Here is a 144,179-nt window from a genome sequence, read left to right on the forward strand (position 1 = left end):
AAGGAAACTGAGATTCAGGGAAACTCAGTACCAGCAAGGGAGGGAACTGATTGCTGGTTCTAAACCCAGGGATCTTTGCTACTGAATGCCTTTAAGTAAAGTAAATGTCTTCTTTGTGAAAAAGAAAAAATATTTCAATAAAAACTGATCGAGAAGCATTTAGAAGTGCTTGGGGAAGAGGAGATACCCGAGTTGTCAAGTATGACTTTCTACACAAGTGAAATCTGTCAGTTTATGGTTGATCTTGATTTTCACTTATTTCTTTAAACAGAATCCACTGCAAAGATTGACCAAAAATCATGGACGAGATCCAGCTATGTTTCATGGGCCATTAGAGATGGCAGAGACCCTAAAAATCACCTCTTGCGACATCTCTATTTTTAAGACAGGAAACTGAGGCCCAGAAAGGCCTGAAGACTGTCATACAGCTGACCAGAGGCAGGACTAGAACTTGAATCTACTACCTTTTCAACCCATTCACGCCTCGCTCATCTTCATGAATGACCCAGTGACTCATCACTCTTAGGTATCCCAGTTGACAAAGCAGGTACTCCAGTTGCTGTCTGACCTTGGCAAGATCCTCACTGGTTCAAAGTCCCCCAGACCAGCTTTGATGGAGCAAGAAGTCACTCATTTTAATCATGTCTTTCTGGAAACAGCCTTTGATATCATGTTATTTTCTATCAGAAAGACAGAAGGACCACCGCTAGCCCAGCTAGCATTTATTAACAAGTGGCTGTCCTACAGCCCTCACTGAGAGTAGGGTTTTTGATTACATTATCTTTTAACAATCCAGGAAGTAGATTATGATCTCCATTTTACAGCTAATAAATGATAGAACCAAAGGCTCAAATCCAGGTTTTTTTAAAAATATGCCCAGGTCATGTTCCCTGTGTGCTGCCTTCCATGTAGCAGGGGAGAAAAGAAAAGAAGAAGAAGAAGAAGAAGAAGAAGAAGAAGAAGAAGAAGAAGAAGAAACATTGGATATGGCCCAAAGACTGTAGCTTCTTTAGAAGCAAAACATGCTAATAAAATCTCTGCTTCCAGGAGGGAGTCAATGGAAATCAAATAAGAGTGCATTTCATTCTGTCATCTCCTGACCTATAAAAGTGAGTTAGAAGACGAGACTCCTGGAGAGTCATTGCCTCCAGGCTCTACAAGAGTCTCTGCTCATTTCTCAATGTTCCAGATTTCTGGGTTTTGTCTTCAGGCCAGCTTCCTGCTCTCTTCTAATCACAGCGGCACTCCATTCTGTGCTTGGACAGTCTGTGAAATCTGTGCTCCCTTGGAGCAGATGATAGGTCTCAGGCTTAAAAATCCCATAAATCCCATCCACTGAGGAGAGCTGAAAACAAAAATTAATGTGCTTCAGTTAAGTCTAAGGGTTACTCTACCATCCCCCCATCTCCTCCTTAATGTCTCCTGGTTCTGATGCGATCTACCAGTTAATGTAGTGGGAGAAAAAGGATGGTTTTGTGTGCACCAGCAGGTCCCATTAAAGTTCATGCTTCTATGGTACAACTCTTCGCAAAGCAGCATTTTCTAAGATAATGACCTGGAATGAATAAATCCCCTACTGCTGGTTCTTCTTTAATTATTTCCCTAAACAGAAAGGACTATGTCACTGAAAGTATAAAATGCACCTAAAAAAATATTCTTTGGTAAAACGCAACAGAATCAAGGTGTGACATCCCCAAGAACAGCCAAGTCACAAAAGAGCTAGTCATGCTAGAGGCCAAGTTAAATAACTCATAATTTCGGATCTCTGGGTCCTGCTAGCACTCTTGAGTGTAGGCTTATGAAATGCCTGAACAGGCAACACGGCCCCTGTTGAATCTTGCTTGACTTGGCCCTTGCATGGGTAACTCTTCTGTGATTTGGCTTTCCTCACACATCTCACACCTTCCCACAAGTGACCTTTTCACTCTGTGCTTGGCTTTTCTATGGTGGGTTAAGTGTCTGCACACATTTGCGTCATCAGGTTCGTGGTGTGAAGATGACGTGGTCATGCATGGTATTGCTCTCCAGATATGCAAGAGGGGTTGAAGTTCTGCTTTGGTTCCTGCAATCTTTTCTGGGATAATTATGGATTAAGAGGATATGACAAGATGATGTATGCCCTACGTTTTCTCCATGACACTGCCTCTTGTAGCTCTTTGAGCTGCCCAGCACTTTATATCAAAATGAACTTCCACATATCCAGTGGTGCCCACTCCCTTGGACTCTAAATCTTAGACCATGTGTTATTATTTTCTACCATTCCAGAGCCATTTCCTTTGATACGAAATTTCCCAGAATTCCACAGGCCTACTGCATCATGTGGCACTGGGCACTGCATTTCCTTGGAACATTACTGTAGGCCAACCTGATGACAATCACGGGTCCTCCACTTATCCTATGTCTATGCTAAGCACAAGAACTCTTACTTTTAGCCACCCATCATCATCTCCAAGAAGTCTTCCTCCAACTCTGGGCTGACCCAACTGCTTCTCTTTTGTGTTCCCATAGCATCCATGTTTATTTCTATCATAGCATTTCCTCACTACAACAACTGTTTCTGTTTATGGCCTGTCTCCATACTGGACTGTGAGCTCCTAAATTGTATGGGCTAGCTCTCATTTATCTGTGCATTACTAACACCTGGCACCATGTCCTGCACAAAATAGTTGTTCATGCTGATGAGCCATTATTGAAGGTTTGGTTGAATGAGTTTGGGTTAATATTATTTCCAGGCCTGTGAATTACTTCTATTTCAGAAAGTCGTTTTGTTGTCAGTATTAGTTTCCCATGGTATATGTCAAGTATGGCTTGCGCTGACATTCAAATAGGAGAACACACATCCAACTGAAGTTGTCACTACAGAAAGACTAATTCGTTTAGCACTCAAAGGGTAATTTGATTTATTAGGTCTTGTGGATGGGCCATGTTGACAGAGATGACTGACTTTCCCCATACTTTCACCTTGTAAGAGACAAGGAATTTAGCAGCCACTTTGGGTTGTCCTTTACTTTGGTGTACAGCTCAATATTCTCTGACAGTATCTTCTTTAAATCCTCCCTAAAGGCTCTGCTGATCTTCACAGACATTATCAAACCAAAATGCCTGATATGACTTATGAACCTCTAACCCTCTGTATCAACTTTCCAGCCACACTACTACCATAAAATCATGCTTCAGTCTTAGATACAGATTGGGAGCTGCCAAGATCATCTTTGCCGATCTCAGCAACTTCAGTTTGCTTGAGGATAGCTCTGTTCAGCTACATAATAAAGGATGTCCTTGAGTGTTTAAGTCTCAAGGAGTCTCACATCCTAAAGCTTTGAGTAGAAAAATGAGTCTTTCCAATTCTGGACTTACTGACTTTTGCCCTGATTATTTTACTAGGGCCTCAATCTTTCTAATTCTGAATGGTTAAGGAAGTCTTTCCCTGGCCATGTTTCAGGAGAATGAGCCCAATTTAAGGTGGGGCCTGGAGACCTTAATGAGAAGATGTATGTAACCCATATCGCAAAGAAACAAAACCAACATTTAGGAAAAAGGCTCCATTGATGGAGCATTAAATCCTCCACAGACAAGCAGACTCTGGTAATGGGATATGGAACCTGTGGCAGGTTGCCTAGGTGTTTCTGGGAACCATTTCTGGATGATGGGATTGCTAATCAAGTTCCCTGAAAAGAAGACTGACTGGCAAGGGGACAAGATGGTTGTTGGCTTGTTGTCCTGGGGGCCTCACTCTGTGAGTGTTCTGAGGGGCATCACTGGCAGCATTCTGAGGCCAAAATCTGGTGCTGTCACAGGGTTAGACAAAGCCTACTTCCAGAAACCCAGTTTGGGAGTCACATAGGAGGATTTTACTGGCTCTTTTGGGATTGCCTAGAACATTACATGACAAGGCTTTCCATGATCCTACTTTGGGGCAGAAATTGTCATCTGAAGACCTGCAAACCACAAGCTGAGTAGAAGATGATCCTGACACTCTAGAGATGGCTTACATATCCACGTTCATTTTGTGTTCGCCTCAGCCTATTGATAGTGATGCCTGGGGCATTCGCTTGAGTCCCTACTACTCTTACTGAACCCCCACAGATATCTCCCTGATTGACTGGAGCCAATTTTGTGGATGGACCAGCCCTTGTGGTTCTTCTTATGATTGCATGGTGCACCTCAGAAACAACCATCAGGGCACACTGAATAAACCTCCAGGTTCTGGAAGGTACATGGCATGCCAGAGCCCCACAGTGAGGTCATGGGAGACATGGACCTGACTTGGGGCTCCGCCTTTGCTGGGGCTGCAAGTGGAGTGCCTAGGGTTTCACAGGTTCACTCTTTCTTGGTGAATTTAAAACCTAAGAGCAGGAACTGGAACACCGGAAAAGAAAAGGGTCACTTGAGTGGGCTTTTCTAAAACGGGGAACTTTGTGGGCATGGGCGGGACGGCCTTTATTTTAGTCGTGTAGCTAGCAATACGTTTGGAGATGGATGTCTTTGAAATGGATGCCTCACTAATCAAAAGCTTACCACCTGGGCACTTACATTACAATAATAAAAAAAGCTAATTCTAAGGCACCTAACACCACAGTGTCATGCTTGAGATCTTTCTGGATGAAACACCGTAAGAACGGATTCCTTTTATACTTTAAGTTTTCTTAGGGCGGGGAATATGACTTACCAATAGCATTCTCAGCATTGCCCAAGTAAATAAATATAAAAACAAAACTCCTGCTGTAAATTAACTAACTTCTAGTAATTAATAGTGCAAACTCTGAATGGGACAGCCTGAGTATGACCTTGTGTAAGATTTTTAGCATCTGTAATTTTTCTCTCATCTATTATATTAGCATAATAATAATAATAATAATAATAATAATAATGCTGGCAGGTAATAATAAGCACTTGATAAATGTTTCTTGTTCTATAGTTATTACCACATGGGAGAAGCTCATTCTGCATTGCGTAAATCCTCAAGATGTTTTAAGAGAATGGGAAAGAACACCTACTGAAAGATACCTCTTACGGATAACTGACCTCTAGTGGGGTAAAGTCAACTGCTCCAAATAGTTTTGCCAAACATTCAAGAAGCTGGGACTAGAAGTTAGACTTACCTTTACCAGTCTGGGGTTACAGGAAGAGCAGATCTTCGAAAGTGAGTCTAGATCACTCAGGGGCTTACAGGCACTCCCTGATACCTACCAAATCCATTTCCTTGTCTTCCTAGGCTCTCAACTAGACTGTATTTCCCACCTTCTCCTGCAGGTACGTGTGGCCAAACTACACGTGAGTTCAAACTACAAAATCAGGAGGAAGTCATGGAGTCAGTTCCAGGCCTGATTTATAAACATCTTCCATGTTCAAGTTTCCATTCTTTCTCCATCTGCTACTTGAATGGAGAGGAACCAAGCTTGTGTGTTGAAGATAGTGGAGCCTGGAAGGAGCCTGGTTCCTGGAATCACTGCTTGGAAGAGAGCCACCTAATCAGGAAGCCCAGGTAGGATTGCAAGGTGAAGGAGAAATAAGCAATAATGTGTTGCTATTTGAGAGGTTGGCTATTACATCATCCAGAGACAACTGAGGAGAGGCTTTCCCTGCCCATGGGTGGAGGAAGGATGGGCAGTGTGGCAAGAAGGGAAAAACTTCACAAATCCTCTTCATGGAGTCCAGAAATTTCTCCTAGAATGAGAACTGCTGGAGGGTTGACCTGGCAGTCCTCTGGCAGTCCCCTTTGTCCACTTCAGCTTCACTGGGTGAAAATACTAAAAAGGACTCAAAACCTCTTTGGTTTTCTGTGCCTCTGCAGGGCCTGCAGTAAAGTCTCATAAAAGCAGCAAGTGTGAGTAGGAAGCATCTGAAGTGGGAAATGCTGTTAGGCTGGCCCATAAAAGATGAGTGCTATGAGCAGTAAAATGAGCTAAGAAGGAAAACATGATGAATGTTTTCTCGGCCTTAAACAGCAAGATCCCCTTTCACAGTCCCACGTGGCGCTGCATGGCTGGCTGTGGGATCAAGGGGCTCTGTGCAGAGCTCGACGCCGGGACTGTGGCAGTAAGCTTGGCCTAGGGGCCCTGGCGGGTTTCGGGGGGCTTGTAGCCTGACTCCTCTGTGGCCTCCCAGCCCCCACTGGTTCTTTCCAGGATAAAGACTCCCACTGAGACCCTGGAGGAAATCCTGAATTGCCCACGTTACAGTCAGGACAGCTCACATACAAAAAGGAAATCCAGACTCATGGTACCAGGAGCAGGAGGGAGAACATTTGACTTAAGACATTTGAGAGTTGACTTAAGAAGGTGAACATCCTCTCCCCACTGCCAACCGCCATAACTCATTGTCCCATATAGAAAATACTCGTCGTTAATGTGCCGCTTCCCACCCTCTCCTCAGTTTACACGGTTGCCCGTTCTGCAAACAATTCAAATTCCGCCTTCTCCGTGAACACTCCTCTCTTTACTACAGTCCCTTTGAATCTCATTCTCAGAAAAACATAGTGGTGGAAAGACCTGGGCTAGAGCCCTGTCTTTGTTACTTACAAGCTCTTGTGATTTTGTGCACACTGCTAACCTCTATGAGTTTTTATTTCCCCATCTATAAAATAGGGATTGAAATACAAATTCTGTAGAGTAGTTGCAAGGATTATAGGACAAACTTGCCCAATGTGTAACATGTAATAAAAACTCAATAAAAATGTGTTTCCTTCTAAACTTCTCTAGAATACATGGTCTTTACAACAAATGCAATACTTTCACTGTTCACTGTTTCACATGCATATTATCTTGACTCCTCAACTAAGCTGAAATCTTTGTGAAGGTAGACATTTTCTACATCTCCATATTACATAGAACAGTTCTGAGAAAATTATAGAATGCCAAGCCATATTTACTACTTTTTAATTATCTGTTATTCACCATTTACCTGACTGTTATTAATTAATTGATCCTTTGTTTAGTCATGAAAATAGGACATTACTGGGGCCATGTGGAAGATAGATTTAGATTTGAGGAGTTTCTAAATGGCCCCCATCCCAGGAGGCCAGCATCCAGGCTTCAGCAAATAAGGAATGATACTACAGAGCCCAGGGAAGAACGAAATACCCAGCCTCAGCTGACGGAAGACTAGCAGAGCACATCTTCCAGTAAGGATATGGCTGCCCTCGGTGTAAGTTGGAGAAGCAAATTCTGAGGCAACTTCCGCATTTGTACTTGCTCAAATGTCATCTCCTTAGAGCAGCCTTCGTAGAAAACCCTATTTAAAGGAGTCTCCATCCTCATTCTCCAATTACTCTCTAACATTCCTATTATTTGTAATTACCTCAAAATGATACTTGGAGCCTGGAATTACATTGTTCGTTTGCTAGCATATCCCATAGTAGTCTCTCACCAGACCACGAACTCCTCAATGGCAGGAACGTGTCCAATTGTTCACCTCTACACCCTCGTGTCCAGGGCAGTGCTTGACACAGAATAGGCATGAAATACATGCTTATTGAAATTGATCCAGATGAATGAATGAAGCTGTCACAGGCATAGCCCTCTCTGGAAATCAGATCTCCAATTGACAATCATAAACACAAAAGCTTTGTGAAAATTTATCTTTGTGGCTGGGTTTCCTTAGGAGGACAACTCTCCTTTAGTTTACTGAATGCAAATTGGTACAGCAGAGCTTCTCCGAAATCCTCCAAGTACTAAGCAATAAATCAAACGTTTAGCATCAGCCAAGAAACTGTGCCCTTTCATCTCAACCTTTATACCCCCACTAATGATAAAAGATTTCATAGAAGAGGGTATTAGTCTATAGGCTACAAGAAGGTTATGAATGTCTTGTTTTATTAAATTACTAAATTTGAATTGAGATGCTATCATTTTTCCTCCAGAAGTTACTTATTTTATTGACTTTTAAGTTATTTGATTCTTTTTCTTATATGTTTATTTATTTTTGACAGAGACAGAGCATGAGCGGGGGGGGGGGGTGCAGAGAGAGAGGGAGACACAGAATCCGAAGCAGACTCCAGGCTCTAAACTGTCAGCACAGAGCCCGATGTGGGGCTCGAAATCACAAACTGCGAGATTGTGACCTGAGCCTAAGTCTGACGCTCAACCAACTGAGCCACCCAGGCACCCCAAAGTTATTTGATTCTTAATCCATCATTCCTTCCATAAAAATTCTGAGCATCGTTCAAAGCTCAACCCGTGAAAACAGTTCCAATGTCACCTTCTTACACTGAGCATCTCCTCTGAATTTTTGGTCTTTTATATCATTTGCCCCACAAGGTGCATGACTGCCTCAATAGTGAACGCTTTGAAGAAAGAAACTATGACATGCCTTTTTTTCTTTTCAGCACTCCATTATGTACAGGGGATCCTGGCAGGCTAGTATCAAAATTAAATTTACATTAATCTGCCATGGAATACGAGATGAAGAATAAATCTTTGTTAATATGGGCCCATTCATTTGGCGTCAGTGCTAATTCAGCCATGCAACCATTTTGCACTGTCCTTGAAAAATGGGTTTGGTTGACAAATTCAGCAGTAAGAATGGCTATGTATTGGGGCGCCTGGGTGGCGCAGTCGGTTAAGCGTCCGACTTCAGCCAGGTCACGATCTCGCGGTCCGGGAGTTCGAGCCCCGCGTCGGGCTCTGGGCTGATGGCTCAGAGCCTGGAGCCTGTTTCCCATTCTGTGTCTCCCTCTCTCTCTGCCCCTCCCCTGTTCATGCTCTGTCTCTCTCTGTCCCAAAAATAAATAAAAAAACGTTGAAAAAAAAAAATTAAAAAAAAAAAAAAAAAAAAGAATGGCTATGTATTGAGATTCTATATTAGGTCACAAACTTTCCTGGGATGCAAAGAGGAACAAGACAGCCTTTCCTCCAGAAACATGAATGAGGGCAGAATAGCTTTCTAATACCTCTATGTATGTAATCAGTGTGCCAATTATAATGAATTCTCACCATTACTTAAAGAGAATGGGGTAAGGCATATTCTTGACAAATTCTTTATCCAGTTTGTTAAAATAAATGTTTTCATTACTTTCTCATTTATAGATAGAAACATATGCCATAATTGAGATGTAATTGATTTGGACCATTCTAATTAATACAAATTACAGGAATTTTTCTGTAATTAACACTCGTAAGTGATTATTGAAATTATTATTCTGTTCAATGAAAGTATGGAAATTTCTATGTAAAGTTTGCTTGTTAGCATATTAGGATTATCTGTTACCTAAAACCTCAAACACTATTAGGCCAGTGCATAATATTTGGTATGCTGTTAAATCAGAAAGAAATAACTGTAAGCTTTATATGTAGTTGTTTTCTATCTACCATCATGAAGCCAAGGATTGACTGCAAGATTTCCAAGTAAATAATGCCTGTTTAAATCTTGAGATATGTCATACCCACAATCCATTGAGATTGGGGATCTAGCCCAATGGAGATCCAGCCATTATCTCAGCTATTTTGGCAACCACGTGATAGCTAATGGAATTAACTTGGCATGCCAGTCTTTGAAGTTATTTATAAAACTGACGCAATGGGGGCGCCTGGGTGGCGCAGTCGGTTAAGCGTCCGACTTCAGCCAGGTCACGATCTCGCGGTCCGTGAGTTCGAGCCCTGCGTCAGGCTCTGGGCTGATGGCTCGGAGCCTGGAGCCTGTTTCCGATTCTGTGTCTCCCTCTCTCTCTGCCCCTCCCCCGTTCATGCTCTGTCTCTCTCTGTCCCAAAAATAAATAAACGTTGAAAAAAAAAATTAAAAAAAAAAAAAAACCTGACGCAATGATTGGAGAAGTTTTTACTCCCCCAAACCAAGCTCCATTTCCAGTGAATGGGTGTGCTCATGGACAACCTGACCCCTGAAATCGAGCCCCGATGAAATGGGTCAGTGGACTCCCAACGTCGCTGTCAACCGGAAATGATCCAGGATGGAGGGAGAGCAGGGGGCTCTGCTGTTTGGCTCTGCTGCTTCCCATCCATGTTGAATCACTGGCGGGTCACAACTTTAAGAATCCTCATCTTCCATTTGCAAAAACAATACTTCCCACCCTGTCCTTGGACACTGTGAGGCCCAAATGAGAGAATCCATGGGAGTGTTTATAAGTGAACAGCCTGAGGCACTTTATTAGTCTCTTATCAGTCATTTGGTGCATGAGAACTCAAAATCATGCCTCTGGTCTTGCGGTGGTGCGTTTAAGGGGGGGGGGTATAAATTTATGATTAAACAGCCTCAGAGTCACTCTCCCCTCACTCCCTTTGGATAGAATTTCTTTCCTGATTGCCCAAGTGCTTCATGGGACTGCAGGGGCCCTGAAGGACTCTGAGGTCAAATCGCCAGCTCAATCACTTGCTACCTGAGGGCCTTAATCAAGTACTGAAACTTTTTAAAGCTTGTTTCCAGATCTATGAAATGAGGATAAACTAATATCTCACAGAACAGTGGGAGGATGAGAGGAGATAGTCATAGAATGGTATCACGCCGGGCACATAGCCAGGGTAAGGATCGCTATTAGACTCACTGGCATCTGCAGCTAATGTGAGAGGCGAACATCCCACAGAGTGAGACCTGGTTTCAAGTCCTGGCTCCCTCTCTGACACTCTGTGATCCTGGATAATCCGCTCAACCTCTCTGGAGCGCAGTTACTAATCATAAAATGAGCATGGTAATATCTACTTCATGAGGTCTACACAGAGATCACGTAAAGTGGTATAGATGACCGTGCTGTGCTTATTACAAAGCATAATGGAAACGCATAGACTTTTTACTTTTTCCATACAAACACACAGGAAACAATTGCAAAGATTTTATTTAGCGGCTTTCTGTGCTTGGCACTTAGAAACAGTTCCGTGCATAAGGGCAAATTTTTTATACACCTTTACTTCATACATATTTTACATACCCTTTTTATTGCCCCCTTTTTTAATATTCATAATATTGGATTCCCCACTAGGCACATAAATACATTTATCTACAACACCTCAAAACCAAAAATCTTAATAATATCTGTATTACTTGGTATTATTTGCATTTCCACACCACTTAAAAAGTTTAGCTTGCACCAAACTTTACTTGTTTTCTTAACATTAAAGGATTTGAGGGGACAGGGAAAGATGAAGGAAAAAAAACCCAAACTTCAAAATGCAATAAACTATTTGATAAAAATGGAGACCTAAGGGCATGTGGAAGGATGCAGAAAGGCCCATCTGTAATTCCCTGGAACGTGACTGGATTTCTCCTGCCCCGGGGGCTGCGGGGCAGACAATCCAGGTCAGGTGTCTGGATCTGGCATGCAGACGGCCAGGCCTCGATTTGTCGCCTCTGCTCTTGGTATCATCTGTCGGGATTATAACACCCTTCCTTCTTCACACTCCTGTTCCCCCTCCCCTGCCAGGCTTCGCGCTCTGGAATGGGCACTTCCCAGGCCGCGCACCCCTCTTCTAGATCATGCTGGTCAGAGCTGTGGGATCCAAGTGCATTCCTTGCCCGGGTCCTCTCTCCAGTGCCCTGACTCTGCACAGTGTCCCAGAGAGGCTTACTCCTCGGTAACGCCATGATTCTATCACCTGTAGGGGGGAGGGGGAGAAACGACCCCAAACCAATCTCCTCGGTGCGTTGTCACTCTCACCATTGCTCACACTTCCTCTCTCAGTCTCGCTCTCCGCCTCTCTCTTGCCCACTACTCCTTCTCCTCTTTTCTCATTCGGCTACTCTTACTCCCTTTTCACAGGTACCACTGGGAACGTCAGCGATCGAACACAGAGTGAGGAGAGCCAAAGTTCAAAAGCCATCTTTTTCAGGAAGCCAAGTCCAGTTGTAGTGGTGGTGTCTGTCCACCCTTGTGGGTAGGAGGGGGTTCCAGGATACACGGTTCATTCCAGAAACGGGGTAAGCTGCAGGGGAGAAAGGTTGGCAGCTACTGCTGGCCCAGTCCATCTAGCGTTGTACATAGACCAATTCTTGGTGAAAGCACCCACCTGGGCCCCCCTCCACAGAGTTCGCCCAGTTCCAAGTCTGTGTGTGTGTGTGTGTGTGTGTGTATCGCTGTAGGTAAGTTTGTGTGCGAATATGTATGTGTGTGTGTGTGTGCATGCATGCACGCATGTATGTATGTATGTGTGTACGTATAGGTAGGTCTGTATTTGTGTGGGGGTAACTTTTTATGGCTGCTACATGCTAGCATCTCCCTTAACATTATTATAAAATGATAATTCAGTTTCTTCAAAGGCCACTCTAGAGTAGACAATGCTTTATAAAACTAAGGTTTGGGAAGGCAGGAGAATGGCCACTGAGTCGGAGATGATTCCACACGGTTAAGTATCCTTCAGTGGCTTAAAGGTCTTTTGTTCTTCTTCGGGATGTGCTTTCCTCCTCCAGAAAAAAAAAAAAAAAAGAAAAAAAAATACACAGTTCCCGTTTTTCAAAGGCGTTGGGCTCCCAAAGAGGAGGATCTGCCCGTGGAGACTCTGGGGCCCCGGCTCCGTGCTGTTCGGCCTGGCCATTAAACCATGTGCACGGACATCTGGGAGGAGGAGCCTGGGACCGCCCCGTACTGCCGGCCGTCACAGGTGTTAGTCGCCTGCTGGTTGTTGGGCGAAGGGCTAATCATGTGCATGCTGTGCTCCATCCCCGTGGGCAGGTACTGCCTCTCTCCAAAGGCCCCGTTGGAAGGAGAAGAACAGAGTAAAGTGCTTTGAGAGGCGCTCAGTTTTTCCGGGCTTGCGGCTAGCCTCGGAGAAGTGGGGAAATTGTATCCGTACAGATTGTAAGGGTTGTGGAGAGAGAAGGCGTTATAGGAGCTCTGCTGCATGTGGCTGCCCCCGAACATGTGTGGTGAGGAGGAGCTCGAGGCTGCATTGCCGGCCTGCATGACATACTGGAACTGGGAAGTGGGGAAGGACCCCAGCTGGCCACCGTAGGCTTCCATCTTGCTGTTGCTAGGCAACGAGGGAGGAGTCGGTATTCCTGAGATCAGGGATGGAGTCCTCTGAGGCATGAAGGTTTCGGAGGGCTGAGTGGCTGAAGCAGTGCCACTCTGGAGCCTGTTGTAGCCACTGTCACTCAGCCCCGGGTAGCTCTGCAAGGCAGCCATGTTGCTTCGGGCACATGGTGGATAATCAGAGAGGTTTAGATTGCACAGCTGGCTCTCTCGACAGCCCACGTTGAAAGTGTTGGGGGCCAGGTGAAATGTTGGAGGAGAACAGGATGGAGACAAAAGGTGAGAAGAAGCTGAAGGCGATGGTGTCCCAGTGCTGGAGGTGGTCGGGGAAGTGCCTGTGCTGCCCCCTGAAAAATAAAAGGTAAATGCCATTGAGACAGAGGCCCGTCCAGGCCAGAGGCAAGCCATGCAGGAGGTACCCTCAAATGTCCCAGACGGGCTGATTTTTACAGAACCACAGCCTTCTCTTGACTCAGCAGACCTAAGTGATTCTATCTGTGCACACATACATAGGCACACACACACACTCTCCAAAAAAGACAGAGATGACACAAAAGAACACTAAACTTTTGTTTGTGTGTAAATACCTTCAAAGTCTTCTTTAAAAAAAAAAAAAAAACCCTTCCAATATTCACTTTGCCATTTCTCACTTGAGGCACGAAGAAGAAACAAATTCACTTTCCAGTAAGACCTCTGGTACTCAGCATTAAAATCCCCCCACAAAACTTCTTCCGTTCTCAGTGGAAAGGCATGAAATATATGTTTTCACCAGGGACTGTTGCAGACTTTGCCATATTTAGTCTTCCAGGTAAAAACACAGCATACCAAATCTCAGGACCGTACCCATAGAGGAAATGGGGCACTAGGTCAAGGTTGAGGACTGAGAGGGGCCCAGGTAGTGGGAAGGGAGGCACTGGCCTGAAGTTCTGTCATATGAGAGGTATTATGAGAACAACCGGAAGAGCTAAGCAGAGCTAACCTGTAACTAAATCATCATAATCCAGAGGGTCTGCCAATCTCCCTCTGTAAGACCCTGTCCAGTCTCAGAGACTGGAACAAGGACTGTAAATGTAGTCTGTGGATTTGGGATATTTGTGAGGGCAGGGGTTCAGACAGTCACAAAGTCAGGAGACCTGCGCCCTCACAGCTCTGCCACATGAACCCCCCCCCCAGCTGACCCTGAGCACATCACTTATCTTCTCTGGGTTTGTTTCTTTATCCAGAAGATGAGAAATTGAATTGGATAAGTTAGGAGAAGCTACAAGCTTGAAGTGACAGGATCCCACCTCAGACCAACTAAACAGCAATCAAATGATTCTAATGTGCAGCCGGGGGTGAAAAGCAATGATAATACCCAAATTCCTTATTTCAAAGTACCCAGAATAGCAATCCTTAAACTTTAAGGGCCATGAGAATCACCTGGAAGCCTTGTTAAAATAGATTGCTGACTGTCCCCACCCACCACCCCGAGTTTCTGATTCTACACGTCCGGGGCAGGGCCTGAGAACGTGCATTTCTGAGATTGATGCTGTTTACTGGCATAGAGACCACACTTTGGGGTAGAGGAACTCCAGCTCCCTTTCATCTCCTAAAGTCCCCGTATCTGTGTTTGAAAGAGTTGCTTCTCTGACGTGTGGATATTAGAACTGGATTGGCCGCTGATGCACCAACAGGTCAAGGGCCAGTTCAACCCAACCTACTTCAAATGTGTTCTCAGAAGCCAAAAAAAAAAAAAAAAGGCTTTTCCAAGCTTCTCCTTTCCCAGGGCTAGGAAGCAGCAGGGTAGCAACCGCTTTTTGCCTCGCCCACTGGCAAAGACAGTGGGGACTGCTGGGGCCTCCGGACCTGTCGTCTGAATTCCGGAACGGGAGGCTGCTTTGTCCTCCACAGAGACCCTCCGATGATGGACTCCCTCCTTCAGGGCAAGGTTGGGAATTTCCCAGAGTTCTTTAAAAGCACAGCTTCCCCCCACCCCCACCCCACGAGCCTGGTTATCTTCAGGTCACCCACAACTCACGTGAGGAACCTGAGCTGCTATAAAAGGGTAAAGGGCATTTGAAGTGGAAAGGAACAGGAATAAGGTTTTTATCCGTGAGAGAAATGTGAAGAAAACCAGCAAGATTCCAGGGATATTGAGATACAGGGGAACCATCCACAGTGTGCCAGGGAGGAGGATCCAGATGTGCACACCGAGACGCAGATACCTCAAAGAGAAACCCAAAGTTAATTTTTAGCCTCAGCCTACGTGCACAGATATGGTAGTAGTATTGAAGTACAAACTGAGCCCCTGTCAACAGCTTTGTCAGAGTTAAATTTTTACAAAACCCAACCAGTATCACTTCTTCCTTGGTCACAAAAATTTCCCCCATGAAACTCCCAAGGTAGAACTACAAACAGGAGCTGATTTTAGTTAGAGTCATTTCAGGAAATTCTCCTTCTTTGTTTCTTCTTCATGCCTTAAATTCCTTTCAGAGGGTTCGCGAAAAGATTTTTATTCCACAAACTGAGAGAAGGCCAACATTGTCAACACCCCCTGGGAGAAGGAAGCCAGCAGCTGACGGTCATAGGAACAGCACCCAAATTCTAGGTCTGCCGGCCTCCACCCGGCTCATGACCACAGGCAACGTGTCCTGCCTCTTCATTCTCCTCATCTCTGAAAGACGGTCTCAAACTGATAAGGCTTCACTTTCTATCCTTGCAGAATTATATTTGCGTCTGAGGATGAAACTTACACAAAAGTGTGCATGGCCAACAAGGACTTTTCAAGGAATCCTTTTAATATAAAGGAGTTTGGGAAGGGGACAGCTGAGAAGGAGGAGGAAGAACATCTCCCACTTCTTGTTTTTGGACCACTGCGTGGCCTCGGCGACAGGGCCGGCCGGGGAAGGTCAGAGATTCGTTTTCTGCAAGTGGCATTCTGCGCACATCTTCCTCCTCTTCCACCCTAAACACTATGAGCTTCGGTGAAAGCAGCGCTGTGGCGCAAGTGGAGAAACTTGACTCCAGCTGTAAAGAGGTTTGTGTTTTATGGGATATGTATCTGGTCTCCTCTCTTTGAAGGTCCGTTCTTGCTCTCCCAGATCTGGTGTTTATGGGGTCCCCGAAGAGACCCCCTGTTCGGCACACTGTGCCGTCCTGTTGTGGGTTCGCTCTGTCAGGCACTGGCCCTCGCCCTGCAGCAGGAAGCGCAAGATGCAACAGATGACTTTTTACAACTCTAAATGGTTTTCTCAGATGGCCCGAGATGGAACGAATGGTACTGATTTAAGGCCTCAATTGGTTTCACTACAAAAAAATAAGAAGGGAGCTATTAACAAGTCACAGGGATTTCTGCTGAGCAGATGAGAGGTACATGTTAAAAAGTTTGTAGTCAGCTTGCTTTGGCTTTTAGATGACACTCCCTGGAAATGAGACTTGGTGGCCTGCTGAGTTTCAGGGGGCGGGAGCCCCCACATGAACCAGTGTTTGAAGCCGGGGAGCAAGCCTGTCCAAGAGAAGGTCACATTGCTTCCATTCACTTTGAAGAAGTTCTCTCGTGCACTTCAAGTACTCAATACAAACGACAGCTAGTTTTCAAAGTCCACGTAGAGAAGACTGTGGCACTCATTTTGCAGAGAAGCAAACGAGATACCGAGAAGTCTTTACCCTCGCATGATCTAACAGCTTGTCGGCTGTTAAACAAGATCGGAAGTGCCAGCCAAGCGCTAAATAAGCATAAGGAGGCAGGCTGCCCTCCCTGTGCATCTCAACACTCGGCTGCCTGAGGCCTCTCATCACAGAAGACCTAGGGCAGAGTGGAAAACCAGGCGACACTGATACAAAGGGGGCAGAGCTGCCTCTCAGAGAAAAGCACACCTCCCTTTCTTGTATAACATTCTCGCCTCACCCCTCTGCCACAGCCAGGTCCTGAATGCTCTCAGGGTCTTGATTGAAGCTTTATTAATAGATGAGTGTGGGCTGTAGCATTTGGATTGCCCAGCTGTCTTACTGATTACGGGACCTTGCAAGTTAGCCTCTCTCTATACAAATGGAATTTCGGGTATCTACCTTTGTAGGGATGTTCTGAGAAACAGATGAAATAACATATAATACAAAGTGCACAAAGGCATTAAATATGTATTTCCATTTCTTTTCCCTTCTGTCAGTGAAGAAGGAGTGAAAGAAGGAGAAAGGAATCACAGGGCATTTGAGTTCTGATGGGGAGACTCTCAGGTGTTGGCTTCTGTCCACGGAGCTGAGCATGTCTGGCCTCCCCGCACTCTGGTGAGCATATGTCACAGCTAGATGCCCGGATGTAACAGGCTGGAGGAGCCTCCATGGTTGCGAATGACAGAGCACTGGGCCCGTGACCACTAGGGGCCCACTAAGCCTGTACTCCCAAAGGCTAAACCAGCTCTGTTTCCTCTCTGAACGATCTTTCCCTCTCGCCTCACCCCTGCCTAGAATGGAAATTCCATGCTCTGTGTCTCTATTCTCAGATCAAGCAAGCGGAATTGAACACAAATAGGTAGGTTGGTGTCTTTCCCACTGTCCCCAGAGGCCTTAATCCATGTCTGAGAGGTGATTAAAATGTAATGCCCTAAGTAGCTGAAAACTCTCTGGTATTCCAGGACCAATCCCCCACCCGCCCCACCTCCCTGCATCTTGTTTTACCCATGGACCCAAGTGAGGAGATACTCATTGAAATTCATATTCAACATTAACTTGTTCCAATATTCAAGGCTCACAGCCAAAATAACCAAAAAGAATACATGTTTAGCAGTGATTCCATACGAGGACAATAACCTAGAATATACTTGTGTACCATGAAGACAAGTACAATGTGACCATGAAAATCCTGAATACCAAACCTGCTGACTTTTGCATCTTTAAATTGATCACTTCCAGATTGTAATATGGAGGCATTCACATACAGTTTCCTTTTGGGTCTATTTTGTTGTGCTTTCCCCCCCCCCAAAAAAATTGAAAAACAGTAAAAACAAGACCCCATCTGGGCTAGTAAAGAATAAATTTCCATATAATTACTTGGTTGCGTAAGCCAGACTCTTCTCTCATATAACTTGGTGGCATGTGTCCCTTGGAGAATGTGGGATCACTGTGTCCCTGAGTAGCCGCCTTTGAGGCGTTCAAACAGGGCAAAGGTAAGATCTCAGCACCCTGTGGACTGATCCCAGGGAATAAACCCAAAAGCCATAAAGTTAAGGATAACAACTCCATTCCTCCCTACTATGGAATTACCCTTAGTTGAAATGAGGGCCCTTCTTAGAATGCAAATGTGAAACATTATAGTGCTAATGAGAATTGTGTGGTTTCAATCTTAGAAAGACTCTTAATGCATCCTTCTCCATAAAGCTTAAAGATATACATAGATCCAGACCTCTTCCTTTTTTTTAAATGTTTATTTTTGAGAGAGAGAGAGAGAGAGAGGATCAGAAGCAGGGTCTGCGCTGACAGCAGAGAGCCCCATGTAAGTCTCTAACCCACAAACCGTGAGATCATGACCTGAGCCAAAGTCAGATGCTTACCTGGTGCCCCTAATCTAGCTTGTAATATATTCACCCAATTCTCATTTTTCACATTGGTCTTTTGGGTTCTGAGTCTCTCCGTTTCCTGAATGGCCCTGTTTCACACCTACCACCTTGCCTAGCTGGGCTGGCCCTGGTTTTTCACATTCCATGAACTGGTCTGTTTTCTCTGCTCCTTGTTTTACTGCCTTCCCTGCGGCCATGTACACACCAATTGTGATTGCCACTGAGGGCCGATCTGCCGGTCTCCTGGCCACAGTACCCAGCTTCCCACTGAGAACACCCCCATCCCCCACTCTCAGCTCTCCACCCCTACCTCCAGGGAAGGCATGTGACTAAGAGCTAGATGGTCCACGCATCATATTCCCCACCCCTGACCACAGTAATTGGTTCGGGGGTGACGCAATTTGAGTCAATGAGACTCAGAGATTTTGCTAGAAACCTTAAGAGGGGCACATGACCCTTTCCCTCAAATTGAAACTTAAGATGTAGGTCTACTGCTGCTCACAGCTATGTTACCATCATGGGGGGTCTGAGGATGAAGTCAGGTGGGAGCCTGGAGCAGGTGGTGGCAAGGGAGATTAGAGGTGTGGACGGATTCCAGAACTTGGAGATGGGGGCTACCTACGGTGGGGAAGAAGGCAGGGAAACACCCAGGATGATGCATATATATATAGTGGTGTTCTTCCCCCAGGAGAGGGCGCCAAGTCTGTAAGGTTAATAGTGTGCTAGATTTCTGGACACATCGAGCATCAGGGACTTTGGGACAAAACAAAATGTATGTTGCCACTGTTTTAGTGGACTGAGTTCAGACACCCTGTCAATCCCTGTCACGAGCTCCTCACAGCCATCCTTCCTCACCTCAGTGATACATGAGATCTGCGTAAGTAGCTATCTCGGAATCATTACAGAGTAATCCACAGTAATTCAAAGACAAGCTGTCCCTTGAACTGTCCCCTTTCCCTGTGTTTTACTGGTTGGAATTTCTCAGTTTCTGATCCCTTTCCAGGACCAACCTCTAATTGTTATAAATCAAGCTGATGAAAATCCCAGCACCAACAGAGATGCTCATATCCTTTTAACTGCCTGACAAACATTAAAAGACCCAATAGTGTTGAGGTCTTTTCTGGTGATGTCTGCTACCATTTGAGGAAGAGGGAGTGTTCCATAAATGGCAGGTCTCCTTATTTCCACAGATAGAGATGGACTGCCAGCTCTGGTGTCACTGGTCCAAGATGGTTCCTTCCTGGTACAAGAGTTGTCAGCCCCTTGGACATGGATGGTGCTCACACAAGCTCTTTCGGTTTGGGCCGTACAAACAGCTCCACTGTATATATCATCAGAACAACAGGACTGCACTTGGCCATAACTGACCTGGGCTCCTCTTTTTTCTTCTCTACCTGTGTTGCCTCAGTCAACGTCCCCAAGCATCACCTACTTGGTTAGTTCATTTTGTCCCTGCCACTAGCAGTGTTCAGGCAGAAGCCCCTCCTGAAATAGAATCCTATCTCCAGACTCTCCAAACATGTGAACTCCCTTGCTGATTCTAAATGAAGACATCTGAAGGTAAGACCATACACTTGACTTCATAAAAATAGAATATCGACCTATTTAGAATTAATGCTCAAGGTGTTGGCAAGGAAACATCAATTGGAAGTGTAAACTAAAAAACAACGTTGTGGACAATCAAAGCTCTAGTAAGAATGAAGAAATCAAATGCGGTCTAATGGGAAGGGAACTGCCCTGTCAAGATGGAGACGCACTTCGGAATCCTCAGCTCACTTCTTTCACCATTTACCTGCAGATATGTGAGCAGACTTTGCTCTGTGCCTCGGTTTCTCTTTGTGTAAAAGGCAGAGGATAAGGAATCCCATGCATGCTTCTCCATAGGAGAAAACAACTATATAGAATACCCATTCAATATATTTTTTTAAACAGAAGGATTTGGGTTTTTGCAAAACTGCGGCTAATTCAACTAAGGGCTTTCCTTGCAATGTTATCAACAAATGGGACTTCATGAAAGAGAAATAAAAATGACAGCAAGGACAGGATGAAAAAAGCATCTGTAACCTCGTTCAGACAGAAGAGTCTAGCTTCCAGCAACAGCAGCAGAAGCAGCAGTAGAAAACAGTCTTAGGGCCATGTATTTGACATGCCAGATATTCATGTGTCTGAAGCAGTGAGGTTATATGGACACTGGGTAAGTCAGTCATTATGTGGAGCTTAGGTTTCGTGTCAACACTGCCAATACTCTCTTCACCAAAAGGAAATTACTACAAGATCAGTCTGCCACCGAAGTTCCCTCTAGAAGGTCATCACTTTCTACTCCTTCTAAGACACGAGACAGTTCAACACAGGTGGCTATGTCTCTTTTCTTCGTTTCATGCGTGATACTGTCCAGAGCTACCGGAATTCTTAGTTCTTAAGGGAGGAGGGAGTGAATGTTGTTTCTTTTATGTCCTTTGTTAATGTGAAGAAACCAAGCCACATAGTTTTTAATAATGAGAATCTGGATCAAGTTCAATGTATAGTTCAAAAATGGATTCCAATTAAACAATTGAATAGAATTTTGGCTCTCCCTCCAGCCCCATCCCACTACCATATGTATCTAGTAATTCCAAGTTCATCCCCCACCAATAAAAAATGGACTCCCTAATTAAGTGTGACATTTTGCTTCAAAAGTCCAGTTTCTCTTAAACCATTGTTTCCCAAGTGTCAACAATAAATTTATCATTATGGATAAATTTTTGATAGAAACACCGTGAAACCGGCCATGTTACACACCTAAGCAACTCACGCCAGTTCCCTCTGCCTGTGCCTGCCTAACGGCCCCACGTGCTGCTGAAATACAGGTTGCCAACCCCAGTCATCACTCCACATCCACATCTACACACATATTAGGTAGTTGTGCTCCAAGCACATGTATCAGACAGTGACCCTGCCTACCTGAGCCACAGTGCCACCAAGTGACTTCACTTGGCATTGTTCATTAGGTACTTCTGGGGTGCCAGGCCCTGTGACAGTTCTTGAGAACACAGCAGTGAACACAATGTCCCCACCCATGCCTGCTTCTCAAGAACTGGCAATACCCCTGCCAACATTCTCACACCAGCCTCCATGATACAAACTCTTGCTTAGCTAGAGCTTGCAAAATCGACATAAAGCAAGGGCAAAGAAGCAAGGAGCCACCTCAGAAATAAACAGGATCAAGTAAGTATCTTTGCATGAGAATGACACATGTTCCTTTATGAAGCATGTTTACATAAATGATCTTGTAAAAAAAATTACCCCTCTTTGGTGGGTGAGGAAAACAGATTCACTAGAAGTACCTTGCCCAAGGTTATAGAGAGGTAGTGGCCATCCAAGATGGAGACCCAGATTTCCCAACTGTCAGAATACCTCTGCCTCCTAAGGGCCACAAGAGCCTAGAAGCAATAGCAACACCCTGAAGATGCATTGACCCTTCTTTTCTCACAGGATTATGAGAAGAAGGCTGCTTCATGCAGAGGGCTTCCATTTCTCCTCCATTTATTAAAAAAAAAAAAAAAAAAAAGAGAGAGAGAAATTCTGGATCACTTGCCTCACCAGATCCCTGTGAAGGTGAATGGTCTAATCATGTTTTAAATAACTAATCATCAGAAAGGCAGTATCTCTTGTCCCTGATGCATCTGCCTCTCAGGTATCCATGTACAGGAACAGAGAGGGACAGAGATGGTGGCGATGACGACCACCACCACCACCACCACGAGAGCTAGCATGTCGTGAGCGCTTCCCCTGTTTCCATTGTCTCATTTAATCCTCACAAAAATTCTCCATTTTGCACATGAGAAAACTAAGTATCAGAAAGGATTAGGGACTTGGTCAAGGTCCCAAAGCTAGGAAGAGCCTAACCCAAGCGGTCTGACTCCAGACCCTATGTTTTCAATCGCTTTATCTTACAATCTGAGAGAGCGCAATAATATAAGTTACAAAACCTAATTTAGCGTGCAAACCACCAGAAGCTCCCCTGGGAGGGGAATGTAATATAATGTATCATCAAGTGCTAGAAGGGTCTCCCATATGGCAGAGCCACAATTTCAAAACTCAGGGCTCTATTAACGGCAGCCATGTGACAGAACAGAATAAGCTTTGTCTGTAATTTTGGCCCGTGCCACTCTGGGACGGGAGGAGGTTGGAGAGGGAGGCTTATAAAGCATCTGACACTCTGGAAGCTTCCCCAGGTGAACGGGGGCTGTGCTGGGAAGAGCCACCGATGGGACTGAAGAAAGGAGTTGAGGTCAGCCCACGAATCACCTGTGAGCAGGCCACAGGCTTCCCGACCTGAGCTGCTAGAGAGGGCAGATCCTGGAAGAAAGGACAAAGCAGTGCAAGGAAAAAGTCCACCCAGCCCATCAACCTGAGGCACGTGTTGTTCCACGTAAACAAGAACAGGAGGGAACACAAGTCGCGAGACTCCGACGGGCTTGTGGCAGCCCCCCCCCCCCCACCTTGCTGTCAGACCTGAGCAATTCACTGCCGTTGTGCAGGCCGAGTTTGTTCTCATCTACAAAACTAGATTAAGAAAACTGATAAGGCTGGCATGAGGAATAAATGATGTTATTACGAAGATCTCTTCGAGTACCAAGGGCTATGTGAACGTTCAGGGGTAGAAGTAATAATTTCACCACCATCATAATCGTGAACTTAACCCTGCTTTTAGGAAGAGTGAAAGCGTGCTGCCTCTGGAAGTGGCTTGTTTGCGCAAGTGGTTATGCTTTGGTTATTTAGGGCGCTACCAAGTACTCTTCGTTCTAGAAGAACGGGTGTAACTCATGGCTTGGCTTGGGGCCAGATGTGCTATATTCAGTTCTGCTCCCACTCTCCTCGGCACTATCACCAGGCAGAGGCCGTGCCCCACAACTTTACCTTGCTGCTTTTGCATGGTGGTGAAATCCTCAAAGGTGAGTGTGCGCACAGGGGGTCTCCAGAACGCGTAAGTCTCCATGATGGCTTCCAGTCCGGTCCTGCCAAGGACAAAAGTCAGCAAAGGGAGTTGTAAATAACGCCAAGAAATGCACTGACATTTTAAAGATCTGTGGTGATTTGTCTGAGAAGTGGTATAGACATAGGCACTGAGAGATATCACCACTGGGGGCAATTCGTCTGGAAGAGCGCAAGGTATAGATGACACTGAAATGCAAAAGGAAGAAGAAATTAGCCCAATTCAGATTATTTGCGAGTAAGTTGTAACTATGATGGACTTTTCCTCTGAGCTTTCTTCAAAGGATGTCTGGTCTGCATGGAAAAAAAAAACCCACCTTAATTGTTAAAGGTCAAGGTCACTAATATCACGAATGGAGTTGAACAGAGAGTAGCGCTGCCGGTTTCTCTAGCACAGGACGATGTTGTCATCATTACCACAGTGACACAGACACAGACTGCCCCAGCTCTATCAGTGAATATGTGGAGTCAATGAAATTGTCAAATCGCTGTGGCTTTACAGGCTTCTTAAATCAACAGAGGCAAGCAGGGCAGATACACTTGAGTTTCCGTTGCCTTAAAAAACACCCACCTGAAGGCAAAGAAAGGGTTTGGTCCCAGAAACTATACCTCAAGCAAAAAGGCCAAGACCTTTCTGTAAATATTTACCTGTATTTTATCATCTAATAATCAAGCTGGTCGTTGAGGGTCACTTACTTGAGACAGTCAGACCACAGGAAACATCCAGGATTTTACGAATACATTAAGGCTTCTCTGTTTCATTGATACTGGAGGTTCCATTAATTGAAATATGCACACAGTGCCTACTTTACCCGTCAATAAATTCTCTCTCTGTCATATATATGAGGTGCTGATGGGCACAATTTCAACATAACTGTCCAAGTTATCTCAGACATATTCTTGCTGATATTCCAAGTCCTCGGAACACAGTCCTGGCTAGGGCTTCGTTTCAAGCTTTGAACATAGCTTCTGATTATTCACTTTTCTTTAAAATTAACTGCTTCACTTCTAAGTGGAGGGAAGGGAAGTTCAGGGACTACGGGGAAGGCAGGACAAGGAGGGTAGAGAAAACGAGGTGACATAGTCCTTTCATTGCAAAGTTACTGGAAGGTAACATGGCATCCCTTCCCAGAAAAGACAAGCTCTCCCTCCTGAGATGAAAACACGCTGCCTGTCCTGCTCCCTAGGCAATACATTTCCAGAGTTGTCATCAGTCCTGCAGACCAAGAACAAAGTGAGAAGTTTTAAGTGAGAACAAATATCCTTTCCTTATAAATGACTATAAGATCCCCTGAGGTTCTTCTCAGATGAGCTGCTGATACACTGATTGGCTCTTTATGTTGGAAAATCTCCTCTCTGAACAGCCCTTACTTGCACAGTTAACTTTCTAAAGTCTTCCCTGGAATCTTGGAGGCTTTAAATACACCAATGTTGGCAAATCGAACTCTGTATTTTTAGAAGAGGTTGAGAAGAGAGGGTGTTGCATGGTGTTTATTAGCTGTTAATCTGTTAAAAGTAGGAATAGAAGACGTGTCCACATACTCACCTACATCAATGCTGAATACAGTACAGGAAACTATTTGTGGAGAGAAAGAGTCCAGGCAATTAGGGAGTTCACAATAATAAGGGGATAGGCAGATAAAGGCATGCCGAGCTTTGATGATTGTAAGAAAGAGATAGGCCGGGCCTAGATCTCACTGCCTTGCTCTGGAATGCTGGCCACCCACCAGAACATCTTAGGATTCCCTTTAATGGCACGGCAGGCTCCCTGCAAATGGCAAGGCCTTTGTTGCTCCACCTCCGATTCCATTCTTCCCAGGAACATGTACTAACGAGGGGCAAAATATTAGCTCAAGGACAAAGAACAGTCCCTTCTCATTTCCTAATAAAGTGACAGAAGACTGAAGTAACAATAATACACTGTCATACTTGCCAATATTGTATTTATTAAAGAAATATAAAAAGCTTTGATTTCATTTTCACAACAGGCAAAAAGATTGTGGCAAAGGTATTCATGATTTTATTTAAGCAGTCAACTCTCTGTAGGATAGTGGCCATTTGCCCATCTGTCCAAGTCTAAAATCCAACTGAAAGACTGAGTCGTGGAATCAATAGGTTTAAAAATTGGGAAAGTTGGGGTGCCTGGGTGACTCAGTCGGTTAAGCATCTGACTTCAGCTCAGCTCATGATCTCGCAGTTTGTGACTTCGAGCCCCACGTCGGGCTCTGTGCTGACAGCTCAGAGCCTGGAGCCTTCTTTGGATTCTACGTCTCACTCTCTCTCTGCCCCTTCCCTGCTCGTGCTCTGTCTCTCTTTCTCTCTCAGAAATAAATAAACATTAAAAAAAATTTTTTTTAATAAAAAAACAAAAGGGAAATTCCTGGGTATCACCTACTTCTACTTCCTGTGATGCCAGCTTGGATGGTTATTCAGCCTTTGTTGGAGTATTTCCCAAGGAAAATACTCAGTTTTCTAACAGACGTTAGAAAGTTCTTTCTGACCTTGGGCTGAAATCTCTGATGTAACTTTTACCCTCTGGTTCCTTTACCAATGAGGAAATGGTGACAGTGCCAGACGGTTTCCACATCCCCTTCAGGCAGACTTTCCTTAGCCGTTAAGAATGTAATGTACGAGATTCCACATATGGACACAGCCATGGTCTATCCAGTCCAGGGGTCGGTCACAAGATTCATTTTGGTGGTGGGGTGGTGGGGGAGGGGTCACGACTACTGAAAAATGACTAAGACCACACATTCCTCACCACACTTGGCCGTGGCTCCATCCTTCACAGAATTATCCTGGATACTCCCTGAACCTATTTATATATGCAAAGCATGTCTCTTTTTAGAAAAATTAATCCTATTTGTTTACTATATGCCACATCTTATTTCTCCTCAAACTCCATTAAGCTTCACTGGATAGATCTAATTGTTAGAAAGTACTAGTTCTATGTATCAGGCTCGGGTGATGGGCCACGGCAAGATAAGTTCCAGGTAATCCAGCCCTCTCCATCACTAGCATGTCTGCTTTGGATCCCATGTTTCTCTGTGTCCCAGTGCTAAAGGTGATGCCTATTGCCTGGTAAGACTCAATTTACATGCACTTAATTCATTAAAAAGGAGTAAATTTTCACCCTGTGTTTTATTACTGAGCCATTGTTTCATGAACTGTAGCCAGCGTAAAACTTAAAAAAACAACTTGATGGAAAATCAGGACTCTGAAGACAAAAGGACTCCTTTGGTATTGGAGAAGTGGGACTTGTTTCCATAGCTGTTTGTGCCTTTCTTGACTCAGGTCTCAGAGGAGTTTCACTTTTCCTTTGGTTTCTTCTGTTCCAGTCACAGAATTTCTGACCTGCAAGTCTGAGTCCCCTATCAGAGGCCCGTCATTTCTACCCTCATCTTCTCTTACAAGAGTCTTTGCCAACTACCCATTAACATCTTCGGCCACTTGGACATCTATTCAAAGTTTATCGTGAGCAGCACATTGTTTACTTATTCATCACCATTGAACACTGGGTTTGTAAAATTTTATCTTAAGGTTCTTAAAAGTGAATTCATTGCCTAACAGATTAAAAAAAAAAAAAAGGCAGTCTTAGGTAACCTCACGTCATTAACATGTTCCACATGGTGGGCCTCTCTGGGTCCATTGCACACCAGAGACCTGATGTCACGTCTGAGGTTTCCAATCAGAGATGATCATATTGGCAAGTGCCTCCTTCTTGCTTACTTTTCCTTGTTTGCTCCAGTGACAAGAGAGGCCATATCTAACCCTTTTTGTTCAGTGCTTTGGCTGGAATCATCTCTCTGATTTCCAGGCCTCTTCTCTTTAGACTTTTCAGTCTGCTCACTGGCCAAACCAACAGAATGTGCTCAAGAGGAGGGAGAAAAGGAAGGAAAGGAAGCAAGCCAAAGATCTCTTTTACAAACTGATGATGCCTCAAGATCAACTGATTTGAAAAAAAAAAAAAAAAAAAGCCAGACTGCAAAGAATTATTCTTCCAAATTCTAATTAAAAATAAAATGTGGGATTGCCCCGCTTTGGAGTTCAGCAAATATTTGATAATTATAACAACAATTATAACTACATTCATGAATCTATTAGGTAGCACGTTGATGTATACTTTGTTTTTTTATTTGTGTTGAGAGACAGGGTTGCTTTTTATGATTCTTCTATTTATTTTCTCTGTAGTTCTGACTTTTAACTCTTCCCCAAGTTATTTGCTGGTGATTCTGGCAACAAAGGGAACCTATACTAGGGATTGATAAGGCCATCGGCCATCTGTCAATAACAGACAGTCAAGAAATACAGAGATGGGGTTTTGAAGTCACAAAGAAGTTTTCCAACCAGTAAATGTGCCGTGTTCAGGAGATTTAAAAACAAAAAAGAGCAGAGGGTCTTTACTGTAATTTGGGAGTGTTCTGTTTAACAAAAAGAGAAAAACGTGTAGGGGTGCCTGGGTGGCTCAGTTGGTTAAGCGTCCGACTCTTGATTTTGGCTCAGGTCATGAGCTCACGGTTCACGGTTCTAGCCTGACACTGGCAGCATGGAGCCTGTTTGGGATTCTCTCTCTCCCTCTCTCTGTCTGCCCCTTCCCTGCTTACACATACCATCTCAAAATAAATAAACAAACTTAGAAGAAAGAGAGAACAACATGTAAATGACTAATTCTGACCTGTGTGATCAGTGCTACACTGACGATACATAGAAGATGCTATGGAGCCCTGAACAAGAAGTACTTCCTACACCTGGGAAACCCCAGGATCACTCCATGATAGGCCAGTGACTTCAGCTTCATATTAAAGGTTACTCAGCAGTTTCCCACACAGACAAGAGGCAGAAAGACCTTTCCTAGGAGAGCTAACAGTGTGCGCAAAGCCTTGGAGGTATGGAAGGGAAGGCACGTTCTGGGAACTGAAAATAGTTCAGGGTGACTGGAGCTCCAGGTGCAAGATGAGATGATGGGGCAGATACTGTGGATATTTATGCCATGTTAGGTGCTTGGATTTTATCCCATGGGCGGTACTGCACCTCTGATCTTTCCTCTCTCTTCCTGTTCCAGCATTTGAAAAGACACAGAACCAGAATACACTGTTCTTTCAGATCTAATTACCATATCTCAACTTTCTAATCCTTTTTCTTAGACTGTCCTTCATCCACTGAGGTGAGGGCAAACCTTCCACACCTCCTTCTTTCCTGGAGCTGGAACTGGCTCCTACATATTTGTTGTCCAGGAATATTTTAAAAGGCCCCCCAACAGAGGTCTGCAAATTGGAAACAACACCAACAACAAGCCATCATTCAAAACGTGGCTTTAGATGGTACAACAAGTATATCTACACGCTGATTGGCTGTCACTGATGTGCCTTACAGTGGTTTGGAAGAACAGGTGTCCAATGGGCACATGCTTGGAGTTGAGTCAAAACTGTTCCTTCCCAAGGGATTCCCAGCTCGGGAACCCTGCCCCCCACCCCACATGGAGTCTGAATGGGTAGCAATGGGACTCTCGAAGGAGTTTTCATTGCCTCAGGAAGTACAGTAACAATCCCTGATGACACAAAGCAGGCTAACCAAAAGAGTAAGTTTCTTTGCATTTGCCTGGAATGGTCAAACTTTAATTTGGTAATCACACGAGATGCAGATTAGCATAGTGGTTAAGAAGGACCAAAAGCAGGGCCCTTGGGGGACTCAGTTGGTTGAGCGGCCAACTTCGGCTCAGGTCATGATCTCACGATCTGTGGGTTCGAGCCCCGCGTTGGGCTCTGTGCTGACAGCTCAGAGCCTGGAGCCTGCTTCAGATTCTGTGTCTCCCTCTCTCTCTGCCGCCTTCCCACTTGCACTCTGTCTCTCAAAAATGAATAAACGTTAAAAACAATTTTTTTTTTTAAAGAAGACCAAGAGCTTTGGAGCCAGACTGCCTGGGCCTAAACTGCAACCCGGCTGCTTATCATCGCAACCTTGACCAGGCCATACAACCTTCTCATGCCTCAGCCTCGCTCTCAATAAAACGGAAATAATGATACTACTCCCTCCTCATTGTTACTTAATAAATGCAGATTGATTAAAGACGAAATACATCCGAACAAGAGAAAAAAACATAATGAAAGCTTGAGGACCATCAGTCTAACTCAAGCAAACAAAATCCCACCGTCAGCTCAGGTTGTGACCTGTAACAGGAGAAAACACTCTTATTTCCCTGGAATTCAAAACTGTGTCAGCCCTCTGGTTCTGGATTGAATGTGGAGGGACCTGCATGTTACCTAATTCCATCTCTCATTCTCTCCTCAAGGAACTGAAAACGTGTCCCTCAAGCCTCTGTAGGCCTCATTATCTTGCAGATATTTCAGACTCCCAATATGTTAGCCATTAAAAAGACGTCACTCTGTTAGATGACACCATCCCTGGGCGAGAGCCATAGATAATAAAACAACTGCCAACTTTCCCTGGCAAACCAACGGAGCCAAGAGGACAATGGTGGAAAAGGTTCATGACAGAGGAGAGAGAACAAATAACAAGGCAGAGAAAAATGTTAAATACTGGCTGGAAGACCAAAAGCCAGGGGACGTGATAAACAGCCATGCCCAGGAAGAAGAGGGGGAGTCTGGCAGGACGCTGCCACCAGAGTCTAGTACAGGGCCAGCTACCTTGACCTGTAGATGCAGCAGTTCCCAAGAGGGAGTCTAGTGCCGATTACTTACTTTAGATCTGCTAAATGGCACCCGTGCCAGGGTTAACAAAAGAGTCTGAAAAATCTACAGGGGCTAGTAAGAGTGCCAGGAATGAGCAGGATGAGACTGGCTGGAAAAACACAGTCAATGGCTTTGGGGAGAACAAATAAAAATATAGAAATTGAAAGTGAGGGAGACACTTGGAAGTCATGCTGGTTGAAAGAAGGCAAGTGGTCAGTGCATTGGCTCTAAGTTTGCTATGTGAGCCTTCATGAGTGACAGGGACCCGGAGAGGGACAAGAGCAAAGCTGCTGACTGGCAAGCTGTGCCTAATAGAGGACAGTGACATCACCCTCTGGATGCTGCCATTGGCTGGATTTGCAAATTCTGAAAGCTAGTACCTCACTCTACTCAGCTTTACCATCCATCAAATGGGAAACACTCTAACAATACCAATCAACTTGGAGATAAAAAGGGAAAACCTGGACCACCGATACTACGTGAGATGATTATTACTAATGTTATCGTATACTTAGGATTCAAATTCCTGGAAATGAATATACAAGGTTGAACGGTATGAAACTGCTGATATTTTACCTCTTTGACCCACAAATATAGTAATTTCATATGTTCAGCTTAAGAGGTAGGCCAGGGTGTGGACAAGACTGGAAACACTTGGTTGTAACAGAATTCTTCTAACAGACTTTGACAGAGACCCACCCTGCACACTTCTTCCCCAACTCACAAAGAAAAATGGTTTCTTTCAGACCTAAGCACCGATGACCTGGCCCTGGGGCTAGTGTCTGGCTGACTTTTCCTTTTCCTTCCTTTTCATTTCCATTCACTGGAGGCATTCTGATTCCACTCTGGGTTTTGTGAGAAAGGGCTGGGCCTTCACAAGGTTTCCTGTCTGTGCTCAAGAAGGTGATTCTTCACTCTATGAACATGGTCTTGGGACAGCAGCTGCTGAAGAGGGGGGTCACAGGAAAATCTTTTACTCCCAAATATCCACCCCCGCCCCATCAATGGAGACTCCTTCCTTTGTGCTAAGTATTAGCCTCATTAAGCATCCTCCTCCTGCAAGCAAATATATCCATTCCCATAATGCAGTTAATGGCTCCATTTTTAGATCACTCTCCCCTGAAATATTATGTAAAGGGACACTAGGCACCAAGAAGGACAGCCACCAGCCACGTTCCCAGCAAACAGCAGTGCTGGCTGAGAATCAGCCTAGACACACATTGCCTCATACACCTCATCCTGAAGTGCCTCTTGTTTTTTCAGCGAGGGACAACCTACAGTTACTTGTATGAACCAAGTGCCCCATGATATGAGGCCTGCCTCCAGCTCCTTTCTGATAGTTCCTAAGTGGGATTTGAGTGTCGTGGTAGAAGCCTCCACAGGTGGCCTCCAGAGAAAAAGATACCCTTCTAAAAAGTTTCACCAGTTCCCTGGACCGCAGAAGGGCCACTCCACTGGGGACCTACAGCAGTGGAACCAACAGCAGTGGCTTCTGAGGCACCACACGAGCTGGGAGTATCCGGATGAAACCACATCACGTGGGACAGTCGCCCTTGCAGTTGTCATAGATGCAATGGAAGCTGGGAGTAAGGTAAAACCCAAGGTCAAAGACAGGATGAAGGCTACTGAGAGAACCCAGAGTCATGCACTCCATGCTACTATTAAGACAAGTTCATAGAACCTTTCACTCTCCAGACAGATCATAATTTTAATCCTCTCCTTTTTATGTATGTGTTTGCTTTGGAGGAAGTCCCTGGGAATTGTATAAAATTTCCCAAGCTGACTTGGGCTTTCTGTAAAATGTTGGCAGCCACTCCTAGCAGAGACAAGGCCTTCACATTAGATGTGGACTGAGAGACCCAGAGACTCTTCATTCCTTCTGTTCCTCTGCTATCCCTTTCAAGTGCAAGGTCTTTGCAGGTCTAATGCTCCCCCTAGCTGAGCACAGTGGGCTCGTCAGGCTTGTGGACAGATGTATCTCCCCAGGCTGCTTCCTGACCATGGGACACACTGCAAACACTTGGTTCTCTTCAGCTCTGTGACCTTTGTCTTCTCTTTGGAATACACTGTCCACTGGAGTGCCCAACCATAAAGATGTAATGTTACCTCTCCGTTCGCTACTGAGCAACCTTTCTCAACTAAACTTCACTCTGCCTGGACTCAGTCTCTGGGACTCCTTTCCTGCGCTCACAGACTCTGAAACTAGCAAAAAGCATGTTCCCACTGTTCAGAGCCAGCTCTGACGGCCTGAAGGGTGTGTGTGTCTAATCTAGGATGAGGCTAAATCAGTGTCCACAGCATCAGTCCATCTCAGATGGACCTGATCTCAGATTTGAAACAACATTGCCCCCAGTCTTGAGACTAAGCCTATTTATAGATTCACTCTTCCTTCCCTTCTTAGTTCGTGTCCAAAACTAGTTCTCCACTATTGTTGCATTTGATTCACCCTTGGTTGGGGTAAGGTTTTCTCACTCCAGAGTTCCTGGTTTTTAATTTCTCTGCCACTCATCAAATCTTTTTGCTGTTTTGTAAGTAAATGAACAATTATCATTTTACTCTGTGTACCTGACGCTGTAGGAAATGGCTTAAGACTACCTGACATAGGTACAGTCTTCAAGGAACTCACACTCTTTTTCTTTTAATTTTTTTAATGTTTATTTATTTTTGAGAGAGAGAGAGAGAGAGAGAGAGAGAGAGACCACAACCAGTGGAGGGGCAGAGAGAGAGGGAGAGACACAGAATCTGAAGCAGGCTCCAGGCTCTGAGCTGTCAGCACAAAGCCTGACATGGGGCTCGAACCACAAACTGTGAGATCATAACATGGGCCAAAGTTGGACACTTAACCTACTGAGCCATCCAGGCGCCCCATGGAACTCACATTCTAACACTGGGCAGAGCCCAGGAACACAGACCACAAGACATAAACTAATCAAGCTGAAGGGATCTGTTTTCCCTACAAACAGGAAGGTGTTACTATCTCCTCCTGGAAGGAGAAATCTCCCAGAGCTAACTCTGGATATCGTGCCTGGGACTAGGCCTGATTAAAAGCAAATATACATGGATCTCCTCCAACCTCCCTAAAGCCAGATTTGGGCCACATAATTTCTGAGAAATCTAGGAGGAACAATTTAGAAGTAAACACAATTGCCCTCCCATTGCAGAGACAATGCCTGGAAGCAAAATCTGTGAGTGTCTCCATCCAAAGGACCACCTGTCTACCACTCTTCTCAACATGAACACACACACACACACACACACACACACACTTCTGGTGGAGACTTCTAATCAGGGGCACAATCACATGGCAATGCAAAGTAGCAGCGCCATAAGCACAGCTTGAGGAGTGGTGACCTTGTCACACAGAAGCATGTGAATGGCACTTCCTAAGGAAGCAGGGAGGACTATGACAGGCTCTGGTGATGATGACACCACAGGGATGACACCCTGGCTCACTGGGGCTTCTGGTGGGGTTCTGAAAGGCCCAATTAATGTCACCTCTTGTCCTCATTTGAACTCAGAATAAAGTCCAAGAAAGTCCTGGGAGCCTGAAGCAATGGAGACTGAAATACCAGCTTTATTACTGACAAAGGTGTCTGGATACTAAGGCGTAGGTGTGGAGGCTGAACGAGCGGGCTAGAACTGCCCTGAAGAGGGACCACTCCCCAGAATGGCAGGCTGCCTCTTCTGGACTTACCATCAATGGCAAGAGCCCAGAATGTACACTCGCTCTAGGGAAGCAGGTCCTAAAGAGTCCCCTCTCCCAGGCTCAGCAATCAGATGGGGCACTGCGGTGCCCAGTGAGGGGAAGGAGAGGGTGATAGGGCTGGGAGTCAGGAGTACTCTCCATGGATTTCTCTTTATATTAAAATATGAGGTGGGGCGCCTGGATGGCTCAGTCGGTTAAGCATCCGACCCTTGATCTCAGCCCAGGTCATGATCTCATGGTTTGTGGATTCAAGCCCCATGTCAGGCTCTGCACTGACAGCACGGAGCCTGCTTGGGATTCTCTCTCTCTCTCTCTCTCTCTCTCTGCCCCTACTGAGCTCAGGTTCTCTCTCTCTTTCTCTCTCTCAAAATAAATAAACATTTAAAAACTATATATCAGTAATGGAAATAAGTGTCCTCACCCGAGCCTCCTCAGTTCTTCTCTGTGCTCAGGACACTGCGGTCGCCTGGCCGCACTCAGAGGGTGCTGCAGAGAGAGGCTGGCAGGGTGGGAGAGAGTCTGGAGAGGCATTTGAAGAGAGGGCAGCGGGTGGCTGTGTCTTCCCCATCTGCCCTCTACACCCCTCCCTTCCTGAGCCTTTGGATCGCGCTGGGATAGATTGAGATCGACAAACCTAAACGTGTTTTGGTTTGAGGTTTGGCAAATTCTGTAACTGCAAAGTATTCCACAAATGTTTTGTGTTCTGCAAAACCAAAAAACATTGGCCAAGCACTTTCCCCCCTTAATTTTTAAGCCCATGTGTTTTTAAAGGAAATGTAATCCGTATGTTTTGGGTACGTTTATATGCAACTCATCAAACCATGCTCCTCTGTATGAGTCATTTGATGTCTAAAAGGCATGAGGAAGATCATAGATTTATAAGAACTCTGTTAGCACAAGCAGGGCAGTAGGTGAGGCACTGGCTGGAAGGTGATGAACTGGATTCTGGTGTTGGCACAGAGCCCCCAGATCCCAGAGGATTTACAAATAATCCCCTCTATCCTCATCAGTCTTTCTCATCTGCAACTTGACATTAGTAATTCTTGTCCTTATCAGATCCTGCAAGCAGGTAGTGAGATTTCAAGCCTGATTATCAGGTAATTTTGATTTTTTTAAAAGAGAAAATACAAGGGCCACTGTACTAGCCCCCAGAGGTCCATTTTAATCTAGCTTCCCAGAGCACCGGAGGATAAAAATGGCTTCTATATCTAATGATTCATCTTTTCCCTATTGTGAGACAGGGGACTTCAGGGTCATCATGTCATGGTTTCACTTGCTAGGGAAGATCAACCTGACTTCCTGTCCTCTACTAGGGAATTCCTTATTTACAGGGGGGCACAGCAAGCAAATGACAAAGCCACGGGGAAGTCTACAAAGACAGACAGAGAACACACATATTGGCCATTACAGGAAGAGTTCTAGTCTCTAAATCTGTCGAAGGTAACATAAGTCAAGTTTAAACTCTTGACTTATGATAGAGCACAGAGTGCACAGGTGGACCTGGGAGTTAGTGCTCCAGCTTTCCTGTGTGACACTAGCTCCCTGAGCCTCAGTTTCCCACAATATACACAAAATATAGGTCATTTTAAAGATTAGAAAACATGTAAGTAAAAGATCTTGGACACAGTAAGTGTTCGATCTGAGATAATTTCTATAACTATTAACATTACTTAAAATAAAATAGCCTGCAGGTTTTAATGGGACAGAACGAAGAATCACCACACTACCAGAAAAATTATATATAAATAAGCCACTGAAATGGGCTAATGAGGATCCACAGTTCTGCCCTCCTGGAGTCCTTACAAAGAAGAGTAGCCCACTAGGCAAGACAAATAACTGTCTGTCTGAACAGTAAGACATTCACCAGCCCTAAAGCAGACCCAGGCCAGGACCAAATGATGTGTCTAACTCCCTTCTAGCCCAGTGAGGGGATAGGAGAATCTCAGGACCTGAACCAAGATGTCATCACAACTTCCCAACCAAGGCAAATGCTTCATTCAAGACACGTCGACTTATTCCCAAGACTGAAGTGTGGCTCCAATTCCTAGAACATAGCTGCAACACTGGTCAATACAGCCTATCCCAATTTTCTGTCCTAGGTGAGGCCTCAGAAAAACAAGGACTCCAATGGGAGTAAAAGGCAAAGAAGAAATCAAAACAACCTTTGGAGTGCCAAGAAGAAAATAAACAAATAATTAAATGCCACTGGAGATACAGAAGGAAAGAAAGAGAAAGTGGTTGAATAATGAAAGTCATTAGGGTTGACCCCCAGCTGTGTCTAGGGCAGAAATTCTTGACTTTTGGTGACAGAACCTTCCAAAAATCTGGAGAAAGCTAGAGACCTCTCCTAAGAAAAATGCATACCTGTTCATCCACACCCGATTTTCCTTATAGTATCTGGGAATTCACAGAACCCCCAAAATCCAGCCACGGGCTCTTAAGCTAAAGATCTTAAATACCCTAAAGACTTCTTTATCAAAGGCCAAATTCTATTCTGAGAACATCATCACTAGCAAGGTCCTCAGTAAGTCTAGAATGCAGAGCCCTGAAAAGGAAGCAACGGGAAACAGCTCACAGGCAAGTTCTGTAACCTGAACATGGGATATAAACTAACTGGCAGAGAGAGTACCCATTCCTCACTGGCTACATTTTGAGGACAAAGGTCTTTTCTGGAGTCCTTATGCCTGAGTTCTAGTGTGGCCACACCACTAGCCAGTTGCTTGATCTAGAACACATTACTCAATTTTTGTCATCTTCAAACTAGAAGTTCAACTGAATTCTACCTTAATCAATAGGTGTAACCTCAAGAAATTCTGAGGTAAATAAAAATTTCTAGAAATCTAAATGGATTTTAAATATACAAAAAAAGAGTTTCATAAAGAAGTTCTTCCATAGGGGATGAAGAATATACTTATCACAATGAGCACTGAGTAATATATAGAATTGCTGAATCTCTATACTGTATACCTGAAACTAAGGTAACACTGTACGTTAATTATCCTAGAATTTAAAAAAGCAAATAATGTTTTAAAAAAAGAAGTGCTTCCATTAATCATTTTGTGAAGGAAATGATCACTACAGATGACTTTTAGCATACATCTGGGTTCTAACAGAATGTGCTATAAAGTTCATGAAGTGATTCTAAATATAATACTAAACAGTTTCTCTGAAAACTCTTGCAGGGAAAATAGCACAGATAACTCTTGACAATCTGTGTCATTTCGATGTAAAGAAATGCCCCCCGGATGAGGAAAATGTCTGAACACTAATGTAAATAGTTACTGCAAAGCCTGCACACTTTAAATTTTTTTTTAATGCTTATTATTTTTGACAGACACAGAGAGGGAGCAGGGAAGGGGCAGAGAGAGAGGGAGACACAGAATCAGAAGCAGCTCCAGGCTCCGAGCTGTCAGCACAGAGCTGAACACGGGGCTCAAACTCACAAACCGTAAGATCCTGACCTGAGCCGAAGTTGGACGCTTAACCGACTGAGCCACCCAGGCACCCCTTAACCTGCACACTTTATAAAACATGCGTGTCACATTTGTGGTTTCAGTACAGTTTATATAAAGTGAATTTTTCGGACTGCATAACTTTAGGTAGATCTGTGTTTCCATTTCAGTTCTCACCTAGCTCTCTGGATAACAGATTTTAATTTTACAGAGGAAGGGTGAGAAAGAAAGGATTTAGACAGAAGCAGAATTAACCAGGAAAATGCCATGTCGCTAAATCCACTTACAATAAGAGCAAACAGTCCTTCAAACGTCAGCTGTTCCTCAGAATTTCCCTATATGACAACCTAATCCTAATGATGCTGGGCCATCAGGAAAGGTTGGGTTTTAGAAACTGTCTTTATCAAGGTAGGCAACATCTAATATATTTTGGGAACATGTCTTAGGAGAAAAATGGCTAATTTCTTACCAATGTTTTAGCTCTTAAAGGTAATAATTTCCTGGGCGCCTGGGTGGCTCAGTTGGTTAAACATTTGACGCTCGATTTCAGCTCAGGTCATGATCTCATGGTTTGTGAGTTCGAGCCCCGCATTGGGCTCCACGCTGACGGTGCAGAGCTTGCTTGGGGATTCTCTCTCTCTCTCACTCTCTCTGCCCCTCCCCTGCTCATGCTCTCTTTCTCTGTCTCTCTCCCAAAATAAACTTAAAAAAATTTTTTTAAAGGTAATAGTTTTCTGATAATTTTTATTTGTCCACAATTCCTTGTTTCCTGATAACGCAAAATAAATGAGATGTCAGTGTAAGTGCTATAGCCACTCATGCACTTATCAGAAAAAGTCGCAAAATCTTCTGAGGATAATAAAGCACCATAAAATTTGTTTTAAGTGACTGGATTACCAAGTATTGATGTACAGTGTGTTAACAGAAAGTTGGAAAATTCAACTTTTGGGGGACAGCTCTTTGATCCTCGGATCAGCTGTCCATTTCTCTTTGCCTGAGTCAGCAGAGCGGCTAGCGTGCAAGCAGTCTCCGACAAGTAGGAGCCAAAAGCCACGCATGGGGAGCCGGGGGGAAAATGTCACATAGAAGAGAAATGTCGGTGAGTCTCTTTCTCAATTATTCTTACCTGTTTCTTCCAGAATCTCTGAATCCTTTAGCAAAAGGGTTTCGATCGATTTTTAATCTGGTGATCTGGAAACAAGCAAAAAACATAAGTTGTGTTTATATTAACGGATTTCTTTTTCGGTTGCTCCTAGAAAAATAACAAAAATCACTCTGTTAGTAATGGCTCTTGTTTTTATTTAGTTTCCATTAAGTTTGAGATTTAAATTGAAATGGAGATAGGACTCGGGCCTGGCACACAGATGTCTGACCCAGCTGACACACTTCTCCCTAAAAAACCCAGGTTTTCCCGGTATGTGACTGTAAACTCCTCTGCTCACCTTTCCTGCCCCCCCCCCAAAAGAGGCTAAATCATTTGCCTAGACAAACAAAGGCATGGAAATGGAAAACTGGGCGATGGTCAAGTCCATGGAACATGACACACAGGGAGCACCTGAAAAGTGTTTGCTGAGCGAGTAAATAATGAATGAATGGATTCAACCCAATCCAGTGAAATGAGGGCACCAAACAACTGCCTCAGCCTGAAAGACCCAAATAATTGCACATCCCATCTCACTTAAGTTGCCCCTTCCCTGTCCCTAGAGATCATTCATTTAATGACCTAAAGTGGTCTTGTAAAAGACACAAAAAGCAGCTAGACCTTCATCAAGGTTGCACCCAAGGCAAAATCTGCAAACGGGGACTCAAGGGAGCTGGCTACAGTGCATTTCTTCCAGTCTCCAAGGCTCACAAGCAAATCAGAAGACACAAACCACTGTGTGGCCCAGGTTGGGCAGGTCCTCTGGAGCATCTGGCTCAAACTCCACTTCAGTGCCGAAGTCCCTGCCTACTGCATCTGACCTCAGTCCCCTCGAACTCGGCGAGGTTTGGACACATCACCCTCATGCCTCCAGACTAGACCGAGCCTGACCAACAAATTCCACATGTGCTCTTTCGTTTCCGCTCTCAGCCTTGGTCATGGGAGGCCCTTTCGAGATCTTTGTGTCTAAACCAGATGTGAATGACTCACTACCTTCAAGCAACAGAGACTTAGGGGTGGGGGCGAGGGAGCTCAGGAAAGGATGAAAGGCACTCTCAACGGAAGGTAATTCTACACAGAGGGAATCTCATTATTTAAGACCACCTTCCCATTTCTGCTCATTACAGACCTTATCAACTAGGATGGCTACAGTTGTTTCTTATGGAGCAAGTCTTTCCAAGTCCCTCTTTGGCTCACTTTGTCAGAGTGGAATTTCCCAAAGCCGCAGTCTTTAAAGGTCTTTAAAATGCAACGTGAGATTCCAACCAACAGACTCTGACTTGAAAGTATCAAAGTTAATTTTTTTCCCCTAAAACAGTCCTTGCCTCTAGAATGGCACACTAATAATGTAGCACTAATAATGTAGCAAAAGCAATTTTACATCTATTTTATAGACCAGAGCAGGAGCCTGAAGCCTTTGGCTTTCTAAAGTCTAGTGTCTGCCCTGTGAATATTGTATTGCGTTTAAAGACTGTCACTGCTTTTCTGTTTTTGACTTAAAATCCGTTCTTTCTTCCTCCATAATCCGCAGCAATAAACCACACACCATATTTTCTTTTCAAGTTGGGGTTATAATATTTTATTTTCTCTTTCAAGTTGGCTTATCCTGTCCCGCTCATTTATGATAGGGGTTCCTGATATATGATTGTCCTGCCATGTTTGGGGGGCCTCCACAGGCCCCTGTAAATAAAATGACATTCTATTTCATGGGCCTGGGAGAAAAGGTTGAAAACCTGTTTGCCACAGCTCATTCTATCTCAGGCCAAGAGGTCTGCATGGCGATTTAATAGAAAAATGCCACCAAATGTTAGGAAAAACAGCACCTCTATACTTGTTTCAAAGCTTTTAATGTGAGATTTACAGAGCTTTATGTAGTGTATACTCATTATTTGCTGATTATCAAGTGCCTTTGTGTGCAAAGCAAGGTGACAGGATGCATAGGTGATAGTGATATATAGTCCGTATTTGGCTATGTATTGTCTGGCCTTCCCCCCCAGACAGAAGCTTCTAATCTAGAAGTAAAAAGCAGATATACACACCAACACAAAACAGAAATTGATAAGGTTCACAACAAAGGCAAAGTGCCGTAAGAACATAAGAGGAAGTAGCAATGGGTCCAAGTTGAAGGTCTCTGAGGCTATCTCTCAGATATAGCACATGAGCCAGGCCTTGAAGGATGTGTAGGATTTTCATGAAACATGCAAAAAGGGGAGAAAGGAACAAGGGAAGCATTTACTAAGAAATGTCCTACATAAGCCAGTGCACCGAGGTATAGAAGCATGAATGAATGAATGAATGAATGAAGCATACTGGAAAAACACTGAGAAGTCCAATTTGGCCAGGGCATGGGGGAGGAGAAGAGGGGCAGCGAGAGACAGCTAGAGGCTGCCCTCAGGCCCTATCACAGAAAGCCCTCATTGCCCTGCTTAGGCATTTACACACCCTACAGGCAGAAGAGAGCCATTTAACAATATAAGCCAAACTATGACCCCAGTTAATGCTGGTGCTGACAACTTTGGCTGTGCCTACCAATACCAAGTGTAACAAGGACAATAATTTGGAGGAACAAACCAATGTATTCTCAACCTCAATAAATCCATAGGCCCACAGTTCCCATATGGAGAGCCAGCCTGGTAGCCTCAGATCTTGTGAATATCTCATATAGCATAGGAAGGGATGCGAATGACAGCTGGGCCATAAAGCCTGCTGTCCTGCGGAAGACAAGGATGTGACACAAGACGAATTCGTATCAAGTGGAAAGAGAAGTAAAAGGTCTTCCCCTCGCACCCCAGTGGAGTAGGGAAAAAGAGGAAGCCTGGCAGGGCCACCTCCATACATACATAGGGCTGGCCGCATCGAAGTGAAAATGCCGCCTGGTCTGATGAGCCAGGAAGAGAGAGAGGCCCAAGCTAGCATCTGCAGGCCTCCTATTGCCCTTCCATGGGGGGTCAGGGACTCAGAGGTCCTCACCTGCCATGCCAGGGAAGGCAGGGTGGCCCTAACCACAAGGTGCTACAGCCTAGGCAGGAGCCAAACAGAGGACCTAGATGAGCCCTGTGGGGAGGCGGGGCCAGCCAGGGAGGCCCAGGAGGTCCAACTGAGGCAAAAACACAAAGCACAAGCTGAGTAGTCTTCTATCAGTAGAGCATGTCCACACAAAGGACCCAAGGTCGAGAGCAGATAATGACAGCCACCAGCAGAGGCCAGTGAGGACCACAGCACAGGGACCCACAAGTAACCACTTGAGGACTCACGACCCCTGCCGCCTCTGCACACACGCCACACATGTGGCCATCTGGGATAGTGCAGAAGGCTCACTGGAATAATTTTCAACTCTACTCCATAGTTCTGTTTATCAATTAGACCCAAATATGGCTGTCAGTCTCCACCTCCCCACCTTCCACCAATACATCGCCATCTCTTCACTAAACTACTCTACATAACCTTTAAACTGATCTCTCTTCTCTACACAGCCACCAAAGTGGTCTTTGTGAACATGTACATAGATCGTGTCATTCTCTTCAGTGGTTACCACCCCACTCAGAACCGAATCCAAACCCCTTGGCTGGACTTGCGGGCCCGGCGTGGCCCCTGCCTAGCTCTCCATCCCCACCCACACTCCTCTACGCCTGGGCCACAGGCTCCCGCCAAGCTCAAGCTGCTCTGAGTGCTGGAAAGTGCCAAGGCCCTTCCCTGCTCAGACCCCTCACGCTCACTCAACCCCCAGACGAAAATGTTCTTTACTCTTTACACAGCTGCTGCCTAGTCATGAGTCTCAGTCCAAATGTTATCTCCTGAGAGAGATGTTCCTTGATCATCCCTCCAAACAGGGTGCTTTCAGGTAGGAACCGCATCCATTTCATATACCATTTTATCAAGAACTGAACATGACACGCTATTTGTGTTCAACGAATGAATGAGTGCGTGAGAGCATGAATGAATAATGTGGAAAACAGGAATCACCAGCGCCCGAGCGGTAACCGGCCCTAGAGAACACAGACCAAACAACTCCCTCGATCCTATCTGCTTTCACTGCAGCACTGCAGACGAGAGTCTTCAATGTCCCACCAGGCAGAATGAGAGGTCGATTAGTAACTCTCCGTATATCCAAAGCTATTCTACAGCGGTCATGTTCAAACTCGGCCCGATGATAACGAGGAGGCATGGAAAGTCCAGAGGTTGGGGAAGCGTTTTTCCTCACTGATTTGATTTCCACGACCTTCTACTGATTGGTAGAGTCTGTGTCACTGGGGGCTGTAGCACACGAAGAGGTGGCTGCTGGCCTGCCACCATTGGTTTGAATAATTTTCACTGACCTTTCGCCAAGGCAATTACTAAATGAGGGACGCCTCACGGTACACAGCGTAGACATAAATAGCACAACCCACAAAGAAAAGGAAACTTCGATACCTTGAGTATGATTTTACAATACCAAGGCTGAAAAGGCCTTCCCTTATGAACACTCTCTTAGTTATTCTTATTATTTTTTTTTTACTATATTGCTTGAAGGGTGTTCATCGGGGAAGAAAAAAAAAACTTAGCCCATATAAAAATAAAAAATAAAAAATCCTCTGCACTGACTCGATTGGAACGTGAGAACACAACTGGCTCGATAGTTCAGTACATAATGAGCGGCTCAGAACCCCTATTGGATTTGCTTACACAGACCTGGCTGTGGTTTCAGACTTCCGATCTGGTTCGTGTAGCCAATTCTCATCAAGAAATAAGACTGTGTTACCTGAGGAGAACAGGGCTGTGTCTTTTTGAAATCTAGTTTCCTGTTTGGGGGGGAAAAAAAATCAAGGTTCAGCAGTCTTTTCCCCTTAGAGAAGACAAAGACTCCGCAATGGAAATTTCCTGCTAATTCCATGAGGACATGCTGGCGTCAGCTTCTTCCAAGAAAAAGCATAAAGCGTAGAGTCGCCTTTATTCCCACCTCTACCACTTTATTCTCCACGATGAGATTCTGGGCATGGCGTGCCCTCCTCTCTGCCTTAGGCCTGCCAAGTTGGCACTCCAAGAGCAAATAATAGTAATAATAACTTCAGTATGCTAGCAGCCCTGGGAGTCTACGGGTCAGTCAGCAAGGGTGGGAGCAAGGAATGGGAAGGGGGAAAGAAAAGCATAAAATATTTTATGAAAATAGAAACTCTTTCTTCACGTTTCACTGCTACTTATATCCAAAGAAGCGAACCACAGATCTGTAAGGAAACTGGTAGTGAAGGTGCGTTGGCTAATTATTCATGCACTCCTTTTCCAGGCACATATTCAGTGCTGTGCACTGTGAGATAGACACAAATACCTTAGCATTTTGCAGATGGAAGGGTCCTTCTTCGTAATTAGTGGTGTCTGGGCTTCAGGCCAATTTTAATACCCCCCCCCCAAACGTTTGAGGGATCAACATTGATATTCCAGTTCTTTAGTCTACCAAACGAAAAGAGCTACATCTATCTACTACCTCCTGCCATCATTATTTTATAAAATAAATGACATTTTAGTATCAAAAAAAGTGAAAAGGACAAATTCACATATGGTCTATTTAAATGAATGCATGCAGGGGCGCCTGGGTGGCGCAGTCGGTTAAGCGTCCGACTTCAGCCAGGTCATGATCTCGCGGTCCGTGAGTTCGAGCCCCGCGTCGGGCTCTGGGCTGATGGCTCAGAGCCTGGAGCCTGTTTCCGATTCTGTGTCTCCCTCTTTCTCTGACCCTCCCCCGTTCATGCTCTGTCTCTCTCTGTCCCAAAAATAAATAAACGTTGAAAAAAAAAATTAAAAAAAAAATAAATAAATGAATGCATGCAGGTATAAAACGGCCCTATGCTGTCTTTACTGTTACATCTTGCAATGGATTATAAAAAATTTCTCCATAGACTGGTGGCTGAGAAGCACCGATTCAGAGCAAACCATCAACTCCCAAACGAGAATTCTGAGGTGGAGTGATTTGTCACAGGCAGTACAATCCTTCAGCTACAGAGCTGGGTCTAGAACCTGAGTCTTTTCACCCCTGACCTGGTGATGGGGTCATGAGAGAGGGACAGCACACTAACAGTTCGATGAAGGGAGAGCTCACCTGCAGCTGAAAAATGTAAGGGATGTTGTAAGAGGGAATGTTAGGAGGGTTTATATCTGTACCGAACTTGAAGAGTGGGAGGAATCTAGACAGATAAAGAGGAACGGAGAGGTCATTCCTGGAAAGACAACAGCACGAGCAAAAGCAGGGCGGCTACAAAGCGCAAACCATGGTAAAACTCAAACCAGACCGCTGAACTCTTGTGGATGCGTGACGAAGACGAGCGGAAAGTGAGCCTAGAGATGTAGCTGGTAACTAGCTGCAGAGGACCTTAATAGGAAGACTTGGGATCTCGGGCTTTACTCCCTTAGGCGCTGGGGAGTCATAGACAATTAGTGACAGAGAAAGGATCCAATCAGAGCTGTGCTCTAGGAAGATCCATCCCTCAGCGAATATATGTGATGGCTCATGAGACATTAAGCGTGCAGTCCAGGTGACTCAGCTGGAAGCTGTCACCACAGCCTAAGCTGGAGGGAGGGCAGGTCCAGAACGAGGGCACAAGCAATGAGAGTAGAAAGTAGAAGATATTCCACTAGTAGAAGCAACACAGCGTAATGGCAGATCGGACGTGTGGAGAGTCAGGTGTCCAGCTGGTCTGGCTGACGGGTAGAAGCCAAGAGGAGATAGACCTTAACAAAGGAGAGGGCTAGGAGGAGTGACAATGAACAGTATCGCTTGGAATATTTTGCTGACCAGCAACAAAACACCAAGTTCCTGCCTTTCAAGTGTGGACTTGCTACAACTCTGTTGGTCTAGACCGTTGTGGAGGTTACTAAATAGTTGACAGACATGAACATTCTAATAATTTTTAATACTTGTGTGTGTTGACTGCCTCTGCTTGAAAACAAGAAATTGCTTCCAACCCTCATTAAAAATCATGCAGGAAAAAAAGAGGAAGAAATTACGATTTCAGAGCTAACAGAGAACTTAGAAAACACAGGCAAATTGCTCGTTTTCCTAAAGAAGAAATTGAAGCCCAGAAAGAGAATACCTTGCTCAGAGTGACACAAGTAGCTAGTGGGACACTTAGGACAAAAACCCAAGTCTCTAAATGCCTAGCCCACTGCTGTCCTTTCCTATCCAGGAAAGGACACTGCCTGAATCTGACTGACTGAATAACATTTCACTTCAATTCCATTCCTTCCATTGTCCTTCCTTCATTGAGTTCCTGAGAACAGTGAGGACCCCCCACTCACCCCCTGCCCACTGACTTTTCCTCTTTCCTCTCTCACAGGCCTCCTAACCATTCCCTTAAAAAGAAATACATGAGGTAAATACTTTTGCCATAAAATATTAATCGTTCCCATTCAAGAAAGTTGAGGGAGATAAAAACAGTAGTAGGTGATATAGCTCACAAAAGAGAATAGTTTATACTACCCGGCATCTTCATGACAAGTCTGAAAATTATTGCTAGGTAACAGGATGCAGACCCCAAGATGCCTGGGGGAGAGACCTGAGGTTAGTTTGCTTTATTAGGAGACACTGTGTTATATGAAATCATATCTACACAGCCAAAGGGAATGTTAAATAATCGTGCCTGTTGATGTGAGACTTGTTAAACAGGCAAAAGCTGTTATCTTGATTTCAAACTGCACAGAATTGAGTATGTGTGACTCATCTATTTTGAATGTCAGCACATCATGAATTCACCAACGTGACTTGAGAACAGAAAGATCAAAGTAGTTGCCTATTGGTTATAATCCCTTCAAGAGCCAATGCACGTCCTCCAACTCCCAACGATCCACTTTCTCCTTAACGAGCAATCTATTCTGTAAAATTGCCTCTACTCGCCACTCCCCTTCATGCCTGTGCAGACCCAGCTGTTTACCAATTCAGGCTGACTGCTATGAATCAGATGCCAGGTTTGCGTCAGCGACTTGACGCGTGTTCCCTCATCGAGTCCTCGTCACTAACTCGATGAGGCCAGGACATTTTCAGACCAGGAAACACGAGTGAAAGGGGTTAAGAACCTTGTTCAAGGTCATACAGTTTGTCAGTGGAAAGGTCAGAAATCAAGCCAGGTGTGTCTGCCACCGAATGTCATGAAGTTAATCATGGCATCCTGCCCCCAGCAAACCACCACTGCCCCCCCCCCACCCGGTCCAGAAAAAGACAAAATATTTATACGAGTAGAATGTACTCAGACACGGGAACTCTGTCTATGAGAGAAGGTAGAAAAGTTCAAGGGATTTCAGGCTTCCCTGTTAGCTCTTCTTTTATTGTCACAGTGAGTTGTGGCTTTCTAATTTCAGGTTGGGTCACAGTACTGACCCTATTAGCCTCTACAACCGATCTCGGCGAGGCAGTAGAATGTTCATTTGCCAGTGTCCTAGTTTGCTGCACACACTAAATTCTGAAGTTGAAGTATTTGTTGCCACAATATCTGCCTTCATGGGAAACTAATGATTAAGATGGTGAGTGAGTGTTTTGGAAAAAAGTCCAATCAGTGACTCAAAGAACTTAGACTCGTGCTCCCCCTCTCCTGAACCACAGTTAATCCCAAGGTCCCAGTCGCTGCAACGGGCATGTCTATATTGATGCTCTATCTTGTTTCAGAGTTTGCAAAAAATTTTCTGATTATGAGAGTTTCCTGTAAGGACCCTCGATGGCCTCTGCTCTTTTGCTATCTAAGGCGTTTGAGAGGGTTCAATAGTTTTTAAGTAGCACCCAAAGCAAACTAAAACTCTTCCTCTACTTTAGATCAAATGTGGCATCCACCAGGCAAATCTGAAGTTGGGAATGCTTTACAGCTGCTGAGAAAGCCCAGCAAGCAGACAGTACTTGTCTACCAGACTAAGGGGTTGTTGTATATCAAATGCCTCTGGAGGCAAAGAACATCTAAAAAGTCTTATCCAAATGCGCTATGAAAGATTAAAATATTCTTTCTCTATGAACCAAAGATTATATCACTTTCACTTGCCTGGCACACAGTAAGCACTCAATAATATTTAGTAAATGATTATTTTTCCTCTATTTCTTTCTTAGAGCACTAAGCATAGTATCCAAGTACGAAAGGTATTGAGTGTTGTGGTAGAAAGTTCATTTTGCTCCAAGCAGGCCCAAAATAAAAATATGCAGGCATATTAAAATAAACAAGCGAAAACTCTTATTTTCAGAAAGGGAGTCACTGCAGGATCCTATTGATGAGACAAATTGTCAAAAGATGAAATACACTCTAATTTACAAAAACAAAATTCACATGCAACTGTCGGGAATTGCATAAAGTGAGATCACTTGCAGATCCATCTAGCCACCCTCCTCAAAACAAGAACATTGTCTAGAATGCCAACAACGATTGCAGACTCACCGTCTCTCCCCCTCTCCCTGTGCCCCATCCCCACATACTTCCCCCATTAGTCTGGCCAATTTTTATGCACGTCTCAACATCAGAGAAAGCATCGACTCCTCTGGGAAAACATCCCTCATTCCCCAAACCCAAAAGCACCCTCTCCACGTCTCTGTCATTCAATTAGTCCACTGTTTTATCCTTGTGTATTCACGTGTCTTTCACTCAACTCAAACTCTTTTTTCCTCGTGGAGAAATAAGTCTTCACCTGCTCGATCTCCCTACTAAACGTGCAATATTGTAAGTTCTAGAATATTTATGGAATGAAGGAACATATTGCTGACATCAAAACACAGATGTTAGGGTGTGGCTGGTGATCACACAGAGGTAAATTTAGTCTGATAGTGTAAATGAAAGCAGTTGGGTCTTCAGTGGAGCTGGAGAGGCTTGATGACTTTGATGTAGCCGATGCAGGGATACACAGAAAGTTGCAGAGAAGAGGGAAGGAATGAATCAAACCTTGGTACTTGCAAATGATGAAGAACATTTGCCAGAATGCAGGGGAGATCATGAACACAGGTCCAAGTACAGGTTGAAAATGACTGAGGAGATTCGGTCCTCCTGGTCAAAGATTTTGTCTTTGATCTAAATCTAGACTATACCAGCTGCTACCAGGCATCACGGCTTGTCATCACCAACATGGTGTTTGCAGAGCAAGCCTGGCATCGCTCATTCCAGCTCTTCAGTATCACGTAGAAGGACTATTTCTTACCAAGAGCATGAATAAGCTCCTTTACAAGCTGATGCAGCAAGAGACTCTCAAAGGCAGCCTCTTACCTGCTGGTTCTGGTAGGCTGTGACTGTGGTGAACACGGTCTCAGGAAAGTTGAATGTTTTCACTCCATCCCCAACGGGGACAGGTTTGGTGGGCGACAGGTCACTGCTGAAATCCTTACGGATCACGTGAACTCGAGGCTGGTATTTGTGCATAGAGTGCAGAATGATCTGAAATGAGAAGGGGCAGCATTATGCTAGACTCGAAGAGCGTTTCGAACTCGCAGGCAAATACAATCGCAGGACAGAAGCATCACAGGAAGAACAGAGACTGGGACTGGGATGTATAGGAAACCGGAAGTCAGTGTTCTTGCCCGTGACAGGAAGGACTAAGTGATTGGATAGCACTACACGGAACCATACAGCAGAGTACCCCAGTCACAGGTGGTGATGTAGTACGCTTGCTTTAACCGGACATACTGAACAACTGTCCCAATCCCAGAAGACAACACTCTGCTAAAAGATCTCAGACCCTCTGCTATGTGACAGCTGCTCCTTCCTGCTTCAAATGTTCATCATGGGCTCGTGCTGTCTTTAAATTCTATCAGCTATTATTTGTACCTTGTTACTAAATTTATGGACATTCCTTATGTCCTGTGAGAGTGAATGGTATTCCTCAGAATATCGTCATTTCTGTAAAGATGGGAGCCATGGTTTTCCTTCTTTGATCTTCCTGCAGCACTCAGTATGGATCTTGGCATCCAGTGAAAGTTATAAAGATAAATTAATAACATCAAGGGCTCTAATTATACCTGGAAAGTCTTAAGACTTATTCTTCTCTTAAAAATGCATAAATTACTTGGCAAATCCACCCAAACTGTCACCTTAATTGTTTCTCTGAGTTTATTGCCCTGTAAGTTATTCCACTGAATGGTGTGATTTCTTTCACCATTTTAAAACATGTCCTGTGCTTCTGTCTTTAACCTCTCCCTTGATTAGACTGTGGGTCCCTGGAGCATGAGAACGGGGTCTGGTAAACACAACCTGATGCAGAGCAGACATTTGCTAAATGTTAGATTTGTAATAAATGAAATTTCGCAGGAGGAAAAAAGAACTTTTAGGATTACTCACTTAAAATGACTCAAAGTGGCATAGAGATTCTTATTTTACACATTTGGAAAAGCCTGGGGCTAGTCAGCTTTAGAGCCAAAAGGGAGGAAGAGGGAGATGGATGGGATTCTTTGACTCACATGTCCTTGATCATCCAATTCATTGTTGGTCAGCTTGAGTTTGTCGAAACTGACCACCTGTCTCATCCAAGTGTCTCCAGAAGCTAGAGAATCAGGGTGTATATAAACTCTTGGGGGCACAGGGGAGTCCGCATTGCCAGCCACCATCCACTTGGAGCTGTGGTACACATATCTGAGGCAGAGAGGGAGAGAGGAGAAATCAGAGACAGATAGAGGGAAGAGAAGCCCAGGACGCCAGTAGAGACAGGAGAGGGGAGAGACAGAGAGATGACAAGATGGAAACAGTAGGGATTAAAGAGAGAATACAAGGAGAAAAAGAGAAGGGCAGATAAGCAGGGACAATCAGACAGAGATGAAAATGGAGAATGAGGTGGGGTGGGGGAGGGCAGCAAAGTGTTGTGGTTAATGATCAAAGCTGCAGCCCTCACAAGGAAAACATTCTCACAGTCCTTTTTCTTTCTTCTCCCTCTCCTTGCCTTGCACCCCTGTGTGCACACAGGCATCCTGAACCCACGTGTCTAGCTATGGAAAAGGTATTTTACTGCAACCTTTCACCTTTCAAATGCAAACCATATAATCCGTTGGCCACTTGTTCAGGATTTGGTTCCTTATTAAAAACATCTTCCATATTGTCCTATAAAACACAGCCATGTGCAGAGACCTTCCAAGCCTCTCACTTGTTAACCATTTCTTTGCTGAGAATCAGAATTTTGAGGCATTTCTATGAAAATAGAGGGTCTCTGTCTTAGTGCAACCATTCCCAGAAACACCACCAAGTCTTCCCAGTTAGTGTTTTAGGGTTTCTTTGATGAACCCAGTTTGGAATGTCATCATCCTCCATGTTACTTTCCCACAAAGCCACTGAAAGTAAGAGATGTTGTTGGTAGCAAAGGAGGTCAGTTTTCCAGAGTTTGCCAATTGCCCTATATACAGTTCTGAAGAGAGTTCTCCGTGGATGTGACACTTCCCTGCTTTTCACTTATAAAGGAACATGCGGGACCTGGACCCTAGCAAACAGAGACACTCAGTCCAAATCACAACTCCCATGATCCTCTGAAACAGATCAGAAGCATCTCCTGTCCTGAGTCCTGTATCTAGATCACTTCTCTCTTAGCCAGCTCTCTCCCTCTACCATACTAGTCCTGGTCTTCCCCCTTCATTCATCTCTTGCCTCCTAATTCTTGGGGTTAAAGCCAAGTACTCAAATATTTTGAAAATGAGTCATGATTCACTGATTTGATTGAAATCGCAAGAGATTGATTATGCCACAACTTGTTTTAAATAAGAACTACATAATAAATAAATAAATAAATAAATAAATAAATAAATACGTGTAAGCCATCCAAGAGACATAGACATTATATTGGCCTTTAATGACTCTGAAGGAAAGCTATTTAACAAACTCACTCACAACACAGTTTGATAAACAATAATTCACCTAACTAAAAGTTATTCTTGAAATCTTACCCAGTCCTCCTCTTGTTGCCCTCCCTCATCCACAGGGCAAGCCATCAGCTATATGATTGAATATACTACACTGGTCCACTTCTCCTCCACCTCTCCAAAATAAATCATCTCAACTCATTTAGCATTCCATAAACCGAATCATTCAATATGTTAATCACTTTCAATGTTTAACCGACTTCATTTTAGACTTAACATCCATTTGATTTCTGCAACCCTTGCAGACACTATACAAGCTCACTCTTTCCAGAGACAAGGGAGGATTCCACTCTAACCCGTTACTAAGTCCTGATTTCTAAGCACTAGTGACTACTTCCCGCCTGGTGCTCTGCTATGGGTTATCGGCATATCTGCCATCTTCGTTCCCTGTTTAGTGCATGGTACAGTGCACTGTTAAAATGCTTCATCTAATGAGTTTAAAGAACTGTCTTGGAATGCTGGTGATGTCCACAGTTCCACACCCCAGAGTCATCATTACCTGTATCTTTTATTGTCCACAGGCACAATGTCCATTGCTATGTAGTATTGCTGGTGTGGGTCCAGGCCAGTGATTTTTACTCTCATGGCAGGAAACATCCTCCTATGAAGGGGAATAGACAGTAAGCTCAACAATCAGAGCGGGAGAAGTAGCAGGAATAAAAGCTTAGACAGTCTCTTCTTATTTCGAACTCTAAGCACACTAAAGTCCAATTCTTCTAATCCTCAAAGTTGGCTGCTTTTTCACACTTTGGAAATCATTGCTATAAAATATGCTGAGGATTCACTGCTGAAATAGTACGTCTTCTTAACTTAAATTGAACTATTTGATGATTCATACACTCCAAATGCTCATACCTACCTTGATTTATATTATTAGTTCATCTTTAAAGTGATTAGACAGAAAGATACATAGATAGATAGATAGATAGATAGATAGATAGATAGATAGATAGACAATGTGTGTGCATCCACACATGTATTTCTTATTAGACTATAACATCCTTGAAAATACACTCTTACGCTTAATGTACTTGAATAACTTGTGCTCTTACTAGTCAAGTAGCTTATCACAGTTGATTGTAGGTGATCATGAAATAGTTTTTGATTGACTGAGTCTATTTAAAAGTAATCTTTTGAGAAAATAAGTAAAATAGAAGAGGCTACCAATCCCCAAACAAAGGGCCAACAAAGTTGGGGTTTTTTTTTAAGGCATAAAACTGTAGAAAAATTTCTGCAAGTTCTCAGGCTGTCAACATGTGTGTCAGAGGGAGGACCCTGTGGAATAGGGAGCAAATACCAAATGAATTCTAGTGGCCTCTGGGCAATACCTTGTTTCTACCACAATGGCTTGTTAAACTTGCCAAAGCAAGCAAGGTCAGGATATGGCACTTTACAACTACTCTCATAATTGAAGAGGAGGAGAGGGAGCAACCCAGAAGAGTATTGAGTTTCAAGGGGTCTCGAATAAAATTCTCCATTCTTCTTTAACCATAAGAAAGAAGGAAAACGTCAAGCTCTTTTGTATATCATTCATTTAGGAGTCAGACATAAAAAGTGCTCAGTTCAAAACTTTGCATTGCCTGAATGTGCTCTAGGATACTTGTACACAAAATGCTGCACTAAGCTTAACCATCTGGGGCCAGTTAGTTTAGCTGGGCAGAGCACGGTGCTAATGAGGTCAAGGTCACAGGCTTGATCCACATACAGCCTAATTGGCTTTGCTCCATTTCACGGCCATAGACCATACCCTGACCCCAGACAGCCATCTTGCATATGTGCCCTAGTTGTTTACATGAGGGGCCTTCTGTGCTAGTCACACACTGCCCACCAGAAGCAACTCAAAAAGCAAATGTTCTCTGGTAATAGGTCAGTGACATCATAATCATATTTGAGGACAAGGGGGACCATAGACCATCAATAGGGATGCTGGCTAATTTGTAAATAGTTGCAAAGAATAATGTATAACCATTCCTTCTTTCCTACTTTATAACTTTTCAGAAGCTTCTATATCATCCTAGATTTTCTCCCTCTAGCTCACAAGTTTAATTAGAAAGCCTTATATTTTAGTCTTACAGTCAACTAATGAAACTCAATGGTGAACTTCTCATAATAACTAAATCCAGGATTCACTATAGGTTAGGCACTTTGATACACATTAATTCTTTTCCAAAATTTGGGAACCTTGATCTATACATTTAAATTTATTTTTCTAACATTTATTTATTATTGAGAGACAGAGAGAGACAGAACATGAGCATGGGAGGGGCAGAGAAGGGGGGAGACACAGAATCTGAAGCAGGCTTCAGGCTCTGAGCTGTCAACACAGAGTCCCACGTGGGGCTCGAACCCAGGGACTGCAAGATCATGACCTGAACCGAAGTCGGACACCCAACCGACCGAGCCTCCTGGGTGCCCTGATACATTTCGATCTAAACCATTAATTCCCTTCTTAATAACAATGACTTATGGCTGCCTTGTATTTATAAATGGTTGGAGAGTACCTTGCCAGGGATGGAAAGAAAAGTCCTCTCACTTGTTATCTGAGGTAAGAAAATGTGGTTCCTCTAAGTCATCTAGAGAGGCTTATGTTGCAAAAGATGAATGTTTTTCTTCATGACTTCAAGAAAAAGGGTTAGATGGTCTTAAATTCAATACCTGTTTTGTCTGGAACATTTATATGACCTTGAATGGAGAAGTTACCCATCCTTTACCAATAAATACTCAAGTTCTAAAATGAATGAATTTGGAGAAGTTATTTAACCTTATTACCTATAAAACAAAGAAAAGGGACTATCTAGTCTCTAAGGTATCCTCTTGGTTTAAAATTCTATGACAACATGTGAATTCTCTTCCTAAAAACTTACCAAAAGTTGCTTTTTCTTTTGCCGGTATTTTAGCACAGAATATCAAGTGAAGTCATAACACCCTAGGGAAAAATTAATCTTTCATGTTCAGAAAATGAGATGTGTTTGGTTTTAATTTTATGGGTACGTTTAGGCCAATTCTTGTGTCTTCCAAACCCATTAATCCCTACAAGAACCTCTGTCCATGGTGCTGATTATACAGATTCCATTGGTACATTCAAAGATTGAGGGCTCTGTAGACTGCAGTAGCTCTGAATCAACAGGATTATAGTTTAAGGTGTCAGAAGAAGTAGATGGTGACTAAGATCTTCTGAGCATGAAAAAGAACAGAGAGTCATACAAAATGAATGTAACTAAGAAAATGGAAACTGAGATTAACATTGAAAGGGACACTACAAAGGAAGGAAAATGGAGTGAAAAGGAAGAAACTGACTTGAGGAAAGGGAAGAAAATGAAGAAAATTCACAGAGAGAAAGCTAGAGAGAAAGCTTTATTTGTCTGTTTCCGAGTTGTTCCAGAATTACTTGAGCAGAGTTACATGTAGCAATAGCAAAGGCTGAGGCAACCCACTACAGAAGCAATGAATAACATTTCTAAACCTAAACAAAGGGATATGACTAAAGAACAAACTGTGTATGTACTGGGAATATCTGGGTGCATCCAGGTATCAAGTGAATTTGTGAAGGCAGAGATGTGGGAAAGAAAACACTGCGGTACAAATCATGAAATGAGGTCACAGGAGAGCTGTGAAAAAGGTGTCGGGGTAAACTGAATTCACTGAAGTGCAAAAAACAAGGGAATGATATCAGAGACAAAAATGACTGGAAGACACATACTCGACAGTAGTAAGTGAAAACCTCAAATAAAACTGGAAAATCTTGTAAACAAACAAAACAATGTAATATTTTCCCTTCTATCCAAACCAACCCCCTTGCCAAAAACTAAGAAGAATAAAGGGGCACCTGGGTGGTTCAGTTGGTTAAGGGTCTGAGTCTTGATTTCGGCTCAGGTCATGATCTCACAATTTGTGAGTCTGAGCCCCTCATCAGTGCAGAGCCTGCTTGGGATTCTCATTCTTTCTTTCTCTCTCTCTCTCTCTCTCTCTCTCTCTCTCTTTCTCTCTCTCTCCCCCTCCCCCACTTGCACATTTTCTCTCTGTATCTCTCTCTCTATCTCTATCTCCCTTTCAAAATAAACAAACTTTTTTTTAAAAAAAGAAGAATAAAAACTTTTTCCTTGAATTGCTCTGTTTCCTTCTAAGCCATAACATCTCAAAATGTAGAACAGAAGTAGACTGAAAGCCAACTGACAAAAGATGGTATTGAAAATAATTTCCCTTCATAGGTGTTCTCCTAAAGTGCTTTTTAATGGTTTTGTTCACTACTAAAACTTAGAGAAGGAAGAAGCTTCTTTTTAAAAATTTTGTTTGATGTTTATTCATTATTGAGAGACAGAGAGAGACAGAGCATGGCGGGGACGGGGCAGAGAGGGGGAGACAGAATCTGAAACAGGCTCCAGGCTCGGAGCTGTCAGTACAGAGCCCGATGCGGGGCTCGAACTCACAGACTGTGAGATCATGACCTGAGCTGAAGTCGGACACTCAGCCGACTGAGCCACCCAGGCGCCCCAAGAAGGAAGAAGCTTCTAAAGGAGAAACAAAATGAACAAGACTTAAGGTTCAGTTTGACTTCATGTTTTTGTGGTGTCTTGTTGAATTGGAAGGTTTCTCTATATGCATTCAAATATTCTTTTACTTTAAATGTCGATGTTCACATGACAGCTTATGATCAGCTGGGTGGCTCTTTTTGGTCCCCAGGATGTGAGACTATGTAGACTGGCTTTGAAAATATGAAAGCAGCATAATTGTTTTAACTTTAATTAACTATTCCTATATACTCAAAAACTTAGTCTAAATTTATTTTTATTTAAATCATTTTGTTTTAATCCAAGGGGCAAAAATTACAACCATTTCTTAACAGTGCAGAATTATAAATAGTTAAGAACATTGTTTTTAGAACCAGACAGATTTATGTGGAATTCTGGAGCCGCCCTTTACTACCCGTGTGACCTTAGTCAAGTTAATTAACTTCTTTAAGCCTTTTAATCCCCATCCATGTATGGGATTATAATATGTCTAAATAACATAATATATGTTGAGTATCCAGCACAAAACAGATATCGAACTATGGAAAACTGAAAGATGCCAATGAAGGAATAAGCTTAATAAAAAGTGTTTATTTTAAGAGAAACCGTATTTTAAAAACTTATATCATTCGGGGAGCCTGGGTGGCTCAGTTGGTTGAGCATCTGACTTCGGCTCAGGTCACAATCTCATGGTTCATGAGTTCAAGCCCCGCATCGGGCTCTCTGCTCACGGCTCGGAGCCTGGAGCATGTTCTGGATTCTGTGTCCCTCTCTCTCTGCCCCTCCTCAGCTCATGCCATGTCTCTCTCTCTCTCAAAAAATAAACATTAAAAAAATAATAAAGAATTGTATAAAAACATCTATCATTCTACACAAATAGTTTTGCAAAAGTTTCCACTTTAATGGGGTCACCATTAAAGTTCTGTAATAATTTCAAGCCAACAATAAAACACATGGATCAATAAGCAGGGCTCAGACGTGTACCAAGCCCAGTTCTTACCAAAAAATTCTTACAAAAACATCTGGCTGTTTTAAGTGCCTTAGAAAATGCAAGCTGCTGTTTGGGGAGCAAACTTTTTCTCTTGAAAACATTGGATGGTGACATAATACTTGCTTTGGAAATCTACCGTTTGGCCCTTACGTACCACGGATCTCTGGTGCGAGCTGAAATACATCTGTAGGCAGAAAATGTTTGTGAGCATAGGGGTGATTCAGAGGTTGGAATGGCCCTCGGAGGAAAAGAGCAAAATCACAGTAAACACAAGATCACTTTACCAAGATGTCCACATGCAGAGAAGTGAGTACAAGTTGCTTCGGCTTCACCAATGCTACCTACCACAAATAACGGGAAAGAAAAATGTAATGGCTCCTAGTTTTTTTCTCCATTCCTGGAAGCTGGTCGTGCAAAGGAACCTGTCCTTACCTGCCTGCTTTGGTGATGATCATCTCAGTTCCAATGTCATGGAACCGCTTCCATAGGTCAGCACATTGCAGCTCCACCTGAATCTCTTCCATGGAAGACATGGCGGCAGGCACAGGGCCTGCAGCACCAGGGCCCAGGTCAGTGTGAGTGTCAAAGGAGCAGGAAGTCCGCTCAGTGAGCACCTCAGAGTCTGAACCGGTGCTCTGCTCGGAATCTGCAAAATAAACAAGCAAGTCTTAGGTGAGAAACTTCAGAGCTACTCCCCGCCCATCACCCTAAAAGATGGGAGGTTGGATGGGGGGCATGGAGGGGGGGGGGGGGGATGCTGAACAAAAGGAGACTTAAAGCTGGGAAGCTCCAGAGCACAGCACTCGGCGTATTTTATTATTTTTTTTTATGGTTTGTTTTTGTGATTTACGACCATCTTTTAGGTTTCGTGTTTCCAACATGACATCTGGCATTTTAGTAAGTTTTAGCAACAGCTGAAGAAAACTAGTCCACAACAGGCGATGTAAAGAGTACCAATGACAGCATGGTGAAGGCATTGAAGCCAAACTGGGACAACGTAATACATACATGCCAAATTAAAAATAATAATAATTATTATTATTATTATTATTATTATTAGAGACCACACAGCTCCAAATCTAGACAATTTCACTTGGAGGGGGGTGTTCAACGCCAACAGTAACGTGTTCTTTAATTTCATACCACTCGGCATCATTGCCCACCAGTCAGTTATTTTTCAACACAGCATTTTTTCCTCTTATTTATATATCTTGGTCATCAAAAGTAAAAGTTTTTTGAGGCTTTTAGAAGCACTTGGTCATATATTTGAGTAAATGGTTTTTCCTAAGAGTCCAATCAGGCCATTTTGGATGAAAAATGAAAAAAAAAAAAAAAAAGTCTGTTGTAAGGCAAGGATATCAGCATATGGAAAAAGTTACCCAAGAAGGCGGTGGAAACAAAGGGAATAAATGAGTTCAGGAGACACCTTGATTGGTTTCTGAAGTATGAGCAGAGGGGAGGGGTGATCCAAACAGGAAGGTAGGATTGAGAGCAACCAAATAAAAAGCTGGCATGCTGTGCCAGATGGTCCTTTCTTCCTGTGTCTTCTGTACTCAACGAAGGGGCTGGGGGCGGGCGGGAGGGGGTGGGGGGACATGAAGACTGATGGAGAAGGCTGGAGTCAGATTTACCAGGGAATTTCCTACAAGTTTTAAAGCTTTAAAGGCCCAATGCCAAGAAGCTTGTCTCCTAAGACTTTCCAAACTCAGATGGTGCAATCTCCTTAGGTCAAATACTGCAAGCTAAGCCTGGGAACCTCTTTCTCCAACCCACCCTTACCATCTAGGATTCTGACTGCTTCCCCTGTAAATAAATACATACATGAGTAGAGGCCGGAAACAGCAGTGTCTTAGGCTGACAACTGACTGTTCATTGATGTCAAAGGTCAAGGCCTCCTGGGCATCAGTCCTCAACGTGAGCAGGATGAAGAAAGACGGGACAGAAAGTCGGACCATCTTGTGGCCATCCTCACTTACCCGTAGCAGGTTTCTAGGCCTGTGAAAACCCCTCCCACGAGACCTTCCCTTTTCTTTCCTTCTACCCCTGGTGTGTTCCTCTCTCACACCCAGGCACCACTCCTGGCAAGAGTCTCCCACAGCACTGCTGGCACCCACAGGGAGCAAAGTGCCATTTCTCTCCATCCTCCTCAGTTCATCACCCTTCACTTCTGAAGACATTCAGGGAACTGCAGAACTGAACCAAGCTCTGGCCACAGGAAAGTCTGCCCCAAAACTAGTTTACCTCTCATCACTCACTAGTAAAGTCACCGTCTTCACGAGAAGAGAAGAAAAAAAAAAAGTTTTATATCTAGGTTTTGTGTGCCTAAGCACATAATGTTATACTTGGAGCCACACAGGGGCTAATTTTGGTCCCCTTCAAGCACAGGAAAGTGGAGCTTCTTGTCTAAGATGAGAGCCGCTGCTGAGTGACAAATCTGTCCCAGCCTGCTTCTATATGCCTTTCCGCTGCAGAGCCGTGGCATGGTCTCACACACGTGGCCACACACAGTAATTCAGATCCCCTAAGTCACGGATTCCCACAGCCCACTGTTTCTGTGATAAGCCAAGAGCTCCTCACTTATCACAAGTCTTGTGAACTTTAAAAAAACTTCTCAAAGCAAGAATTAAAAAAACAACAAAAAAAAGTCTTGTCCTACCTTTGGGAACAAAGTGGTATGAAATCCCCCTTACCACAATGTGCAAAAATTATGAAAAGGTGGGAGGTTTTGGATGTGTGATTTCTCTAATGAGTGTTTAGGAAGAGGGAGGGGAGGGAAAAAGATCACTGCATTAAACGATAACTTTTTAATGACGACAATGGGGTCTGGGATTGGAATGGGGACTATGGCTGGAGAATTAGGAAACCAGAGATTCTGCTCTTATCTCCCTATGTCATCTGGAATAAAATGGGAGCTCAAAGTGTAACATTAAACGGACTAATGAGTCACCTTGAACAAGTCACTTAACTACAATGGACCTATTTCCTTATCATGTATTTAGAAGGACTGAGCTGAAAATTTCATAATCTCTTCAACCTCTAATGACTTAAAGAATGTCAGAATCTCTTCTAATGTAACTTTCAGTGATAACTCAGGCAACCTCAATTAGAAGCATAAAATGAAAACTGCTTGGGCAAGACAAGTGGAATGAGGAAAAGGCTAGGGGCTCAGATTATCACAGAAGTTAAAAAATTCAGTGGGTACTCTGTTTATAGTTTCAATCAAATCAATCAATAAGCACCTATCAGCATGTGGCCCTATATGAGGTACCATGTAGATAATTTGAAACAGAATCCCAGACCTTGAGAAGTTTCCCAGTTAGTGTTGATTAATTATGTGTTTATTGGGTGCTTACTATGTGCCTGGCACTGTGCTAGATTCTGGAAAATACCAAAGTACGGAGTGGGGCTCCTCCTAAAGGTATTTACAGTACAAGTGGAAACTGAGCGCATTCACAAACAGAGACCAAGAGACCAAGAGACCAAGGTAGTATTTACTACCACGCAGTTTTCCACACCGTTACATAGTGCCTTGATATCTCCTAGGAATCCAGAAAAGAGAGGGATTTGCTAGGGCTAGAACAGCCTTGGGAAACTCATGCTTACTAGAAAAGAAATGGACAAGATGGGGAGGCATAGGCAGTATATGCTCATGAGGAGCATTTTCAGATACATTTATTTGTTTCCTGGAAATACTCTGTGTTCCTGAATTCTCACTCCCTCACAAAGTGACTTTTATATACAGAATGGAGGCACCAGCTCACATTTTCAATAACATAAATTAAGCTACCCTATAATACTCTTAAAATAGGAAACTCAGAGTCAAGATCAACACCTTACGTAAAAATAAAAGTTAATCCTTTGGAAAATACATCGCTAAATCATAGCTATATAAAATCTTTAGGCTAACCAGATCAGTTATTTTAGCTGTTAATCAGAATGTATACTCAAGTTAACTAAATCATGATTATAAGAAATGCAGAACAGGTTATTTCAATCAAATAGGGTCATGTATTCAAAAATACAATCAGAAAACACCTCTGTGTTTTCAAGCTTTTTTTTTTTTTTAATACTCGGCAATTTGTGACTTCCTGCCTTCAAAAAATAACCATTAGGAATGCATTTGCATGACCTGCAAAGACTTCTTGGCCGTCAGATGTTTGTTGTGGATAGTATTTTAACAAGGGAAGTTTCAGCCAATCAGGAACATAAATGATAATGTTATACCTGACTAAGGAAGTTAAAACAGTCTTTGGGAAATTTCATGGAGCCAGTTACAAGTCACTGGAGAACATCATCTGATTCATATAGTCAAACTAACTATCTATTATCATCCAAAAAAAATCCCTGAAAAAGAGATTCTAACCATCAGCTCATAATGTCACTCGCTTTCTCTCTCTGACCTGTTTCATGTTGATAAAATGGACATTGTAACACTAAATTCTCATAGCAAGTTGAGTTTAGGGAAACAAATTGCAAGAGGCTCTTGATAGAGAACGAACTGTGGGTTGAAAGAAGAAGGTGGGTGGGAGATGGGCTAAATGGGTGATAGGTACTAAGGAGAGCACTTGTTAAATCACAGAATTCACCTCCTGAAACCAATACTGCACCGTATGTTAACTAACTAAAATTTAAATTAAAAAAATAAATAAATAAAAATAAAAGTTTTCAGGAAAGAAAGAAAGAAAGAAAGAAAGAAAGAAAGAAAGAAAGAAAGAAAATGGAGTTTAGCTTACAGCAAGTTCAATTCTCAATTCATGCAAAATAATAGCAATAATAAAAGTTTCTTAATTTACATTTTACACATTATTTAATACATCCTTCCATTTGATGAGGTAGAAATGGCTTATTCTTATGCCCATTATATAGATGGGGGAATTGAGACTAAGAAAAATTAAAATGAACATAGCGTAGAAAGGAGGTCTTCTGCCTTCTGATCCAATGACCAGGTCTCTCCCAAGATATTAGGTTCAACCCTGGCCAAAACAGCCAGCGATTCTGTAACAACCCTCAACTATTGTAACCATCCTTACAAATGAAATGGTTTAATATGTTTGATCCTAGCAAGTCACATGACTATTCTGACCCTCATATTCCTTAATCGTTTTAGCACAGCACATGCACATTTAATTAGAGGTGCTACAAAGTCCCTTTTAAGTCTAATGAATCATGGATGGATTAGTAGTGCAGCTCAAAGACCACCAGGTCAAACAACAGCAACTCAACCATGATAAGTTGAGTTGATTGACATATGTAGAAAATGCCTCACTCATGTGCATTTTGACTTAATATCAAAACCAGACATTATTAAAACATATTTCACAATGTTCCAGGTGATTTTCATCTCCACTTAACTAATAATTTGGGGGAACAATTCATTAGTACAATGAACAGAGAACATTTATTCCTGGGGCTCCACTACTTACCATGAGTGGGGTCTTGGAAAGTCACTTCATTTCAGGGAGGCTCCGTTTCCTTATCTTTACTATTCACTTACCTTTATCTGTTACTATTTCCTTATCTTTACTATTAGGAGCTGGTGGGAGATACCCTCCTGCTTATAAAATTATATTTATATCCTTATTATAAAACAGAAACTAATGATTCTATTGATAACAATGCCAGTGACTTTGGACAGTGAGATGAATATAAGCCCACAAGAACTATCCCACCAAAGAGTTAACGGTCAACATCTATTGCACATTTACTATGCATCTGGTGCTCTGCTAAGACTTTATATAACAAATTTAATGAAACAAATCTAAAAGCTATTATTATTATCTCCATCTTATATATTATTGACACCAAAATCCAGATCACATCAGCTCTATTTTCTAAGGATTTCAGGCATATGAGTCTATATTTAATTCTGCTTTTATTTCACCAAACATTTCTGCTTTGCATAGATCAGGTTATATATTAATGGACCAAGACAGATAAGCTCCGAAGGAGCTCACAATCTGATGCGAAGGACACACAAACTGTTAAAGACTGACTGATAGGCAGCCCAACAAATATGGGAGTAAGGAATCCAGGAGCTTTGAAAAGCAAGCAAGTAGTTTATATACACAATGGAGTACTACGTGGCAATGAGAAAGAATGAAATATGGCCTTTTGTAGCAACGTGGATGGAACTGGAGAGTGTGATGTTAAATGAAATAAGCCATACAGAGAAAGACAGATACCGTATGTTTTCACTTTTATGTGGATCCTGAGAAACTTAACAGAAACCCATGGGGGAGGGGAAAGAAAAAAAAAAAGAGGTTAGAGTGGGAGAGAGCCAAAGCATAAGAGACTCTTAAAAACTGAGGACAAACTGAGGGTTGATGGGGGGTGGGAGGGAAGGGAGGGTAGGTGATGGGTATTGAAGAGGGCATCTTTTGGGATGAGCACTGGGTGTTGTATGGAAACCAATTTGACAATAAATTTCACATATTAAAAAAAAAGAAAAAAGAAAACATACTTGTATCTCTAAAAAAAAAAAAGAAAAGCAAGCAAGTCAATAATTTAGGATCAAAAAGACTTCACAAGGTGATATTTCAGAATAGACTTGAAATATAAGTTCAATATAAGCACACAAAGAAACCATGGAGATGGAATTTAAGGTAGGTGGAATAGCACGAGTAAGGACTTGTCATTTTTGGAGAATTACAAGCACACTGATATGGCCAGAGCTTAAAATACATAAGAGAAGAGGGGAGGTGAGATAAGAGATAAAGGTGGAAAGTCAGGCTCAACTCAAACTCAAATAAATGACTATTCATTTAACATTTACTATGTGCCAGTCACTCTTCTAGATTCTTGACACAACAGGGGAAAAATATCTCTGGCCACATGGAGTTTATATTCCAGAAGAAACTTGGGTGTCATAATATGGAGCTTAGACTTTGTTTTCTTTATTCCAAAGTCTTCTTTCAAATGAAAGTGATGATATCTGTCTCCCCTTCCAGATTATGAATTCTACAAGCTGAGTTTAATGCTTTGCTACATCTTCTATATGAATGAGGTAGAATAGCCTGTTTTCATGGTGGAAGATGGGTCACAGAAGACTGCTATAAGTCAGATAAGAGATCCAGAATGTTCTGAGATTAGATGTACAGTGCCACTTCCATAAGCCTGGACTTCAGCTATCATATTTTACTCCAAAGAAGAAAATAGTTTGAAACAAAGGAGAAAGACACAACCCAGATGATAATCAAACAATCATTTTTTTTCTGCCAATAAGTGGGACACGACTACATTGAGTGGTACATCCTATCTGATATTGGTGGGGCAGCCACTCCTTGGTCTATTTCCTAAATCCTGAAGTCTCCAAAACCAAGACTCCCACAGCCATCCAAGGGCTCTCATTCATTCATACCAGGACAGGCAGCACTCACTGTACATGCTCAAGTAAATTCTTATTTCTAGAGGACCTGTGCCGTTGAAGTTGGTTCTGCGATGTCAGATTTTATCAGGTAGCTTAGCAAAATCTGGTGACGAAATTTTTCACAGAGTAATTCTAAATATGGCAGAAGCAGAGCATTTGGCACTGACCCGAGTACGGACTGACCCCAAATTTGATACCCAGTCCAGAGCTTCAAGGGAATGAGCTATAACCCAGGTTGGATTAAACTAAAATTATGATGATAGCAAACACTCAAACAAGCCTGTTAGATGACTTTAGTGATGGAATGAAGTCTCTGAGCTCTCCATGCCCTCCAAGTTCTATTTGGGAAAAGGAGGAGGTAACCTGAAGCCTCCGATTCCCATGCCAATAAGCCAATTAAGGAGACCAAAAGCACATTATCTCTCAGCTGCCTAAAGCACTCTCCACCTGACAACCAGCATCTCACCCAGTGATACACAGAACCAGAGGCAAGGACCCAAAGTCATCCCTGAGAACTGTCTTTTAAAGAGGCTTTGCAAATAAGTGGCAGCAGTAACTTTTATATTAATTTCTTTGATCAGACGAAGGCTCAACGTCGTTAAAGGTTCAGCCTCTAATGCTCCAGCATACTTTGAAGGTGGACGCAAAAAGGGAAGAGGTTATAAGCACTACACTAGACACTTTGTATACATCATCCCATGCAATCTTCGTAGAAAACTCTATGAAGTAAGCAATACTGTTGCCACTTTACAAATGAGGAAACTGAGGCTTGGCAAGATTGAGAGACACACATTATATAATAGGTGTCATTGTGGGATTTGAGTTAGACTGACACTAGAGTTGACATTCTCTCCACCGTATAAGATTTTCCCATTTTCAGAATGAGACCTACAGAGCTAGGTGCTTCTCACGCTGAACTTGGAAACGCGGAGCTAATGTTCAGGCTGCTCAGTCAGAAGACAACTCTATGGAAACTAAGACATTGTCAGTTCTTTCGGGAGAGGAGAAAATTCAAGCCAAAGTCAGACAGGAATTTTCCTTTCTCAGTAGTGGGACAGTTGTATTCAGGAATATTTGAGGTGTCTGCCCCAACTTAACATTATTTAATAAGTTTAAGTACAAGCACACAAGGCCCCCTTTTGTTGTATTTCACTTCCTGTCCCCAGTACCCACCCTTTTGTTGTATTTCACTTCCTGTCCCCAGTACCCACCCTGGGGAAAACATCCAAAGGTGAAAGTTCACTGAAGATCACTGTCAATGTCAAGTCACTTTCATTCTGGCCTAGGCCATAAGCAAAACAACATTAGGAGGTACTTGGAAAATGTTTGGACTTTGAGAAATATGTAATGACAGTATTGAAAGACAAGAAAAAAACAGCTGAGGGAGTTCCTACTTGTGCAGAATTTGGTTAATTTAGGCTTAACTCAGGTCATAGTTCACAGCCCAAAAGTTTTGATAATCCTAAATGGATATCTGTATTTGAGGAGAATCCATCTGGTAGGTAACAATGTATGTGAAAGCATTTATAAACAAGAAAGTATCAAATTAACATATAAGATTAGATGCCAATGAGCAAGTTAATCAGGAAGACCAAGAAAAAATAAAGACAAATATGGGTCTTGGATTTTCCAGAAGAGTCCTAATTCCAAATATTTTATTTAATTCTTCCTACAGAATTAAAATTTTTCAGATTGACTTTTGGTTCACAAAATATTCCCAATGGAAAGCCCAGAAAACGCATGAGAGAAATAATAAAAAACTGGTTACAAGCCACATGGCAATATTCAGTCTAAATACCTCTTCTACCAGAGGTCCTCCAAAAGTTGATCCTAATTGACTGGGTGGTCTTCAAGATTTACCAGTCAATTTTGGGCCAGCAGCTGTCAACACAGGCCCCGCCTTGAGGCTCTTGGCATTTTTTTTTCTGAGTGAAGTAACACATCAGCTCATCCCCAAGCCAATGCTTGTTTGCTGTTTGCAACCACAACTACTTTGAACCTCCCACCACCACCCTGGCCACTGCCATAGCACCATCAGACATCTGTCATAGTGGTCTTTACATTTCCATGAAGTGCGAAGGAGGCCTTCCCCCAAAGGCCCTAGAAGAACTTGCCTTCTACCTTGTTAGGATATTCCCCCTGAGCACCAGTAAGTAAACAAATTCATGCTAATACACTAACAGGGAAGGAGTAAGAAGCCAATTTCCAAGCAGTAAGTATAATTTAGCTCTGACTTCCATAAACAGTGCCCTTGGAGATGGCAATTTCAAACGCGTAAGTAGGTTAGACATTTGTGGACAGCCAGGAAGATGAAATTCCCTTCAAATTATACACAAGAGACCACCAGCTACACTAAGTTGAAAACCCAATGTATCATGCCAAACATACAGAACCATCCTGTTTAATGAATGTAAGAGAGCTACACAGCCAGCAAGTATGTAACAATCTCCCCAATAATCTTCTAAATCCATCCATTCGATAAATCATTTATTTATTCAGTAAATAATTACTTATTAACTAGCTTGGACCTAGCAATGTGCTAGGTACTAAGAGGGGCACAAAATTGACCAAGATATGATCTATGTTTTCAGGAACTTACAAAATCACTTAGGAGATAGGACAGCGCAATAAACAATCCAATAAAAGTAGAACAGTCAAAATCCAATAGGGCACAGAGCACATTGGGGATTGGAATGTGGAATTCAAAAGACTGAGTTCTAAAGTTCACCTCTTCCTTTCTAACGGTCTAATCTTCAACAAGTCACTTAACCTCTTGAAGCCTTAGTTTTATCATTTGTGATACACTAGGTACTGTATCACAGTAGTAATACCTACTATGTGAAATTTTTATGAATCACTAACCAAGTATGTGTGTATGTTTATGTAAATAACTTATCAATAGTAAAGAAATAGTAAAGAAATGCTAACTTTCATGCACTACATCAAAGAGTAGTTTCAACAAAATGCTCTGGAAGTTTAGAGGTGAGAAGAACCCCTTCTAGCCCAGTGGTCTTTTTTTTCCTGGCCTAATGAAAAGATGTCTGCAAGATAAGAAGAAAGGAGGAGAAGGATCTTCCAGGAAAAGGGAAGCATGGCAGTAACGTCTCCCAGACAGCTTAGAAAACAGCAAGTGATTCAGACCACATCTGCTTTAGAACTTGTATCCTCAGCACCTGGGACAGTGCCTGGCACCTACTAGGCACTCAAAAAATGTTGGTTTTGGGGCGCCTGGGTGGCGCAGTCGGTTAGGCGTCCGACTTCAGCCAGGTCACGATCTCGCGGTCCGGGAGTTCGAGCCCCGCGTCAGGCTCTGGGCTGATGGCTCGGAGCCTGGAGCCTGTTTCCGATTCTGTGTCTCCCTCTCTCTCTGCCCCTCCCCTGTTCATGCTCTGTCTCTCTCTGTCCCAAAAATAAATAAACGTTGAAAAAAAATTTTTTTTAAAAGTTGGTTTTTATTGAATAAAGGAATAGATGAAATGTTGTATGTTTAGCAAGGCAAGTGATGGTAAGACTGTTCTCTGAGACAGTAGACTGAAGGTGAGACGAAGAATCTCGAATGCTATTCATTTCCTCATCTTCTTCAGGAGACCAATATATCTCTGATAATGAGGTGTCCTCATTAAATGCCATGCTCCCAGTGAAATCCTAACAGGGTCACCTCTACATAGAACCTAAACTATTGGAACCCCACCCACTTTTCCTTCCATGACTGAGTTGTGTTGAACTGATTGACAAGGTCTGACCTGAAGCCCGTGAGAGCCTGTGCTGACAGCTCAGAGCCTGGAGCTTGCTTCAGATTCTGTGTCTCCTTGTCTCCGCTCCTCCCCTGCTCATGCTCTGTCTCTTGCTCTCTCAAATAAATAAACATTAAAATTTTTCAAAAAAAACCCCAGAATCACATAGACCCAGATGTATGACTTTGAGCAAGCGACTTAACCTTTCTAGGCCAATTTCCTCATCTAAAATAGAGGTGCCAATAACTCTCGGTAAAGCTACTGGCACACAGCAGGAGTATATTAAATGTTAGTTCCTTCCATCATTTGGGAAGGGGAGTGACCACAAGGGTTAGATCTTTCCCCAATCATTCCCTGTCCACATCTGAGAGAGAGAAAGAAGATTTGTATTCTCTCAAATGGAGAAAAGCAAATCCTAATAAAGAAAATGTAAAACGTCAAACGGGAAAAGATCACATGGTGAAGAAAGTAATTCAGGGCCTGGAGCAGAAACTACCAAAACTGAATAGTGTTAGAAGACATGATGGAAAAGCAGAAGGAAGGAAATCTCAGCGAAGTGAAAATATCAGCGAAGAAAGCATGCTTTTGTGTGGGTCTGCTTGCGTGATGCCCTCCTGGTCCACAATGGCTGCCACGCTGTAGAAAAGGGAAATGACCAGAATCTGAAAGAAGAGACAACAGGGAATACCGCGGGGCAAAGATGTATGCTGGGCCTTCAGTAAGGAAATGAGGCTGGAGAAGCAAACTCTAGCCTCGAGCAGAGAAGCAGAAAGGTCAACCTTGGCTAGAGGAGCAGTCCCAGGGCACTGTTCCACGAGAAGGGGAAAACACAAGAAAGAGCAGGGAAGCTGCAGCGTACCTTGACTCCAAAGCTACACCCTTGTCAAGAGCACTCTCCCTCTGTCTCAGGATAAGGAAAATACACACGGAGGAGGCAGAAAAGATCTAGAGCCTGAAGGAGTCTCCCAAGGAGCGTAAGGATGAGGTCTGAGAGCTGTGCCCTATAACCCTCTCACTGAGACTCAGCCAAGGTAACCTGCACAGAAGTACCAGAGAAAAGAAAAGGACCGGTCGGTGTCTTACTCCAAAGCTTGAACTCATCCACCGGGCCACACGATCTTCAGAAATCCTAGAGCCAAATGCCTTGACAAGAGAAAAGAATCCACTTTTGGGCTGCAGGGCAAGTGCTGAGGGGGAAAGGAGCACCCTGGATGAATCATGTTCACAACAGCGTCTTTATATTTACAACTCAGCAACCCCAGCTGGAGATGCTTACAACACTTGGAATCCCATCCTCCCAACCCAAGTCCCCGGAGCCCTCCAGGAAAAGCCCCCCTCTTGTCTTCTCTGGTCTTCTTTTCTCCCTCCAAAGCCGTCTCCAGAAGAGAATGAGTTGTCAAAGGATGCTCACCCCAGGCAGATTTCTGGTGAGGGCCGAGAAGAGGGTGGGGCAAGGTAAGAGATTGCCTAACACTGTCCTCTGCGTAACGGCTGATTTGGGAATCCCAAAGTCAACATGTTATTCCTAACTCCATTACTGACTCCTTTAGTCACCTTGCCCAGATCACTGAACTCCACTCGTTCCTCAGCCAACACCTTGGCTACATACAGCATGCCTCTGCTTTCCCCCAGGCCTACCTACCTCGGTCAGAATGACTCTTGAAGAGACCGCGTCCTCCAAGTATGTCAGCAATTCAGAATCTGACAGCTTCTAAAATAGCTAGTGTGTCGCCGGGTGCCTGTTGCTTTCTGAAAGAGTGGTGGTGTCGTCGAGGCAGCGGGATTTCCTTGCCAAAGTTGCTCCTGCCCTCCTCCCCATAAGGCTCTGCAGGGCCTCTCCCTGTCCCAGCCCAGGAGGGCCTGGAGCCCAGGGGCCGTGGCATTTAAGCCGTCAGAGCTCCCACTGCAAAGCCCGTGGGGGTGCCAGTTCAGCATCTGTCATGATGACCCAGCCTGAACTGTATTTAGAAGCTTCGGACATGGCACCGTGTCCCGGCCCATCTCAGAGTGACAGGAGATTTCCTGAGCACCTGGGTCTGTGATTCCCTCCAGGGAATGGGGGGTCAAAATGACTTTCCTAATGGCCTGTTTCCTCCTCAGGAGGGTACCCTTCTGATGGAGGTCTGTCTCAGAGACCCAACCTCCACCAATGCTATTAAATCATGCTATTTTAAAAATCCAGACTTTTTACAAAGTTTGTAAGCCATGTTAGAGAAAAGAGAGAACGAAAAAATCTTTCAGAAAAGGGGTTTAGTGCTCTGTCCGTGGACTATTCTTACAAAGATAAATTTCCCTGGAATTACATCTTGGGAGTGCACAGAATCTACCAGATATTGTCAGGGAACAGGGAAAGCCTGACTAGCACCCTTGACTTCTTGGGGGACAGTACATAATAATTCATTTCAGCTTCTTGGCAGCCTCTATGTCTGTCTTGAAAGTAGCTTACTGGAGTCCAAAAAAAATTGTAAGTTATTCCCGTTCAGTGGTTAAAAGAAACAAACAAACAAAAAACAACTCTTTTATTTACACTTCAGTGTAATCCCCACCCACACAGGCAGACTGATAATTGTGTAACACTAACAGAGTGGGCCGTCCGTTCTGAGGGTTACTGCACACGGAGCGGGTCTAGTCCTCAACTCTGCTAGAGCACAGGAGAAAGAAAGGCTTCTTCCCTATTGACCCTCAACTCTCTGCACCAGTGTCCCTGACCAGAGTCCCATGGAGATACCCTGTCATTTAAAAGGCATCAGTGTTTGGCCTCTCCCATTTCTGGGCAAGTACCCAACACTCAGAGAATGTGGTTTTAGGATCATGGCATCTAATCCATTCAAGGATTATTTTCCCCCCTACTGCTCAGATGGGTGTGTTAATCATCACCTCCCTTTGTTCTGTAATAAATTCAGCCCCAGCTAATTCCAAGCCTCTATGCATCACTGGAGTTTAAAGATGGCGTTTTGACAGGTCAGATACTTAGAATCAATAGACCACCAACCAGTCAAAAATCCTAAGTAGTTTTAGAAACATGTGGAAGTAATTTTTTTCCCAGAATTCACAAGTCTGGAGGATGAGATCTTACTGATGGCGTGTGGGCCGTTGTATATATTAAAATATTACTTTATATACTATATTCTACATGTAATCAAAGTTGATTTAACAGTGAAGGCAGATTTTCCTTGTTATACCAAATATTACATGTGTTATCAGATACAAATTCCAATGGAGTAACACTACACAGCATCTTTAAAAGAACCAATAAAAAACTAAGATAAAATTATAAGTGAATGTGGTCGTGCCGGGCTAGCTCAGTTGGTAGAGCATGAAACTCTTGATCTTGGGGTTGTGAGTTCAAGGCCAATGTTGGGCATAGAGCTTCCTTGAATATATATATATGTGTGTGTGTGTGTGTGTGTGTGTGTGTGTATATATATGTATATATATATATATATGCGAACGTGCAATGACTACAGATGTAAAATACAAATGTTATCAGCTAGGGAACTTCATAGAAATCAGAATATTTTGTGTGTCACTGGATGTATACCTACGTTTTAATTATAACCGTCTCAGCTGCATGTAGTGAATCCTTCTGTAAAGAAAAAACTATTTCGTAAAATATTAATTTCTAATCTTTCCAATGAAGAAGATATTAACCTAATGTCAGCGGATGGGCTTTTGTGGTTTATCTGATCTAAAGTTGTGTCAAATTTGTAAGTGCTTGAGTTTGTCTAGGAAGGGAATGTAGGGTATTTATGGGATTCTCAAAGCAATCTATGACTTTAACAGGACAAGGGCCACTGGTTTGATAGGCTTTCTTCAAGTCGGGAAAACATCCATTTTCTAAGCTCTTCTGCTACAACGTAAAGCACGTCCTCTTAACCAGATATTCCCAACAGGAAAAATATTCAAAAGAATACAACCCAGAACAGTAGCGATGCATCTTCACAAAAACACATTCTTTGTCCCCCTTATAAAGACAAAGTGGCCGTGTTTGTCTGTGAGTGTTACACTTTCTCTGTAAGATTCCTTTTTTCTCGAATAACTGTATTTTAACCACATATACAGGTATGTATAACTTTTTTCAATTATAGCACAGTCAAATCATTTGCCGGCATTAGGGGGATTAAAAATTATCTTTAAGAAGGGGCGCCTGGGCGGCTCAGTCAATTGAGCATCCAAGTCTTGATTTCGGCTCAGGTCATGATCCCAGGGCTGTGGGACTGAGCCCCAGTCGGGCTCCGTGCTCCTTAGGATTCTCCCGCTCCCTCCCTCTGCCCCTCTCCTCCACTCTCTCTCTCTCTCTCTCTCTCTCTCTCTCAAATGAAAAAATGTATGTATATCTTTAAGTGAATGTTAATGGGGCTTTTTCTTCAGCCTTGCCACCTCCACTCATCCATACTCCCTTGCTCCCCTTCCCCCTGCCCCTCAGAAAACCCTCAGTGACACAGAAGCCCGGGCTCACTGGGCTGTTTCTCCTCGCGCGTGCTAAACCACAGGAAGGTTGCTACTGTGGGACACACAATCTGGCCCCCTGCCCAGGGATGGGCCCCAGGTCGGTGGTTCCCGCCCCTCAGAAGAAACCCTCCTCCCAGCCCTCCCCTCCACCCCTCGCCCTGTGTCCCCTAGGGCAGGGCCTGCGTCTGGCCCCGGAGCCCAGAGGCAGCTCCTCCGGGAAGGCGAGTAGGTGACGCTGCCCGCCCGCCGCAGGACTGCCAAGGCTCCCGAAAGGCCACGGCAACCGAGCCTGCCCACGAGAACATTCTGGTGAGCTCAGTTTGTTTGCTCCTGAGAACCTCCTCGCCCTCACGGTCTATTTTTACCATGCCGTGACGCTGAAGTCTCCGCTGCCACAGAAGTGAATGATAAATAAACTCTCCATTATCTATCATTATGTGGTGAAAGGAGCCCTGGGTCCAGAACCAGAAGGCAGGAGTGTGAGCCCTGGGTCTGACCTTGGTCTGACCTTGTGGAAGCCATTTCATCCCGCTGAGTCTCAGCTGAGGCATCTGGGCTAGGGAGAGTGGATAAGGAACCCTACCGCTCACCGCACGCGCGGAGTCCTCGGCAGGGTCAAATAATGTAGACGAAAGCACTTTATCAACTATAAAGTGCCTTCGAAATAGGAGTCATCAGCATGACACGTGATCATTTAACCCGCAGAGATTCTTCCCTATGCTCTAAACACCATGTTAAACCCGCACCTATTTTTCCACGCCCATGAAAGATAGGAAACTGAGGCTCAGAAGCAAAGAGGTGACGTGAGAAGTTCTGCTGGCTGGGAGCCTGCACTCTCTCCTCTCACTTCCCCACCCTCCCCTCCCCCAACCCCTGCACGTTGTGCACTTAACTTACTCTTGCTGAACAACTACTGCCTCGCTTTAAAACGGAGATGATAATCCTTGAGGCAAACGTCTAGACAAAATGCTCTCCCCAGCGTCTCATTCAATGCCCTGTGATTCTGCTAGATCTGAGCAAGGTCTCGGGGCACCTGCTGGTAGGGTGAGGACTAAGCACCCAGGTCTGCTGACCAATGGATCCCATCGTATCATGGCTGCCACGGCCTCTGAGCTACAACACCTGGCCAATGCCCCAGTGAGCACTCTGCGGCATGACAAGATCCCGAATAATCAATGAGAAATCACAGTACAGTTAGGGTCTCTCCCATGCTACAAGCATTTTAACATATTCCGACTCTCTGTTAATCCAAGTATGTTGCCTCTTTTCACTGATCAAGAAAAATAGCCCATTCCCTAATGGCGGCAGGCAGGTAAATATCTGTAAGTGATCAGATTATAGTATATTCCAGGAGATCTGTTCCATCACACACCCCTTTACATGGAGATCACTGGGCTATAGGATAGCCAAATTGTTTTATTTTTTTTTAATTTTTTCAAGTTTATTTATTTTGATAGAACACATGAGCAGGGGAGGGGCAGAGAGAGAGGGAGAGAGAGAATCCCAAGCAGGCTCCAGGCTCCCAGCACAGAGCCCGATGCAGGGCCTGAACCCACGAACCATGAGATCATGACCTGAGCTGAAACCAAGAGCCAGACATTTAACTGACTGAGCCACCCAGACGCCCCTTACAGCCAAACTGCTTTAACCATTATCAATGACAGAAGGCTTTGTTCACTCCAGTGGCAAAACGTTTTGTGGATTCCATGGGATTCCCAGACCTGCCACAGAACTGGTCTTCTGCTCCTTAGTGTGAAATGAAGGCCAGTCCCATGGAGACTTAAGGTTTTCCATAAAGCTACTCAGTTTCTCCAGGGTCCAAAATTCCTGTCTCTCTTCTCCCTGGGCTCCAGTGTAGCTCTGCTCTCAAAAGCATACCTCACTTCTGTGCCCCACTGAGTCACTGTTGTGGCCAGACTCAACAACGTTGACAACTCTGCAGGGAAATGCCTAATGAAGGAGGCTGCTGTTGCTTCTCATCCCTCAGAAGAACTTTCTGGAGCACGCTGCTTATTGCCACAGAGGAAGTGACTTCTCTTCCTTCCAAAAAGACCCTTCTGTGGTCTGAGTTGGGATTACACATCTGGATTCAGCTCTTGCAAAATTGGTTATCGCTGGGGATGGATGTTCTTCTAACTCAGTCTTTAGAAGAAAGAATGTGACATGTTTTTGTCAGGCTCTTAAACTAAACTATCTGTGAAAGACTTCCTTCTTGTCATTATTTATAATTTAATTATGAGCCCTTGTGGTCCATGATAAAATATATCCTCTCAGGCAAAGAGGGAAAATGAGTTTTAACACATATGTCAACTCTGGTCATTTGATGGTGACAGTCAAGGGCACAGAACTAAGGAGGCCCAATCCAAGCTCAAAGAGAAGAGTACCAGATCGATTAGCAATGTCTGCCACAGGCACAGAATCGAGGATAGCAGCCTACATGATACATAGTCACTATTATATTCTTTCCAAGGTTTCTACTACAATGCTGTCATGCATGAATCAGCATACTGTCCCTCTCACCTGCTTTCAAGGAATAAAGGCTATTGTGTTATTGTTCGTACTTTGTGCCATTCTTTCCAAGTGGACCAGGTTTTCTGGAGGCAGCAGATAGGCCAGTAATCTCTCTTCTCCAGCAATAAGATCATCATGTTAGCAAACTTCCTCTGCTCTGACACAGTTGTGGCTTTAATGGAGAACTAATGTCTTCATCAGTATCTGTGCTATTTCACACTTCATTTCCTTCCCCAACTCTTGGATGAAAACCATCCGGTCCTGGTGATTTACTTTGTGGGAGTTTCTTTCAAGTTGGTTTCCTTCTCTAAGGATGCCATGCAAGCATTTTCAGGACTCCAGCTGGGGAGCACCCAGCCTTGAAACATCAGGGTGTGATCAAGCCATTTAAAAAAGCCAACGGCCTTGGCAGGGAGCTAGTGGTAAGGCCCTTAGCCGTGGCCTTGGAGTCTTAAGGTAACAGACTTTTTCTGCCTCTCAGGAAGCACTGGTACAGTGGTGTGAGGTGGTCCAGATTTCCAGGATCCTGAGAAATAGGAGCAGATCGAAGGAAAACACAGCTGCGTTCACACCGTGATCCACAATTCACGCATCTCCATCTTTCTCAGGGAGGTTCACAAAATCTCCAAACAACTGCCAGGCAAGAATGGTCTTCAACTTCTTTTCTATGCCCTATGGTTGTACCAATCACCTAGCCCGGATTCTCTAAGAGAGTCCTAATTTTAAATACTCCATTCTGCGACCATTGCAATACATTTGCACTGGAAGCAGATAGATAGGAGGGAACATCCTAATACCTGGCTTGAAAAGCCATCCCTCAGCGTAAGTACACAATAAAATACTTCACGTTCAATTTGGTATATTCTGGCCAAATGACACAATTGGCAGGAGTGGATGGGGAGGGTAAAGGAAAAAGTACAGCGCCGAGCCTGAGGCCTTCCCAGAGAAGCCTGTTTAAGTGGCACCGGCCTGAGCTGTGTGACTTGTGATGTGGTTTTGCTGTTATGGGGTTTTGTTTTGTTTTGTTTTGTTTTTTTTAATGAATATCCGATACTCATATCTTGAGAACTATGAGCCTGCCCTTCACTTAAAAAAAATTTTTTTTTCAACATTTATTTATTTTTGGGACAGAGAGAGACAGAGCATGAACGGGGGAGGGGCAGAGAGAGAGGGAGACACAGAATCGGAAACAGGCTCCAGGCTCCGAGCCATCAGCCCAGAGCCCGACGCGGGGCTCGAACCCACGGACCGCGAGATCGTGACCTGGCTGAAGTCGGACGCTTAACCGACTGCGCCACCCAGGCGCCCCTGCCCTTCGCTTTTAAAGTAAACAGGTAAACTTTAATCAGAATACCAGACAGAGTTCAAACACTATTGCCAAGAAGAGTAAGAAAGGACAGCTTCTGTTCCCCAAAGCCCGTTGGTGTGAAGGCACCTTGTGCTCCATATTTCCCACTGGAGAACAGGGTTGGGGGGCGCGGATGGGGGGGGTCATTCTCAACATCAGCATGTGTGACCTTAGGCCTTTGCCAAATGAGGCAGTCAAAACAGGAAAGCCCAGCGTGTCACTGTGGCAGTCGGAATGAGTGCTAGTATTTATGCCACCAAAAAAACAGCACCCATGAGCAATTTTCATACCACGACACATGTAAACTTAAGAACAGGCAGGATCATGACACTGTTCAGGTGTCATCTAGCTATATACAATAGAGTATAGAATATTCCAGAACACAAATGACTAGGGGGAAAAAAACACTTTAGGAATATCATAAAACATCTATATCTCCACCGTAAGAGATGCTGCCCCTAAGTGGCTTGGTATTCTAAGTTCTTAGTAGAGCCCTACATGGGCGTCGGTAGAGTTCCACACGCCGTCAGCTGCTGACATGCAATCCCCCAGAATATGACTCGGGGACGTCTCTCCGCTAAGGAACAGGAGTAGCCTGTGCCTTTCCCCCTTCTCCCAGCTGGAGAAAAGCCACCGGAGGGGTTTTGAGTAACAGTAATAACAGCCATTGGCTTGCAGCCTGGGGCAGGAGATCTGCGGAATCCCAGGCCCTGGTCCTCCCCCTTTGGCTGGTAGGGTCTCCAAATGGCGCTTGAGCTCTCCTTGGCAGTCATTAAAGTTCACCTGCTGCAACCACAGGTGCCATTTTCTGCTCCGCTCATGGCCTTGGTTGCAACACCCCATTGTTCCTGATCCCAGAGGCGGGTACACCTGAAGGTCACCATTGGCCTGGGCCAAAACCGCTTCCTGCTCCCATCCCTGCCAATTTGCACCACACACTCCAAAAGGTCACCAGCTTGATGTCAGGGCTTCTTACCCCTACATGGGCCTCGCAGCTTCTCCAGACCTACGGCCCCTACAAGGCTCTCTCTTCAGTGCCATCCTTGCTGCACATGAGACAGGGCCCTGTCCCCAGCAGTGTTAGAAATCCGCATCGGACTCTCGAGCAGTGCCTTCAGCTCATAGGAATGTAGGGCTGTGGCGACAGATGATGTACAGTTTTTCTGTGCTTGAAACCAACCAGGTCTTCAGACCGGACCCAAGACTCTCAGTTCTCAAATGGGCCCTCACCGAGGGGCAACCCTGTTAGGTCCTCTCTTTTTATAAGCCTGGTTAAATCCTGGAGCCAACCAGCAGTGAGTGCTAGCTGTTTAACCCCTCTGTCTCCTTGGCAGCCTGCCCTAACACAGGCTTGAACACCCACAAATGCCCAGACTTGGTGCCCCCATGAAGTATGGCTGAACTTCCCAGGTGGGCTAGCAATAGGAGGCTCCATAGATAGAATCACAGTTACTCTTTGGCTCTGGGAAGGCTGACAAAGACTTTTTTCTTATCCAAGAACCCGCTCTAGAGCCCCCCACACATACAAAACAAACAAAAAAACCTTTTACCTGAAATTCTGCTGTCTCAGAAAACCAAGCACAGGGCAGTGGGGGGGCGGGGAGCCCTTGGCACATTAAGGAATGGTACATCCTTTTCTTATTTAGATTTAACCCTCAGCTCAGCCATTTTAAAGCCGTTGAAACAAGAGAAAGAGGGGCGCCTGGGTGGTCCAGTCATTTAAGCCTCCGAGTTCCGCTCAGGTCATGATCTCACAGCTCACGAGTTTGAGCCCCACGTCCGGCTCTGTTCTGACAGCTCAGAGCCTGGAGCCTCCTTTGGATTCTGTGTCTCCCTCTCTCTCTGTACTTCCCCCACTCATGCCCCCACTCTCACCTCCCCCACTGTCTCTCTCAAAAGTAAAACAAGAAACATTAAAAAAAAAAAAGAAAGAAACAGAGAAAGAAGCTCCAAAAGGATACTAGAAGAGAGGAGACATTTCATTTTTTTTTTTTTTAATATATAGACCAAATCCAATCCTGACCTTTTTCCACATTGCTAGGGACTGGTTTCCAGCCTGTGGCCAGCTAAGAGTGTTCTCTTGAAGACTTAATTTTGTGACAAAATTCATCAAGGCCACTGCTTCTAATTATAAACTACATTTTAAAATGCAGTTTCATTATTTTACAGTTCACACAATAAGATTTCAGATGGGAATGAGAGATGTAACCTATGATGTTACTCACAACTGTCTGAAACTTGTGTCCTCCTAACTCAGCACTAATATTTTACACAAAGCTGTTTCCATTTCCTCCCTCCCTCCTTCCTTCCTTCCTTCCTTCCTTCCTTCCTTCCTTCCTTCCTTCCTTTCCAGTTTATTGGCCTTCACACTCAACAAAGTCAACAATTCTCTTCATGAAATTTTTTCAGTAAAAATTGGTGATTATTCTCTTACCCTCTACAAAGGCAGACATGATTTCAGCAAATCTGAATTCATTCTAAATAAGCATTCTAAAATTAGAAAGGCCAGGGAGTGGTCTGTATTTGGAGTGGGAGGGGCCCTAACATGAATACTGTAAGCTGTCTATAGTGGCTTTGCTCACCTTTCCAAGTCTCATAACCAGGAAGCCCAAACAAAGCCCAATAGCCCGATGTCCTCGCCCTCAAGAATTGTCACATGACAGCCAGGTGACAACTGGGAGGAATACTAATCTTCATGTGGACACTTGGAAAAGCCTACTTTCCGGCAGACCCTCAAAGCCTTCTTTTTCTCCAACCTGCAATCAAATCAAACTGTAATTTGAAGACTAAATGTCACAAATGTACAAAGTCAGATGAACCTTTGGGGACCAAGGAGTTCCCCTACTTGGCTTGCCAAAGTCAGGATCAAAGAAACCTTGGAGTGGGTGCAATATCACAGCCCTGGAACAGAGGTCAGGTATGTGGCCTTTTCCCGGCTTCCAATGATATTGAATACAACAGATAAATTAAGATCAAGGCACACGGCAGTTCTAAAAGCACCAGCCTGTCCCCAGGAGATCCCAGGGGAGAGCCATCATCCACCACAGGCCAGATCTTGTCGTCACTTGGAGGAATGCCTGTTAACACGGGGCTGGATTGCATACAACAATGTCTAATCAGAAGCCGTACAACATGATCGCAGATGGGAGTGAACTCATCAAGAGCACTCGCTTGGCCAAGGAAGGGATCCTAATGCAGCACAGGACAAAGTCGACAACACTCCCTATGCTCCGGCTCCTGATTAAGCATATGTGTGTGGAGAGGTGATTACCCAAAATAGCAAGAGAGCTCAAGTGCTTACGGGAAAATCTGACCCTTTAACTTAAGGCAAGCATGGCCTACCAGCAAATCTCAAAGACAGGAAATATTTCTGGGCTTAATAACTCAAGCCGATATTCATTTCAGTTTGGAGAATTTCCTTAATCCAACTGCTGATTTCCAAAGTTGATGCACACGGGCATCCCAGCTGTGAGCACTGCATGATCTGATAGTTCCTTATTCAATACAGCCTTCAAGTTTTACCAGAGCTACCTCTACCATTAAGAGGGCAGAACCCTAGGGTGCCTGGGTGGCTCCATCAGTTAAGCGTCCAACTTCGGCTCAGGTCACAATCTCATGGCTCGTGAGTTCGAGCCCCGTGTTGGGCTCTGCACTGACAGCTCAGAGCCTGGAGCCTGCTCCGGATTCTGTGTCTCCCTCTCTCTCTCTCTCAAAAGTAAATAAACGTTAAAAAAATTAATAAAAATAAATAAATAGGGCAGAATCCCAAGTGCCTCCTTGGCTGGAAGAATTACCAAGCTTCAGGCTTCGCTGGGCCCAAGAAAGGAGCATGAAGAATGTAAACCATCCAGGAGCCATCTTCCGGGCAGCAGAGAAGTCACCTACATGCTTTCATTTTAGAGTTGCCAGGAGGGCCTCTCTAGCTTTTTAAGTTTGCCTATAGCTTAACACTGAAGATTGTCTAGGTCATAACTTTACCTTTACCCAAAAGAGACTTTTCAATATATAGAGTACCTTTTATTTATTTATTTTTTTTAATTTTTTTTTCAACGTTTATTTTTGGGACAGAGAGAGACAGAGCATGAACGGGGGAGGGGCAGAGAGAGAGGGAGACACAGAATCGGAAACAGGCTCCAGGCTCTGAGCCATCAGCCCAGAGCCTGACGCGGGGCTCAAACTCACGGACCACAAGATCGTGACCTGGCTGAAGTCGGACGCTTAACCGACTGCGCCACCCAGGCGCCCCTATAGAGTACCTTTTAAAAGGCCATCTGTTTTTTAAATAAGGAACAAGGTGGTAAAAAAAAAAAATGTTTAGGAAACGTGAGGTCTGGAACTACTATCATGATTTTGCTTCTACAAGGGAAAGTCTAGGTGCATCTGGGTGGCTCAGTTGGTTGCGTGTCCAACTTCAGCTTGGATCATGATCTCACAGGTCATGGGTTCGAGCCCAGCACTGGGCTCTACGCTCTCAGTGTGGAGCCCACTTTGGATCCTCTGTCTCCGTCTCTCTCCCCCACCTTCTCTTTCAAAAATAAATAAACATTGAAAAAAAGGGGGGGGGGAGTCTAGAGCCACTCTAGGGCCACAAGTTTAAGCTAACACAGCAAAAGTTTTATATATACACAGTTTAACAAATCTCATCATTGTATCTCCCGTGTCACACATCCCAAAGCAGTTAGAGTTATTTCAGAAGAACAATCAATCAATGACTAACTCCTATGCACATACAATGGGAGATGCCAATAAGTAGAAGGCAGGGCCCTTTCCCCAAGGCATTTACAACCTAGGGTGTAGACAGGATGGAGATATAAAATTATTGGGCCAGAAAAAAACCTCGTCATGCTTCTCTCCTAGGTAACATTCTTTCTGCAAGAGTCTGACAACATTGCTCCCAAGAGCAATTTTACAAAGCCCCAGAGCCTCCTGCTCTAGGACAATCGGGAGTCAATACAGGCAAAGAATCTCATAAGGTCATGCTCTCCTACCTCAACTTCATGACCCTGTTCTAGGCTCCAGGGAATGCTTACATATGGAAAGTTAGTGAGACCCGGCCCACTCTTCCCTATGTGTGTCCCATGGAGGTTTATAGCCCAGGTGTTAAAAGGTCATCTATGAAACAGTTCATCTTTCTAGGCAAAGCAAATATGCGGAGTTCCTCCTAGGTCTGGAAAGACTTCCTGTCCTGATGGTTATGAGCTGTAGGGTCTTGCTTGCCTTCTCCATCCTCATCCATAAGATCTGGCACAGACTAACTGTTGGCTCCCCAAAAAATGCAGTGACGGTTTATATACTTGCATGAGGCGTGTGCCACAGGTTAACGTAGAGTCTTCCCGCCTTCCCTACTGGACTATACACTTCTTGGGAGTAGGTACTGTATTTTATTGCCTAGAGAATCAACAAGGGCTAAGCACAGAACCAACCATCACCAGACATATTGAGTTAACTGAGGGCTTTCAATTGTAGTGCTTAGCAAACAGATCCAAATAAAGCAATTACCTAAATCAAAACAATACATGAATGCCACCGTGCGAATCACACCCCGGCCTGAAATGCTAAATTAAAGCGGAACAATGAATTCAAAGAAGACTAACGGATGATACCTTTTCATAGGAAATGCTGATGACATCACACACAGAATTTGCCGCCTGGCACAATGGACATAACAAATAACATGGAACCCAAGCTCTATCTTCAGCTAGAATAACCTCTCCAAAAAAAGAAAATAGCTCATGAACTCCAATTGAATCACATTGTGCCAGGCCTGGAGCAGGAAAAGTACAAGACAAGCCTGGAACATCTTGTTGCATCAGAAAGTAAGAAAGTACTCAAAGAAAAATGGGAACATGTCAACGCATTCAAGAGTTAATTGGAAAAGACTTCCACTGGCCAAGTCAGGAGTGATCTGAGTATCAAAATAAGTAAGAACAGGTTATAATCCATTAAATAATACAGGAACTTGGGGCACCTGGGTGGCTCAGTCAGTTAAGCGTCCGACTTCAGCTCAGGTCATGATCTCGCGGTCTGTGAGTTCAAGCCCCGCATCGGGCTCGGTGCTGACAGCTCAGAGCCTGGAGCCTGTTTCGGATTCTGTGTCTCCCTCTCTCTCTGACCCTCCCCTGTTCATGCTCTCTCTCTGTCTCAAAAGTAAATAAATGTTGGGGCGCCTGGGTGGCGCAGTCGGTTAAGCGTCCGACTTCAGCCAGGTCACGATCTCGTGGTCTGTGAGTTTGAGCCCCGCGTCGGGCTCTGGGCTGATGGCTCAGAGCCTGGAGCCTGTTTCGGATTCTGTGTCTCCCTCTCTCTCTGCCCCTCGCCCGTTCATGCTCTGTCTCTCTCTGTCCCAAAAATAAATAAACGTTGAAAAAAAATTTTTAAAAAAATAATAAATAAATAAATAAATAAATGTTAAAAAAAATTTAAAAAAAAAATTTTTTTTTTTTTTAACGTTTATTTATTTTTGGGACAGAGAGAGACAGAGCATGAACAGGGGAGGGGCAGAGAGAGAGGGAGACACAGAATCGGAAACAGGCTCCAGGCTCTGAGCCATCAGCCCAGAGCCCGACATGGGGCTCGAACTCACGGACCGCGAGATCGTGACCTGGTTGAAGTCGGACGCTTAACCGACTGCGCCACCCAGGCGCCCCAAAATTTTTTAAATAATACAGGAACCTATGAGTCTATGAGTCTGTTTAAATAAATAAATACATAAATATTTTCTTTAATTAATAAAAAAGAAAAGCTCCTGCTTGCACTAGACAGCTAATAAATATAGAAGGAATGGTAGAGATAAAAATATCATTTATCAATGGGCTTCTGGTTTCTGGCCCAGCATGTAAGGAGCTTAGAAGCCATCACTCCACCTGAACAACAACTAAAAACCTCACAAACTGAAAAGTCAACAACTCTCCTTAGATGTGTCACAGAAATGAGGTCACAGGGCAACCGCTCCCCACCGCCCCCCACCCCGAATTGAAGAGACAGGCAGATACTGAGAATCAACTTACTGGAGCAGAAACCCACGAGCACAAACCGTGCAGGAACAGTGCCAGGGGCAGAAAACCTGACTATAACTGACAAATTGTTGGAGGCTCAATCTGGACAAGTGTGAGAGTTGGAAACTCCAGGGGGACCCAGTCATAGGAGGCTCCCACATTTGTGTGAGCTCTTCATAACAAATCAGAGAAAAGTCCCCTCATATTTCCAGCCTTGGGAGAAAACAAGGAACCATTCTGAAATATCCCACAGCCTTCTCTTCTCAACAAGGCCCACCCTCAGAAGAAATGATTTACCGGAGCTTAACCTTACCTGGGGAAGGGAAATAGCCAACTCTTGTCCCCCTCTAGCCATCCTGTCCCACCCCCAGGGGCGGAAGGAGGAACCCTAGAAGTACTGGTGAAGTTCACCATCTAGGAGCACAGTCTCACCTGTGTCCCAATCACAGAACACTATAGAACACTCCCCTCCCGGCCCCACAGTGTCTGCTCACAGACTACAATGGAACCAAACTAAAATTCAGTAGCAGAAAGAGAACTGGAAAATCCCCAAATCCTTGGAGATTAAACAATACACTTCTAAACGACACATAAATCAAAGAAGAAACTTCAAGATAAATTTTTCTAATACTTTGAAATGAAAACGGAAAACAATTATCAATGGATGCTAAAACAAGTGAGTGAAAGTTTGATTAGGAACAAAGATACACAGTCTCAAAATAGCTCTCTATACATTATTTATTAATTTCAAAGTAGAACTAACTTTATGGTGGAGAAAACTGTCCGGCCCTACCTTAACAAAGTGCCCAAAGCGAACATCACCAAGATGGAAGCAACTAGGCTATTATGGTAATTATTTCTCGACATAGTCAGGTATCAACCTGTCGCATCATACACCCTAAACTTAGACAATGTTATACGTCAATAAAATCTCAACACAATGGGAAGAAAAAAACTAGGGGGAGAAAAAGCAGCTGGGTGATGTCTTCACAAAACACACACACACACACACACACACACACACACACACACACACACACAGCAAAAAAGAAGTTAATATCATCAAAATGGAGATAAACCAATAGACTTTTGATATGGTAAATAGAAAACACATCACTCCTGTGGTATTTCTGCCAAAGATGCAAAACCTCAATCTAAACACGAGAAAACATCAGACATCCAAATTTAGGAACAGTCTACAAAATGAGCACTTCAAAACTAAAAAGGTGAAGAAAGACGGGGTGCCTGGGTGGCTCAGTTGGTTAAGTGTCTGACTCTTGATTTCGGCTCAGGGCATGATCTCATGGTTCATGAGTTCTAGCTCTACATCAGGCTCTGCGCTGACAGTATGGAGCCTGCTTGGGATTCTCTCTCCCTCTCTCTGCCCCATCCCTGCTCGTGCTGTCTCTCTCAAAAATAAAAATAAATAAACATTTCTTATAAATTAGAAAAAATAAAGTTGAATTATTAAAAAAGAAAAGACAGACAAGAAAAGGCTGAGGAACTGTTCCCAATGAAAGGAGATTAAAAGAATTTGACAACCAAATGTGATGCATGATCTTGTATTAGATATTGGATCCAGGAAAAAAGACTATCTATAATGAACATTACGACAAATGGTGAAAATTGAATATGGACTGTGGATTATATAACAGATTATATCAATTAATGGGGTCTCTAATCTACTAGCAAATGGCTCAGAAAACAATTACATATTTATGTGTGTGTATATATATGTGTGTGTATAAAGGTGTGTGCTGATATGTATATTCGTGTATTCATGCGTACATGTGTATATGTGTTCACATATAAATGTGTGTGTGCTCATACATATACGTGTGTGGTCATACCTATATGTGGCTGTGTGCATGTATACATGCAGTGAGAAAGAGAGCAAATGAAGCAAAATATAAACAGTGAAACTGAGTAAAGGATATACAGACAGAAATTCTTTGTACAGCTCCAATAACTTTTCTGTAAATTCAATATTATATCAAAATCAAAAGTTAAAAAAATGTTTAACTTGGGGAAACCATCAAAAGGATTTTGAAAAAGGTCACCGCATTACTGGAGAGCTGAAAAGACTTTCATAGTCTTTAAAATTAGATTAAATCTTCAGACACACCAAAATTACAGAAATTACGGCAAAAGTTCACCTGATAAAGCTGAAGATTCGGAACGGGTTCTCTGGTTCCTGACTACCTCCATTCATATGAGAACTTTTAAAAATCAGATTTGATTATGGAACATTACATTTAACTAACTATTGCAGTGTTGGATGAAATGCCAAGTCCTGTGGCACAACAGAAATAATTAAGTGTTGAAAATGCAACCATATGCTTGACAATGATTAAGGAAGAAAAAGGAAATGAAGAATTGGTCAGCATTGGATTGGTCCAACGAGTGGTCGACTTTGATCCTTTAGGTCAGGATGATGCCTGGGCCCAATGTCTCTTCCCCAGATCGAGGAGTTGGGGTTTCTCTACAGAAGAGCCACGACAAGGACAAGGTGAGCAAGGCAAAATTGAAGGTGGCAACGAAAACTTCAACAGTCCAAATAAACAATGTTTTAATGCAATATTTTTTAAAATAAAAATTAATACAAAAATCAGTGATGAACAAAATATCAAAATATTAAAGCCAGTATTGTGAACTGAATGTTTGTGTCCCCCTAAAATCTGTATGCTAAAGCTTTAACTCCCAGTGTGATGGTATTTGGAAATGGGGACTAGGAGAAATAATTAGGACTAGAGGAGGTCATGAGGATGGGGCCCTCATAATGGGATTAGTGCCATTTAAGGAAGAGATATCAGAAAGTGTGCTCTCTTACTTACACCCAGTGCTCTTTTTCTGTCTCTCTTTTCCTCTCTGCCTCTGTCTCTCTGTCTCTCTTTCCCTCTCTCTGTCTCTGTCTCTCTTTCCCTATGTCTCTGTCTCTGTCCCTTTCTCTATCTCCCTACCTCTGTCTCTCTGTTGCCTCTCCCTCTCTCGATCTTTGTCTCTCTCCTTCTCTCTGTGTCTCTATGTCTCTTTCCCTCTCCCTCTCTCTGTCTCTTTCCCACTCCGTCTCTCTCCACAACCAAGTGCAGACACAGGGAGAAGGCAGCTGTCTGCAAGGCAGGAAGAGAGCTCTCACTGGAAAGACTCTGCTGGACCTTGATCGTGGACTTCCAGCCTCCGGAACCAAGGGAAATAAGTATTGTTTTAGGCCACCCAGTCCGCACTTTGTGGTTGCAGCCCGAGATGACTAAGACAGACAAGATCTGTATTACTATCACCCAATATTTTGATACTTGGTTTATCATGGGTTCTTTTCACATTAAATTTGATTATTTTTTTACTTAAATTCAAGCTAGTTAACTATTATTTTTAATATTGCACTAAAACATTACTCACCTTGATAGCGAGGGAAGTGTTGCCTCACCCGTGTGCTGGCCCTGCCCTGAGAAATGCAATCTAGGGCTGAACTCTGCTCCCACTAAAATATCCTCACGTACTGCCAGGAGCCCTCCCTCCCGCAGTCTAGTAGCCAAATCCCCATGGTTCCCGGCCTGTGTATTACCAACGTCTTGCCTCGTTAGGCAATGTTGAGGTGCTCACCAACTCCCTGCCAATTCCACCTGGCTGGCCCTGCCTCGTCTGCTTTCCAATGGCCTGGTTCCAAAGAAGGAAAATATTAAACAGATGTCTCACCCTAGGAGGGGCAAAGATAGATGCCGGAATAGTAAGTGAGATGGCAGATTGATGGGGACGGGGGGGGGGGGGGGGGGAGAAGACCGTGATCAGTGGTCCAGTGTGACTTACACTCCTTAAGGAGGAGTCTCGCCCAGAGAAGAGGTGTCGTCCCACTCATCAAAGAGCACAACATCTTCTATTATACAGATACACACAAGGGGAAATTAAACCCATGTTCTGGTAGCTTCCCTCAAGGGAGAAGGTAGGAATAAAGAAGAAAGGGGAGGCAGAATGAGGAAAGAAGGCTGGTGATCGAGTTCCTGCTCTGCACCAGGAGCTGTGCTAGGCGCTTCCCATATGAGCTCACTGAGTCCTCCCGCCTCGGAAAGCTGGGCCGGGAAGGATACACTCTGCCCTCCTGCCAAAAGCTTTCAGGCGAATGAGAGCGTGTATTTATAGACATCTGCGCGCGTGAGAGAGAGAGAGAGAGAGAGAGAGAGAGAGAGACCATCAGCTCTCCCTGCTGGAAGGCAGAAAGCTGCGGTCTGCCAGGTGTGCTTCTGCATCCTAACATGAAATGTACGAGGTGTCTCGGGCTGGTGCCTGAGAGATGATGGTCCTTGATATTTCCAGTACCTGACCTCTGTCAGCACTGCGGGGGCTCCAGTCTCTGTAGCTGGAAGAAAGCACACCACCGCTGCCAAGCTGGGCTGAGCCCTCCCTGGAGTGACTGCTACGGCAGCACCTGTTTCATTGCTGTTGTGTTTTACCCATCTCCTAAAATCTCCCTACCAACTCAGAGCACTAGCACAATACAGAGCTTTGCTCGGTGGAACAGCTTCAGTCCTCCTCCAGGCTCCTAATTCATCATTTTCAAATAGAGGATGAGCTCAGTTCAGCGTGCTACAAGAGCTACCTACAGACCAAATGAGAAAGAGATGAAGTCTGACTTCAAAACCAGAAAAAGCACAAATATCGGCAACGAATTCGACATATCCAAAAGCACTCTGATGAAAACGTGAGTTAGGAGCCAATTCCTCCTCCTTGTAGGAGAAACACCTGGAAGATATTGCCTTGGGGTGGAACAGAGAGGCGTGTTTCCTACGGCTTCCCAGAGAGGAGAAACCCTTGGAGAAGGCCAGCTTCTCTGCATCTCTCCTGCACTTGCAAAAAAAGACCCAGCAACTCCACGATTATCAAGCCAACTGCAGCCCTGCAGGCCAGCTGAGGAGTCCCTGGAGCAAAACAAAACTTGGAGAGAGAAAGAAAAACAAGAGAAAGAGGGAAGGCAGAGCGAGGGAGAGGAATGTCTGGCGGGAGCTGGTGGGTTTGACTGAGGCGGGATGGGGGACCCCTGGACTATTTCTGTCTCTGCTTTTGGCGGCCTCTCCATCTTGCTGTTTATGGGCCCGACGTGACTTTCCACCCAAGTACACTCCCTGGGCTCGCACTGGAGAACTCGCCACCTTCCCCACGGTTCAGGTTTCATCTGATTCACACCAGGAAGCTCTCTGGTTTGGGGAGCCCGATGCACTTGTCCTCCCCCCACCTCCGCCCCATGGAAACAACTATGCGAAGCTGCAGCTCCTCACTGCACTCGCCGGTGGCCAGCTCCCCCATCTAACCTTCGAGGTGACTGACTTGGGTGAGCAGATCCCATGATTGAGCTTCTCCAGGCTCCCGTGTCCACCGCTGCCAGCGCCCCATGGCCCCCCAAAGAGGGAGCCAGTCCCCAAAAGCACTGAAGTTTGCACAACAGCGCAGGGTGACCAGAAGCCCAAACCGGAGAATGAACCTTAGGACCGCGGGAATGCAGGCCAGGGCAGGAAGCACGCGGCTGTAATTGACAGAACATGACACAGCGTCCCAAGCAGGCTGGTGTGTGAGCCGGCGGTTGCCCTCACGACCTGGCCCTCGTGTTCCAAAGCTGAGCGGGTGTGAGGAAACAGGGACGGGGACGGGTGGCCACTCTGACTCTATCAAATGTTTGCTACTTGTTGCTTGGAAGGGGGGAGGGGGGCAGCTGGACCGGAGGTCTGGTCAACACAGCAGTGGCTCGAAGTGCAATTTAATCATCCTGGGCTTGGTCCAACCCGTCCTCTCAGTGTGAGGGAGGAACAATTTGTTACCGCTGCTGTCATGGGCACTGGGCAGCCTCAGCCAGCGACCTGCGGCAGCCGTGCCAGCAGAGGCTGGGAGCAGAAGGGAGCTGGCAGCGGTTTGGACTGTGGCGACAGCAGGAGAGGGGTGGCCCCACAAGGACAGGGAATTCACGCAAGGTCTTCCTTCATCCAGGCCCTGCTTCTGGGAAACCTGGTGGGAATCAAGAGACTATAAATGAGTGCCCGGCTCCCTCCCAGCCCAGGCCGGGGTCAGGTGTCCTGCTCTGTCCACCCACAGACTCTGCACATACACCCTGGGAGTACTCGTCACCTGCGTCCCATTTATCTGGTGACCCATCTGTCTTCTTGAAAACAGCCACTGTGTTTATCTGCCTTTCTGGCTCCCAGCACCTCGAGAGCCTGTCTGCCTAGGTTCGTGCTTGTTGAATGAGCGACTGAACTACGAGTGTGATTCGTTCCCTCTGCTGACACGGAGGGGGCGCTGCTGTGCCGCACAGCAGTCTGTTGGCACAGCAGCAGGGGGATACGGCAGCCATCTTTGCTAGGACAAAGGAGCATGACTCGGGGTTTGCTGGTCCCTGCCCTGCAGACTGACCTGTCCTGACGAAACTCTGATCTCCCCATTCTTAGCTTTCCCCATCCCACGCTTTATCATCTTATTTGCTACTGTCTCATGAATCTTCCTAAGGCACAGGCCTGATGGCCTAACATTAATTGATCACTAACCATGGACAACTTGATGTAACTCTGAAACCTTTATAGGTAAGGAAATTGACATAAGGAGAGTTAAGCGACCTCCCCAAGTTTTCAGAGCCAGTAAAGGACAAAGTCACAATTGAAACCCTGTCTAAGCTCATCACTATTCTCCTCAAAATCTTGCAGGGGCTCCAAATAACCCCGCCATTTATTCTTTGTGCCCACATTTTAAAGTCCTTAGAGCTGGGACCATCTCCTACTCATCTACATACTGTCAGTGTTCAACAAATACTTGTTGAATTTAGTTGAATGGACTATTTGTCTTAGGGCTCTTGTAAAAACACCCTGAAGAGCTAACGCATGGCTCAAAGAAAGCATAGCACAGGGATGGAATACGCACTATGGATCACGACTGCTCATGGCCACTCTTTGGGAAAAGAGGATAGTCCTGTAGGAATCTTACCCTGGGTGCCCCTCCAGGCTTTTCCAGTGGTCCCAACTCTTTCCTACTACAGGAAGGGATAAACACCCTTCATATATTTCCTCTCACTCCCAACTGCAAGGAAAACAGTAACACTAATTAGTTGTAACAGGGTGTTCATTTCACACAGTTCCCAGCAGGTTGCCCTGCTGTTCTTTGAAATGGTCTGGAAACAGCCTTGATTTTAAACATCTGAAGATAATTGAACCAAAGTTGCCCCCAGAAACCCTGAGTGATATGCCTTTTATTCTCTCCCTCACTAACAAGAAATGTTTGCTGCCATTTCTTATTTACTCAACACCTTGAAAGCCTCCGGCACTGACAACTTGCACCCCAGGATCCTAAAAGAATAAGTTAAAGTAATGATTGGTAGTAAATGGAGGAGCAGGGAAGCCCAAGGGATTAAACAAAACCCTATGCCTGTTTAAAGGGAAGAAGGAATTGCCCTATAGACCTATAAACTTAAGCTCTGTACCTGGAAAAAATTGGAAAGTCGGTGGGGAGAGCTGAAGAGAATTTATGACAAGATCAATTTGCAAACATTTTTCAAAGACAAGGATATTAGTTAGCAAAGATGGAAACATTTTCTAATGTATTGTTGGCAGGTGGGTGGGAAAATAGGCTGTCATATACCTTGTGGGTGGAAGTGTAAATTGCACCTTTTGGGGAGGGCAATTTTGGAACACCTATCAAAATTTTAAATGCCATAACTACAGCTCCACTTCTAGAATTTATTCTATAAATGCTATCACAAGGGGGACCCAAAGTAACAAGGGAGCTATATTTATAGAAGCAAATGACTGAAAACAACCTGAAGGTCCATTAACATAGGTTCGATAAAAATTGTGATAGACCCACAAAATGGAATGCTATGTGTCCTTTAAAACAGCAGGAAAGGGAACTCCTAAGTATGTCTATTTAATGCTCTCTAGTATAACAGTTCAAAACTAAAGTCATAAAGTCCAAAATTGTGTGCATTATGCCACAATTAGTGTTTTACTTTTAAAGGTTTGCGTATTTGCATGTTATGTACTTACAAATAATAATTCACACATATCATTCATATAAAGACTCATATACATCCTACATATGTCTGAAATCATGCTAAAGAAACTGGTAATGTGACTGGTCCTGGGATGATAAACTAGGAGACCAGGGATGGGAGACTCCTTTTCACTTCATGCTTTTCAGTAATTACTTTTTGTGCTGTTGGAACTGTTTAATATGTGTACAAATTATCTGAGGTTTTTTTAACTTTACTTATTTAGAGAGAAAGAGAGAAAGCACGGGACAGGCAGAGAGAGAGAGGGAGAGAGAGAAGCCCAAGCAGGCTCTGAGTTGTCAGCACAGAGCCCGACACGAGGCTCAGTCTCACAAGCCATGAGATCATGACCTGAGCCCAAATCCAGAGTTGGACGCTTAACAGACTGAGCCACCCAGGCACCCCTGAGGTTTTTTTTCTTTTTAACTTATAAGTAAAAGAGGAGAGTAAGTAAAAACCGTCACAGCCTATTAAGAGAATGGAATCTTAGAGGCCAGCATGAGCAGATACAGATACTGGTTCTTTAAGGGGAAATGGAGACTAGAGCCGATCTTGTGATGTTGAGGCTTTGATTCAGTCTCTCAGGGAAAACCTACAAACACACTTGCTGAGCAGAGAGAGATTCAACAGGCAGAGAGGTAACCAGAGGCCCATCCTCGGAAGGAGGTACATGACGATGTCTGTCATTCAGTAGGGATATAACAAATAGCAGAGCAGATGCTCCTGGGCCCACTGGACGGCAGCCGAGGAAACACACAGGTAAGTATTTGGGGGACTCTTGGGTGGCTCAGTCCGTTAAGTATCTGACTTGAGTTCAGGTCATGATCTCGCGGCTCATGGGTTCGAGCCCCGTGTCGGGCTCTGTGCTGACAGCTCAGAGCCTGGAGCCTGCTTCAGATTCTATGTCTTCCTCTCTCTCTCTCTCTGGGCCTCCCCTGCTCGCAATCTGTCTCTCTCTCTCTCTCTCTCTCAAAAATAAATGAACATTAAGAAAAAAAAGTATTTGGGGCCAAAAACACTGGCTCTTCAAAAAGAGTGAAGAAAACCTTCCACATCACTACCACCTGCCTGAGGCTCAGCTCAGCCAAACCCCTGTAGAACTAGAGGAAAACCCATTGCACAGACACCCTCACACAGTGTTCCACCTGCCTCCAGCACATCCTCTAACCCCTCACCGGACTGCCAGTGTAAGGAAAGTATAGTGTACTGAGGTGGGGCGGGGCGGGGGGGGGATAGGGCGGGGACAATGCTCATGGGAAAGCCACAGAAATCTCAGCGCTCTACTCATACTTGGCCATGATTTGAGGCAACTTGTCTTCCTTTGTTCTCCCACCTCTAACCTAAGATGTCCAGTGGCTCTGTTTTGGGTGGTTTTTGAGAAAATCAAATGAGATCCTCATGATTTTCCATCCTAGGCCAGACACTACTTTTGGAGAAAATAAAGCAACGTAGAATACACCAACGTAAAATATTAGCAGCATTACACAAGCGATGTTTTCGGGGAAAAGACAGCAACTGGACCCCACTGTGCGGTCAGCTGGTTCAGTCAAAACAGTCAATCACACACACAAAAATCAAGGTTACGATTCACTCACTAACTGCCACACGTGCAAATTAAGCACTCGTGGCAAGCCAGGGCTGGAGATACAGAGAGAGAAGCCAGACTCCTAACTTCTAGAAAATGCCATGTCTAGTCAAGGAAACACATGAGCAAATAATTGTACTCCAATATCTTCGCTACTAGTATATTTTATTAGAGGTACAAGCAGAGGGCCACAGGAGAAAAACAGAAGGATTGACCCTGGGATCCTCACAGACTCACCAAATACCATGCATGGTACACAGACTAATAACAGTTGTTCAGTAAAATGCACATATATTTGGTAAGAAGTCTGTAAGTGATCAGTAATAATTTTTGTAACAATAGTAATCAACATATTTCTTCAGTATTGTTTTGATTTAATCAATGCTCTCACTGAACAACCTCAAAACTAAATGACTAAACATGACCCTCCCACGAGGGGTCATTGCAGATTTCGCAATCACAGGAACCCTGGGTAAAAATTAAAGAAATGGCCTGCAAACAGCCGCATCATTAGGCAATATTTCAATCAAGATAACTTCAAATAATACATTCACCACCAAGCTCAGGTTTGATGTTCTCCACGTGCCTGAAAAATATAGCTGTATTCCTTCCTCCAACTCAGTGGATCCCATGCATCAGTTAAGAGGAGGAGACTAATAGGGGTGCCTGGGTGGCTCCACCAGTTAAGCATCCGACTTTGGCTCAGGTCATGATCTCACGGTTTGTGAGCTCGAGCCCCGAATCGGGCTCTGTGCTGACAGCTCAGAGCATGGAGCCTGCATCGGATTCTGTGTCTCCTTCTCTCTCTGCCCCTCCGCCACTTATGCTCTGTCTCTCTCTGTCTATCAAAAATAAATAAATGCAAAAAAAAATTTTTAAAAGAGGAGGAGACGAATACATAAAAGATAAAGTCCCCCAAGCAGCTGTCTAGAGCCATGTGGACAAAAGGAAAGGTTAACCAAACGTTTCACTTTTAAACCTGTGTTTTATTCAACTTTGTATTTCATTCAGGTCTAAATAGCAGTCGAAGAGTTGCAAATGTTGGGCTGAGCTCCTTGAATTAACCTGCATAAAATTAAATTTAATTCTAATTTAATTCACTTCCAGAATAGTATTCTGTTGCCAATACGAAAACCCTGAAGGAGTTTCGTTTTCCATGACCTCTATAAGACAAGTTGTATTTGCCACAACCAGAAAAACATCCTGAGTTTTATTTGCCTGGGGACTCTGTAATCAGATATTACTTACTGGCCCACATTATTTCAATGTCCACTAGTCGTCCCTATTAAAACCAAAAGTAAATTTCTGATGTTGTTACAATAACAAATGTTCTCAGATATGACATTTATTTGGGTGCTGGTAGAACAATAGTTTTAAAACTACAGGTTCCAGAGCATTCGTGTCACATGCCAAACACGCACTGACCAGTCCTTTGTCTCCCGGGCATTCCTAAGGAGGACACAGTGGTAGAGAACAGTGCTTTCCAGACCTGGTTGCCCATCAAAATCATCTGAGGACTTTTCCAAAACACAGGCTTCACCACCTGCTCAGATCTCCTGAAAGAAGTCAGCCACGTTGGGGACCCCAGAATCTATCCCGGAAAGGCACCCTTCAGGTACAATGGGCAGTCAGCCTACTACAGGCCTTTGTTTGGTGTGTGACATCCTTTAAAAAACAAACACACAAACAAACAAAAATCAGGTAGGCAAATCAGAGGAGAAAAGTTGGCCCTGAGGGCTTGACTAAGATGATATGTAGGAATCCGTATTGACCATGGTATGTGTGATGTTGTCATTGTATCTAGGTCAGCAGATGATCCTCTTTGGAGGTCTACTCAAGTACTAAAGTACTTAGCGTAAAATGCCATAAAGCCGGAGGTTTGCTTCAAAATGCTCCGACAAAAAGAAGATGGAGGACAAGTGCAGCAAACATCATGATGACTTTGAAGGTGAAGGAAGGGCTCATGGGGGCTTCTGGTACTTCCGTGATGAGAAATTTTCATAATAAAACGTTTACTTGTCTGGAAGAGAACAATCATAATAACCAGAGCCTGTTTCTGCCACCCAAGGCTATTTTCCACTACCTCCGAAAGACAGCACGTGGCATTATCCCCCACTGACACGGACACATATGCATGCGGAGAGGGCACGTGATCTGCCTGGACAGCCAGGAGCCCGCTACTAGGAGGTGTTCGGCATTTTTCCCTTGGAAGAGGACTTTCCAGGCAATATTCTACCCCAAAAATAGGATGAGCGCCCTCTCCCTCACCGTAACCTGAGCCATGTTTTTGCCCTTGACCCTTGTAAAGTATTTTGAAATTCCCTGAAACAAGACACTTTCATTTTCAAGCAGTAATACACAGAATCAGTGAGTCTGATAAATGCAGGAGGTGAAACCCAAGTCACCAAATGTACAGAATGGGTCCATTTTCAAGCCCCAGCAAGAAAACACAGAGTCTGTTCCAGGAAGATGAGACTTACTTTTTGGCACATTTGACGTGTGAAGACCTGGCATTACCGAAGTGATAGAAATCTGTACTCATTTTATCAATGAGTCCTTTTATCGTCCCACATATTATTTCACTCTAGAATACTTAAAAACAGCAAACAACTTTGTATGTTGAAAAGTGGGTTTATCATCCCAAACTTCTATGTGCCCATGTGGTGAAAATTCACATACTTCAAAGGGTAAGATACAGCAGCCCCTAACTGTTAAGTCCCACTGGTTAAAGTTAAGTGTAAGTTTATTTACAGGGTTTACTCAGACAGCAGAAGAGTTGGCGCTGATAATATCTCGCACCTGTAGGTAATCAGGCTGCTTTGTTGATGCCGCCTCATGAGGAAGGAAGGACCCAGAAGCTCTTAACACACATAGTTTGAGGGGCTGGTGGCTCTGGCTTGGGCTTCTGAAAGAGGATGCTGGTGCCACCACTCCCATCTCAAGAGAAGCATGTGACGTGGCTGTTGAATTCCAGTTTGCAATGAACCCAGCCCCTGGACCACACTTGGGGAGCTTCTCTGTCCAGAGCACCTTCCAGGTAAAGATACAAGACCTCAAACTCAATCTTGAGTACCCGGTGCCTCAAGGTTTTGTGGGGTTTTTTTTAAGTATAAACATGGGTGACATTAGAAAGTCAATCTGGGGGTTTTCCTAAGACAGAATAACCCAGGCATCATAATCACTGCATCACCTAACAGGGACTATTAACAAGAACTGGGTTAAAGAGGTTTGCAAGCCATGAAAGGAAATTGACACAATGGTCAGAGCATGTCTTCCCCCAGAGTATCTATGCCAAGTTCCTTAGCACTCTGGACGAAGATACTTACTCCCTGTACCTAGTGCAGCTCAAAGGAAAGGCCCCTCCCCTCATCGATAGCTCACGGTCCTTCATATCACATCTTTGTGAAACAGAAAAGAAGGAGCTCCATCTGTGTGATCAGTACAAGGGCCAGAGGGCAGTGGCCTCCTGGGGTTACTATCTGTGGTTATTTGCTCCTGACCTTCAAGACCATGAGAGACCTTAAGGGAAGCCTGTCATACAATTAAGAATTAGGATGTCAATCAACAAACAATGAACTTTTAAACCTCTTGTGGACAATATATACTCCGAGGGCTGCACTACAGCATTGGAAGAGCCCTGTTGTCCTTCAGAGGTGTGCAAATAGGGCCCTTCGTGACCCGTAACTAGATCGTGGTTAGTTGCCATGTGCCCCATTCCCAAGTCTGAGTTTCTGAAGCACATTCTCTTTCTAAGAGGATCTAGAATAAGCACCTATTTTGGAATGGTGGACTCCCAAAAGATACTGGGACACTGGACAATTGCTAACATCCGCTGGCAGTGAACATTCAGAGGCCACTAGACTCATCTTGAAGAAGCATCCTCAGGATTCAGGATCAAGGATATTCAACCAGAGAAAGAGACTCAGAATCATCCTACTTGTTTACATATAAAGTGCAGAAAAGCTTTCTTTCCCATAACTTGGAGCTCCAGGTCTATTGACCGCCATGTAAGCTCGTCTCCACTTGGCTGCATTCACAATGTAACAATGGCTCAGAAGCCACGAGCCCTGAAAAATCCCTGAAAAATCTGTAACGACAGTGGGTTGGTCCCAACGATCGGCCGCCACTATGGGCATGGTGGCTGAGAGCCCAAACAAAGACAAGTTTGGGAAGCCTTTTCCTCTAAAGCAAGGTCCAGCTACTCCCAGCTGTAAGGCACGTAATGGTGAAGGCATGTAGGATGAGGGGAGATAGCAAAGTGAGGCAGTTTTTCCCCTTGATGATCTGAGTCAGACCCGGGACAGTACTAAGGATTTCATATGTAATTTGACAGGCACCAAAAAGTACTTGGCACTTTGTACGTCTCAGTTCCTGACTCTTCTTTATGAACGTGCTGGTTCTGAAATGTGAAATACATTTTCACAGACCTGCCTTACATTCCTCGGGCCCCCACCCCGCTCAAAACTTACCTTATGTTTCAGAGGATGGTCTCCTTTCTCCTCCTGACACTCTGGCTTCTCCCGCATCATGGGGTCGAGCCCTGAGCTGGGACCTCCTGTCGGTTCACTCACATATCCCTACTGCTCATGGAAAACCACCACCAGAAGACTATCATTCTGCTCTAGCTCGGTCTAACTCTATGCTGCTTTCTCGGGCAAACTCATGCAATCTGTCTTTCATTTGGATATATTTTTGCACTTCTGTGTAGCACGGGGGATTTTCAGACTGCCTTTTTTTCTATTTCTTTTTCTCCCATGCTGGGCAGAAAACAGAGGCTGCCATGGACATAAGGCCTGAAACAAATCGGGTGAGATGGGGCAAAGTTACTCCCACAGACTAACCGTGCTTCTGAATGCTAATGCTTCATCAGGAGAGAGCTTCCAAAATAGGCTCCGTGCAGAAAGCATTCAGCAATTAGCTACAAAAATGCCTTGTTAATAGTACAGTTAGACACAGTCTCCTTACTAAAGTCCCTTAGAGATAGAGAGACTCCAGAGTATAGAGACATCAGTTGACACGTCCAGGATCACACCTACGGGCAACTGGCAGACACGTCATGCTGGGTGTCCAGGACCATCTTGAAGCCAAATCATCTGCAAAGTGGCTACAGTGGTTACAAAACCCATCACTAAAGTTTGACAAGTACCAGTTCCATTTTACAAGCGTTCATGGAGAGCTAACAGGGATTCAGAGATGAGTAAGCCACAGTGCTTCCCCTGGGGTTTCCACCGTAGTGCACTTATCAAACAAATGGGTCCTCCAAAACGTTATCAGTCAAGGCAAAATGTGTTCAGTGTCATAAGAAAGGCACCAAGCATTAATTTTTAGAGACTTCTACTTTACCCCTTCTTCGGTGCCCAGTTTTAAAATGCAGAGAAGAACAATCACAAGCAGTGCGTCAGTGTGTGTGTGTGTGTGTGTGTGTGTGTGTGTGTGTGTGTACATATGAGCAAAGATAACCACAGAACAAAGAGACATTCAGGCACGGTCTCCTTGACTGTGGTCATTGGTTACTCAAGAGTCTAAAGGTACAGGCCAATCTAATAGGACAATAAGAAGGTAGCAGGCATATATCCTGCCAAGGAAAGAAAGACTAAAGTCAAATTACTGGCCTGTTGGTAACACGAAGTCAAAAGTAGGACAGAAGCCTTGCTCAGAAATGGTCTAGTCAGATCCTCGGTGAAGACTTCCTCTCCAGGGGAGCTCGCTGATGATGGCAGCCAATGGAGCCAATGGGGGTCCCCTGTATTTTTACCACCTTGGCTGCTCAGCTGAAGATCACCTAACTGAGACTCCTTTGTGACTATAAAATGACAGAAGTGCATAGCACCATTTTGAGAGGAAACCACAATGAGTCCCCTGAAAGAGGAGCTCTAAAACAGACTCCAAGTGAAGGTAAAGCCCGTGGCATTCAAGAACTTTCTTCCATTACCATAATGCCCAAAATGTATGTGAGCTCCGCACGGACACATGTAGTTTCCTATGGAGCTCATCACGTTTGAATCTGTACATCATGCCAATTCACATTTGTATCAAATCGCCCTTTACATTTTAAAATGTTTCTGTCCTACAAGGTGCTTACAATGAGTCTCGAAAGCAGGATAAACTTTCTTCAGGAGGAATTTTAGGAGAAGAGAAGGGAAAAAGTGTTCCAAACAGAAGCAGGAGCAAGTGCATGAAGGAAGATAAGAAGCCTGTGAGCAAAGGAAATGAAAACAGGAGCTCAAAAAAGATGTCAGCACTCACATGTCCACTGAAGCATTCTTCACAATAGCTAAGATATGGAAACAACCTAAGTGCCCATCAATGGATAAAGACGACAGATAGATACATGATAGAGAGAGAGAGAGAGAGGCAGACATTTGCCACAGTATGAATGGACTTTGAGGGCATTATACTGAGTGAAGTAAGTCAGAGGAAGACAAATCCTGTATGATCTCACTCCTACATGGAATCTTAAAAAGCTGACTAGAACGGTGGTTACCAGGGGCTACGGGTGGGGGAATCAGGGTAATGTTAGTCAAAGAGTACAAAACTCGCAGTGAGAAGATAAACACACTCTAGAGATCGAAGGCAAAGCACTGTGATTAGAGTTGACAGCACTGTATTACATACTTTAAAGTTGCTAAGAGACTAGGTCTGAAATTTTCTCACCACAAAAGGTGGCAATCATATTGCAAATATATAAACATATCGAACCAACACACTATACACTTTAAACTTACACGATGTATGTGTCAAATATGCATCCACTTAAAAACAACAGCTTGGGGCGCCTGGGTGGCTCGGTCGGTTAGGCATCCGACTTCAGCTCAGGTCACGATCTCACTGTCCGTGAGTTCGAACCCCGCGTTGGCCTCTGTGCTTGCTGCTCAGAACCTGGAGCCTGTTTCAGATTCTGTGTCTCCCTCTCTCTCTGACCCTCCCCCATTCATGCTCTGTCTCTCCCTGTCTCAAAAATAAATAAAACGTTAAAAAAATTAAAAAAAAATAAATAAAAACAACAGCTTATGGGAAGGGAGGTGCTATGAATGGGGCAGCAGTGGAGACAAGTTAAGAAGGGTAGCTTGGGGTGGTCCTGTGTCTGACCCTCACCAAAACGTTCCTCATAAGAACCCTGAAGAGCTTCCGAGCTTTTGCAATCGACTAGAAGTCTAATTATGAGCAAGGGAGGCAGAGGCTAATGCTGAGCACGGTCCATGAGCCTGGCACTGTGCCAAGTGCTTTGCATTTGCTATCCCACTGAATTCTCACACCAGCCCTGCAGCAGGCGATATTACCCTCTGCTTACATGTATTCAACTGAGGCAGAGTTAAGGCACTTGCCCAAAACCAGAACTATGTGCCCTGACCCACACCCCATGCTCTTCACTATGTTCTGCTGATTCCTTGGCTTCCATCTATTTGGATGGAGTTTCTTCTGCTTCTAGGATATGAAGGACCCTCTGCTTTCAAAAGCATTTCTTACTCATTCCCCAATGCACTACAGGTTGGTACTCAGCCGACAAGATGATGGCCAAAAAAGCAAACCCTCAAAATTTATGAAAGATGCTGGATGAAAACCTCTCAAAAGTTTACCTATATGCATGCCCCCAAATTGCCCTTGCAATAAAGCCAGATCTGTCATTCCCAACACTCACCAGCAATGAGCCACACAGCTGTGGAGGCCCAACAGTTTGGGCAGGAAAACAGACAGGCAAAGAAAAAGAAGAATGTAGTCAAGCCCCAAGGAAAAAATGTTAACATCCGGAACCAATTCACCCACGCAGGCTGGGGGAACCGTTACTCCCAGCTCTCCATAACACCCCCTCGGCACCCCTGTCAGCCCTCCCCGACACACACACACACACACACACACACACACACACACACGTACACACACATGCACGCGCACACACACACACACACACACACACATGCACGCGTGCGCACACACACACACACATGCACGCACACACACACACATGCACGCGCACACACACACGCACGCACACACACACACACACACACACATGCACGCACACACTCGCCAGGGATTTGTTCAGTATTTGCTCATTCCTACAGCACTCACATCATCCTGTGTCCGCAGGAAGCGTCTCCTGCAGTACCTACCACCCAGTCAGAATATCACAAAGATGCCTTAAATCTCTGCGATGTCACAGTCTAATCTGGGTAATGCACAGTTGCACCAGATGGAATCTAACATTCCCAGGATGAGTGCTGGCCATGCAACCAGTGCTCTGAATGCTGGAGGAAAAAGGAGGTGGCCAAGGCTGGCCGGTTTCCTGCCTTGCAGAATCTACCTTTCTAATTGGACAGACCTCTTGAGTGAGGCCCAGCAAACCATCCAAGACTGCAGCCCTCACCTCACCTTCGGCCACACTCTGTATTTCAAGAGTCTGGCTCCACATGGCTTCCTTGTTAAAGGAAATGGGCCCGGAGATTCATATGCTTCTGTTGATGCGAGAGCATATTGAAACCCATCAATTTCTGCCTGCACAGAGTGGGGCTGGCAGTAGGAAAAAGCAAAGCTTTAAAACAGAGACAGACTTTACATCCCTCTCATTTTACTGTCTAAGAGCCACTTTTCTGTCACTGGGCACAACAAGCAGGAATCTGATAGACCTTACAGTTACACAGCCAAGAACCACATGAATGCTACAGTCTGCACCCTGAAATGAGGGGGAGTAGTTTTTTCTCCAAATCCCTGTTAGAGACATCAGACTTCCAAGAGAGGAAGGTTACTTGGAGTGGGAGGGAAAGTGATGGAAAGACAGGGAACAGGTGGACCAGAAATCCTGAGGCCCACTGTTAAGCTCACTGCTGGGGGTGCGTCCACGTAGAGCATGCTAGAAGAGTGAAGGAGTACGGGGTAGAAGTGTGTACAGGGCTGAGAGATCTCTACAAATAACCGATCCCATACCAAACGAGGCTGCTCTAAATAGAGCTGTTACAAAATAAATGAATCAGAGCAGTCACTCAGAGGTTAAAGTTAAAGCTGTGGCTCTGAGAGCAGGCGTACTTGCTGTGCGTCCTCAAGGCAGTTACCAAATCCTTGGGCATTAAAAAGAAGCCACTGTGGAAATCAGAATCTCTTCCTTTGTAAATTCAATCCATGGCAAAGGGATTTCAGCTGTGATTGCTGAGTTTGAAAAAATCAACAGTACTTAGAAATGCACAAATTGCTCGTCACTGCAACTGATATGTGTCTAAGCTGTTCCATTTTGAATCAATTACCAATAAGATTCCATCCAACCCATTGTGAATGGAGAAGGATATGGGTAAAACAGGGCAGTTAAAGTTTCCCCTGAATTTCACTGCATGAGGGGATTTAGGTTGAGGAGGGTCTAGATCAAGTTCAATATGTAGCCACATTTCAGACCCTGAGATTTCTGGGCATGAAAGTCAAAGAAAAGCAAGTCAGGTTGGGGTAGCAGCACATGCCCTATTCCAAAGACCATGGTTCAGAAACTCTGCCCCGTATCACTGTGACACAGAGGCTTCCTCCAGCCTGTATGGAGAAGGCAGCTTTAGACAGAGACCCAGAAACTGTAAATGAGCTCTTTCTCATTTATGATTTAATAATTTCTGTTGGGGGGGGGGAGCACAGGCAGCAAGCATAAATTTCCATCTCCCCAGAGCACTGAAGAGTCATCTACAGGAGAAGTCAATGTTGTCTGGTGGCTAAGGGCACTGCAAGTTATTTAATCTCATTGGGCCTCAATTTCTGCATCTATAAAATGGGGAAACATGTACCGCCCTCTGAGGACCATTGGGTGAATGCAATGAGAAAATGCGAATAAAACCATAAGCACAGTGCCTGGTACAAAGTGTGCCCTTGATCCATAAAAGTGCTTCTTGGTTAGCACTGGGGGCACTCTGAGATAAGAGGATGTTTGTAAGATTGGGGAAGTACAGAAACAGCTGTCTTGGAGATGAAATGTGGTGCGCAGATCCGTTTGGAAGACTGAGACCTGAATTCCAGCCGGGACAGAGCAACTCCCTCCTCCTATGTATGGCCAGGCAGTGCCCGAAGGGGACTGGGCTCCTTGAAGGAGGCCTTGGGAGGGATCTTCCCTCTGTTCCTCTTCCCCTGGGAATGCACTTTCCCCCTCTGCTACCAGGAATCAATATAAACAAAGTCTGGGGTGTAACTAGTTTAAAAAAAAAAAAAAAGTAAACGATCAAACCCAGGCTTCTGTTTTCTGGAAGGAAGAAAACTGCGAAACCGTGCCGCCAGATGTAAGTTCTAACACAACGGCTGGGGCTTCTGCTGTTTGTCTAAAAAAAGACTCCTCAGTCTCCTCTTCCTGACAGCTTAGTTATTACAGATTTTCCTTAAGTTTAGTCCCTTTACTCTTTTGGTTTGTAACTCAACCAAGCAACACCTACAAAGCCTTTACTGCAGTCTCAATTAATTGATACAACTAGCTCATTTAACCCAAAAAAACCTTGAGGAACACAGGCTTTACAAACAAAAGCCTTATGAAAATGAATCTTCCTTATTTCCCATCTGATAAAACCTGACCATTTGGGGATTTCTGGGCTCCAGGTAGAAATATCAGAAACTAACCAGAGAAACATGCTTGTGTTTTTTCACTTCCCCACATCCAGAAAGGCCCCTCTGTCCTCTGCCAGAGCCCAATTCCTGGGGAGCTGGTAAAGCTGAGGTTCCCCGGGCCCCCCCTTCCACCTACCCTCTCTTCCTACCGCATGCCAGACAGCTGGTCCTCACCCTTGAGGCCCTTTCTCCCTCCCTCAAATATTCACTAGGATGCTGGCTTTCTGCCCCAGCGGAACCCTAAACAGCAACAGCCCTCAAAGTTCTATTTGACTTCATTAGCCAGCCATTCGTACTCAGATTCTCCACTGTTTCTAACCATAGGCTATGCACTAAGCGCTGATCCCCTCCAAGTCCCAAACATCCCATTTAAAGCCAAAGACTGGGGGAGAGAGGTGGTGCCTGCTAGATTCACAATTTGCAACAATTTATTATCCAAGCTGGTCACTGAGGTAATTACTATCAATTCACTTGATAGGAATATAGACACTGCTAAACCCTTTGTTCCTCTATGTGCACTAATTTAATCCTCACAACCACCTTTTGATGAGTATGTTTATCATAACAACTTCATAGGTGCAGAAACTGCGGTTGGGAGAGATTAAGAAACTTGTCCAAGGTCATACAACTAGCAAGTGTTGGAATCAGGGCTCAGAAACGAGAGCTCAAAATCTGTATGGAATAACACACACACACACACACACACATTCCATATATATAGTTGTATTTATCTGGAATATATGACTGTTACATACTGTGATTCGGAATACATATATCATATAATAACATACAGCCATACTGTATGAATTATTATATGTATTATATAGATATACATTATATTTTATTACTTTATATATAATATATAACAAATAACATAGGAAGCCAGACGGTACATAGTGTTCAACAAATAATGCTATTCATTATCATTATGTATATATATATATATATATATATATATATATATATTAAGTGTTGCTCTGTGCCAGCCACTTGTGCTAGGCTCTAGACATACAAAAGCAAAGAAAACAAGGTTCCTGCCCTTCAGCAGTATATTACAGGGTGGCAGTGAGACAGGATGAGCAGTAAATCCATAAGCTCCTTGATGACTCCAGTCTACCTAAGGTCTGGGGCTGCAGAGAATGGGGACAGCAAATAAAAGTGGGGAGCTGTTGGGGCGCCTGGGTGGCTCCGTCGGTTGGGCGTCCGACTTTGGCTCAGGTCATGATCTCATAGTTCGTGGGTTAGAGCCCCACGTCTGGCTCTGTGCTGGCAGCTCAGAGCCTGGAGGCTGTTTCAGATTCTGTGTCTCCCTCTCTCTGCCTCTCCCCTGCTCACGGTCTGTGTCTCAAAAATAAATAAACATTAAAAAATTGTTTTTTAAGTGGGGAGCTGTCACTAGCCCAGCCATATAAGTCTAAGGGGAGAGACAGTCCCACAGAGAGAAATACAAGAAACCCTCCTAGGTGTATGCTGGGCCCAGTTTTTTGTCTGACCCTGCCCTCAAGTTCAGCAGCTATGAATAGAGGTCTCCAACGCTAAGCTATCTTCTGATCCATCTTGTTGACAAGCGTTTTGCCCGTTACTAAGTCATCCTTTTAGCATTCTCACATCTCTGCCAGATCAAGACCTCGGCTTAGCAGGCTAGACATGGAAAATAGTTACTAGTGCTTTCCATCAGGCTCAGAGAGTAATGAGGGGCAACTGATTTCCTTGGGGGGAGTGGAGGTCCCACTAACTCAATTTACTAGTGAAGTTGCTCTTCTCAGTCTGCATTTTTCAAATCCAGAGTTTTTTCCAGCTATTTCTGGGAATGGCACAAAAAAAATGTCCAAAGCATAAATAACTTATATTTCCTTTAAATACACTAATGCCATAGAACTCTCCCAGCAGGAGGGTCCTGGGCAGTCACACAAGCAACAATAGGTTACATCAAACAGAAAGGACTAGATCCAGAACTTCTGAACATGTGATATTAATCTAAAAACTTTTCAAGAGCCTTATGGAAGCTCTCAATTCTAGCTGTAAAAATCCTTTTCTGGTTGGGACGGGGGTCCTTGTGTTGCTATTACTATTACTTTCTACAATTGCAGTAATACTCCCCTTGTTCCAACAAAGGGATGAGTCCAGTGATAGCCAACGTACATTAGGAGAAAATGTTAGTATTTTTTTAAAAAAAGTTAACAGGATCACAGAATCTTCTAGCTAAAGGGGCCTTAGGGGCCTTTGAGCCCCATTTCACAAACCAGGAACTGAGTCCTCATCAGTGGCTATCAAACAACTTTGAAACGCTTTTTGCCACATCTGTATGTCTGCCTTTAGAACAAATATTCCTGGTTCCAAAAAAATAATGATAAAGCTAGCACTAGACTCTAGGTCTAATGTAAGCTAGTCGAGCCCTCTTCCTACCATAATGCATGGATATAATCTAGATTATGAGAGCCTGTGTTGAAAGCTTTGTAGTATAGTGAAGACTCATGGATAGCCACATAAGCAATTAAGGTTTCTGAAAAGTTTTGCAAGTCAGTATTTTTCTGCAAACTTGCTCATATGATTAATTTTCTCATAAATCCTTTTAATTCTAAATAGTGCATAGGTATATAAACCCTCCCTCAGCTTTCCTGCAAATAAATAAACAAATAAATAAATAAATAAATAAATGTGTGTGTGTGTGTGTGCGTGTGTGTGTGTGTGTGTGTGTGTGTGTGTGTGTGTGTGTAAGGCTTCTAAATGGAGGAAGCTTTGTCAAATCCAGAGAAAGAAAGTATTGCTATGCTCACAATCACTTATTGGCACAAATGCTTGCCCCTCCCTATGGTAAAAACCAATTCTGTACTTTTCAGGAGTAAGAACACAATCGCCGAACCACCCAAGTCCCCTAGCCCCTAGGTTACAATTCTGGGCCTTGGGACCTGGTGTGATTGACACTTTGGCGCCTCAAGGGAAGACTCACACGGAGCTGTAGCAGGGAAGCTATTCCTGCGAGCATAGTCCCCCAGTGACTAATAGGCATTTCTCAATCCACTTTGGAGAGATGGGCGGGGGGGGGGGGGGGGGGGGGGGTTGTCGTTATTGTTGTTTTTTGTTGTTTCTTGTTTTGTTTTTTTTTTAGAAAAATAATTACCTCACTGCTTTTAATCTCCAAGAATAGCGTAAAGGACAATTGTTTGCTGTCATTTTGTCTCGGCTGGGCAATGCCCGCTCTCCAGAGAGCAGGGGGCATCTCTACCCTCATGACCCTCTGAGGCACCCGGGGACCCTGCGCTCCTCGAACCGACAGAATGCCTTTCCTTTTTAACAGACTAGCTATGATATTTACTGACCCTATTATTACCCATTTGGAAATGGTTAGGGATTAAAAGTTCTTCGGGCCGAAGGATTCTTGGTTTCTAATTGCTGATGTTTGAAGTCAGTTTGATTCCTTGGAAATTTGCTGAGCCTGATGAAAGCCAAGGCTCAAACTCCCCTCGGGGCGCGAGGTGGAAGATTCTTGGGTTCCGTTTGGGGTTTTTGTTTAGGGTTTTTCCCCCTTGATTTTTTGCGGGGAGAAGGGGGCCTTCCCGATTGCCCCAGAGACCCGCATTTCTCCAGGATGTAGCGGGAGCTAAGAAGGGTAGGGACACCCCTCGGCACTGCCAGCGGCGGCGCGCACCCGCCCGCGGGGACGGAGCCCCGAGCGCCGGGGCCCGAGCCGGGGCGCGCGCACCGAGGCCCGGCCCGGACGCTCTTGACCCGGCCGCCGCTCCCGCCCCAGGGCGCCGCCGCGGCCCCGCTCTCTGGGTCGGGAAGGTCCCCCGAGCCGCCCCAATTTCCCCGGGATGGTTTCGCGGGAAGAGCTGGCCATCCCCAGTCAGTCCTCGCTGGAACTTCATCTGAATTTTTTTTTTTTTTTTTTCGAGAAAGAGAGAGGGAAAATATGGGCGTTTCAGCATACGTATAGGAAGTGGGGGGAGGGGAACAGGATGTGGGGGGAGGGGTGCGGGGGGACTACGGGGGTTTACTGGGGCTTCGACCATATCTTCGGGGCTGTGGGACAGCCGAGGAGGCAGCGGGTGGGTGTTGGAAGCAAGAATTTCGGGTCACCCTGTTGAGAACCACGCGCTGCAACACCAAGGCACCGGCTAGGTAATGACCCCTAATGATACCTTTCAAGGGAACTCTGCTCTCATCTGCAGTATTCCGGTTTTTAAAAGAAGGCTATATGAGGATATTACGGGTGAAGTTCAGACTTAGGGGCTGTGTGGCAATTTGGAACCGGCTCATTTAGCCTCGGCAACTATTCTGAAGAAAATACAAGAGGACAGACACATAGGGAGAAGATTTTTGCACGTATCTCCTATGTTCTTAAGTGATTTCCCCCAAATCACAGTTTCTCTCGTTATTTCTATTAACTAGATTTTCCTTGGTGATTCCGTTAGCTCTCTGCATGGAAGAACATGAAATTATTCAATAGAAGTCAGCATTCTGCCCGTCTGAAATGAAGGTAGCATTCTTCACAAAATTAAATGCCAAAGTTAGTTAGAAAAAAACTTCCACTCTTCCCGATCTTTTAAAAATTGCATCTGCACAGCCTCATTTTCTGCTGTTTTCGCTTAGACTTTGGTCAAAATGTTCACTGAATCTGGCAGTTAAGTGAAAATGCCAGTGCCCAGGAGCTTCCAGTCTGGGATTCTCTTGAACTGGCAAGTGAGTGATACGTACAGATGACAAAACTTCTGGCCTCCCCAAATTTTAGGTATTCCCGATTTTTTAACTGGCTCCACAAAAAAACCAGAGCAGTTTATTTTCTCTAATGTTTTTCTAATATTTCCTGAGATGTTATCTATGTGCCATTCCGAGCTGTCAAGTTCACACATAAACTTGTGTATAATCACATACAGTTGTTTATATACTCTTTAATACATTTTATACACTTCTGTATGAAGGGCATAGCTAAACATTGGCTGGTAAAAAGAGTATAGGATAGAGTATCAATTGCAAGGTCTATTTTCATTTCTGGTATCAAAAGCTCATCATCAGTTTGTAGTCAGCAAAATGTCCTGCCTCAAAGTGAAGCCATTAATGGCACTGCATAAATGTTGATTTGTCGTCACCAGTTGCTTAATTCCCCACCTCTTCCCATTTCACCTCCTGTCCTCCCTACTGAGTCTCATTTTCCATCCTGACACTTAGAGCAAGGGCCTCACTTAAATTAAGTAATGATTATCCTTGCCCAAAGACGTGTAAACAGACCCTAATTTATAAATTTGCTAATTGCCGTTCCCAGCGCAGACCCCTGAGTATCTCAGTCATACACGTATAAAATTCAAAGCTCACTAGAAACCAGAAAAGGCAAGGCAAAAATAAACCACATGGATGAGAGAAAGAAGGGGGGAAGATTTCACATTCCACCAGTTCCCTAGTTTTTTTTTTTCCCCCTGTGGAAAAATATCCCATAAGGTCAAAACTAGAAAACCACTTAAATATTCTCTCCTGCTGAACTACTTTGTCTTTGTCTTTGGGGAGTAAAAAAGCAATAACCAGCTACCCACCCCCAGAACAATCATTAGATGGATTTCTGCATTTCCAGAAAGGAAAGTGGAATGCCAATCTGCTCTCTGCTCTTTATCCCTGTGGAATCTGCTCAGTTCAGTCTTGTTTTTGTTTTTAACTCTACAGTCACCTAGAGAAGGAACTTACAGATTTAAGAAGCAATGATTTTACTCCTGGGTGTGGGAAATAAACTTCTAACAGAGTCCATAATCGGGATCTCAAAAAAGTTCTCTCGTCTTATTAATATTACATTTTTTTGGCAATAGAGAGAACGATTGTGACAGACCTGGAATATTTCACTCTTTAATACTAGCGTTGCCCTTGGAGAGGCTTGGATGAACAAAACGTCTCAGGTCTTCTGAACCAAAACGTATTTGTCTCTCTCTCCTTGTGGTCCAACATGAAGGATTAACGATGAGGGACTTGTTCCCATTAAACTCATGTCTGCACACACAAAGGAAATTATACAATAAATGGGGGAACACAAACCGATCGCTTTAGTTTGGGCCCCTGGGTTAGGCATTTCACATCATTCTTCAATCGCTCTTCACGTGCCGGGCGTATTAATTAGATTTTAAACTAATTTTTCTTTAATATTTAAAAGATGGTCGTGAGACCATTTGAAGTGATAGTGGGGGGCCAGAAAAACCGTAGCGGCTAGGTGTCAATATAATTGCGATACGAATTCCATTATTAGAAATTTAATCCCCCCTTCCCCCTGCATGAACGTCACCCCGCGAACTTTCCTTTCCGGGAGTTTAACCTATAAAATCAGGAAACCTAAAAAGTGTCCAGCTCTGAACCCAAAGAAAAATGTTCGATAAGAAACAGCGTTGGGTGGGGCGTGGAAGGAAGACACGATTTCAGAAGCGCTGCGCCCCTAGGCTGTTAGCTGATCTGTCACGTCCAGAAAAGCCTGCTCCCGGCGTTACGCTTGCGGCGTACCAGTCTCCGAGCGGCAGAGGTGGGCGGCGGGGCCGGGCGAGGGGTCCCGCACCGCCCGTCCGCGAGAGACCGTTCCCCTGCACTTGCCTGTTACCCTCATCACAAGGACCGGTGAAGCGCTCGGGGGACACCGGTCGACCTGGCGGGGGGGTGCAAAGCACAGCACACTCCGTCTGCCCCCCTTCCATCACATTCCAAACGCTGGGCATTAGGGTGTTTCCCCCATTCCTCGTCCTCCCCACTGCCCTCCAGCAGTTTGTTCCATCCACGGAATGCTGGGGGTTAGAACTGTTTCCTTCTTCCTGGGGGTGGGGGTGAGGGTGGGGGGCTTCTGTTGTGCCACTGCACCAGGGCTGGTGTTTTACACAGAACGCTCCAGAACCCTGCCCACCTCCCGCGAGCCCGTGCAGCGCGCTCTCCCAGCCCCGCGACCTAGCCAGCGTCCGACCAGCTCGACCAAAGGGCGTCGGCGGCCCTCCTAGAACACACCCGTCCTCACCAGCCTGGGACGAATTCAGATCTCGCCTACCCCCTCACTCCCGTTCACGCAAGGTCACTCACCAAAGGCGCGGCCACCGCGGAAGGCCGTTTTGACTTGGCAGGAGAGAGCGTTGCGCATGTCCAGCAGGCACCACGCTTGGCTCATCCTCCGGGCCCAGGCCTGGCATCTTTGAGGCCTGCACCGGCGATGGGGCGAACGCACCGCTGAGGAACCAGTGTTCCTCGCCCCGGACTCTACCTCAGGCATACGCTTTGGCGTCCGGCCCGGCGCACCCCACACCCTTGCCCTGCGGTCCAAGCCCCGGCGTGCGCCCTGTCTGGTTCTTGCCCAGCACAAGCATACTCTCCCCACTGGCTTCAAACGCATCGCGTTTTCTCCATTACTTAAACGTCAGTGAAGAGTCACTTCCTCCGTTTTGACCCTGTGTTTCCCTATTGGGGATTGGGGGTGGGTGGAGGGGTGATGTCAGGATTAAAATCTTGGGAGTTTTACTCTGAGCAAACAGGCCATAAACTGGCAGCTTAATTCGCGTGAACAGCTGATCTCGGTAATTCGGAAGAAGAAAGGGCCCTGGGGCACCGCCCAGGCTGTTCCCGTCTCATTCCTCTAGGGATTGCGTAGATGGGTGCAGGGACCCCGCGAGCCTGATGCATGTGCACGTGCTTGCGGAGTGCGGCTCTGCACGCACGTTCTTGAGTGTGCCTGCTCTGTGTGCCCACCCGCGTACGCCGCCACCTTCTTAGGCCGCTGGAGCGCCACGGCTGCAAGGCATAGGGCCGCAGGCCCTGAAGGGGGAAATCCTTTCGCAGAAGGTTTGAATTATTTCGCTCCGCGGGAGACCGGACCTCGGCAGCACTCGGCTGTGGATTTGGGCGGGAAAAGGCCCAAACTCGAGCTGGGGAAGCCGGGTGGAGCCGGGGCTGGGGTCCGAGCGCAGATGGCGCCGCCGCGTGCCTGAAATATACTTCTAAGGCCGCAGCCGGAGCAGCTGTTCCGGGCGATCCTGGCTCAAAAGTTTTCCCTGTTGCTGCTCGGTGAGAGGCGGAGGCAAGCAGGCCGGAGAGTCAGGCTCCTGGGAGACCCTCCCGAGCCCGCGGCGGCTGCGTCCTGGCGGCTTCTCCAAAGACGCGGAGTTCTGGCAATAATGAGGGCATCTCACAGGCCCTTCTCCAAGGCCCTTAGGGCCTCAGGGTCTTTCAGGACCAGCAGACTCGGTGGAAACGTTTGAAATACATACTGTGTGTCCTCTGATGTGTGAGCGCCCACGGCGCGCAGGCCGGGCTGGTCCCCCGCTGCTGCACGTTGGCGCCCCAGGCTGCGGGGCGCTCGGCGCCAACTAAAGCCAGCTCTGTCCGGACGCGAAAAGAAAAACGGGCTGTGAAAAAGCAAAAGGCCACGTCTTTGAATAAAAGTTAAACATTAAAATCTGACCCTTGGGTTGTCTGAGGATCCTCGGATTTAAAGGCACGGACAGAGAAGGCTGGAAACGGAGGTCCCAGTCAGGGGGGCGGGGGGAGGGGAAGGGGGAAAATGATAAATAGAGTTGCTCTAGGCGGGTGTCCTGTGTATGTTTGCCTGTTTGTTTAATCCTTCCCCAAGCTCCGTGGCAATTTTGGTTTTGTTGTTGTCGTTTTTATCCCGGTTCCTGACTTATCACCGGCCTAGCGCAGTTGAGCCACGCAGCGGGTCCAGCCTGCTCTCTGTCCTAATCCGGGAAGAGAGTTTAAACAATTGGAGGCTAAGACCGGCATAGACACGGCCCTGGGCACAAACGGAGTCGCCTGTGCCCCCTCCCACCTCCACCACCATACACACACCTTAACGGTGGCCCAGTCTGTATGTGTTCGTTAGGGCGCTCTATTAGAGGAAAAAGAAAGAAAGGCCTACAGGGGACCCCAAGCCCTGGCCTTGCCTTCCACCACCATCCGGGCCCAGAGCCTGCGGCTCCGCCTCCTCCACTCCGGGGGCTGCCTAGGCTCCACGATACCGCGCAGTTTTTCTGAAAGATCTTTTTTCTCTTCGTACATCCGGTTCGTCAGAAAGCTTTGGCCACTAAAGGGGCTCCAACTTGGAGATCCCCTCGGCGCACCTCGCAGCGAGGCCCGGTTGGTAGCCGGCCCCGCATAAGGCCCGGGAGTGCTCTCGCTTTCAGCTTCTTCCTTCCTCCCAGACCGTAGCCCCACAAACATATTTCGTTTGCTCTAATACAAAAGCACATTTTTTTCTTTAAAAAAAAGAATGATACAGGAAAGGAAAACGGTCAACTGAGCTCTGTGTGCCACAAAGTTCTAGATTAGGTCCTCACCCTCTGGCCCCCATACTGTGGGAGCGAGGGAACCGCATTCTGGACAACAGGCCCTCGCGTTTATGTCTCCGGACTGGTCTCTCACCTCGCTCCAACCTTTTCTCTCCTCACTATGGCTGAAAAGAACGGCGGTAAGAGAAAACTGCGAGTTGAGCCTCTGATTGTGACCCCACGTGTTGGTCCTTTTGAACGTGCGACCCAAGATCAGCTCTCGCCGACCTGGCCCCCCTCCTTAAAGAAAAGTCCCGCGGACAAGGCGTCTGCCACACGCAGTTAAGTAACTTCTGCCTTCCCACCGTCGGGAAAGTAAAATAAACTAACCTCCCAACTCGTGAATTGTCATGAAGCCTGAAAGAACTTCCACTAAACTGTGCGAAGGCCCGAGTGAGACTTTGACAACATATAAATGCGGTGAGGAAGTAGGGTCTGGCCAGAGATGGGAAACACACATTAGCCACGCGTTCTTTTCTGGATTGCCCACACAGGGGTCCGCGTGGGCAAGCACCCGCATCCAAATACAGGGAAAGACTTGGGCGGACGAAATAAATCTCCCTTTTAATTTTCTTTTCATCGACTAATAAAAATAATTCCCCAGCACTAAACTCAAATACCGTAACGGGCCACAAGAACACGGAGAATTCATAAAACCCTGTCTCTGCAAGTCACACGCTAATCGCGTTATTATTAGCCTCAGGAGCATGGAAATTGAACTGTCACTGCCGAAAGAGAAAATGTAAGCGACAGCTGTCCCTCCCTGGGTCGGCCAGCTTTCCAGCCCCCAAGCCCCTGGGCCCCAAGCTCCGTCCCAGAGCTCTTCGACCCGTGGCCACCCCCATCCCTTTGCGGGCCGCCGCCCCCACCCTGGCTTTCCGGCGCGCTGACCCAGGTTTACTCCCCAGCCCTAGCTGGTCAGCAGGAGCACCTCCAGAATGGCTACATAAGTCCTGGCTGGAAAGTTTCTGAAACCGCTAAACCCAAGCTGCGAGCGGGTGTGTATGTGTGTGTGCGTGTGCGTGTGTGTGTGTGTGTGTGTGTGCGCGCGAGCGCGCGCGCGCGCAAGATTCTTCCGACAACAGCTGTTCCCCGGGGCTGTTTTGCACAGTTGAAATCTTGGCACTTAATACAGAACTTTAAGTTGTCTCCCCCCTCAACCACCCGCCCAGGTTTCTGCTAAAATACAGACACCGACATCCGCTCTGAGTTTTACGTGTTGTGTACATATAATGTGCACAGAAATTAATCGCACCGCTCCCCCCCCCCCCAATACACAGAGGTGTGGGCCCTGAAGAGTGGCCCAGGGCGCAGGGTGAGAGGTCTAACATACATTCTCTTTCCATAAACGCCAACAAAGTAGAAATATAATTATGCTCCGTTGTCGCCGGGGTAGGGGAAACACAACAACTTGAGTCCCAGGAAAGTTGGTGGGGGAAGGGCGAGGACCGAGGTCGAAAGCTAAATGGGGCCAACCGGGCATTTCCCGAGACTGGGTATGGAGCCCGACAGCTCCGCGCCAGTCCTCTGGGGCTCTCAAAAGACAGTCCCAGCCCCTCTCCGCTCCCGCCGTCGCCTTCGATCTGCGCCCCTCCTTAACCCCAAGGGCCTGCGGCCGCTCAGCCGCGCACACCAGAACACTGCGCTCCGCTCCCAGAAGAGAAAGGGATGCGAGTGAGGCCTCCTTGCTTGAGGTTGGCGACGAAAATGCAAGGCTCAGTTCCCTCAAATTACTTGCGGCGAATTTGGGGAAGACTCAAGGCGTTTGCGCGAAGAAAAGGAAACCCGCGTTGGAGCAAGGCAGGGCGTCAGCGAGCAGGGCCTCCCTCCACACCGCTCCGCCCGCCCGCCGGCCGCCCGGCGTCCGCTCTCCGCCCGCCTCCCTCGGTCCGGTCCTGCGCACTCACCCGGGTGAGGCTCCAGGCCGTGCGCGGCCGCGTCCTCCGCGTCTCCGAGTGGGCCCGCGGGGCTCAGCGCCTCCATGGACAGGTCCAACCCCTTCTCCTCCCAGTCTCGCAGTTTCCGCTTTTTATTTGAGCCGATCAAGGCTTCAACGGAGAAGGCATGTGCTCGCGAGCTCAGGGCGACTGCAGATCTTCTCCTTTCACTCATCTTAGCCGCCCGCACCCCGGCCTCCGCTCGCCCCCGCTACTGAGGGAGCAGCCCGCGCCCTCACGCTCCGAGCGCCCGCCGGGCCGGGCCCGGGAGAGGCGGCGGCGCGGCGGCCGAGACTGAGGCGGCGGCCCTGCGGGTCCCCGGCACCCTCCCCCTGCGTCCTCCCCCGCCCTCCGCCGCCGCGGGTCGGACCGGCGCCCCTAGCTGCCCCAGCCGCTAGGAACGAGCGCCCGGAGCGCCGCCCGCTCGCAGCATGAGCGCCCGAGTCCTGCTTCCCACCCTACCCGGGCAGGCGCTCACAGGCTGTGCAGACTGGACTTCATCTTTTTTTTATTCTCTCTCTCTCTCTCTCTCTCTCTCTCTCTCTCTCTCTCTCTCTCCTCCCTCTCCCTCTCTCTCCTCCCTCTCCCTCTTCCTCTCTTGGTCTTCCCGTCCTCCCTCTGATCCAAACTTCTGGGAAACTTTTTTTCTAAATTCCTCCCTTCCCGAGGAGCTGGGGGCAGGCGGTGCGCTCCTGTCCGAGGGGCGAGGGAGAGGGAGGGGGAGGAAGAGAAAGACTGAGGGGAAAAAAAGCCAGCCCCCGACCAATGGCGAGGAGGGAACAGGAGAAACCCTGAGAGCGCGGGCCAATGAGAGGAGGGGAGAGACTGAGGCTCGGGCCAAGGCTCCGCGCCGGTAGTCCCGGGGATGCTCCAGGGCCCACTTTAACCCCTGGCTTCCCGGTCCCCCACGGGTTCTTCGTGGGGGAGGGAGGAGAGCTGGAAGTCGAGGTCTGATCTGTGCCGGTCCAAACTCCTGCAAGTCCCAAATCCGTATCTTTTCCTTCCAAATCTGATAGGTCTCATAGATGCTGCAAGCTCAGAGTCATTTAAATTACCAATCTGGATTTCGGGGGCTCTCAACCTGTCCAAAAACACCAGAAAACGCCTCTGATAATCTCGCTCCTGCTCCCAGATGCTATTAGCTTTCCTGGTTCTGCCCGGATTTCGCCACACAGGTTATTTTCCTGTCGTACGATTTCCAATCAACTCTGGCTAAGGCAAAACGAAAGAAACAAACAAAGACGCCCCGTTACTATCCAGGGTCTTGTAATTGGAAATCTAGAGATCGCTTCCTCCTTCCAGTGCTACCTGGCGGAGAAGAAGACGTATGCTCGCTCAAAGCAAAAGGCCAGCCGTGGGGCGCCCGGCTTACCGCGCGCTGCGAAGACTTATCCCGACTGGGCCCGCACGCAGCAAATTCTCGCCTTCGCTTCGGCGTGGATGCTGATCTGAGCTTCGCCGGCTCGGGGCGCTTGTTCTGGAGAACCCACGGAGAGGGGCTGGGCGAGGGCAGCCAGTAACTTTGACAGCGGAGGAGCTTTTTCAGAATACCCTTCAAATCTGATCATCTCGGGAACCAGGCTCTCCCCGCCAGCTGATCTTCCCTCCACCCTTAAAAAAAAAAAAAAATCTTTCAGGATAGTGCGGTCGTCAGGGATTTCTACGGAACTTACAATCCAGCACTGAGGCCATTCTCATTTCCCACACCCGCCCTCCTGGGTTACGCTGCTGGTCGCGGGCCACCGGAGACCCCAAGCGGATCCCAACGCACAGCCGTTTCAGAGGGCCGAGAAGTTGATCCTGCCAAGCAGAAAAAAAAGGTCTCGGATTTCGCGGGCGATGGCCTAGCCACAGCCCGATCTTCCCGTCCCAATGCCCTGGTGGAGACGCTTCTGTCCCAGGGCAAAGAGGCAGGAAAGAGCCAGCTCTCCGGTTCGAGCGACAGACGGAAGAGAGAGGCTCAGCAGATAGGTCTCGAGGACAGCCAGGCCCTGAGTACAGTCAGCAAGCTTAGGGCAGGGGGGCCCATTGCGTACCACCGGCCCCCCAAGAACAAGTGCCCATCTGTCTTTCCACCTTGGGGCGAGAAGGGAGGGCCTGTGGGCCTCTGAAATGCCACATTCCCCCTCCTGACCGAAGGGTGAATCTAGTCCTTGATATTACACTTAGAAGCGCTCCGGTGCTGGAGGCATCGGCAGTGTCATGAAGGTACCTTGGGCCTCTTCAGAGGAAAACAGAAAAGAACACTTTTGGAGCCCCCTCAAATTGGGCTCCAGCCAGACTAGAGGAAGCTAGTGGCGCAGCAAATCCAAGAAGAAAAATGGAAAAGCCATGGGATGTGTGCGATTCAGCCACGCTTGGCCTCCGGTGACAACACAATCACCACTACCGGGCCTCAGCCACAGAGCTGGAGACAAGGGCAGGCCCCAAGCGCGCAGTTACCTTCTCCTGGCAGCTCAGACCTCTCTTAAGGCTCCCGATTCTGGTGTGACTGCCCTTGACTGGGGTCTGATGGGACCCGGCCCTGTGGGGTCGATGGGGCCAAACTCTATTCCTTCCCAGCGTTTTCCTCTTCTCCATCCCTCTGGCAGCCTCTTGCCTTGACCTTCTCTCACAGACCTAGTTTGGATTGAGAAGTAGCTGCACCCTAGGCCATACACTCTCCCCGAGGCTGTGAAAGTTTCTCAAAAAAAGAACTTTTGGTTGACTCACATACTGACGCGCAGGCCCAGAAAGCCTGCACAACGTAGGTGCCCATACACACACGTGGGAGAGACATGCATGGAGAAGAGAGCAATGGCTTCAATGGCATGCATCTACACCTCACCCCAAAGCCTCCGCTCCGCACAGAGTTCTTAGAGGACCCCCCACATGTAGGTGGCCACACCTCTATTATATATTCATATATCCTAGAATTGTGGGTTAGGCCATTAAAATAAATCAGATGGTAATGAAGCCAGGTTGTTTTGGATCTGTCAGGAAAACAGGAATTTCCCTCTAGGTAAAAGGGAGGGGCAGGAATATTTCCTTTTTGTGACAGTAGGGGTCAATCTAAGGTGCTTTGTGGTTTCCTCCACGCCCCCCACTCCACCCCCAGGGGCATGCAGTCTTTGGTTCAGGACCCGTACTGATGGGGAAGAAGGCCTGGGACAATCTTAAGCAGGATGGTTTAATGTCTATGACTGAAGTGTATAAATTTATGTGATTGGGGAGAAGAAGTAAAAGAGGTTTGGGGGCATTGAATGCAAAAATCTGGGAGTGTGCATTTTCCTCCCCTCATTATATCAGTGTTTTCAAAATCTCATTACCCAGTTTCTCTCTTCTTCAACCTTTAGGAATAGAAGTGGGGCACCCAGCGTCTGAGGCTAACTCCTGAGGCAGTCCCCAGATTTCCCAGCCAACAACGTTGGGTCTTGGGTGGAGTCTACGGGTAGATTTCAGGCCTGAAGCTGACGGCAAAGGAACAAGCTGGAGCTCGCCTCCCACCCCACCCCCCCCATCCCCTGCAGGGTCCCCAAGAGGCAGAGGTTATTCAGCACTGGAGGAGTCAGAGGGGATCGAGGGGGAATGGGGAAGAGAAGCTCACTGACTACCGGTAGGGACAGATGGGAAATGGGTGCCTGGTCCTAGCCTTGACAGGAGGAAAGCCAAGAAGGAAAAGGCAGCGTGATGACTGCTCACCTATAATCGACCATGTCCGGATATTTTGATTTTTCAAAGGAACACCAGAGTTCTGCAGTGTAAAAACAGGAGTCCTGGAAACACAGCTCCTGCACCCTCCCCCCCCCCACCCACGAATCAGTCTTCCTGGGGTTTCTCCCCACTAAATACCACCCTAAGTCCCACCCCTGCTAATGCCTCAATACAAGGTGATCTGTGTGATGTTGCAGTCTTGAGTAATTGAAAACAATGTTAAAAACGGTTGCCAGCAGGACATGTTAGTGTGCCCTTAAACACGTGGGCAGGACACTCTGTTGGGGGGAGGCAATTACAATGAATTGAGCCTGTCTAGGCACTAGATATAAAACATTATGAGGCGACTATGGGGTGGGAGGTGACCCTCCGGACTCCAAGGCAGGTGAAGCCTAGCTGAAAGTCCCCTGCAGCTCTAAACTGTGACCTCAGGCAAGCTGATGAATGACCGGTGCCTCAGTTTCCCTGTGGGCAGAGTGAAGGAGTCCTAAATACTTTACAATTAGGCAAAGCAGGCAAGATAATCGGTGGGAGGCGGAACAGACCTGAGGTCTTATGGTTGCTGTGACCGCCTCTTCGGGGAATATGAGGCCAACGTACCCACTTTTCACTTCTTCTTCCAAATTGGCGCCCAGTTACAGGGTGGCAAAACTGGCCTGGAGCCCTCGGGGAGGGCGTGGGAGGGGGTCGATTTCTGGAACCGCCTGCCCGCTGGCAGGCCCGCTCCGGTAGACCGTAGACCGCATCTTGAGTCTCTGGGTTGGTTCAGGTTGCCAGGAGCTTCGGGACCGGCGTGCGTCGTTGACTGTTCAACAACCCCCTCACACTTTTTAAAATAAATGTCCGTGGGGGCGAAAGGGTCTTTAATGATGTTTTTTTGTTTTCGCGAAATAAAATCTTTTGTTTTTATTTTAAACCAGCAGCGTGCCCACCTCTTGGTCCTTCCAGATGTTTGCAATAAAATCGCAGGTTTTGCCTTTGGGACTGGAAATAAAATTTAACGGCCTTCACCCTGTAATTATTCTCTTAGCTCGCCCTTCATAAATTTATCTGCTTTCTATCGGCGTTGGGGTAGGGGGCGAGCGAAAGGGGAGAAAGCCCCGATTTTATACTCGTGACTATAAAAAAGCGCCACCCGGTTTCCTCGCCTTCGGCGGCCGTGGTGTAACCGGGAGAGCCTGGCCCGGCGAGCGGCAACATTGCGCTATTGTTCGCCGCCTTCGGTCTGCGCAGGAGCTGGGCCCCTCCACAAAGGGGGCCTTGTGTGGCCTTGCCCGGAGCGGCCGCGCCCAGGAGGCGAGGAAATCCTGTTCCCCCAGGCCCAGCGCCTCTTTTCCCCGGGCGAGTCGCGCAACCCGGCCGCCGGACCTTCGCCTTGAGCTTGCCCCCGCCGTGGGGGCAGCCGGCTCCTGCCCTGCCAGCCTTCGCAGGAAGCGAAACCTCGAGCCTGCGCTGAGCCCACGGAGGGTGAGGGAGGAGCCAGCCTCCGGGTACCTAGGCGCTAGGAAAGGCAAGCTCGGGGCGTGAGGCTAGGGGGCTTCCCTGAAGGCCCTCCTGCCCCTGGCCTTCGCCCTGCTCGGCCTGGGCTGCAAGGCAACATCCCAGCACCCTCCTGAGCTCAGGGCCGCTTGGCTACCTGAGGCAACCAACCCAAGGTTAGCAGATTTTGAGGACACCGGCGCGCACCCCCAAGTAAACGGGGGTACATCAGTAACTGCTATGTACTTGTATGGGAAGTTTGTAAGCACAAGGTTCGTGCATCTAGTTTGCACCATCATGACTGTACGGAGCCATGGTTATATCTGTCACGGAGTGCCGCTGCATGCATGTACGCACATGCCTTTCTAGAATCCAACACGCACGTAGAAACGCAGCATCACGCACAGCCATATGGGGAAGCGTTTGGGCCACACACTCAGCTAGCCCCGAAGTCTGCAGAAATCTACCGGGATTCCGCCTCTCCTTCCCAACTCCACAGCTCCCTTGAGCTCTCCCCGGCCTCCAGAAGCTTAACCCACGCGGCTGTCCCCACAACCTCCTCCTTCATCTGCGTGGAGCTTCATCTGTGGTGAAGATCACTTAGGGGCCAAAAGAAGGGGAAAATGGTGAGCACCCAGCCTCGAGGCCTCAACCCTTGGGAAGGCTACCCAGTGCCCGGGAGAGACCAGGGGGTCCCCAAAGCCCTGGAGACCCAACAGGGACTGAAAGACGGGTCAGTGAGAAACGGCACCTAGCAGGGATAGCAGTGTTTTGTCGAGTTTTGTTTTTAATCGCATGCAGCCCCTTTGACCCTTCAGCCAGCCTGCCTCGACCAGAGCGCCAAACCCCAGGAGCCAGACGCTTCCCAGGCAGAAGATTCTTTTGAGTTCTTTCTGATCCATGGTCTCCCCGCTCTTCCAGGTTTGCCCCTAAATGTGACCCCCTCTCTCTCTTCCTGCTGGTTTTTGTAGGTGCATGGCTGAACAAGGTTAAGACTTCACTTTGGTTTTTCCACTGAGAGGAAGGATTATCTAAAGCTTATGGGGGCGAAGGGGGGAGAAGCCCCAGGCCCTACAGTCGAACACAGTGGGCCAGAGCCCTGAAGCCTAAAGAGGATACCAGGGGATCCTGGGCTCCGGGTTGGGGACTGAGCGAGGAGGGCACCGAAATGGGGCCCGCCCACGACAACCACCAGCTAAAGGCTTTTTTTTTTTTTTTTTTTTTTTGCCAGAAGTGTGTTTGGATTTCACTTGTCACTAATAAAAATTGGCCACCCAGGAGCAAAACGTCCTTGGTAGAACTAGGCAAGCCGGCTGGGCCTGAGCCGGCACCGGCTAAGCTGATGAGTAGATTTTTACAGCCTCCTTACGGATCAATCTCTCCCTCTTCAGGAGTGAGGAACGAATTGTCCATTACACAAAGAGTGGAAAAACAGCTCTCTGACCGCACAGCTCCGAGGAGCGGTTGGGGAATTAAATCCTGCAGAGGTAGGGCCAGACCTACGCTTGCTTCTGCCCTCCAGCTGGGGAAGCAGGAGCTGGGGAGAGGCGTGTGAGCTAGGTCACGGGAGGCTTTTTATTCGTGTTGGTCCATAATTCATAAGCCGCCTCCTGCCACCCTTCTTGAGTGAAACCAAATCAAAAGGGGTGGAAAAATATCCAGAACTCATGAGTGATGTGCATCACATCCCTGGTGACTTGGAAACGAGCTGGCATAGAGAGATTACCAACACGGGGAGCCCCATTGTCCCAGCAAAGGAGCCTCGAAAAGATATGTGTATGTATGTGTATATATGTATACACATATATACACACATATGTATTATGATATTATATGTTATGATTATATATAAAACATATACCATAGCATATAAGACTAATTACAAATACATGCATATATATAGTTCTCTCTCTCTCTCTCTCTCTCTCTATATATATATATATACTATATGCTCTACTATATGTTCTACTATATATATATAGTTGTCTATTCCAATGGTCTTTCAGAGCAAAGACACACGATGGGTGTCTGTGGAGAGGCCAACACTGCCCGTTACAGGGCCTACTGCTGGGGATGGGGGAGGCGGTCCCACGCTGGAGGCATTCAAACAGCAGCAGGAGGCATTGCACTCTGGCTCACAGCCAAGTACCCCAAAAAGCCAGGGGCAAGGAAAGCTATCTATCCCTAATCAGGAAAAATATTTGCTTAACTTTACATACTTTCCAAACACTTCACAGGACAGCCCACAGATCCAGGCAAATGAAGGCGCTGCCGGGGCAGAACAAACGGGTGCGTCCATAGTCTCCTAGAGCTCAGTTGTGTCTGCAGCACCAAAGGCCCAAGAGGTTTGGAGATTCGGCGGGGCAGCAGCAGAGAGCAGTGGCACCAGGGTGGGCCATGGCCCCACTGACACCTGCCCCCAGTGTTGCTGTTCTCGAGATTGCTTTCGCAGGAAATGAGAACCTCTGAGCCAACTCGAAAAACAGCAGAGGCATTGCCATCCAGAGGCCCCTGCTTCCAGGAAAATCAGAGAGAAAAGATAAGAAGCATGTATTTCCACAGTCTTCCTCTCAGGCCATCAGGTCTCATTTTTGTGTCTCCTCTCTTTCTATTCTGCACCACGTACGAAGGACTAATATTAACTGAGCCTTTTTTACTTTGTGGCAGGCCTTGTGCTAAGCGTGTTACATAAACTAACCCATTCCACCCATTTCAAGTCCTGTGAACCAAGAACCAGTGTTACCAGGCCCATTTTACAGGGGAAAAAACTGAGGCACAAAGGGGTTAAATAACTTGGCTTGAGTCTCACAGCTTTCAGTGCAGGTATTATAGCTCTAGAGCCAGAATGCTTAATCCCTATACCCACAGCCTCTCTGGGTGCAATTCACACACCCAGTTTGTCTCTGCGGTGAAGTGACCCCGGCTAAGGGGGCAGGGGTGGGGAAGACGGCACCGATGGAGTTGGCTTACAGAGGTAGAAAAAAGGCCACCCCATCTGAAATGCACACAGAAGGCCTTCCCAGCCTGAGCGCAGCAACCCTGTGAGCAAGGAGATAAAAGGAGCTCCATCTGGTCTTTCCCGGGGGTGAAACGCAACGGGTGCTGAACAGAGAAGATAAAACACCACCAGCCACGCGGGATGGGAATCGGGGGCTGCCGTCTCTGGCGGGGCTCAGTCAACTAAGATCAAGCTGCCAAGCTCCGGTGGGAGCCCGTGGCTTGGCCGCAGGACCGGCCTCAAGCGGATGTCTCCTTCCGACTTGCCAGCCCCCGACCTTCCCTCCTGGCGCGGCCCAGTCGGCCAGGGCGGCTTCGCTTTAGCACCATAGGCTTTTAAAGCTCCGATCCTTTATTGGTCCAACCCTCTCAAACCACCTATTCCTTGAAGGCTTCCTGCCTGCACACCGCCTGCCCCTCCCCCAGGCGCACATCTCCCATAAGACACTTGGGGGGGGGGGGGGCGGGGGATGGTAACTGCTCAATTAGGAGGCAGCAGAGCCCCCCACCCCTCACCCCGGCTCAGTTCCAACACCTGTCCTTCCCCAGTGCACTTTGTCCACCCAGTGGTGGATGGCAGCCAGTGCCTTGCCGACCACCTCTGCCCTCAGACTGGAAGTTTCCCGGGAACAGAGTGTGTTGATCTGGCAGGGAAGCCATTTCTGCAACTGGAAGGCCACCAGGGACAGGCTGTTTCCTATGGTGGACCCTCAAAGGTATTCAAAGTGAGTTTTCCTCCCACCTCCCCCCCCCCTTCAAAACACTTATTCACAGGGTTCAACTCTGAGGTCCATAGTATATTTTAGTCCCCATTTCTACAGCTCAGGTCTGTTTGAAATGCAAATAAGGAACAGGTCTTGTGGCCCCAGCATTGACTGGTATCAGCAGTTTATTCCTCAAAAGAGCTGAGGCCCCAGATATCAGATTTGTTGCATAAAGGGGTTCAGAGAGGGAAAACTCCTAGGGCCTTGGGGCCCAGCATAAGAGAGAACTTTGGAGTTTGGAAGCAAAAGCTCGGCTTGGGAGAAACAGCTTTTTGGTTTAATCTGGTGGGAGAGGGAAGTAAAATAGAAGACCCTGGTGCCCAAGAAGGGCTCCCTGTGAAGCCACCGACCAGCGGGCTTGGGCAGGAGACAGATTCATCATTGAAGTCCCCACCTCTCAAAGGATGCACCTTGGCAGTGATGTGTCAAAGTCCCCGGAAACCTTCAGACTCTGTGGGACTCAGAGTCACCGAGTCTGATCGTGTTTCTGTGCCCAGGGACTGCAGCCTCCTCCCTTCACCCAGGTTGCAGGTCTGACTCCTTCCTCCCACACCCAGGCCTGGAGAGTTGGGGCGGAGGGTGCGTAGGAAGCAGCGTTTTGCAGAACAGTCCCAAGGATGGCCCTGGGGCACTGGCCCCAGCCAGCCACTTCCTGTGGGATCCAGAAAGAAGAAAGAGGGGGAAACTCAGGCCGAACATCCCTCTCCTTTTCCCCTTTTCCCAATGTTGGTTTCTTGGTGGAATGTTGGCAGCCTCTTTTCTTGGGCTATTTTTTTCTCTCCCACTGATGGCAAATCCAGCCTCCCTAGCAGACTTGCTTTGAGCAAACACCGAATGAAAACTCCTGTCGAGGCAACGTGGTGTTGTGTGCCCGGGTCCTTGGTGTGGATGTTCCCCCAGATAACAGGCTCCGTGCTGCTCTCCAGCCTGCCTTGCACCCTCACTGACCACAGATGTACTTTTCCACTCAACCAGCTGACTGAGCCCACTCTTCTACCTCCTGGGGACTCCCACTTGTCTCCTTTCCATCTATTTTTTCCTGAATTTTTACATTGTAACTGGAAGCAGAGCTCACACGTGTCCTGTGGGCTGGAGAGAGAGGTGAGTGAGTGGGGGTGGGGGTGTTAGAGCAACGGAGAGGAAAGGAATGTGCGGTGGGAGCCAGTCCCTCTCCTGGGCCTTTGCCTCAGGCCCTTGGGAGGCCCTTGACCACTCTCAGATGGCCGGCTTCTGTTTTATTCCCAGCTCCCCATGCGGCCCACAGGCTCTGTCGGGGTCTAGCAGTGCGGGTGGGCAGGTTGACAGTGGCCTCCTTACAGCCTGAGAAACTTGACTGGAACTTTTAGGACTGGGAGGCTACAGAAAACAAGAGCCAGAGAAACATGAGAGGGGAAGGAAGGCTAGAAGGAGGAAACTAAACTGAAGGAAGAGAGAAAGAAAAGAAATGGAAAATAACAAAAGGAAAGAAGAGGAAAACAAGAAAAAGAAAAAGAAAAATCAAAGGAAAGAGGACAGGACTACCTCATCTCCTGAAACCCTAACCCTGGCATGGGCATGAAATCAGGGTCCCCCCACTCTGATCCACCTTCCCAAAGTGGGATTTAGGGTGACGCAGGACAGGATTAGCGAGGGGGCCTGGAATGGGTTTCCCAAGTAAGTAACTCTTGCAGAGCAGAGCCCCCCCCCCCCCCCCCCCCCGCCCAGGACAACCGCTTAACTTAGGGTCCTTAGCACAAACCAGACTCCCACAGAGACCCCATTGGCCTAGCGGGACCAGCCTGCAGACTGAAGATGGGTGGCCTCCTGCACTGCTTCCTCAAGCTCTGACGTGTGCGATAGGCAGTCCCAAGGTCTCGGAGGAAAGAGAAGAGATTCCACTTGGAGAACAGAAAGAGAATCCAGTTATGGGGAGAAAGATCTGGTGGGCTGAGGACCCCAGGGAACCAGAGTCTCCAAGCGGGCCCAGGAGCGGTGGGAGTTTGCCTGGTCGACCTGGGCAGAAAAGGGAGGACCTGTCTGCCGGGTGTGCGGATGGGAGGAGCCGGTGGGAAGCCTGCCGTGTTTGGCGCTGTACCGACTTTAGTATTCTCGAGAATTTAATCCAATTTGAGGTTATTAGGCAAAGTGCCAGACAAAGTTGCACGTCGGTTTTATTTCAGTAAATCCCTGTGGCGGGAAAGACCGACGGTACGGGTTGATGTTGGCCCTGCACCCACAGAGTCTGCAGCTGCCCTCACCTCTTTCCTGGAAGGAAGAGGGTAGAGGGTACCGAGTGCTTCGCTGGAAGGCAGGAGGCGCTTTTACTCTCTGAGCTCCTCCCCTCTCTTCCAAGTCAAATCAAGGAAAGCCTCAGAGCTTTTCCGACGGCAATTCCCCACCCCCGCCCCGGCCAACCTCTCCACACCTCTCCTAGCATCTCCAGGTCAAAGACAAATAAAGCCCAGCTTCCTGCCTGGGGTGAATCACGCGGACCGGTCCACCGAGGGAGAGGAAGAAAAAAGCCTGGAATGCGGCAAACCCGGGCGAACAGATGTGCCGGCATCCCGGGCCCAGCCCTGGCCCGGCCCAGAAAACCGCTCCTCAACCGCGCGCCGGTGGAATTGTATTATGTTCACCCCGGTCCCATCATCTTCTTTACAGAAAAAAATTTAAAAAAAAAAAAGAAATGTGAATTACTGCTTTGCAAGATCAAAGTGCCGCTTTCTGGTGCATCTGGCTGCGCAGGGAGTTGGGGGAGGGAGCGGGGCAGAGTAGCGCAGTCCGAGTTACCCAACTTCAAAGTGTTCTCAAGAATGAGTTTTGGCCAATGTATTTAAAATTTTCTTCCTCCTCCAACTTCGCGGGGTGCGCAGCGGGGAAGCGCGTAACGGCGCTCGTTCTGGGCGCGTGGAGAAACCTTGCCTTCGCCAACTCCGCTCGCTCGCAAGACGTTCAGAGCCCCCGAGGCTCCTGCCAAAACATTGACTCCCGGGCCGCACGGGGCGTGGTGAGCGGGAGGGCCTGGGTGGCTAATCACCGACCGTAGGGTCAACCAAATACGCGGATAAAACGCGGAGACGCCAGCAAAACGCCAAGTTCCTACCAAGTAGCCGCCAGAGAGAGGCTCCTTGTCAGCCCCCTCTGCGCTCAGGCTGGCAGGTCTCTTCTGCTCTGCGGGAAAAACTGGGGACAACTAGGTTAGGATTCGGATTATTCGGGGACTCGGGTCAGTCCCGGGCTTCCCAGGCAGAAGGTAGCGAGGATCTTGATTGTGGGCTTGTTTCTAAGGTCCACTGGGAGACTATGCGGTCCTGGTCGATTAGGCCGGAGGTCCCTTGGGTCCCCTCGCGCCTTCCTTAAAGGAAGCCAGGGGCTGCCACGCCAGAAGCTCGGAAGTGTGCGGGGGCCCCAGCGCTGGAAGCCGCGAGAGGTGCACGGCGAGGCTGCGGGGCTTGGGAGTTTTTGCGGCCGAAGAGGCTGAATCCAGGTTGGGTTGAATCCCAGGGAGGGGCCGGCCGCCCCTGGGCGTTCGCCGCCAGGTTCTCGTGGAGCCGGGAGGCAGAGGTGAGGGCTTTTTCTCGCGCGTCTGCTGAACCCACCTCCCGAGCAAAGGCGCGCAGCAGGACCGCCACGTCCCCACTGGGCTCCCTGCGCCCTTTGGGGCCGGCCCGCGGGAAGCCGGAAGACTGACGGAAGACCCACGCCGCGGCGGTCTCTCCTTTCCTGGAAAGACCAAGCGCGCAATAGCACCTCGACTGTACTTGACCGCCGTTGCCCCTGCGTGGCCATTTCTGAGGTTTTAAATGTCAGCTTTTCCTGCCACAGCAGGATGGGAGAGCGCCTGCTTTCTCCGGCCCTGGGTTCCGCCTCTCCCCAGCCGCCCTCGGGACTGCACCTCCGATCAGAGAGCTGTCACTCCCCTGGGGCGTGGGGACAGCGTGATGTTATTCTCAATCCTAGATAAGAAAACCACGGTCCCTAAAACCTCGTTCACTGGTCCTGAGTTTTCGAGAAGCAAAATGACATGGGACCTTTTACCCAGGTCACCTAAAAATTCTTATTCTTCCCACTCCCTGAGGGGTGACTCCCTCCCTACCCCCCCCCCCGCCCCCACCGCCTCGCACTCCCTTCTCCCGCCCATCACTAGAGGTTGTCGCCCCGGTAGCTCCAGCAGCTGAGCGCGGGCTTGTGCGCACCGCCCTCACCGCGCGCGCCGGGCATCTCACCTCAGCCTGGCAGGTGCAGAGGTGGCGGGCGCGGCAGCCGTAGGTCCTCCAGCTGAAGGGCAGGAGAAGGCTGGCCGCCTCTTTCTGCTGCCCGGTGGCTGAGGGGGGCAGAGAGGGGGGGAACGGGGCTGGGGAAACCGCCTTCAGCGGGTCCCGGCCCCGCCTCCCGAACACAACATCCAGGAAACCTCGTAACTTTCCATTGTCTGAGGAGCTTCACTAAACAAATTGTCTGTATAGCTTTGGAGCTACTGAGAAGCGCGGCTAACTGGGGGACCGAGTGGAAGAGCGGGCCCGGGCAGGCCGCGGAGGCGCCCAGACCCCAGAGCCTGCCTGCCGGAGACGGTGACCGGAAGCCCTGCACCTCCAGGGCGCAGGGAGGAGGGAAGAGCGCAGCGCCCGCGCTCGCCCGCGCCGCGCTCAGGGAGCTGCGCGACCGGCGTCGAGGCCCCGGGAGAAGGGGGTGTCCAGGCCTGGACTCTTGGTTCCCGGACGGGCGAAGGGCTGGTCAGGCAGCGGCCGCCTCCTGGGAGAGCGCTAGTTGCTTGGAAGACCTGGTGCCAGACTACCGACCCGAAGCGCCAGGCTTCCCGGATATTGAATTTTGTAGCGATGCCCACCCTGGAGAGTGGTGGGTGGGGAAGCTTCCCCTTCCTTGTCCGCACAGAAGTGAGACTCCTCCACCCCGCAGATACTTGCCTTCCTGTCTCTGCAAGGCTCCAGGGTGCCACTTTCCCAGGCACGCGCCTTCTTGCTACTTGCACTACCCTTAACCCCGCCTTGCCCTCAGAGGTGGATTCCGGAGAGGCCCAGGGACACTGAACGCGAATCTCCTGTTCTTCTCACCACATTGGGTAAAACAAACAAACAAACAAACAGCTGCCTTTTCTTGGGAAATAGATACGTGCGGGAGTGGACCCGACTCACTGGGCCATCAAGTCGCGAACTAACCTTGCACAAATCTCTTGATGATCAAGTCCACATTTATTTGCAAAATTAAGGCTATGAGAGCAGCCCAAAAGAGCTTAACGGTTTCTGGGGACCGTCACCCGTGGCGCTCATTCGGAGCACATCGGACACCTGAGCACAACTGCATTGAAATCTCTCCACCTGAGCCCCTCGAACACCAGCGCACAGACCTGCACTGTCTCTCTGTCCCTCTAGCCACTTTCCCTGCTTGCTGGGCTGGTTTCTGCTGGGTGATTAACGACTCCAGATAGCGTAAGGAATTCGGCTTCTCAAGCTCAGCATTTTCAATTCTTTAATTTGTCCCTAGGTGACCATTAGCGATCGTGGCTGTAGATCACATCGGGGGCGGGTCAGGTAGAATGAACAGCTGATTCAACACTGTTGCCTTGGGTTTGATTTCGTTTTATTTATTTATTTATTTTTTATTTTTTTATTTTAAAGGCGGTTCAGAAAGCAGCCCTGGGAGAACTTCAAGAAGGCAGCAGGCGGCAGGCTGCCCAGATCCCTGAGCTAGACTGGCCTTTGGGTTGTCACCACTTTCATTCTTTACAAACCGTAAAGCACTAGCAGATCGCAAGGCCCCTCTGGGCCTTAGCCTCTGATGTGGGTGGGGCAGACAGGTGAGGAAACGGAGGATCACAAGTGTCCTGACCCAAATTCAAGGCCTCACTTGGGAGAGCCATGCTCTGGGTCAGGCCTGTTCCTGGAGACTGCTCACCATGGAGCAACTCCAGAGGCAAGCACAGTTAGACATTTTTCTAGCAGTGCAGGCGAGAAACAAGTTAGACTCCCCTCCACCATGAGTTTGCAGGTCCCTTTCTCCCGACCCCACTGAGTCCTGATCACTGTTCATCTCATTAAAAGAGGAGGTATTATCCTTCCTGTGGGGCAGAGGTGGGGGCTGAAACATTCCAGGTTGTCCCCAATGAGCTGCCATTTCAGTTTGGCTTTAGTGGAGTTTTAAATACTCCTTTCTTGGGGTCCTGGGTGGCTGTCGGTTAAGCTTCTGACCCCTGAGTTCAGCTTAAGTCCTGATCTCCTAGTTTGTGGGTTTGAGCCCTGCACTATCAGTGCAGAACCTACTTGGGGTTCTGTCTCTCCTTCTCTCTCTGCCCATTCCAATCTCTCTCTCTCTCTCTCTCTCTCTCTCTCTCAAAAAAAAAAAAAAATACTCCTTCTTGGGGGCGTCTGGGTGGCTCAGTTGGTTGAGCGTCCAACTTCAGCTCTGGTCATTGTCTCACAGTTCGTGAGTTCGAGGCCCACATTGGGCTCTGTGCTAGCAAACAGCTCAGAGCCTGGAGCCTGCTTCCGGTTCTGTATTCCCCCTCTCCCTTCTCCCTCCCCTGCTCATGCTCTGTCTCTTTCTGTCTCTCAAAAATAAATAAATGTTAACAATTTTTTTAAAAAATACTCCTTTCTTGTCCCCGACCCCACTCTCCTTCCTGATGAAGCAGGCAGCAGCCCTGGAGGCAAAGCCTTTAGAGACAGCTCCCCTCCAGGACCTCCAGGACTTCCACAGGCTGGAGGAAGGAGGGACAGTGAGGGAAGGGGTAAGGGATGAGGAAGGGGAGAGCAGAGGGGAAAGGAGAGAGTCTTTGTCCTTGTTGTCGTGGGTCTTTTAGGCTCAGGCAGAGTCTGTTCAGAGTCAGGGCAGAAATTAGCTGGGTCCGTGTCCTACTTCTTCCAGCTTGCTCCCTCTCAAAAAGGGTGTGGGGGAAACAGGAGGAAGAGGGTGCCCTCATCCTCCAGGTGGCAGCAGGCTGGCCGGGGCACAGAAAAGGGTCCTCCAGCTCCCTCGGAGGGATGATGAATTGGGGTCCACTGGAGAGCGAGAGTGAGACCCACTGGGCTCAAAAGGTCCTGGCACTGGACTTTTTTCTCTGAGGCACCAGGCTTGTAATTGCTGAAGTCACACAGAATTGCGATTAAATACATGTTTTTGTAGTACAAACCTAGAGCGTGAGGCGAGTCTCAGCCAGACGGGGAACAGTGGCTTCTCTCCTTCCGGGGGAACTGGCAATCCTTTCCCATATTAAGATCCAAGCCTTCCTGGGAACTTGGGCCACTCTCTGAAAATGCTGACTGAGGCTGGGTCTGTTAACAGAGGCGACCTGCCTGTTTGCAGGCCCGTGAAACCCAAGCACTATACCACCTATAGAGAGTATAAAGGAATGTGGGGGTGTGCAGCATGAAATCAGCCGAAAAACCTTTATAGAAACATGAGTGTGATCTGTGAGGGAAGTAAGGACGTGACCAAAGCGACGCATTTGCTTTTACTGGCTGACTGACAGGCTTTGGTGGGAGACGGATAAGTTTACCAACTAGTTGCAGAGACCTGTGCCTCAGGCAGGGACTTGGGGGAGGGGTTTGCTTGCGAAATCTGGAAAGCAAGAAGGGACAGATACAAAAATCCCCCTATATTCGGGGCACACGATTCTTTGTTACATATATATTACGTATGCATATACAAGCCTATTTAGTTAAAAATTGCCTTGGAAACAATAAATATACAAATGAGTTCCTTCATTCACTCAACAAATAATCACTGCATGTCTACCATGTGCAGGACATTTTACTAAGTTCTCCTTGGTAAAAATGTGTGTGTGTGTGTGTGTGTGTGTGTGTACAAATTCATCCAGCAAACTGTGATTTGGCTTCATGGCAGGTTTGTGAACTTTCAGCTCTGAACAATCAGAGTGATGGGGGCTCAGACTTCAAGATACACACACACTTTGGGTCATTGCCAGAGGTGGTAACGAGTCTGCTGGCGCCCTAGGAGTTCACACTTTTCCTCCTGTGCCCTCGTGGAAGTGGGGGAGGGGCAGCCTTGAGCTCCAACTTCCAGTCCTACTACCTTTGGGGGAAATGCTGAGAAGCAGAATGTGCTAAATCCCTTTTAAATAACGCTTGCCATTCCTAAAGCCTATTCCCCTTCCAGGAGCAGTCTAAGGAGGCTGTGAATCATAAACCCTGCAACCAAAGAATTTCTTTTCAGTTCATACGCCAGAGAGGAGAGACTGATTTAGGGCAATCTCCATAGGTACACACTTCAATATCACCCTCACACACACAGACATATGTACACACAAAAACACACATTATTACATTACTATACCAAGTCATTTGCACATAGTGCAATCACACCTACAACAAAAGCAGAATGGGAGGAGAGTGTATTTAGTTTTCCCTACTTCCCAAATTCAGAAATTCTGCAAGTAGGCTCAAAATATCACTTAGTTTTTTTAGCAGTCATTTTCATGTGTCCTTGCTAACTTATCTGCTTTATCAGTGTGTGACCTATCCTGGACGGGAAGCAGCAAGTGAGCCAGTGGCCTGTGGTTTCATGGCATATTCGGTTAAAATCCGGTCTATACTACCCGGTATTGAATGCTCCGACTCTCTGAGGCATGCGGGAACAAGGCTTAGCAGGCTTGGCGTAGGCATTCCCACGTACAAGCATATTCCTGGGTAGTGACTTCGAATCCTACCATCTAAGCCAAGCAAAGAGGTACTAATATGGGGATTCCGTCTGGAAGCGACCCCTCCTTTGTGTTTGGTCAACTAGGGTCGAGTGTGACAAAGGAGTAGGGAGGAAGGTAAAATGCCCCAAAAGACAGAAAAGCCGGCCACTAGATGCCACAGATAATAATGCCGCTGGAGGGATTGGGGGCAAAGGCAGGGGTGGGGGTTGAACGTCACCCAAACTCGTCCAGATGTGGCTGCGCTCCAGCACACCCGACTCCAACGGCCGAGGCGGGTACAATTCTTTCAACGCGAAGGCAGTGATGAGAGGGCACTGCGAAGGAGAGCCCTACCTCGTACGGATTCCGAGGAAGGGTAAACTGCACGCGACCTTCCTAACTGCCCATCCGCCTTAGCTCTATCTAGTGAACCACACGGCAGAGAAAATCCTCCAGCTCTGTCAAGCTGCAAACATTTTCACTTTCACCTTAAACAAATGAAGCAAACGGCTTTTCCTTTCCTGAACATCGCTCTTGTTTCGGTCACTAGTTTTTGGAAATGTAGCCTCGGACTTAAACGCGCGCAATGATTTTCACTGCACCTGTACAGGTGAGACACGCTCACACCCCTTCCGGGCTGGATCGCTAAATTGCAAAGCCAGGCGGCTACCAGCCGGCGTGGCCGCGAGCTTCCCTCCCGGCCCGGGTTCAGCAGCAGGGCCCGAAGTGGTGCGGGCCGGTGGGAGAGGCAGCGAGGCTGCCTGACTACCCCGGCCGCCCGCCAGCGCTGCAGTTAGGCGGGCAAAGGGAGTCCGGCCGGCCGCCGCTCTAGCGCAGGAAGCGGGCGGTGCCCAACGCACCCTTCGCAGCCCCTCGCTTGCCACTCGTCGCGGAGGAGAGTAGAGGCTTCTAGGTGAGGCTCGGTCCCCACCCAGCGAAGCGCAGGAGCTCCTTGTGCGATTCGGACACGTCCGTGGTGTTCCGACGGGAGCCCAGGCTGCTACGCCTGCCTTTGTCCCAGGCGGGAAGGGCCGCGCGGAACTCGGGTGGGGCCGCAAGAGGGGAAGAAGGGAAAGGTTGGTGGGGCGGGGAGCGGCAGGGCCGAGCCCCCGGCCGGGGCCCTCTAGGAAGCCAGCCCCGCGTCGCAGCGCGCCTCTCGGACTGAGGCTTCCGCGGATTGCACGCTCTCCGGGACCCCGAGGAGGCTTCGGCAGGAGCCCTCCGGCGCCCCGTGCCCCCCTCGAGAAGTTTCAGCTCGGGGGCTCGTCCCGGCGCCACGCGCCGCGCCGATTCCCCACGTGGGCGGGCCGCGAGGGCGGCTACGGCAGCCCGCGAGGGGGCAAAAAGGCGCCCTCGCCTTATCTGTGGGGCTCGAGACGCAGGACTGAGGCCCCTCGTCCACCCTAACCCAGATACTCCTCTTGTCTGTCTTCGGGAGCAGGGGGAGGGAGGGAAGACGTCTTGAGTTTTAACTGTGTTTTTGTTTTTGTTTTTGTTTTTGTTTTTTTTTTTTAAAGATTTTGAAAAGCGACGGGCTCTCCCTCCTTTCCACTAAGGGCCTGTCCCTCGGGGCACAACTCCGGAGAAATGGGTCCGCGCCGCAAGTTCCGTGGAGCCTGCGGGCGCTGCCCCGGCGCTCGGATCGCCCACCTCGCGCCGCGCCGAACGGCGTGTGGTCCTGGGCCCGAGGAGGCCTCCGGAGCAGGCTCCCGGTGCAGCCGAGGCCAAGTCCTCCAGCAGGCTTCCCCTCTTCCCGACTTTTGCGGGTGCCCCCTTGTTCTGCGTGCACGGTGGGCCTGTGGGGGGAGGTAAAGTCTTGAGGAAGTCCTCCCTCGTAAACCCGGGCTCCCCGCCGCTGGTTTGTGGAGCGAGGATCTGGCTTTGTTTCGGGCTCGGGGCTCTCAGGTTTTGCTTTACACTCTCACGGCTCGCACGCCCGCCTCCCCTGGCGCTCAGCCGCTTCCCGGGCCGCCCCAGCACACGCACGCGGAGGGGACAGAACCCCCTAGGCTCCGCGCTGGGGCCCGCGGCCCGGGGGGAGGCTGCGCTTGGCTTCCCTTACACCGACTGGAACCCCTAGCCCAGGTCTTCGGTGCTCTTAATGCTACGACACGAAGCCCGTCGGAAACGGCACGCGGGGTTCAGACAGCCTCGCGTCCTGACTGTCAAGGGCGCGGCCTGTGAGCCCGGGGCCCGCCTCGCTGCGACGCGCGTCCCCGGCCGGCGGTGGGCGGAGGCGGGCGGCCTTGGGCCAGCTCTGCCCCCTGGGGGTCGGCTGTGGATGCCCAGGTTCGGGCCGGGAGGCTCCCCCGGCGCGGGCCAAGGAGCGCGCTGGCTGGTAAGCTAGGGCCTGTACGCCGTGGCCGCAGCCAGAGAGGGGCAGGCCTGGCTGCAGCAGCTGGAGTGACCACGTTGGTCAGTGAGCGCCCCGCACGGTCCACGCCCCCCACCCCTGGGCTAAGTAGTCCCCGTGCGGTCGTGGGCCGGAGCCAGGGCGTCTCGGCCCCCGCGGGGAAGGCCTGGCGCGGTGGGGCAGGGAGGCGGGGACGCGTGTGTGCAGGGGTCGGGGTTGGGGGGAGCCTCCGTAAATTCCCGGAATCTCGGGAATCCCAGGCCACTCGCCCTTGCGGTCCGCGCGAGGGTCGTTAGTATCCCAGGACCCGCCGTCTGCGGCCCCCACCCCGCCGCCTCCTCGGCTTCTGAGGCTTTCCATTTCAAAGACCCAAAGGAAGATCTTTGTGACTGTTCTCAACCTCCTGCACGTTCTCGGGGTGTCGCCTCCCGCCTGACTCGGGAGGGTGTGAGGCTTAGTTCCCGAGCCTCCTTCCCCTTTGCCCTTTTTTCTCACTCTTCAATCTCAGATAAAGAAACTGAGCACTTGGAGGAAAAAAGTGAAATCCCTACTAGAATGGGGCCAAGGAAATTTAACAGTCACAAGACTGCCCCCAGGTGATAGTTTACAGCAATGACTTTTTTTTTTTTTTTTTTTTTCTTGGGCAACTTGAGGTCGCTTTATCTCTCTTTTGAGCTAATGTCATCTGCGGTAGAAAAGTTATTGAATCCAAACGTTTACGTTAATCCCCCAAGAAAAGGAGAAAGGGCCCTGAGAAACTTCCTTTCCACAGACGCTGAGAAATTGTTCAATTTGTCTTTCTGGCCTCACAACCACTAACATTGATAACCTTCAAAATCAAACTCTCCCCTCCCTAAGGACGGACCTGCTCCCACCCATCCCCTTTTCTCCCTCCCCTTCTTCGTTGTTTCCTCCTTCTGAAACAATAGCACGGGCTGCTGGAGTCAGTCTGATGATATAATCCTTAAGGCATTCACAGGCCGACCAAGGGCCAAGCTATCAAAGGGTTCAACTTCTTCTTTTTTTTAAAGCTGTTTACTATTCAGGAAATTTGGTAATTATTTTTTTTTCTCCATGTAGTGGTATTACCCTCTTCCTTTTGATATTAGATCCTCTATGGGCCCCTAGCTTCATGCTGTAGAGAAAGGAGAAAGATGAAGGGGCTGAATTCTGCATCAGAATGTAATTTTCCTTTATGTCATCATTGCCGCTAAAGACCAGCTGAGGGCTCCCAAAAGAACAGGAACCCCCAGAGCAGGCAGAGTCCTCATGTTTCTAAGAGGAGAAGAGAGTGCCAATTTCATTTATCCTTTTACACCGCAAACTTGTTTTTTTTTTTTTTTTTCATATTTCACTCCACCAAAATACTTTCAGTACTTTCATAGTAGGATTAAAAAGGCATATCGGGAGGGGAAAGGGAAGATAATAACCAAAGTTTAAAAACCATTTGTTTGGAATGCTTCACAAGGAATCATTTTTAGGGGGCTTTATTGATCAGTATTAATATCTTTGATACGTTACCATGTTTTCCATGGCTTTCTCTGTGCCCAGCATAGTGCCTTGCTCAGAACAGTCAAGAAATATTTGTTGCGTGAATGGACAAATTGAAAAGTATAAAACAAAGCTGCACAAAGGGGATCCGATATTTAACTCCATTCAGTTGAACACTCCTCCAAGATACATTTCTTGACTGAGTGTGTGATACAAAGCAAAACAAGTTTTGCTGGATTGTGAGGGACTGACCTTGGTTAATGGGTTTACTTTTTGGGGAGGGGGTTCCTGACAGATGGTAGCATACTGAGATGAGGCTCAAAGTTAATACTTTCTTTATGTACATACATATACACACACACATACACACACACACACACACACACACACTTTCAGTACATCCTGCTGGGTATATTGATTTATTATCTTAGAGTAAGGGGAAGGAGAAGACTGAATTTAAGTTAGGAAATGTTAAGAGAAACTTAACATTTAGACATTCCTTTGGGCAGTGCCAGGTATCCTGAGGGACCATATATAGTCGTCCAGGGGTAGGGAAGTTTCTGTTCAGATTTCTCCTTCAATTGGGTCAGATCTCCTCCCGCCCAGATTCTGTCCAAAACCAACATCCTCTCCCCCCTTATCTTCCCCCAGGAGGCTATGAAACACAGAGAAGGGGATGAGTTAAGCTGAAGATGACTCTTCCATATGAGCTCCCCCACTCCCCCCACCTACAGCTTTCCTTAGCTGTGTCATTGTAAACTGTGAAGACGGGTTAATTCAGTGAGGTTGTGTGGGTCCTAATGAGATCATCCCAAAAGTTCCATCCACTTGGGCGTTAGTTGATTTGGCCTTATTCCAAGTACATCCTTGATAGCCTCTACTATAAATGTGTGCTGTTTGGCAGAAGAGAACTGGGAAAGAGCCACCCTTAATATGTCCTCAAGGGAAGCTATATTTTTGGAAGAGCTGTGCCAATCAATTGGATTTTCCCAAGGAAGTCAAAGTATCACATAGGCTTCTGTGCCTGTGTCAGACTATGTAATGAAAAGAGACATAAAACTCACTTTCAAGGAGCTTTCTGTTTTCCACCCCTTTTTGTATTTTGTCGTTTAAAATTTCCCCATGGCAAACATAGGCACTCAAGGTCAAGTTGTTTGTCATTCCTTGTGACTTTCCAAATAGAAAGACTTTCTGCTTTCTTAAGGAGCCCTCTCATTAACGCCCTGTACCTAGATGTAAAGCACAATACACAGACATTTAAAATGCTGGCCTTCTCAATAATGAGTACCTCCTCCTTTGATTCCTCACTGTGTTTCTCCATTAACGTGTTCAGAAGTCTCAAGTATTTGAATTGGATGTTGGCTAAATTAGAAAGCGAGCAACAGTGTTGGGGGCGCCTGGGCGGCTCAGTCAGTTGAGCGTTCCACTCTTGATTTCGGCTCAGGTCGTGATCTCACGGTTTGGGGGATCGAGCCCCACATCAGGTTCTGCGCTGAGTGTGGATTAGGACTGTCAGGTGCAAAGCAACATTTTTGCCTAGAGAAAATATGTCACTTTAATGGTGTCCCTGGGAGGGAACACACAGAGGGATTCTCTGTCTCCCTCTCTTTCTGCCCTTCCCCTGCTTATGCTCTCTCTCTCAAAATAAATAAATAAACTTAAAAAAAAAGTGAACAGTGTGGAGTTTGGTCCCAACTCCACCAAATCAGAAGTATTTTCTACCTCAGCCACACATCCTGCCTGTTACAATGGTGAATGGCAACTGTCACTAAGGCAGGACTTCCCTTTGATCAGTTAAATTTTCTTTAAAGGATTAAAGGGTAGAAAGCTGACTGGAGAGCAATGGGGCGGATATATATATTTAAATACCAGAATTTATTCAAATTAGATTGTCCTTCAGAGAAGAAATTCTGGGATTCTCTCTTATACAAATGATTGCTCAAAACATTTTTGGAATGTCTTTTTTGGAAATGTCTTTAGGAATAGCTTATGAGCCAATAAAAGACCGCGTCACCACGTATTCCAGTATTCTTTTCCTCTTAGCTGGCTAATATGGGTACCCTTCTGGAAATCAAAGCTGCCCAAACTAAGGAACCAATTCTAAAAATTAGGACTGTCAGGTGCAAAGCAACATCTTTGCCTAGAGAAAAGATGTCACTTTAAGGGTGTCCCTGGGATGGAACACACAGCAAGCAGAGGCCTGCAGCATCCGTCATCAGTCCCACCCCCATCCAGGGGCTTCAGGGCTCCAGAACGAGGCAGCCCCGGGAAATCAGAGCAGATTCCTAGAAAGGGTGCCTGCCTGGAGAATCCCAGATATTCTGGGTCCCTTTATTTGAGAGAGAATTTGTTCCAAGGAAGCCTCCCTATTCGGAAGTGTCTGAGATATTCTGAAATGGTCTCAGAGGACTCAGACTTAATTTAGCTGTCAGGCCCCTCACTTTCCCAACCCCTCTAAACAAAATAAACAAGACAAAACAACAACAACAAAAACCAAACGCTTTAGATTAAGAATCAGGCCAGCAGGGCCACACCGAAATTACAAGTCTGGTGAGGGCTCAAACGATGATGGATCATCTATAGGTTAAGAAATAACAACCCAATGGCCAACCACCTGTCTCTCAATGCCCTCCCGACCTTGTCATCTTCCGGAGTGCAGACCAAGGAAAAACTACCTTGCTCACTACCCGTGGTCTCTACCCAGCCCAGGCCTGCTGCCAGAAGGTGCTGGAAATGTGGGGGAGGGAGGGGTCTCATGCTCCAGCTGAGATGCAATACTGGCAGCTACAGGTGGAGGAAGTGTCCCTTTTGTTCCTCATTGCCACTTCTAGATCATTATCCCTCATTCCTCCCTAAAACCCCTCGCTGGGAACTGGGGCCACCAGGCTACAGACTCCCAAGGCCACTCCCTTCCATTTCTTGGAGAGTTCATTCCTGGCCCCCTCTCCAGTACCTCTCTGGGCACAGTCTCAGTGGTTGCACATTGAAGTAAATAATCTTTATAATACCCTAGCTTCTTTGACTTTCTCTTCTCCAGAGGTCATCTTTTCCACCCCATATATACAACCATTCCTTAGGCCATCCCTCACGTTTTACCAATACCAAGAATTGCATGCCCAAAAGCTTGAAATCAAGCTTAGACCATCACCTCCTGTCTTTTCAGCTCACTCCTTCCATTCTTGGGACACCACTGGGACCTTTCATCAACTGCTCTTGCTATCTTTTCACTGTTTCCACGCCCCTCACATCCTCACTTTCCCCCTTGCCCGGTTTGGATGCTATGGCCATTGTTCTACACACTTAGATCCTTCGCCACTTCGACCTTTGTTGCAGTTACCTTGCTGAGCAAAGCCCAGCTCAAGGTGAAATGCACCTTTCCCTACACTCTGCCTACCCCCACACAGTGCAATACGGCTGGAGCAAAATAATCAACCGCATTGACTGCTCTCATAAATTCACGAGCCTCAAGTGAGCCCATAAATGCTGCCTGCCAGTTCCATTACACCTGCCTGGCACATTCTCTTTCCTTTTCCCTATGACTGCCCCTACTCCTCAAACCTCCAACGTGGCCTTCCGTGTCCTAATTCTCTGCTGTGGACCTTGATCCCTATCTCACTAAGAAAACTGAGGCAACAAAGAGACTTTCTACTACTTGCTTTACTAGCACTTGCGAAAATCCATCTGTACCCGTTTCCATCTATTCTTCCTCCTCTTCCGTGCCCCCCCTCCCCCCCACCATGTAGCTCCAGCCCGTGCACATGTGCTCTGGATCCCATCCCTTCTCACTCGCTCCCTCAAGGACGTTCCTTCAGCAATTGTCCTCTGAGTCCTGCGTCACCGAATTTCCATTCTCCGCTGGATCGTTCTCATCAGCGTACAAACATGCAATTGTTTTTCCTCCCCTGATTCCATATCGCCCTCCTCCTGTTCCATTTCTCCGCTTCCCTTGACAGCATTACTTCGGCGAGTGCTGTCCAGGTCACTCCCTCCCATCTCCCTCTTCCCATTTCCCCTGAAAATATTCAACTTTTGACCCCTCCCTCCACCCACACTGGTCTGATCAAGGTCACCAGCCCCCCCCCCACCCCAATGCCAAATCCAGGGGTCCTTTCCAGCCCTCATTTGACTCGACGCAGATCAGTCCGTTTCTGGAGAACAGCCTTTTTGCTGGTCTTCCACTCTCATGGCAACACTCTCGTCTGGTTTTTCTTCTGTCACGTGGGCTTTTCTTTCTCAGTCTCCTTGGTGCGTATTTTCTCATTTCCCTCCACACCGAAACAGGATCTGTCCTTGGACCTCCTCTTTTCTCTGTCCCCACTCACACGTGCAGAAATTCCTTCAAGACTCCTGGCTTGAGGGGCGCCTGGGTGGCGCAGTCGGTTGAGCGTCCGACTTCAGCCAGGTCACGATCTCGCTGTCCGGGAGTTCGAGCCCCGCGTCGGGCTCTGGGCTGATGATGGCTCAGAGCCTGGAGCCTGTTTCTGATTCTGTGTCTCCCTCTCTCTCTGCCCCTCCCCCGTTCGTGCTCTGTCTCTCTCTGTCCCAAAAAATAAATAAACGTTGAAAAAAAAATTAAAAAAAAAAAAAAAGACTCCTGGCTTGAAATGCTGTCCCCATCTTGATGACTCCCAAATTAACATCTCTAGCCCGGCCCTCTGCCTGACCTCTAATTTTAAATATCCAACTGCCTGCTAAATATGTCCACGTGTCAAAACCAAACTCCTGATCTTTCCAAATTTGCTTTTCCTGCAGCCTTTCCCCTTTCAGTAAACAGCTACGCCATGCTGCTAACTTCTCAGGTCAAAAGCATGAAGGCATCCTTGACTTCCCTTTTCTTCTCAAATATCACAACCAATCTGTCGGCAAACCCGTTAGCCCTGCTTTCACACATGTATCCCAAATTGGATGGAGTCCTACCACCTCCATCACTATTCTCCTATTCCAAGTCTCCCCTCTGATATGGATGATTACAATGCCCCCCTAACTCATCCGTCTCATCCTTGTCCGTCTCTGAGTCCTGTAGTCTATTTCCCAACATAATAGCCAGCGTGAAACTTTTATAACTTAAGCCTACAATGGCTTTCCAATTCCAGTGCCCTAAAGGAAAAGCCCAAATCTTACAATGGCCCGTAAGGCCCTGGCTGAACTCCAGTTCCGTCCTCATCTACCGCTGTCCTTCTCATTCACCCGACTCTACCCGCAATGTTCTTGCTACTCTAAACAAGTCAAGCACGCTCCTGCTTTTGTGTTTGACATTCTCTGTCCTGATGGGTCTTACCCCAGAGGTGACATCACTGCCTTCCTCCTCTCAGTCAGTTTTCTGCTTAAAAATTAACCTCAGTGAAACCATCCTTGATAACCCTATTTAAAACAAGTACACTGGGGACGCCTGGGTGGCTCAGTCGGTTAAGTGTCCGACTTCAGCTCAGGTCATGATCTTGCGGTCCATGAGTTCGAGTCCCACGTCGGGCTCTGTGCTGACAGCTAAGAGCCTGGAGCCTGCTTTGGATTCTGTGTGTCCCTCTCTCTGCCCCTTCCCCGCTCATGCTCGGTGTCTCTCGCTCCCATAAAAAAAATAAAATAAAACAAGCACACTGTATGAGTTTAGTAGGGCTGCCATAACAAGATAACACCAACTGTTGAACAGCAGAAAATGTGCGAAGGCTGCAAGTTCTAGATCGAGGTGTCAGCCTGTTTGGTTTCTTCTGAGGCCTCTCTCCTTGGCCTGCAAGTGGCCACCTTCCCTCTGTGTCCTCACACGGTCCTTTCTCTGTGCAAGAGCACCTCTGATGTCCTTCTGGGTGTCCTAATCTCTTCTTATAAAGACGCCAGCCAGATTGTACTCTAGCAGCCTCATTTTAAGCTTAATTACCCTTTTAAAGGCCCTATCTCCCAGTAAGTCACATAACCACCAGGTGCTGGAGGTTAGGGCTTCAACATAGGAATTTTAGGGAGTGGCAGGGGGAGCCACATTTCAGTCCATAACACACTCCACCCCCATTTTCTGTATATTTCCACATCATTCATCACCTTATGACTTAATTCGCTTTCCTTGTTGGTTTGTTGTCTGTCTCTCCCCACGACAACGTCAATTCGAAGACCTTGATTTCTGTCTATTTGTTCACCACTGTATCCCTGGTGCCTAGAGCAGCGCCTGGCACATAATAAGCACTGAATAAACATTTGTTAAGTTATTTAATGAATTTACATAGTTCTCTGTCTTGTGAAGCCATATGACTTTGCAGTGCCCTCAGAGGCACTTACAAACAAGGACACATACGATGAATGAATAAAATTTATGGTGCAAATGTCCAGTGTGATAAGTAGTTTAGTCAGTGCCGAAGTACACAGGGAAAACTTCACTGTACAATGGGGATAAGATTTCTTATGCTTTATACAAGCTTATGAAGATGAAATATTGTTATAGTTTGCCAAATATATCTCCACACGTTAAATTAGTAAAAGATTCGAAAGCTACAAGAAGAAAGACAGTGACTTCTGGAGGCCACATAAGCTCTCTTCTGGAAGGTTCCTGAGGATTGACAGGAGTGAACCTGCCTGCAACACCCAGGAATCTGTTTGGCCTGGTCAGCCAACAGAAGCAGATCACAACGATGTAATTCTTGTAACGTGAATCCTCACGAGGGTGCAATGGTAGGGCTGCTGGAGCCTCACAGAGGGGTCCCTTTCTGGTCTGCCCACACAGTTCAATTTGCTCTCAATAAAAATGCAATTAAGAGCTCGCTCACCTACAGACTGTTGAATGCTTTTGCCTCCATGTTTTTTTGGAACAGAACTCCTGACTGACAGTATTTTGGGGGAAGAAGACGAAATATTCTTAAGGGGAAAAGGAGGGAAAGAAGGAAGTAGAGTGGTTGTCTCTTACCAAACTGGATGGTAGTTTAAAGACACTGCAAGATTTTGAAAATGTGTAAGCCAGGGCTACAATAACTTCTGTTTGTTCCTAACAGTTGGTGGGGAAATCAAACCCTTTCTTCTAAAGACTCACAGAGCTTTCGGCAATGCTAACTGCTGCCTCTTCCTTATCTCAAAGAGTCTAGCATGGCTAAGTTTGGCAGTTTGGGGACATACAACACTTATTTTACATGTTAGCACTATCTAAAGTGTGTAGCTCCTATGCCAAAGACATAAGATCAGTTTGCTGTGTTTAGTAATAATAATATTTCATGTCGTTTTTGGATTATCTACAGGTTTCGATGATCTGGATTGTCTCTTCTCTTGTTAATGAGAGTCATGGCAAACTGACCTTACTCTGGAACGATAACAAATTCTTTTATGAATTGCATCCATTGTCTCCTTTATTTCCTCTACCTTTATCACCCGTTAAATCTGAAGTGTGTACAGGTTTTACACAAAACACACTAAACACAGGAGTCTTTATTCCTGGGTATTCTCCTTTAGAGCCCATCACTGATACCACCTTGGCCTAGTCCGGTCTAGCCTAGAATTCTGAACACTGAAGATTATGATGAGAAGTAAAGATAGTACTTTCCTTTTAGGATACCGACGTCAGAGACTTTGAGAATGATTTGAACCTTCCTAACTTGTGCTCAATGCCATTTTCGGACTTTCTCACCCATGAATTTAACCCATGCTTGCCTGTTTTTATTTCTAGGCCATATAATCCTTCATAGGGAACTAAGTACTGTAATTTCACTACCCACAGTGTAAAAGAACTCCCTCCTCCTGTCTGTCTTGGCTTCAGGAGAGCCTCATCAATTCTAATATTGATGATCAAATCTCTGTTTACCCTATGACAAATGTAACTGCAGTTATCTCCCCCTTTAGGATTTGCATACACTCATATGACCTAAATTTTTAGGCTGTTTATAAACAGTTGCGTATGTAAACAAAAACAACCTAAGCTAAATATTTTGAGTTCATCTGATGAAAAGGAGGAGGAGACAGGAAAATAAGCCAACAGTCAAGGCGATAATTATGTTTTTCTGACTGATTATCCATTTGCACCTTCTACTCTCTAATGTAAATTCCTTGACAGAGGCCGGTTTTTATCCCTTTTTTTATCCCCCAGCACAGTGGCTCTTAAACATGAGCATGTATCCAGAGCACCTGAAGGGCTTGTTAAAACTGATTGCTGAGGGGCGCCTGGGTGGCTCATTTGGTTAAACCTCCGACTCTTGATCTCAGCTCAGGTCATGATCTCACTCTTCCTGAGTTCGAGGCCCACATGCTTGGGATTCTGTCTCCCTCTTTCTCTGTCCCTCTCCCACTTGAGCATGT

General features: G+C 46.4%; 1 protein-coding gene and 1 long non-coding RNA gene across 6 annotated transcripts; one reads left to right on the plus strand and one right to left on the minus strand.

The window, feature by feature from the left end:
- Positions 1-10,765: 10,765 nt before the first annotated feature.
- Positions 10,766-115,729, minus strand: TBX15 (T-box transcription factor 15). Of its 3 annotated transcripts, none has more exons than XM_003990514.6 (8): positions 114,476-115,729; positions 57,161-57,374; positions 51,729-51,830; positions 49,787-49,958; positions 48,600-48,767; positions 38,392-38,456; positions 23,344-23,441; positions 10,766-13,260 (listed from the first exon to the last, which is right to left on the minus strand). In XM_003990514.6, exons 1-8 carry the CDS (start codon positions 114,678-114,680, stop codon positions 12,476-12,478), a joined length of 1,809 nt encoding a protein of 602 aa, XP_003990563.2. In that variant the 5' UTR covers positions 114,681-115,729; the 3' UTR covers positions 10,766-12,475. The 3 variants fall into 3 exon arrangements, with proteins under 3 accessions (XP_003990563.2, XP_044889293.1, XP_006935090.1); XM_045033358.1 differs by lacking the exon at positions 114,476-115,729 and adding an exon at positions 110,332-111,756; XM_006935028.5 differs by lacking the exon at positions 114,476-115,729 and adding an exon at positions 69,471-70,907.
- Positions 13,136-27,441, plus strand: LOC111561803. 3 transcript variants are annotated; one of them, XR_006582957.1, is made up of 4 exons: positions 13,136-13,274; positions 15,615-17,420; positions 19,635-20,004; positions 26,757-27,441. It is a non-coding gene; the product is annotated as an uncharacterized LOC111561803 (long non-coding RNA). The 3 variants fall into 3 exon arrangements; XR_002744695.2 differs by lacking the exon at positions 26,757-27,441 and having other exon boundaries at positions 19,635-21,106; XR_006582956.1 differs by lacking the exon at positions 26,757-27,441 and having other exon boundaries at positions 15,615-17,176; positions 19,635-21,106.
- Positions 115,730-144,179: the final 28,450 nt, after the last annotated feature.

Source organism: Felis catus, chromosome C1 (assembly GCF_018350175.1).
Source record: "Felis catus isolate Fca126 chromosome C1, F.catus_Fca126_mat1.0, whole genome shotgun sequence".
Taxonomy (NCBI): Eukaryota; Metazoa; Chordata; class Mammalia; order Carnivora; family Felidae; genus Felis; species Felis catus.

Excerpts from the sequence above, each read along its gene's own strand:
- TBX15 (XM_045033358.1), bottom strand. The coding sequence starts at position 110,638 with ATGCGTTTGAAGCCAGTGGGGAGAGTATGCTTGTGCTGGGCAAGAACC. Across the intron at positions 57,375-110,331 it reads CCGCGGTGGCCGCGCCTTTG|ATTCCGAGCAGAGCACCGGT; the intron begins GTGAGTGACCTT and ends TTTATTTTGCAG. Across the intron at positions 13,261-23,343 it reads CACCATGCAAAAGCAGCAAG|GGGGCAGCACAGGCACTTCC; the intron begins GTAAAGTTGTGG and ends TTTATTTTTCAG.